The 142,855-nt window shown below is 42.1% G+C and overlaps 4 protein-coding genes across 12 annotated transcripts in view; 3 read left to right on the forward strand and 1 right to left on the reverse strand.

The window, feature by feature from the left end:
• Nucleotides 1–23,734: 23,734 nt before the first annotated feature.
• On the reverse strand, nt 23,735–25,480 carry s1pr4 (sphingosine-1-phosphate receptor 4). The gene has a single exon (XM_069150518.1). It carries the CDS (start codon nt 25,358–25,360, stop codon nt 24,134–24,136), a length of 1,227 nt encoding a protein of 408 aa, XP_069006619.1. The 5' UTR covers nt 25,361–25,480; the 3' UTR covers nt 23,735–24,133.
• A 6,030-nt stretch (nt 25,481–31,510) lies between these two features.
• Nucleotides 31,511–85,355, forward strand: LOC138198836 (myosin IXB). Of its 9 annotated transcripts, none has more exons than XM_069150528.1 (45): nt 31,511–31,949; nt 50,232–50,452; nt 50,642–50,861; nt 51,273–51,782; nt 61,956–62,050; nt 64,700–64,762; nt 66,286–66,385; nt 66,812–66,912; nt 67,321–67,450; nt 67,601–67,690; nt 67,997–68,113; nt 68,308–68,442; nt 68,901–69,022; nt 69,184–69,325; nt 69,466–69,661; nt 70,237–70,312; nt 70,834–70,926; nt 72,450–72,563; nt 73,362–73,401; nt 73,565–73,687; nt 73,775–73,855; nt 74,043–74,153; nt 74,489–74,614; nt 74,722–74,871; nt 75,004–75,164; nt 75,319–76,479; nt 77,082–77,157; nt 77,305–77,420; nt 78,140–78,258; nt 78,559–78,752; nt 78,858–78,965; nt 79,066–79,236; nt 79,325–79,366; nt 79,454–79,565; nt 79,668–79,741; nt 80,333–80,525; nt 80,662–80,790; nt 81,008–81,113; nt 81,341–81,472; nt 81,650–81,773; nt 82,055–82,105; nt 82,887–83,002; nt 83,091–83,230; nt 83,306–83,404; nt 83,692–83,779. In XM_069150528.1, the coding sequence occupies exons 2-44, from the start codon at nt 50,295–50,297 to the stop codon at nt 83,380–83,382; spliced, it is 6,495 nt and encodes a 2,164-aa protein (XP_069006629.1). In that variant the 5' UTR covers nt 31,511–31,949; nt 50,232–50,294; the 3' UTR covers nt 83,383–83,404; nt 83,692–83,779. The 9 variants fall into 9 exon arrangements, with proteins under 9 accessions (XP_069006629.1, XP_069006630.1, XP_069006622.1 ...); XM_069150529.1 differs by having other exon boundaries at nt 83,352–83,404; XM_069150521.1 differs by lacking the exon at nt 83,306–83,404 and having other exon boundaries at nt 31,512–31,949; nt 83,692–85,355.
• A 1,710-nt stretch (nt 85,356–87,065) lies between these two features.
• use1 (unconventional SNARE in the ER 1 homolog (S. cerevisiae)) lies at nt 87,066–91,285 on the forward strand. Its single transcript, XM_069150531.1, has 8 exons — nt 87,066–87,192; nt 87,918–87,967; nt 88,154–88,232; nt 88,392–88,544; nt 88,805–88,820; nt 88,944–88,968; nt 89,149–89,311; nt 90,029–91,285. Exons 1-8 carry the CDS (start codon nt 87,094–87,096, stop codon nt 90,209–90,211), a joined length of 768 nt encoding a protein of 255 aa, XP_069006632.1. The 5' UTR covers nt 87,066–87,093; the 3' UTR covers nt 90,212–91,285.
• A 21,236-nt stretch (nt 91,286–112,521) lies between these two features.
• Nucleotides 112,522–142,855, forward strand: part of insrb (insulin receptor b) — an 83,593-nt gene continuing 53,259 nt past the window's right edge. Inside the window, exons 1-2 of the mRNA XM_069150532.1 lie at nt 112,522–114,025; nt 136,817–137,365. Coding sequence (XP_069006633.1) covers nt 113,932–114,025; nt 136,817–137,365 — 643 coding nt within the window. The 5' untranslated portion in view covers nt 112,522–113,931. The remainder of the gene's footprint in view (nt 114,026–136,816; nt 137,366–142,855) is intronic.

The raw sequence follows: 142,855 nt of genomic DNA on the forward strand, positions 1-142,855 counted from the left end.
TCATTTGTTTTGCTCTGTTGTGCCTCTCCTTGCTTCTTTTTCATCCCTTTTCCTTTGGCAGCTGACTTGTCACAAACACAAGACAACAGATTTGATCAAAGCATCAGTGTGATGGTGTGGTGTTTATGCAGTTGTCATCATCTTGCTTTGATCTTTTGATGACGGCACTGGGGAAGACAGTGCATCTGTTTGTATGACAAATAAGTAGTCGTTTTTTCAGCCAAAGATCCAGGGTGGTTTAATCTTGTGCCATGAGGGCCAAATAGAAAATAAAATCTTCACAGACTCAAGGCTGCTTTAAAGCGTAACAGAGTAGGTTTTGTGATGCCAAATCAATAAAAACCTTATAAAAGTTGAATAAACCAGCATTTGATTTTGATCCCTGTGAACAGAAAAACAGACATTTCACACATACCTGCACACACACACACACACACACACACACACACACACACACACACACACCTGCATGACTTCTGACTGCTGTTGTAGCACTTTTTCTCTGCAATCTCATGACTGTGGGGGGTTTTGTACAGCGCTATAATCTCACCACTATTTGGAAAAAGGAGTTTGATTTGATAAACGAGCTCGAAAGTCAAGTGCACAGAACATTTCTGGACAAATAGTTCAAATATTTGAGCGTGCTCCAAGGCGTTATCTGGGTCTGCTAAATCAGTTCCCATGTGTAAGAGACGTGTTACACAAAGGCAACACTAATGCATTTCAGGAAGTTGTATAATTTTGAATGTACAGAGTTTATGTCACATGCTGCAGTAAAAATATAATTTTATTGTAACAGGAGCAGATGGAAGATCCTGTATTGAAGTAGTCAATAATAAATGAATGTGTAATGTGAAGGGGACACTCAAAATACGAAATAGACCGCAAATTAACACCCAACTCTGCAGCTGTATTCATCTTCAGTGTGTGTTGTTTTCCAGATCAAATATGAGCTTTATAATTGAGTCTCTCATCTCTCATCAACCATCCAATATATAAAACCCAGAGACGTTTGGCCAAGGAAGCAACATAACGCCACCTGCCCTGAAAGAAATGGTAGAAAGCCACCGTAAATGAGTGTGTGGTGAGCAAAGTTTAGCATCAAGCATCATAACAATCTATATTTTTGCATATATTGAAGAGTTCTGGAAAGCAACCAGAGCAAGTAAATGTTGGACTTCAAAGATGGGATTTAGTGTGAAATATGTTTGTCAAAACAACTTCATAAACAGATAATATAAAGTCGTAACACTGTGTTTCTGTCGGTCACACGTCTCTTAGCTTTGAATCCAAAATGTACCTCAGAATAGGCCAAACATTCCATATCCACTGTTTGTGGCAGATGTTGACATGGGCGTTGTCTCCAGAACAATGAACAGATGTTTGTTATTTGGGTTTGGCGGCTAATTTTATTGTCATCAATAGAGTTTATGTGAGTGGGAGCACATGTGTGTGTGTGTGTGTAACTGCATTTACTGTTTTTTCCCCGTGCAAATGTACAAACAGTAGTTTGTTGTGTGTGTGTGTGTGTGTGTGTGTGTGTGTGTATGTCCTGCGTGTGCAGCCACATGCCCTTTTCCTCTCTTATAGGTTTTCCTGCACTTTGTGCATTCGCCCGTTCCCCTCAGATCAACTGCAGAGTGTTCAAGTGTACAGGACAGCATGGTTTCCCTCAGCTCTCTCAGCCCGGCCATGCGCCTACCACAGAGAATTTCTGTCTGAGCTGAGGCAATTACAGCACACATCCAAAGCCATCTTAGCCAGGAATCAAATGAAGGAGCCTTTGATAGGCCCCGACTGATGCATATTTACTTTTTACAACCAACCAAGTAGTAAACAGCTTGCCTTGTTGGCGCTGGAGCAAGACTTTAAATGCATGCCTGTTCCCTCACAAACACACACAAAAACACACACATGCATGAAAGCACACGCACACAAATTGACAAAGACTTTTCAAGTAATCAAGCTGCCCATTTCTTCTGCAAAGCCGCTGAACCCCACAGACATATCACAGCCTCAGTGACACTGCTACCTCGATGTCTTTGCCAGTCGCTGATTTCATAATCAGGTTTGTTGTGCTATGCCTAGCTGCTGTTATTTTTTTGCTGCAGACACAGCAGCAGCAGTAGCCTCCAATTGAAGCCATGTGTTGTGGAAAAACAGGCTTCGGTTTGTGGAGAGATTGCATGCTTGGAGTGGGAGGGAGCCTGTCGGTTACAGAGGTCACAATCCGAGCACGCCAACTCCTCTTGGCCTTCTCACACGCCATGCTGACGAATGCGTCTCAATAGTCAGTCAAGAAACCCTCCCAGATCTCCTTCACTCCCTCCTCACTTTAATAATTGGAAAGGTGCATCACCAGCCCGCTGCAAGTTTTTTTTTTTTTTTTAATTTTCTTTTCAACTTTTACATGACGCCCTTAAGTCTAAAGCAGATCAAGGAAGGACGAGTTCAGGGTGTGCCACAAATTAAAAAAGTGGTTGGTTTAGATGAGAGCAGGAGGAGACTTTATGAGAGTTAGCTCTACTAATAGCAGCCTCACATCACACTGCCCTCTGATGAACCCAGCATGTTAATGTTGTTGTATCATTGTGTTGCTGTGGGTATAATTCTTCCGGCACTACGTCACCCGCACACTCTCACACATGCACGCTCCATGCATCATCTCCTCTACCTCACATGCCTCATTTTTACCGGCACTCTCTCAGTCCTCTCTTTCCCTCCGTGCTCCCGGCTCCTCAGCTCTTCTCAGGTTCTTGCTGAAAGTCTTTCCCTTCGAGTCAAACTGTTATCTGCGCAGCCACAGCTATTAGCTAATAGCCGAAATAGCAACTACTATCAGATTCAGAAGATGCCAGGCTTTAATGCAGCTGTGCCATTTCCCCTCATGCATTATAATCGATCATGTTCCAGTCAGAGCAGAGGGCCAGATTATTTTTCCCCACTGTTCCTATAAGAGGTGAGTCAGTGCCTCTTTAAAGACAGCATTTATATGATTTAGCATCAAGCACTTTTTTGGCATAAAATCCCCAAGTCTCTTTCGTCTCATGTGTCTTATTCTGTTTCTTTTCTAAGAAAAGGTTGGCATTGATTGATTTTGCATGAAATTACATCTCTGCCAAATTGCATTAACGTTATGCAAAGTGGATTATTGTTAATGGGACATGTGAAAAAGCTCCTGCTTGATGCCTGCTCCCTTCATCAGTCACATATGAGGGCTGTTTTATCGAGACTGAGTGATCTAATGAGCTAAATAATGAAGGCCAGACCCAACGAACACTGGTAATGACTTTTTAATGCTCACGGGTACTTTAGTTAGGTGCGATTGGGTGAGGCGGGGTCTCGTGTTTTATCTGTCAGCGGTGTCCTATAGGAAATGGTTATACGTAATGTGTGCTCTTCATCATAGTGTTGGTGGATGGGCAGGCGTAATGTGGGGGTAGAAACAGACTATGTGGCGGGGTGAAAAGCCAGACGTTTTGGAGAAGGGTGCGCCGTGATAATTGTTTTAATACGGGAATAGTGGTGCACGCTTTTCCTCAAAGGCAATCATGTGTTGCTTTCGTTTGCGGACACAAAAAGTTGTGTAATTTTTTACTGTCTGAAAAAACTTCTGGAGAGGAGTTCAAACCCGGACTTCCCTGACTTCAGCTCCTCAAAGTTTGCTGATTAAATGTCACATTGTCTGTATCGGAAAGTTACAGAGATTGTTTTAAGGGCTTAAGCTGCTGTTTTTTTTATCCAACACATGTCGTTTGCAGCATGCTGACACCTTTAAGGCAGTGGTATACTTTAACAGACTGAGGTGTTTGACATGTCAGATGACAAAATTAGGGGAGAAGTTTTCAGATGTAAGGTTGCACTCACACAACTTCAGTGTTTGCTGTGATTATAGTCTTGAAACCCTGTTCGGATTAAGGTTTGTTCAGCCACGCTGAAGCTTGGACCAATCAGTGACCAGTGGGAGTGGCTAAGTGCGAAGACATTGAAGGCAAGCATTTAAAGAAAAATAATTGTTCCAACACTGGCAGTGGTAGTAGAGCTTCGGCATATATGGTGGTCAAAGTTGATTGGTTAATGCCTGCTCCAACAGTTTCAAAATTAACCTGAGGTCTACGCCAACAAATGACATAATGGAGTGAACCTTCAATCCAGAAGGTGGTGGCAATGCACCTAAAACCTGTCTGCTTACTGCCATGAAACAACAAGAGAGAAGGAACTTAAACCATTGACTCCAACAGATTTTCTAAAACTAAATAATTTGGACACGATGCATGCAAGGATGTGTTTTAAACTGTTGTGCAGCATTTGCTAGCCATGCCACTAGCAGGTCATACGAGAGATAGTGTGTCTGTTGACAGATTAAAACAACACATTTACTTTCAATAAATAACTGTGATGCGAGTCCTATCAGTGCGGTGGGTTTTAAACGGCCACACAAGGCCAAACTGATTGAGTACACATCAAACGTAATGTTCATTATGTTTTGATCGTTCATGCTGCTAGGACTTGCTACATGCCACATGGTAAGCTTCCTTCTGTGGTCTGATTGATGGCTTATTGACTACCACAGCACGACGTTGGGTTGCATTTAAGGATGCATGGCCACTGCGTTTTCTTTCTGCCAACCCTACCCTTCATGCGGTCCCCACTCACTCAACCTAAACACACTACCCCCATTCATATGAATGGGAGGACTGCTGTTATTCACACGTTGCCTGGTTTGGAGAGAATGAAGTCTAATTCAACCAACCAACAAGCACTTTAGTTGGTGCCATCATTCGAATCTTTCCCACTGCTGTTGTATTAAAAAGAGCTTCAAGAAGAATTTGTGCACTTTACAGTATGACAGTGTGGCATCCATGAACTAGAGCTTTTCTAATGCAGTAAAATGGATATTGCTGCCTCTTTCTCACACATATATACTCATATTCTTAACTTCTCTCCATCTCTTGTTTCTCCCTCTCAACACTTTGTCTGTGTTTTGTGAGAGCTCAGTGGCACCGATGTGTGAGATGCAGGGTGACGTCAGCACTGCATGACTAGGTTCAGATGTGAATCTTACGCCCATAGTCACCACCACACACTATCTCACAACATCTCCTGTGTAAACACTGCCAACTGCACAGAGTCACACGAGAAAGTGCTTTTCAGCAAATGGTGTGTGACTTTAGTCATCTTTGAAAGAAAATGCAGCCAAAGCAACATAGAGAAATGTAAAGATTTGCAGATTTTTATGTCTATATAAATGTGTCAGTTAATTTCCGGGTCTTGTAGCAGCTGCAGCTGCATGTTTTTTTGGGTTACTCAACCTAGCTCAGTGTTGTTTCCACTCGGTCTTGCCTTCAACCTTTTGCCCAACAAGCAGTTCCTCCAGACTGTGTGAATGAGGTCAGTTTGTTCGGCTGAGAGTGCAAACCTTGCGCTTTCTAAATGAGGTGAGTTGTTCACACCTTTAGCCTTGTGTACAGGAATAAGTTCCGTCAGGCTGTAAATTATGTTCATTTGGACTCACACAAACTGGAGACATTACATTAGGCTTTACAATCCACAAACAAATGGCAATCAGAGTCGCGTTTAGCTGCTGTGTACATATGGGAATTATGTTAAATTGAATGCTTCACTAGTACAGAATTTGTGTCTTGTTAAAACAATCAATTATTCTAAACAATTTTCAGGTTATTCCATGATAAAAAAAAAAAACAACAACTGTTATTTGCAACTGTTATTTACTCTATATTTCAGGTTTTACACCACAGTATTTTTGTAGGTATAATTGTTCATCAATGTGTTTCAAAGATGATATTTCTATGACATTTATTTTTCATCATTAAGTCATCTAACCTCTTTATGACACCTTGTGATTTAGCCCAGTCTCATATCAAAGTGTATAATAACCGTGTTGGTCCATAGTGTGGAACTGATTACTTTGTCAGATGTGTAAAGTTTTTGTCTAATTCTTTTCTAGCGTCAGCGTCCACTTCATGTGAATGTCCAAGAAACCCAACTCAGACATTTGCACAAGTTGCCTTAGGTTTAAGCACTAGAACGCTCATGGTCAGTTTTAGGTAAAGGTTGAAGTTTAGATTGAAAAAAGTTGTTGCTTAAGCAATAATGTTACATATGTTACGCAATGTTGGATATTTTTGTGTTAGTTCTGCACTGAGTCCTGCTTTCTGACAGACTCGAACGCCACTCTCCTGAGTGAAAGTCCTGTTTTGATCCATCCAACCATCCCAAATCCTCCACAAGCAAACTCTCTCTTTCTACTCCCTCACATGACCTACTCCTTCCACAACCCCATCTAAAACATTGGCATCTCACCATTTTAGAGCCATTATTATGAAACTAATACGTTTTGTACTGTGGATCAATATTACACATTTGGACTGGGCTATGAAATTCACCCTTCTCGCCAAAGAATATGTCACATTTTTACTCCAATGTCAGTCATCGATCAGTTATTTCCCATAGTGAGCCTCACACCCGACAAACAAACAGTGAGTCACAGAAATCTTGGAGGGTATGACCACTCCCTTCATTCAGTCTTACCATTTTCTTCTTTTCAACACGCTCCAACTCATGCATACAAATGAGTGACACACACCGGCATGGATGCACACACACAGGCAATCCCTCATTCCACTTTACTGTTCAGTGAAGCACAACTTTGTGTTCCAAAACTCACAACCTAGACAAACATATTTATTCATGATGCCTGTGCAGGGAGGGGTTGTTAACGCTGCTTGACAGGACAGACATATTTCTCTGTCTGGAAGGATTTTACATGCCTTTGTCAGGTTGTACAACATGAACTGTGGCTCTGTGCATGAACACCAGGGCTGTGGAAGACACCAAGACCTCTTATAAAAACATTGACAAAGGCCAATAGAGTCTTGTCAGTGGATATTATATTGTTTTTATGGTGGCAGAAAGTATAGCAGTCATTTTTCATCTCTGGTTAGATTTATGCACACAAACTACTTGGTTAGGTGAAGGGAGAGGTTAAAATAGAGGATAACAAATAAAATAGGATAGGAACCATTGACTTTCAGTTTGAAAGTCACCTCACTTTCTTCTTTGCTCCCATCATTATTACTAATGACACCAGAGGGCCCATTAATACCCATATACAGTACAATAAACCGTATATGGGTTTTGTTTGTCTGCATGCACTAATGACATATAGGGTCATTTTATTTTGGTAAGACAGTGTCTGTTATGTATCTGTGTTGGACTACTTCTGAGCTGAGTAATTCACATTCAAACTACAGATTCTCCAGGAAATTACTGTTCCATTGTGTGGAATAAACAAACGAAATATAAAATGTTAATCAGTGAGCTTTACAAGGGCTGGTAGCCAATTTTTTTGCTAGCAGACAAAGCCAGGCTTGCTTTTCTTTCCAGTTTTTTAAGTTGCATTCTCGTTGATCTTTGGTGGCACCTCTGGCGATAAGGAGTAAGTGCAGCTCATTTTACAAATTCCCTTCCTATAGATTTGGCAGGTGAAGGTTAAGGTTGTTACATTAGCTCCGCCCACCTCTCTTGCAGAACAGCCTCTATTGGGTGAAGGAAAACATGTCACTATAGTTCAGTTCGTAATACTACAAGTAGAAGGGCTTTCATCAGTGGGCTACAGGCTCAAGCTTCATTGTGTTACCTTATTCAATGATAGATAATGAATTAACAGACATTACATTAAACTTTGAGATCATTAAACCAAGCTAAATTAACTTGCAAAGTAATTTGAACAGACAAACGTGAGAGTGGTATCGATATTTTCGTCTATAAGCATTGGGCAATCAGATTGTAAGAAATGACAGATATCTGATATGTTATTTCCAATAAAAGGATCTGAACTGATAGAGGAACCTCAAGATAATGTTACCTCTAAAATTTAGGGAAAGGTGACACTGACAAAGTAAGAAAAGTGATGGAAGGAGGAACTGTTGAGGCTCGGCCCTCACATCTTCCTCCTCACTCCTCAACAATCCTGTCATTATTCCTTCCCCACCAGGGTGGGCCTGGAATTTTCCCTGCAAAACAGCATAAGCAGCAACAACAAAAGATAGGAATACATGGTGACGTTATCATTTTGCAAAACGAAGCTGTAAAAAGAGCTGGAGTTAGTTTTTTCTATGCCTCCCCTTGTGAACCCGCCCAGCAATGTCAAGATATTCAGAAAGGGAAAAGAGATCAAACTGTTTTCTATGACCTGAAATCCCCTCATTTAATGGGAGACAGGGACAAAACAGAACCAAATCCATTTGTGGTAGATTGTTTATTATTTGCTGTAAGGAACACCGATCTCTTTCTGGTGCCTGTTCGCCTCGGCTGACATTTTACAGTGAGTGCACTGACGTCCGGAGGATCAGACAGTGTGCATTGCCTGTGCCATTTAAAACAGGGAGTGTTTTGCTTTAAACAAACTGACCAGGTAGCTGGCTCCGTATGTTCTGACTAGACTCCACATCTGCTGCTTCCTGCTGATCTGTGCAGCAAAGAAGTCTGCAGAGTCATTCCTCATGTCCCATAAATGTAATATTTTTTTCTTTTTTGCTGCAGCGATAAGTCATATCATTGTTCTAGGGTTATGCAAGTGTTTTGAAGTGTATCATAGATTATCATCAGATCAGTTCAAGTTCTCAGAGAAATAATGTACCCCACATCTCCTCTTCTCTTTCTTCCAGGTCACAGGTGCTCCACAGCTGTTGTGGAAGAAGGCGTCTGGGGCCAAGGAGGATGTCACTGTTCGGAGGGGAATGGGAGGGCAGAGGGATCCAACCTCTGCCCCGGCTGTGGTGGGGAGGGTTCCTGGCACCGTGATTTGATGCACACAGAGAAACAAAAATCACATTGCCAGGGATTTCCACTCCTTCACAGCTCAGCAGGTGACCCACCGCATCGTTATATTTCCACTGTAGTGTAGTTTTCGGCCGGTCTGAATTTTTTTTTCCAGTTGATTCCTGACACCGGATTTTAATGTGGAGTCAAAGGAATACATTTTGAGAGGATCTTATGCGCAGCTTTCCCAGCACACTTCAAAAAGTAAACTTGTGGAATCAGATTCTCACATGGAAAACCACAAAAGGACATGTTTCTCTCTTAAAAAGTGTGAAAATGCATTTACAGCTTCGGCGAATGTGCAGCTGTCTGAAATTTAAACCATCCTCACTATTCTCCCTTGTTAAACAAGCCAGGAAGTCAATGCAAATGCACACGAGAGCCATACAGCTTTACATGATAGAACACATTTTCGGAGGCAGCTCACGTTTCAGCTCTTGGATTTTAGATTTATAAACAGGGAAATTATTTAGATATATTAAACCGAGGCTCGGATCCTCCAGTGGCAGCACACTCTGAAATACAAAGGCGAGGCAAACCTCAACATCATAAGCATTGCAGGCTTTGAAACCTCCAACTTTACCGCTGAGCAGTCAGGTAAAGGTCTGCGTGAGTCTCTGCTCCCTCCAAAGCCAGCCACCCACTTGCTAAAGGCACAGAGCTTAGCTAATTGGTGAGCATTGATCCCTGCTATGTGTTGTTCACAGTGGCTAAGTTCAGTGCCTGAGGTGAAATAGTTGATTCGACGTTGGGGATTTGTTCCGGTGAATGGAAAGAACTTGATGATCTCGGATATGAAGAAAGAAGGAGGGAGGAGGCGAGGAGTGACGAGAGATTAGGTGGAGACGGAGGGCGGGTGGAACGAGAGGGAGGCTCTAGATGGGGTTACATGTGTTTCTGTGGACCAAGGGCAGGTTTCACTTGTGCAATAAGGTCTAGATATTTGACAAGCTGTACCCTTCCGTTGTGTGTGCCTGAAGCGACCACTGTCTTATCTTACCTTATGCATCTGGCAAGGATTATCATGCATGCCAAATATGTTTGAAAACGCCTCAGTGAGACAGTGCGACCCAGGTTTATTGTGGACTTAAAAATGCCACAGATTGTACTGCAATTTTAGGAATGCGGTGCTACATGTCAGACCCGTCTGGACATGCCGGCTCATGTCCAACTGCGTTAGATCAGGACCGTGCCAGTATTTTGATGTCACATGATGGTCAAACTTGCATATACACTTAATTGAAGATTTACTAAACTCATCCCCCCCCCCAACAAGTGATTGTCCAATCATAGCTTAGGAAGTGCGGCTAGCCATGGCAGACCTATCACGGCTATCAGCTAAAGTAGTGTGCAGTGGGGAGTAAAAGTGGTACTTAAAATAAACCAAAAACACAAGAGAAAAAGTGTATGCAATTGATAAAACACTGCTTTTGATAGTGTTAGTCTGTCTGGTTAATTATAATACAAACTACAGTTACTTCCAAGGACAAAAAGTGTGTACTTGGACGAACTAAGCTACGAATAGCATAGTTTGCCTGTGATAGCGGTGGCTTCAGTCTCTTTCATGCAATACACTGCATATAACTATCTTTTTTTCCATCTTTTTTAGAGAGTCTGTCTTTAAAAAGAGTCATAAGAAAAACAAAGAAAAGCTGCAGAGTCTCAGTATTTTAACCAGTGCATCAACTAGCCAGCTCGGGTGTTAATAACAGTTGCCATGTTTGCCAGCCAAATGCACAGGCTAGAATTGACAAACCTACTACTGTCTGATATTGTGGGCTCATTAATGATTACTAATAACTTTTAGTCATGAATTCTACTTTTACCACAGTTAACTGTGCTGTGCAACAACACAGTTTGACTGATAGCAACAGCAGTGCTTAGCTTGTGGTTTTCACCTGAACAATTGAGATTATTTGTTTGTTTGCTGTTTTTGGTCTTATACCGCACGCTGCATATGATGTGTGCATTTCTGCTGGATTTTAAAAACCCTCCCTCTGTCTTATTGGACTGCAGATTTCCGGGCTGTGCCCTCCCGTGCCTACTGAACTGGTATCAGTGTTTAACCTGAAAACTGGCTCAGTTCAGCAGGAACAGGAGTGGAGCCTACTGACGAGCAACGTGTACAGTACATATCCTGCCTTTAACCTCATTGACTCAGTGTGAGTGGTTTCTGTGCAAAATGAACCACACCCACCACAGAGACACTTGCATCGAGTCAGTGGCCCTGATGACAATCAAAATCAAACCCGAGCCCGCCGACCTGTCAGACAACAGCGCCGAACCCTGAAGTCAATGCAAGGCAGTGCAGCCGATGGCTGTCCCTTTCGCTGGTAAAACATGAATGTTTCATGGGCAGATTTACCATTTTTTTGCTTGATAGGTAGGCCCTGGCTTCCTGAATACTCTGTGAATACTGTTACATACTAATGCAGCTGATCTTGTTGTTCTGCTCAGCCTTCATGTTAATGACTGCACTCTTCCCTCGACAAGCATATGAACACCTCTCTCACTCTCTGCCTGTGTCTCTCTGTCTGACCCTCTCTCTTTTTCCTGTGCTGTCAAAGGCCAGACTGAGACTGGTGTTCATTGTGAGGTAATCCCAAAGAAATGTCTGCTATGTCTGTGTAATTGATGTCACCCAGCAGTCCCCATTATCAGTGATTGGGAATGTGTGCAATGCTGCTTCCTTCCCACTCTCCAGATGACTCGCAGCCACTAAAGGAAAAGTGCTTCATCTTGTAGATTTCATACCCAGAGGAAAGTGGATGCTCATCAGCAAGCATGATGAATCTGTTCTTATCCGGCAACCCCGCTGATCGTGGCTGGCACCGTAAAATTATATTTCTGTTACTTTCAAATTCTGCGGATAAATGTTCCATTCAAACCTGGAGGAGATTACCCAGTGAAAGGTTAGAAAGTTGTTTTGTCATCATGTCAGCGGTGTGATACTGACTTCAGGGCATTGTTCTAGCCACTGACGAGTTAGCTATGATTTGTGTTCAATCTAACAAAATGTGTGAGACAACGGTGCATGAAGTGCATTATTCTAAATGTCAGGACGTCTCTAACTACGTTCATTTGGTGAATGATTTATTCTGATTTTGCTGCTGCAACCATTGTTTTGTTTCCGTTTAAACCAACCCTGATTTGATTTAATAAAGTTGACATGAGCTTCAGAAATAATTCTAGCATTATTTTTTTATTCAGTATCACTTATCCCCAGGAGGGAGACATGTTGCAGCAGGAGAGAACAAAGGTGGAGACAAAGATAAAAGCGGTAATTACAAAGGTATGAAATAAAAAGGCTGCTCCTGCCTTGGTCAAAATGTTGTGCTGACATTTTACCCACAATGCATCTCTACCCCTTACATTGCAGTAAGACATTCAGATGTGTTATGTAGCATCAAGCACAGATGTGGGCTGTGTCTCAAATCGTATGGGAACGTGCAGTGCACTATGAGTAGCCGGATGGTGTACTTATAACGGTCACTTCCACCGTCTTCAGTTACCATCATGGCTACGTAGCGAAGAGTGAGGAATCGCTGACCTATTTTCAAACTGCGGAAGAAGCTGCAGCTGTAGCTACAAATGCAAGTTGTGCACGTCCACACAGAAGTGTTTATCTTCCATTACACTGCTGTTGGGTAGAAACCATCAGTATGTCTATTGTGTGCATGACACAGGGGGCGCGAAAGCTCATTATAATATATATCATATATAGCAAACGAAGTCGGCAGACATGTTGGCGGGTGATGTATTTAAATGTTACAGTCATTTCCAGTAAGTGCAGATCAGCTGTGTGCAATTTGAAACAACGGTACTCGGTCAAAATTCATGCACTACTGCATGTTAATGTACTAATAGAAGTAGAGACTGACTCGAGTGAAGTTACTTTACTTTTCAGACTTCATGGAGCTTCCTGTCGACCCATAAAAGTTAAAGGAGTCCACCTTTAATGATTAAATGTTTGTTTTTAGATTGAGAATATTCTCCTAATTCAAGTCTCACTTGCAAGTCCACTGCAGATACCCTGTCAAGGCAGCAGTGGCAAGGCTTCCCTCCTTGTTTTCAGGTGGACAGGGCTTGCAGGAGCACATCTCGATGGGGGAACAGAGTCTGACACAGGGCCGGCTTCATTAAACATTCAATGGGTGCAAAACTTCGGAATGTTCAAAGAAATATTGATGTACCTGCAACAAACTGTTCCAGTCAGGGAGTGATAGGATATAAACTTCCACGAGTCTGGACGTCTGAAGAGAGAGTGTCACCTTTTAATATCGACTCAGCTCGCTTGAACCTCTAGCGGACGTGATACCAAAATTGTAGCAGGCACCAAGTACCATCAACGGACAAAAAAACCCAAAAAGTGAGCCGAGCCGAGCCGGTACTGTCAGGGAGAAGGAGCTGAAGAAGTAAAAATAAAATGGAAAATTGAAAAGTGGACATTTAAGAGATTCATGATTTCACTGATGTTTTATATAATATATAATACTTAAAAAACAAAAGAATTCCACAGGAAGTGCTGACTTACACTCAAGCTTAGTGTTGTTTGTTGTCAGAATTGAAGCAGACGAATTCTAGTAAAATTCAAAAGGTCAAAGGTTCAACTTTTCATGAGTTACACTGCTTACATCTGGCCGACTGTTTCATGCATAAAACAAAAATCCAAAACATGACAATAAACCATAGTTCTTATGAAAAGACACTCACACCCCCACACAGCCACAGTTGGGCGCCCAGACCAAAGCCTCCAGCTCTCCTTTTAGTCTCCATAACGATGTCAGTATCTCTTTCATCTTCAGGCCTCAAAGGCTGACCAGATTTCATGATGTGGCTGCTTTATTGAGCCTGATCTGCTTCTCTTGCCCCTTTTTGCCATTCAATCAGCATCCATGTGGTTCTGGCCCATGGCTGTGAGCTTGGCGGCGTAATTTGGTTTAGAGCTGAGCGGGAACATCTGTTCTACAAAGCTTCAGCTCCTTCCGTTCCTCGGGCCTCGTGGAAACCGGGTGGTGGGGCCGCTGCTGCATCACAGGACCTCCAAACCTGCAAAAGTCCCAATCTGGAGTCCCTCTCAAGAGTAATCTGAGCAATGACAGAGGAAGAGTGACAGCTCTTTGAAACGCAGGGTTCAAATGTGTAAAGTCGTGTTGGATTTATTGTTCAACTGATAGTGATCCAGAATGAGTAGAGCCGAGCCGATGTGTTTTATTGATTTCATATGTACAGTAGGAGGTTTAAAACCTTGAGACATTACATTCAGTCAGCCCACACACATGGAAATGATTCATGTGAACTCAGTATGTTCAGTGACATGCACACAGTGTATGACTTCATCGTATTTTTGGACCAATTTGGTTGAGACTGAAAGATCTCAGCATCTTTTTGATGTCCTGTGGTGCCACCATGAAGTTCAGACTTAACGTATTGAAATTTCTCTACATTATGGAATGGATTATGATGAAAGTAGTTCAGACATTCACGTTCCCCACAGGGTGAATGATAGAAATAGTCCTCTTCTAAAAAAATTATCCCATAGGTCTTTTGTGCGAGCAGCTCATGACACACACACTAACATTTAAAGTTTAGGGACCTGTAGTTGTCATATAAACGATGACAATCTGGTATCTTGTCACGAACATGAACTTTGACTTTTTGTGAAATGACCACAACCTCTTAATACCTCATTATGCATGTATAATGTTAAAATTACGTACCAGTACCACAGAATAATGGCAACCAATGGTAAGTCAATCAGGATCCTTGTTGTAGCTACACAAATGTGCGGCGGAGGAGTAGCACAATTCAGATGACGTCTTAATAATTGTTTGCATTGTGTAGTTGTTTGTTAGGAAGAGGCGGGCTAGTTGGATGGTTCAATATAACAGAGGACTTGGGTGCAGGAGATGGCTGTTTGCTTGTTTCCAACCATCAGTCAGGATTGTTATTTACAACCTCGTTTACTGTTCTTATCACAATGCAGTTTGCGTAACTTTAAGGAAGTAACTTTAAGGCACAACATGATTTAAGTGATTGTTTTAACCCAAACCATTATACAACTAAACAAATAATTTTTCTTTGCCTGAGCCCAACCAGGGGCGCAACTTTAGGAAAACACTTGTGGGTTGAGCCACACTACCTATGGTCGTATGGGTTAAGAGGACTTTCCTCAAATTTCTTAAAAATTTCCCCTTTAAACCCTAAAGGCTCAATTGATGCTCACAATTAATGTGAGTTCAATGATTCAAGGTGTTAACAACCCCACAAGAGGTTAAACACCTGGGACTCCCCCCAGTTAGTTAAAACTGAAACGTCTTCAAGAATTTCAACCAAGTCCAGCTGCCTTCAGAGAACACTTGATCTGGGTGACTCAGAATCTTCACAGACATTCTGGTTTACGACTAAATACTTGAGAAACTATGTTGTTGCTATTCTGACATTAATATGAGCTTCAGTGGTATAGCATGTCAAAATAAGATGGGGAACATTGTTAACTACCTGCCTGATGTCAGCATGTTAGCATTGTTATTGTGAGTATGTCAGCCTCACTGAGCAGTAGATTCTCAGCCTTGTGTCTGAAAGAGTCCCCTGCAGATCCCCTCTTAAAGAAAACCTGTGCCCTCACTTTGGAAACTTTTTGGAAATCAAAGCCGAATCCTCACCCTTGGAACATCTTTCACAAACACAATTAGTTAAGTGGTCACGGTGCTCAGCCCCGAGCAAAGCAAGAATGACGGAGGGGATTAAGAGAAGAGGGAAAGCATACTCACATTTATTCCCAAGGTTGACCACAAAGTCAGTGCAGATGGCCGACATCCAGCCCTCAAGGGAAAACTGTTGTTGTCTTTGGTAATTGTATTCTTCCCTTACAATAAAAGAGAAATGAAAAAACATGTACGAATGCTTGTGGCAATTTTTCATCTTGTTGGAAGATGTTATTTATTTATTAAAAGCAAAACAAAATGGTTAATAACAGAATTTGTGCTGACAGTGTGTCTGCCTCCATCATTTTATATCTCATAACCTCTGGCCATCCTCCTTCGTGTCCGCTGTTCTACTACCTACAATCTGATAAAGAGGAAACAGCTGGTCCCGGAGCTGGTGTAGATTTGAAGAGCCCTGCCTCCTCCACATATGCCCCGACTGAGATCAGAATTAATCTCTCTACAATTGCCTTTTCTCTGAGTTATTCTTCTAATGATGCAGAGAAAAATGGAGAATGACGACAACGTGGCAGTGCTTTCCTCTTTAATCAGGAAACAACTGAGCATAATTTGTTGCTCACTGCTTCCTGTGTTCGTCTTTGTTCCTCTTCAGCTCATCTCTTCCTGCTGCGTGTCCACACTTAATGAACTCATCGTGGGTGTGTTTATGCACAGCTACAGAAACATGCATAATTTTAAGCTTTACTGTAATCTTGAGTAAGATCCAGAGGTACTATTCCACAGGGACTGACAAATAAGGAAGAAAAGGGTCTTCTATGGAAATGTTTGATTAGTTCATGGGGACATACAGCGAGTACGCCCTTCCTGTTCTTTTTTTCTCCTTGTTGGCAGGAGCATGCCCAAACGAAAATGGCTAATGCACTGATTGATTGGGTGTAACTGTAACCACAATTCTGAAAATTTGCATAGCTATTATTGATGTCTGAATGTGGAATAGCCAGCTAAATGAGCTGCTTTCTTATTGGGAGCTTTTCCCAAGGAGAGAGTGTGCTGGGTTAAATAAAGGTAGAGTGTCCTGATGCTGCTAGTTTATGAAATCATCCTCTGTGTGAGTGAGAAAGACCAGATACTGACCGACTGCCTCGACGCACATCTGGTTCTTACTGTCGGTATTATATTAGAGCTGCATATGCTCAGATGCATGACCGTATGCACACTTGAGATTGATATACAGTATGTATAGTACAAACACCAACACTATGCATAAAATAAATGTAAGTGACAGAAGCTGTGTGCCAAATGATTACAAATTAAATTATGCAGCAATGTGCTGTATTCCTTAAATCATTGCTTTTGTTTCTTACACCTTCTGCTTTGTAAATTGATTGCCGGGTGGCGGATTATGCAAATATTTTTTTTGTAACAAAACATCAGACCGTTAGACTGTCTCCAACTGCATTATCTCTCATATACATAACACGTTCTTCCTTCCACTTTTCCAGAGAACTAGAAGAAAGCAGAACAAGATGTTGCAGGTAAATGTGTGACAACATGTCATCACAGCAGCAATGATAATCCTTCCCTCTCTGAAATATTCACTCATCTGAGCCCATGCATTCCTGTAATTTCAGACATTTACTACATTGTGGGTGGGGTTTTTTCCAACCGCAGCCGACGCATTTTTTGTAATTTCTGTCAGTGACGTGAGCTGTGTGTCTTTCATCAAGCATGGTGTCAGTCATACTGTAGTTCGGGTGCTTAAACACACTACGGTTGCCTTCTCTTTGGCTTCTGTGTGGACTGAAGAGTCAACATGTGTCTTTTCTTTTCTCTGGACAGTACTCATATCATATCTTTGATTATCTGAAGGATCATTTTCAGCAGCTTAAGAAGTGCTGCAACAGATTTTCTTATAATATGGTTTCTGATCAGTGTTTCCATAGCGATTTAACAGCCATAGAGACCATCCTGGAAACATTTGTGTCCAAACAAAATACCACATAGTTTTTTTTCTTCAGTCTTAGAGCAGCTGATTTCACAGAATGGCCTCATTCTATACAGCCACTGACTCTTCTTCTTGTAAAACTGTGCCTATAGTCCTTATTTAAATGCATCCTGTAGTTTGAGCAGTTTGCTATGAAAGTGGGCCATAAGTGGACCTGGTTCTGAATGTTTTCAATCCCATAAAAAAATCTGTCAACTCTTTCCGCAGCTCGTGCAAATTGCAGTCGTGGTCATGTCCAGAGCATATATATATATATATTTAACCTCAATTCTGTCTTATTCATGTCCTGCTTGGGCTCCCTTTTAATCCCATGAGTAATGAGACCACCTCTGCTGCACATACATTGCTTTTTTTTTCACGGCTGACTGAACTCTGTGAACCACTGTGCTGAAGCAGAACGCAAAAGCTGTGCATTTAGCCATATTAGGGCAAAAATTAAGTGGTTGGGTCATAATATGTGCACTGATGGACAGAGAAGCAGATCAGGCAGTGGGATATGTATATAATATTTATATACAGTGGGTACGGAAAGTATTCAGACCCCTTTAAATTTTTCACTCTTTGTTTCATTGCAGCCATTTGCTAAAATCAAAAAAGTTCATTTTATTTCTCATTAATGTACACTCAGCACCCCATCTTGACAGAAAAAAACAGAAATGTAGAAATTTGTGCAAATTTATTAAAAAAGAAAAACTGAAATATCACATGGTCATAAGTATTCAGACCCTTTGCTGTGACACTCATATTTAACTCACATGCTGTCCATTTCTTCTGATACTCCTTGAGATGGTTCTACTCCTTCATTGGAGTCCAGCTGTGTTTAATTAAACTGATTGGACTTGATTAGGAAAGGCACACACCTATCTATATAAGACCTTACAGCTCACAGTGCATGTCAGAGCAAATGAGAATCATGAGGTCGAAGAAACTGTCCAAGGAGCTCAGAGACAGAATTGTGGCAAGGCACAGATCTGGCCAAGGTTACAAAATAATTTCTGCAGCACTCAAGGTTCCTAAGAGCACAGTGGCCTCCATAATCCTTAAATGGAAGAAGTTTGGGATGACCAGAACTCTTCCTAGACCTGGCCGTCCAGCCAAACTGAGCAATCGTGGGAGAAGAGCCTTGGTGAGAGAGGTAAAGAAGAACCCAAAGATCACTGTGGCTGAGCTCCAGAGATGCAGTCGGGAGATGGGAGAAAGTTCCACAAAGTCAACTATCACTGCAGACTCCCAGACTCCCAGACTATGAGAAATAAGATTCTCTGGTCTGATGAGACCAAGATTGAACTTTTTGGCGTTAATTCTAAGCGGTATGTGTGGAGAAAACCAGGCACTGCTCATCACCTACCCAATACAATCCCAAAAGTGAAACATGGTGGTGACAGCATCATGCTATGTTTTTTTTTTTTCAGCTACAGGGACAGGACGACTGGTTGCAATTGAAGGAAAGATGAATGCGGCCAAGTACAGAGATATCCTGGAAGAAAACCTCTTCCAGAGTGCTCTGGACCTCAGACTGGGCCGAAGGTTCACCTTCCAACAAGACAATGACCCTAAGCACACAGCTAAAATAACAAAGGAGTGGCTTCGGAACAACTCTGTGACCATTCTTGACTGGCCCTGCCAGAGCCCTGACCTAAACCCAATTGAGCATCTCTGGAGAGACCTGAAAATGGCTGTCCACCAACGTTCACCATCCAACCTGACGGAACTGGAGAGGATCTGCAAGGAAGAATGGCAGAGGATCCCCAAATCCAGGTGTGAAAAGCTTGTTGCATCATTCCCAAGAAGACTCATGGCTGTACTAGCTCAAAAGGGTGCTTCTACTCAATACTGAGCAAAGGGTCTGAATACTTATGACCATGTGATATTTCAGTTTTTCTTTTTTAATAAATTTGCACAAATTTCTACATTTCTGTTTTTTTCTGTCAAGATGGGGTGCCGAGTGTACATTAATGAGAAATAAAATGAACTTTTTTGATTTTAGCAAATGGCTGCAATGAAACAAAGAGTGAAAAATTTAAAGGGGTCTGAATACTTTCCGTACCCACTGTATATATAAAACTGGGTCGTATTGTAACCGATGACGACCTGAAAGAATAAGCTGCAAACTTTGAACCACCATTAAAGTCTGTGTGGGTTGTGGCTCATACTCACAAGTAGGGTTTTGGATGGACTATCCCTTTATATTGATTGCTGTGTCTGTCAGCATTGCCAGGCAGAGTCCGTTGTAAAGCTGTCAAACCTGCATTTCTGCAATGAAACTAGTAACTGTCATTATAGCATTATTATAATTGATGGGAATGAGGATGCCTCCTCCCTCTGGAAATCTGTCCCCAAACACATCCTTGAATGCACCAATCTGTCCATGTTCAAAAACCCAACTCAAAACCCTCATAGAGCCGCTTTTGATGTCTGATTCATGTTGAGTGTTTTATACATTTATTAAGTTGTTTTCTTTAATCATTTTAACTTTTGTAACGTGTCTTTGAGTACCATGAATAGTGCTGTATAAATAAAATGTATTATTTTATGATTAAACTTTCCTTCATAAATAACTAGAATTACAACCTTTTGTTTGTTTGCCTTCACCAACCAGTCAAGTTGCAGTTTACATCCATGTCTGTCCAGACTCATAAAATATATGTAGTAAGACTTTGAAGGAAAATGGCCAGTAAATCTGATCTTGCAGCGCAAAGTTGTAGCCTGGCAGTAGACGGTGCTTCAAATATGGATGTTTCTGTAAAGAAGCTGCAAATTGTAAAACCTGAAGGCTTCACACACATCTTCAACCGGACAGAACAGAAGATCTATAGAATCAGCTCAGTTTCAATGTGGACACCCACGATTAGTGTCACCAAGTCACATCTGAAATATAAGGTCACAATCTTCCCTTCTGTTTTTTAATAATGGCCAGAAAAGTGTTTTCTCTGCACTTTGTGAGTTCATGGTGAAGTTGACCTTTGATCTTTTTAACATAAAATGTCATCATTTTATCCTATTAGACATCTGTGCAAAATAGTGTGAAGATCTAATCAGTTCACTGAAAACATAATGTCTTAGTTGTCACCAGTGTGGAGTAATAAAAATGTAAACCGATTACATTTTTAAAAAGCTTATCCTCAGTGATTTATTTGAGATTTGAATATTACTGAGTTTTTTTTTAATTTTTCAAGACTGTTGTCACATTCAGTTCTTGTGTCACTGAGTTGTCACTGTGCTGATGGCAACCTATCACACTCTTCCCCGAGCAGCTTTGTGCCTCACCCACTGCCTTCCCCTCTGCTCAGACAGCACATCATTAGCTGTCTGCTGAACACCTGGAGGCAAAGCCAGCGAGGTAATTATTGAGGGCATAGCCACGTCTGCACGCAACCATCATTAACCCATCATATCTCATTTAGAGCAGAGAAAAGGCCTTGTTGTTGTAAGGGCAGAGAGAGAGAGAGAGAGAGAGAGAGAGAGAGAGAGAGAGAGAGAGAGAGAGAGGGTTGGTGATCAGCTCCTGACACGTCAAATATAATACAACAAATGTCTCTGAGCCTTGAGCTAATAAAGCCTGGAATTTGCTTTTGCTTTTTCATCAGGTACTGGACCTGGAGTCATGCCACGACCGAGGATGAGGGAGGTTTATCCCCTACACTTAACAGTAAAGATGCAGGAATTCATGAGAGGGGAACTCACACAAACCCATACACACACACACACACACACACACACATAACCAGCAATGATTTGTTTGCTTCCACTGCTACAAAAAACAGGAGATTTTGAGGAGAGCCAGCCTCAGAAATCCTTGCTCCTAAAAAAAACCCCACATAAACAACTGCAGAGAGCAGATTTAGAGTGTGTGTTTGTTTTTCCATGACCTACAGTATGTATGTGTATACTGTGGGCATATTTGCATGTATTTATATGTGTTCAATTTCAAGTAGGTTCACTGCCATATGTGTGTGTGTGTGTGTGTGTGTGTGTGTGTGTGTGTGTGTGTGTGTGTGTGTGTGTGTGTGTGTGTGTGTGTGTGTGTGTGTGTGTGTGTTTTGTTGCTGGTATGGCACAGCACAATCACCTCAGATGCTGCGTGGGTGGCCTTTTCAGGTAAAAGGATAAAGCCGGATTCTTTCTTCCTCACCCCAATGCCTCATTTTCTTTTCTTTTTTTTTCCAGTCACCGACGAGCCCGAGCAGCTTACACACGTCATGAACGGGAACTTCTGCAGGAAAGGCTGCCAAGGTAGTGCAACATCTCAGCAGCCATTATTTATAATAAAATAAAATGCTTTTAAAGTTAAGTTTTTGGGTTTTATTTTAGTTCTGATGTGTTTGCACCAATGCAAAAAGAATGCTGAGCAAACTCAATCATTGTTCCTTGCTATAATAACAGTATATTAAAGAAGTCTCACTGTCTAGATTAGCCTCTGTCTTTCTTCTGTTGTCAGTCTTTATGAATAACAGAAATATGATATTAGTACTATCTGTGCATTGCTGCTTAAACATATACAAGAGGTATTATTTTGTTTGAATGAATCACAGCTTCCATTACAGGTTTTGAGAGCCTCCTGGGACATGTTGTTTGTTATTGCCTATTTTCTTGACAAAGCATTGAGAATTGAAGTGCTCTATCCAGTACGGTAGCAAAACAAGTCGCTATTAGACAATAGACAGAAAATCCCAGTATCATGTTTGAGCTTTTAAAATTTCTCTATGAGAAAACAGACTTCCTGGGGAGGCTAATGGACCTCAGGCTGACTTGAGGAGGGCATGGGGCTTTAGCATCCGGATCCACAGGGACATTTTGAGGCATTTAGAACAAGTGTGTGCAAATTCTGGCTGAGGACATGGATTAAAGCTATTTGCCATCTCGCTTAATCTCCTTTATCAGCAACACTATGACTCATTTAACACACAGGCACAAACTCTTATCAGCACATCAATCAGCCAACTGTAATTGGTAATAAATAGTCATCTCTGCCATGAATTGTTATTATACATCCTTTCCAGACGGTCCACTGACACATTATTATTTCAATATTTTTCAAAAGGGTTTAAGTTTCACACTTCATAGAACCTGTGAAGTGAAAATAAACAATGGGACATAATCAGCCTCTATTTTTCATCTATATTTATAACCTCCATCCTGCCCCTGAAGACTCATGTTCTCAATCAGCCTCTTTATTCTGAGTGATTTGAACAAACTGTCAAGACTGACCACCATTTGAATCATATTTTGATAACAGTTGACTGGTTGTTTGCAATGTCAGGCAAACCGTCACACACATCTGATCAAACCACACAATTCTATTTGAGCATTTGAGAGTTAAAAAATAATAACTAAGAATGACTATTTCAGATGATAAAATGAATTTGTTGCCTATAATTTCAGAATATTTAAGACATAAATTGTCATTCCTTTAGAATCTACTTTGAGAAATGGGCTTCAGAGGAAAAAACAAGTGGTGAAAGTGAACTTTCACAGCTTTAACTTTTAAACAGCACGCAGCATTGAGTTCTCACAGCTAGTGAGAAAGCTGTGGCTCTGATCTATTGCAGCTACTGTTTAATAAATAGAGAAACTGCCAGTGGAGCACATTTTGCAAACTCTGCACAACGGTAGAGGGTTTGTTTTGTTGTGTGAAAATGCCTCCTTCAATCTGAAATCAAGACAAAACAAGTTGTCCCAGTATGCAGCAGCAGAAGTACAGTACAGTAGAGCCTGTGTGCCTTAGGGGTGCATACTGTCTGCTGAACCTTATCTCTCGCCCCTGCCAGACAGTCATAATGAATTTATCAATTAGCCGTGGCTGTGTGTGCCCTTGGGGCTGCAGTCCCAGCCCTCACCTCCTCTGCACTGAACTTCAATCAGTCATCCTGTCAGAAAGGCAGCGAGCAGAGAGCAGCCTTTTCAAAAGTCTGTGAATACTAGCGAAACAAAGAAATATTTTTTTCTCTCATGTACAGCTACATAGTTTACAAAATCTGCATTAAAATGAATAATTATCACATTAATGTGGTGGTATGTGTAAAATATAGATTTGGTGGATCAAGAAAACTATTAAAAAATGCTGTTGAGGTTGCTGTCATGTATTTCAGCCTGGACAAATGTTAAGTATTTTGAATCATGTTGCATCAACAGGAGCGCTTTAAGGAAGGCTCTGATGATGTGCCTCCCTCCAGAGGAAAGCAGAGGTACTATAGTGAAAACAGCATACACTCCTACATAAAGCAAAATAAACTTTATTCATATTTTTCTTCCAGTTTAACACAAAACTACAACAAATTACAATGTAATACACATGTACACACATTTTATATAGAAAATCTTCATCAAAATCCCAATATATATATATATGTCTTATCTGACCAGCATAAATTGCCTTGACAGAAGTAATGCCTTGTGATGCAAAAACAACCCCTGCTATTTGTCATATCTCTGCAAACTAAAGGATAAATTCATATTTTTAAGGATGAAGTCATTATTCAGTCATGTTTTCTTCCAGCAGGTACTCATCAGTCCACGTGTCTTTTTGCACAGCGGTGCATAGTCACACCAAAACTCAGAGGAAACGGTTAGATGTGAATGAGTGAACACAGGTCTTGGGAGGGGAGCAGGTTGTGGTTTAACCACTTGAAACTGACAGGCAGCTGGTGGTGGTGCTCAGCCTACTCTTTCTGTTTGCCCTGCGAGGCTTGCTCGGGGTCGATGGTGGGGAGGCCACGCTCAGATTCCTGACCTTGTTAAAACTGTTCCTCAAACTGTCCCTCCGGCTCCCTGAGGTGCTGCTGGTCTCCTTGGATGTGAACATGTCTGGGTGGCAGAGGCCGGTCTTCAGGCAGCAGCAGCACAGCAGCTGAGCAAAAGCCTTCCTCATCTCACTGCTGCCCAGGGCGTAGATGATGGGGTTGAGGCCGGAATTTAGGACAGCAAGGGAGATGCAAAAATCAGCACTGAACAGCAGTGCACACTGGCGGGAGCCACAGAAAAAATCCACCAGTAGCAGCAGGAACAGTGGCCCCCAGCACAGCATAAAGAGCCCAACAATGGTGATCACTGTTTTCAGCAGAGCCAAGGAGTGCTTGCGACTGCGCTGAGAGCCCAGCTGAGCACTCTTCTGTACGTGGCAGTAGATGGCACCATAAAGTACGCCAATAGTCAGGAGGATGAGGAAGAAGATGATGACAGAGAAAAAGATGTAGGTCTTGGAGTAGAGGGGGAGGAGAGTGGAGCATTCATCCAGGCTGCACACACAGTTCCAGCCTAGCAAAGGGAGGAAGCCAATCACCAGAGCCAAAACCCAGCACAGTGCCACCAGGCCATAGATCCGATAGTAGGTCTTCCTGGCTGACTTCTGGTGCAGTGGCTTCATCATGGTGGTGTATCTCTCCACAGCGATCAGCAGCAAACTGAATATGGAGGCTGCCAGGGCCACAAACAGCATGCCCTCCCTGAAGAGCCAGAGGGCAGGCGTGAGGCGAAATGTCTGGCTGCCAGACATACAGATGTTGACTAGGTAGGCAGCACCAGTGAGGAGATCACTGAGTGTGATGTTGGCAATGCAGACGTAAACCCAGCGCTGGCTGTGGCGGATGCGGGAGATGACGGCCACCAGCACCAAGAGGTTCTCCAGCATGATGAAGACACTGAAGAAGAGGAACATGGCCATGGAGGCGCTGATGTGGTTCTGGGTGTTTGAGATGGTCCTGTTCTGCAGGCGGCCCGTGTGGTTATAATGCCGCAGGATCACGTTGCTGATCCCATTTGATGTGGTGGTGTTGCTGGGGTAACTAGACAAGTGGTAGATGTGGGGGCAGGAGGAGGCAGAAGTGAGGGAGGAGAAGATGTTCATAGTGACAGCTGAGATCAAAAGTGCTGAACAGGACCGGAACCGAGCTGGTATGAGCTGCACAGGGAATTAGTGTGGAACTCCTGTGATCAAACAGGCTATCAGCACACTCTAACCACTGGAGCTCTGGACCTGCACACACCTGAGAGGAAAAAAGAAGAAATATTTCAACACGGCATATGTGAGAAAATCAAAGTCCCCTCCCTCTCAGAGCTGCACCGTGTGCCTCTTCATTACTGTGCATCATTCAGGTTAAATGGCATCATTTAAATGCCTCCCTCGTGTGCCATAATCTCCACCTAGCTGTGGTTAACACAGAATGAGTGAGCAGAGAGGGCATTTAAATCAGCACGTGGAGGAAACACAACCTGTTTTTATCAAGAATGCTGGGAAATGGTTGTTTAAAAGTTTCAAGCAGCAACAATAACTGAATTACTGCACTATAATAAATACTGCCAAATAGCAAAAAACATCAGTTATCTTTTTTTTTCTCCTGAAATCATGTTCAATAAAAATCAATCTGAATCAATTAACCAAAATTATAATAAGAGATAAGGATTTTTTTTTTCCAGGTTTATGTTGTTTTAAATAAAATCTGAGCAAAAAATACATTGATTTTTCCACCTTAAGTTCTGAACTTTGCCCCACAAGAGCACTAAAGTTAAAGAAATCTGTTTAGGAACTAAAATATTTCAAATTTTATTCTAATTTCATCCCATTACACCTTGATAAAATCCATTACAGGTAATTATCTGAGGTGTAGAGTGAAGTAAAGACGCAGTGGGGATAGTACTTACTCTGGATGCTGCTGCTGGTGGTGCTGAGTGTTTTGTAGCGTAGCTGTCGCTGACTACAGATTTTTGCAGCACATTTTTGATGGGGAAGTAAACCAAAGGGGTTAGGTAGTCACGCACCACACCACACCCAAACACACACACACACACACACACACACACACACCCCCCCCCCCACACACACACATACACACATACACATACACGTGCGCAATAGAGAGATTGGCATCGCTTTGGTTCCATCACCTCATGAAATTAAAAAAACAACTGAGAATTTCACAATTGTGCACAATTTAAAACATTTCAAAGTCCAAGAGACCAAATATTGTTCTACGACTACTTTAGTCAGAAAAATCACTTTTCTGGTGCATCAAGACATCACAGACATTACAACCACTGCACATCAAATTGTATTGCTCAAGCTGCCCTATGATAACTTATGCGGGAAAGGCTCTTTCAAAACAGGTGCCACACTCAACTAGTTGTAAATGTTTTGTAATTGCTCATGATGCAATATTTTTAAGGATATGTGGCAACACTCACTTGCATTTACAAGACCGTGACACCCAGCAAAGGCTTAATAACAAAAGGCCATAAATTAGAATAGATTTTTTTCTCAATATTTCTCAGAAAGTAGTAGAGAAAAACAGGAACTCCCAATCAGATGAAAATGTGCCCCTCCCTGCTGATGGAGGGTTTCATATAGCTCATCGCACAGCTGTGTGCTCATTGCTTTGGGCAGCCTGCAGTCACGCTGTTCACACCATACGGTTATTGTCACTATGCATGGTACACTTGACTTCAATAAAACCCTAGCCATGCGCCAGTGGGGCCCTACAACCACATGTCATAAACCTGACAGCTGCACTGAGGCTGCGACCGCTTTCAAGTCAACCAAAAGCACATAATATACTGAGAGCCAACATATGATGCATCCTACGAGCACCAGAAAAGGGTTGCCAGACCCCAAAATCAAGAAACCGCTTTTCAAATATGAGCAAAACCAGAGCTCGTGGCTGAGCACTGTCACCCCTCACAGTGGAGCTTCCAGAGAGCTATGATTATATATTTCAACCTTTCAGCAAAGTAGGCTGTAATTGTGTCACCGCACTATAACGATCATTTATCAAATGCTGAAAAAATGTCAGATGAAACCTATATCTAAATATAGCTATAATCATACCAGTGTCCTAAATGTTTTCACGAGCAGACATCCTTTATTGCTTATATGCTCATAGTGCATCTTATCATTTCAGTAACAAAAAAACCTGCAAAAAGGTATTAAGTGTCATCCATCTATCACAAATAGGTTTCTGTGGTTCCTCTTTACACAGTGTTTCTGATAAACAGTCAAAAACAATGCACAGGTAATATAACTGAGACAATTGACCTATATTTTGAATAACTGTAACGAGGCATAACATTTCTGGACCTCCCCTATGAAACTTAAGTAGCTAATTTCTCACACAACTTCTCCTTTTTCTAGTCTTGAGATGTAAAAGAGTAGGCATGTATCACCGCAGCAAAAATGTTGATGCAGGATGGCTGCCACTCTAACTCTAATATAATGCTGTGGTTGTTATTGTAAGTGAAATAAGGAAAAGGAAAAACACAATTTAAAAAAAGAAACTCAACAAGCTCCTGCAACCTGAGGTGTGAACACACCCGTGACAGTTGAAAACGCCCTTTCTATAGAGATATAACTTCAAATGGTGCTGTTACCACAAAGTGCGTATCTTAAACCACAAGTGTGTGTTTGTGTGTGTGTGTGTGGTTGTGTGTGTGTGTGTGTGTGTGTTATTTTTCCGCTGATAAACAGAGCCAGCTCTGTAGACTTCTATTGTGTTTGATTTAAACAAGATTGTACCCTCAAGTCAGCTCAGTAATAATATTGTTTGTCCAGTGACATCCATCAATTTACTGCCACAAGCATCTTTGAGATCGACTTATCCTGGACATGCAGGGGGGATGAAGCGCATTCCAGAGTGCACTTGTTGAGAAGCAGGGCATGTAACCAGGTGGCCGGTCTATTGCAGGAGTATCACACATTATGGATAATGCATGGAGGAAACCTGATTCCAAGATGTCAAATTCACTGAGAAAAGTCGCGTTGGACCACATGGGACATAAATCTCTGGAAATGGATGAATACAGGGGGATGGAGTTGACAGTTCTTGTCTAATTTAATCAAACTGGGCACGTTTGTTATTAATTCTAAAAAAAAAAAAATCACCATCATCTTGCCTTCAAAGACCTTGCTACTGTAGACACTGTCAGCATGGAAACTTGTTCTTGTAGGCTTGCATTTGACAGATTTCAGTCTTCCCCTGTTATTTCAAAGAGAAATACAACGACACTAACAGTCAAAGATACAATAACCCAGAAAGTTACTACCGCACCTCTGTCCATGAGTTTAAACATTAAGATTCAGTTGCTGTTTTTAGCCACACTGAGGTTTCACTAAGGGAAGGAAGAGTTCAGTAACGTGCAAAAGTGCTCCTGCAAGGACGATTTGATGTGCAAAGTCAGTGGAGAGCCCTTTTAAAGTTTTAATCCGGGCAATGCAGCATGTTTCTGTTTTATGTAATTCACATTTTTTTCAGGCATTTAAAGCTGCATTTTTTCCTTTTCTGACCAGCCGAGGGCAAACAAACTCCACAGTAAGCTGACAGATACACAGTCCAGACTTGTGGGTTCAGGGATGGACAATTATCAGCCAACAGTCCTTGTTCCAGCCCAAGATTTCTCAAACTGATTATCAATCTTTTAAATAACAGCAAGTACGTCCTTCTTACACTTGCACTACACCACCTGCCCTTTCACATGACACACAGCCACTTGATTAATTTTCAATATAAAAAGAATATTGATTAGTGGAGTTTTAAACTTTGAGGGAAACCGCCTCCCTTCCTGTTGTTGATGCTTGATATCAGCCTCCATTGTGTGTTGTGAGAAAACAGCAACAAATATCAGAAGTGTTTGACAAAAGGATAATTGAGACAGTTCAAATGGGCTGCGTACTGGAAATCTGATAGCAATTACGGACAGTTTGTTGGAGAAATGGCTTGATTGGTGGCAGTGGACACAAAACAAATGTCATGTTAGCAGAAAGTTCACTGGTCACAACACAGCTTTTTATTATGGTGACACCAACTGGCGTAATTTATTAAACAACCCATTTTCAATAGATTTTGCAAGACTTTTCTGTCTCTGAGGAAAATAGGTGCTTGGTGTTGAGCTGGCGACACCTTGTGGCCATAAAGTAGTATTACAATCATTTACATGGTAAAAAAAAAAAAAAAAAATCCGGCAGGCGACTGAATTGAATATTAATTTCTTTTTTCTTTTTTTTTGTCTGTAGAGATTTAATTGTAGCTGTGGATGGCAGACGTAATTTAACATAAGTTATTTTCTTTTTTTATGTAACTTGAATTGTAAATCACAGTTTCACCTGTTCTGCTGGTTATAGTGCCTTCAAAAAACATTTCTTAAATCAGTTTCAAATTAATCAAATCAAAGCAGCGTTCACATACACAATTAGCTTCTCAACAAATGAATCAACTAGCTAGCACAGTGCAGCAGGCCATTTAAACATTTAATCGAACCACACCCCTATCTGTGATTTCATTTTAGATATCCATCTCTCCTCGTCAAACCTATTATTTGTCTTATAGGAAGAATGCTAATGTTGAAAGGTTCTTTTTGATTTGGAAGAATTGAATTACAAATAGCTGCAATTTATCCACATCCAGTCTTGCTATTAAATGTTAAAATGGCTTGCCATACGCACAGTAATAAGTAGCTACAGAGAAACTGTGGACTTGCTGTCAAATTAGATATATTGTGCCTCCAAATAGGAAGAATCAAAATATCACTTGAGTAAAATCAGATTTTGGCTTCGATGTGGTTCATCAACAATATAACAATATATAATATATAAACGACAATAGAACAATATCTAATATATAGGCAACAATATATAATATATAGACAACAATATAACAATATATAAACAACAATAGAACAATATATAATATATAGACAACAATACAACAATATATAATATATAAACAACAATATAACAATATATAAACAACAATAGAACAATATATAATATATAGACAACAAAACAACAATATAAAATATATAAACAACAATATAACAATATGTAATATATAGACAACAATATATAATACATAGACAACAATATAACAATATATAATATATAAACAACAATATAACAATATGTAATATATAGACAACAATATATAATGTATATAAACAAAAATATATAATATATAGGCAACAATATAACAATATACAATATATGAACAACTATATAGGTGCAGAGGTTAGCATTGTCGCCTCACAGCGGAAAGGTTCCGGGTTCGAATCCGGGTCTTTCTGTTCGGAGTTTGCATGTTCTCCTTGTGCCTGCGTGGGTTCTCTCTCCGGGTACTCCGGCTTCCTCCCACCATCCAAAAACATGCACCTCAGGTTAATAGGTGGTTCTAGAAATGTTTGTCCCTTAGGTGTGAATGAGAGCGTGAATGGGCTTTGGTTTCATCTGTCTCTATGTGGCCCTGTTCAGGATAAAGCGGGTATAGATAATGGATGGAATATAACAATATAACAATATATAATATAATAAACAACTATATATAATGACTGTGTTTCTTGGTTGCTTGTATATTATGTGTATATTATATATATAGACATATACTGTACTGTATGTATGTATATATATATATATATATATATATATATATATATATGTTGACTGTGTTTATTGGTTTGTTGTATATAATATATATAGATATTTAATGTACAGTATATATACTGTATATGCTGTGCATTTTATATTTTATATTTATATTTTTTACTACTATTTACTGCTATTTTATTTTATTGCTTTTCTATTCTATATTCTATTCTATTATTTTATTCTATTGTTCTATTATTGCTTCTGTATGTATGCTGCTGTGGCGAAAAAATTTCCCCTCGGGGATTAATAAAGTATATACCTACCTACCTACCTACCTATAATATAACAAACAACAATATATAATGTATAAACAACAATATAACAGTATATAATATATGAATATATAAACAACAATATGACGGTATAACAGTCAAGACTAATCCGTATCACCTGGGTTAACAAATTAAAATATATAATCTGTTTTCCCTCGAGCAACACACAGAGCAAATTGTGCCACGCTGCAGTACCACCACTATAACCCTGCAGGGGGCGCTGCTGGTCAACAAACGCCTCGGAGCAACAGGGCGCCTTCATTGTGTCGAGTCGGGCTCGTGTCTTTTCCCTGAACTTTTCTCCACCGCTGCTGGTATTCACACAGAGAAAGGAAGTAGCGGCAGGCTAGCAGGTTAGCTGGTCTGTAACCACACAATCTGTCAGGAAAGACTGGACTTTTCAGCCCATTTTACCCCGGAAACGTCTCCTCGCTATTTAATACAACCGTTTACGACCCCTCTTTCCCCTCCTCTCTCTCTCTCTCCTCGGTTCATTTTTTTTTTTTTTTTTTTTTCCAGTCCCGGTTTTAAACCTTCAAACTGACTCAACTCTGAGCTTTGTCTGTCCGGGACTCCGCCGTCGTTTAGTCTCAGTGCTGTTTCCATTAAAGGAGGAAAGCGAAGAAAAAAAAAAAAAAGACGGAAGAAGCTGCGACGAGATTATCCTTTTATTTTTTTTTATTTTTTTCCAACAGTCGGTTGAACCGCGGAGCATGCAGTTGAGGATTACACCGGGACAATGAGACAAACAGCCGGGAAAGGTACGTTAAATACAGGCGGCTTCTGCTCGTTTACGACCTTAATCTTTCGAGCAAAAGTCAATATGTCAAAGTAATACGTGTGTCGGTGTGTTGTTGTTGTTGTTGGTTTTTTTGGTGTATACGTTGTTTTAATTTGTACGGCTACCCAGGGCGCTGCATTGACAGACCTGTTATAGGAAGTTATTGTAAAGTAGCACGTCACATTAACCCATTTTATCTGTTCAAAGTGTAAACGTGTGATTTGAAGATTAAAATAGAGCTAAATAATGTGTAACTATCACGGTCGTCCTGGCTGGCTTTAATGTAACCGGCAGCATGTGTTTATTAGTCAGTGACACACAGTTGCATGCAGTGCGGTGTCACCAGGCCTGGTGCACACTGGGACTATAACCTTATATGTCAGAGAGCTGATGTTTTGTTTGCGTGAACCCGACTCACTTTGACTTTAGGAGGAGAAGAAGAAGAAAGAAAAAAAAAAAGGTCCAACGGTGGTTTTGTGTTTGGTGCAGACCATTGGGAGTCTTTGATGGGGGATGTCTGGAAGAGAGGCAGCTGCAGCTTATCTAAATGACCAGTTTATCATAACTGTTATTATGTTTCTTGCATGGGGCACAATTTATGGCTGAGTGCAGCCATGATTGCAAGTGATAAGTGAAGTGAAATACAGCAATAATGAAACAATAGATCTTTGTAGAGCTGTGAGATATGTTGACATAGTATTGTCTTCATATGGGAATCATTTTATTCTGAAATCAAGCCTATGTATTGTCTTTTCCCTCAGGCATAACAACTCTATTGTAACTGGACTGACTATCCAAAGTTAAACTGACTGCTTGGCTGAGTAATATCAGCAGTGACTGCTCTTAACCATTTTTCCCATCCCTGGTTTACATCTGTAATCATGTCAAGCCATTCCCACCTCACCAGTAGGGATGCAAATATTATATATATTATTTTCACCATGAAATCATTTGTTGATTCATCTTATATTAAATGATTAGCTATTTGGTTTAAAATGTCAGAAATTGGGTGAAACCTGTCAACCACTGTTCCCAAAGAGGTTTTCCAATGTTGATTAATATCACAATATGGCAAGTGTGTGCACAATCGCATTAAAAATAATCAGACTGATGTGATCATTTTCTAGCTGTTTATTCCATACGGTAACACACTGGGCAAACCTTAATGCAATCTTTCACACAAGCTGCAGTACCAAACTCTGGCTACATAACCAACGTCTGGGTGGTGGAAAAAAGTAATCATACATAACAGCATTACATAGTCAGGCACTTCACGAAGAAAAAGCCCTCTCCCTCCCCGTTTCCCTCCTGCCATTTTTCTGATTTAGCCTGTACTGAATAGTGTTAACCTTCTCATCATGCTACAATAATGTATTTACGCTTGCTTGAGTCACACTGACAGCCACAGGTTGGGACCAGGCCTTAAGGAATGGATTGAAATAAATTGTAAGACCAAAGAGTGGAGAATGATCAATTTCCTCTACTGGATGGTTTGGGGATGTGCGACAAATGTAACATCTGTTTTCTGGCGATCCTGCATAATAGAAGTGGGTTGGACAACAACCAGTGGTGGGCTAGAACAGCGTCTCACTTTAGTTTCATTGCACTTTTAAGAGCAACTTCCTGTTTTTAATTGAGGATCACATTTTTCACACTTTGTTCAATTAACGTTTGAATAAATAAGAACCTAAAGCTGTTTGGGTCAAACATGTTTTATTTCACTTGTTTTTAGTTATGTCAATGTAGTTGTGTGTTTATTTGAATTAATATAGATTTTGTAATTGTTCTGAATTAATTTCTCACAAACTGTAATACCTATGGCAGTAGTTAGTCATTTCACAAACTGCCAAAGCTTCTGCATTAAAACCTTTCAGATGACATCTCATTAAGGACCATGTCTAGTCAGGTTTTAAATAAAAATGTTTAGGTTTGCCTTTGGTTTATACAAGATATGTTACCATCCATGCATATTATTTATATAAAAAAATAGTCCCGTTAATAGAGCCTTATAAAGTAATTCAGCTGAAAGACTGTATGTAAAGTAATAAATGAAACGAGAGGTGGTTTTAATTAAAAAGTGATCCCATTCTCCAGGTGTAATGGGTAAAGTGAATGAGGCGTGTGGAGCTGGTGTGGGTGTGTGCAGCACCTGCAAGCCTGTCTGTGTCGGGCCTGACAACTATACAGTGGTGCCAATCAAGCATCAACATATTCAATGCAAGCAATGCCCCCATCTGTCGTATTCAAAATTAAATTAACTTTCCAGTCCCTCAGTAAAAGCCGTAGGATTCAGATATTAATTTATTAAAGATGCTTCCTGTCTAAAAATTTAAGTTATGTTGGCTGTTAAGAAATTAAAAAGGCAATTACTCTTTTGTTAATACATGAAGCTCCCTAAACCAACATGGATGGCTTTCTTACTTGGTTTTTACCCTCTAAACAAACCTTTCCCAGCATCTTAAATGATTTCAAACACAAACCTCCTCACATAAATCTGCGTTACACTCTATTTTGTCCCATATCTCCTTAAAATGCGTCTAAACACTGAGGCAGTCTTGAGAATGGCTCTCTGCCATCTTTTGAAAGAAAAGGGCCATATGGCCCCCTGCTAATGGTTTGTAGTCTGCGAGCCCCACTGCAGATCTGACAGTGGTTGAGGATAAGAAGGGGGAGGGGAGAGAAGACCACTTACATCTCTTGCCCAGCCTCCAGTTGTAATTGTCTACACATCCTGGTGGAAGCAATTGTGTGAAACACTGGATGAAAAGATAATTGCCTCAATCATAGCTGTGCCAATATTTCCCAGAGGAGACTCGAGGAGTCCCAGCTCTCATATTCAGCCTTATTACATTTATTTCCAAAGACTAGATCTCACCTAGTGTGCTGTTAGATACTATTTTTTCCCCACAGATAGCACTATGAATAAGCTTTATATCTGCGAAGCTTTATTTATCTTACAAGTTCACAGAGCTGTTAGTTTTATCGGTAAAGGCTGTATCTCGCTTGTTGTCGCACGCTCTGTTTTTAATAAGTTTAGGGCTGTAAATGATTTGGATCACGAACATGAACCACATAAGAGGAAGTTTTGTTGTTTCGTAATGCAACAGTTATCAAACAAGATGTTCTTTGCTGTGACATCCCAACCACAGCCAGCAAAATATTTTAGAAAAATGTCGAATGTGTTTTTAAGGGAATAATAATGAAGTGGTGGGTGAAGTATTGGTAAAGAAACTGCACTTGCCTATCTTGACACTGATGTGATGTGAAATAACCAAGTGTCTTGTGGTTAGCGACATAAAGCATTTTATTTTTAGCGAATGACTCCAGAGGTGTGGGTGTTTTTTGCATTTTGTGACGACAGCAGAAGTAACTTTGTGGAGGTTGCAGAGGATCTGTATCTTATCTGAAGTGTTTTCAGGGTCAAATGTAGACGGGGATTTCTAGAATCACTTGAAAACTATTTGGTTTTGCACAACTGTTAGCTGATGACTCATGATTAGTGTGGGAAAATAGGTTAAAGTGGGTACTGTGTTTTCTGTGTACTGTAATGTTGGCAGTTCCCCTTTGCAGCTTGACTTTTTTGATTATGTATAAAATCTGCAGAATGAGTGAGGTTGACTGGCTTTACCATTTTCAATTTTTTTTCTAAAAACACAAAATGCTGTTTATAACTCTGTTCATGTGAGTCCAGCTTGAGTGCTCTTTGGTTTCCCGGGTTCTTCTTTTCATGTTTTGCTTCCAATTCTGTCAAATGTAGGTCTCTGACAGAACAAGGACAGAAGAACGTGTGCTGCGGCAGCACAGGGGTTTCTAATGAGTCCCTTTGCAGCATGCACAGTCACTATGTGCAGCTGGTGTACTGCCTATGTAGGCTACCTGTGGCATGAAGCAGACTACCGCAGTCCCACGACTCTGCAGAGTAGCCCGAGTAGATAGCATAGACCAGATAGCTCAACTGTTTTGAGGCATATGAAACACACTTCCCATATAGATCACTCACATATTCTCTAGTTAAACAAACTGAAATTGATATGATAGATTGTCAGATTGCTGGTTTTTGTTTGGGCACTTTTAGTGTGAACTGAAGGACAAAGGAAGCATTATTAATACACAAACTAAAGTATGTGATGATTATGCTGCATTCTTTGGAAATATGAGGTCCTGTAAATGTTTGGAAATGAATGAAAGTTTTTCTTCTACGTGGAGTATAGTGAAGGGCTCATTGCCAAGGGCTTGGAAAGGCTCGTGTTTCTATTTATGTGTGTGCTCATGAGGAAAATGTCTGCATCGCTCTGTTACTTCCATTGCTGCTGTACAACACTAGGATGAGCTGGGCTACATATCAATCTGCCTTTTGTAAACATGTGGATTCAGGCGCTAGTATCTTAACTTCAGTGCAGCAGAATCCAAGATTTAACATCACTCAGCCGTTGAATGAGCGTCATCTCCTTATCTTCGTATCACAGACATTGACAGCTGATTTGAATAAACTGCGGTTGGTAAAACTGGAGGATTCCCTTCAGTGTCAAACACTCACACAGTAAAGCAAGCTGGGTACGTTTATGAATATGGAGGAAGTGATGAATGGAAAGAAGAAGGTCAGAAAGAAGAAATGGGAAACCAGTGTGCTCACATATGCGTGTGCTTTTGTGTACATAGAGTGTGTCCGGTCTTAGACTAGTACTGTCACAGGAATGCTCCAAGCTTCACCTTTCTCTAGCAAAGAAATGGGGAGAAAAAAATAAGCGTTGCAGTGTTGCAGTCTGTATTTTGTAGAGAGTTGAGAGAGCCAGAAAAAGAAAGTTAGTGAACAAGGTAGACTGAGTAGACGAGGAGAGGCGAAGAGGGGGAGAGTGGTAAAGTGATTCAGCTCTACAAACTCCTTGGTAACTCTCCCCCATTATGCTCTTTCAATGTGGTAAACTGAATTTAAGTTGAATTTATGGGCTTTATAAATAGACCCGGCCGTAATGATAGGGTACAAGTGAGGAAAAGGCAGAGCGGCTGTTTAGAGATGGACCTACTTGCAGTGCATTTGTTTGCTGTGACTTAGTCTTCACTCAGCCATCATTGCAGTGTCCAAACACATCAGGTCAAAATGATTGGGATCAAAGCTTGATTGCGATGATTATGATTATACCAAATCTGCGTGTTTATATTCTGAGCATAGGCGGCGTAATAAGCCAAAAGTTGAACTAAAATATACAACTCCAGATTTTTCCACAGTGAAGTGAACACAGCGGTCTGTCAACGTCATGGAAGACACATTAAAACCGCTTTACCAGCTCGAGTAGAGTGATTTCATTTGGCGTTTAGGTTCAAATCTACACGTCAAATCTTTATTCTTACTCACAGTTTTGGGTATCAATCCCTCAGCAGTGTTACTTTGCTTTCATCGCATAGCATTTTTTTTGACTGTTTGGCTGTTCATGCTGCAGAAGGGAAAGTTATACTTTTTTGGAGTTACTCTCTGCTCTGAATTTGATGCATGACCTTCAGCTTCAACAGTGACTCCTGCGGTTGGAGAACTCCCAGTGAGAGCCTGCAACCCGTCAGCCAAAAATGAGCAGCGGCCACACAATGCCACCAAACAAAAAACGTTTCCGTTATTAAAACGCTCTAAAGTCATTTTACTGTCCACCACAGATTGTGGCATTGTTTGCATGATTTTGCCGTTTTATTTTCCCGGCATCATTATAACTTCTGGTCAACAGCCCATGCATTATTTTGCAAAAAAAAAAAGAAACTTAAATCCCAGATGTGCTTAAAACTCAAGATTTCAAGTCTGACATATTGGGTTTCTGTCAATCCTTCCTGTGGAGGAGGGTTCTTCTGTGTCTGTGGATATAGACTGACTAGTTGTGGTGAATGCTGTAACCTCCCCCTCCATCCTCTCTGCGGTCGCTGAGCCTGTCCTTTGGCTCTGGATTATGGGCAAAGAGAGGGCACACCCTGAAGCTCTGTTTGCTGTTGTTCTGCGCCACAGTGCAAAATTTGATCAGTAGGAATGACTAATGAGGGCCAGTCACATGCTGTACACTGCGTAAAGGGTATGAGTCTGTCGCTCGGCCTGTCTGTCTATTTAGAAGCTATCTAGCTATGTCTGTAAGTAGGGTTATATCTTAGTGTCTTTCTGTTTAACTGGGTTGTATGCTAACCAGCAGGGTCACATTTGAAATCAAGAAAATGGTTTATATTGGACTTCAAATAATATTTCAAATAAACAAAATACTGCTTCCAATAAGCAGGTTTGAAACGACCCTCATCTTTCTCATTTCACATGCTTTTTTTTTTTTCACTGTAGTCAAACCCCAGAAGTTACGCAATTGTCACGTGTAACTGATGGTGTGTTTTTGGTATTTATAGTTGTGAGAGTAGTGATTTCCTTTTTGAAGAGCAATAAGTCGAGTTTGAATAATTATGCATATTATATGATGACCAGAAATAATGTGTTGACATTATGATTCATTATTAAGTTTGCTTGCTAAAACACCTGACCGTAAATCCTCCAAGTTCAAAAGGCATGTCTTTATTTACACAAATTTAGTTGGAGTTGTTTACATCTTGGCTGAAAGAAATACACTGAAGCGTCATTCCTTAGTTACTCCGTTGGAAATGACATCAGGGGAAAAAAAGCAAAATGTCAGCAAGGTTAGGCTGTAAAGATGGCCAACCATTCCCATTATACTGTATGTGGCAGAGTCGAAGCCAGTCAGTGTGTCACAGAGGACGATGGTGTCGGTGGCACAGTGTTCAAACAGGGAATATATTCTACGTAGCACCACTTGAAGCACATGTTGCTGTTGTCCCATTAGTCTAGGTGTGTAAAGTTGAGAGTGAAACTGGACTAAATCACATGAACAAAACACAGGATATTTTAATTAATGTAGCGTTGTTGAGGTGTTTACATTTCATGTAAACATAGTCATTACTATCATCTGTAAATTATTAGCTTTGGATTACAATGTGACAAGACTTGTTCTTCAGAGAACAAAATAGAACGCAGTGTATTGTTGTGTTGTATTGTATTGTGTAGTTACTGTTTGCCTTTGAGATTCATTTCACATCCAGATTTATTTTGGACATTTTAGCACTTTGTTTTCAGCATAGGGGTTGAACTCTGTGTCCCAATGTGCTGACTGCAGCTTAGTCTCACTACTGGATGCCTGAACTAGAGCTGTGGAGAGTGACAAGAGAAGTGAAAGAGAAAAAAGAAAAAGCACGGCAGAGTACAGACTAGGGAGGCACAGACGGGGAAAGAGACGGAAAGAAAGTAACCAGCTGAGGGTTGAAGGAGAAAGAGATGGAGCAGGAACAGTAGACCTTGGCTATGTGCTCGCTGTTGGCTGAGCGCCGCTCTGTTCTGTTTGTTTTTGCTCTATTTTTACCGCCCAGTCTGACTCCGGTCACTGATGAATGACTCCATATGTAAGTTACATTTCATCTAACAGAAATCATGCAGGATGTCTGGCCCAGGTGGGAGAGGGGGAGTGTTAAGAGACATGATGTGATCCATAAAGGAGAAAAGAGAGAGACAGTAGAAGAAAAGGTTTTGCCCTTTTGGAAAATAGCTTTTTACTCCAAACTGGGTTTCTTATAATGTTCATAAGTCAGTTTTGTTCTTTCCTTAAGTTGTCTTTTAAAACAATGTAAATGGGTTAATTTAGAAAACGTTCATCATAAGCCCTACATATTAGAACAACATGATCCTTTCTCATGTTGCTGTGTAAATCTGCCAGGCTAGCCCTTCATCATCAAGACAACACAGGGAGGATGCTTTCAATAGGTCATACTCACTACAATGGATACAGTATACCATATATTAGATTAGCTTTATTTCCTTCTGTTAATTACACTTCCTTTCCAACAAACTCTCTATACTTTGTCCCCTTGCCGCTCTTTATCCCACTTTCAAGTTCAAACTAAGGTCGGAGCATGTATAAAATGTTAGATGAGTATTACTACTAACATTGAGGTGTTTCGTAGTTGGGTGAGCATTACATTGGCGCTGCTTTGAGCCTCCCACAATTAACTTCTGTCATAGCAGAGAAAACAGGCTTTAGTCTGTATTAGCTTAGTTAGACCCAAGTTTCTTTCAGCTACCTGGTTTGTATACTTCCCAGTATGATCAGTTTTGGCATCAAGAAAATGGCATTGCACCCACCTGTCTAGACTTTTTTTTTTCTCTCTCTTCTCAACAAAGAAAAGTGCGCGTCTGCATGTGGCATGTGAATGGGCGGTGTGAGTAAGGGATTTTAAATAAGTATGTAGTTGGTGGAGTGCAGTGACTATTCTGGTGTTACAATAGAGTCATGTGTTTGGGAAGTGTTTTTAGTGCCGGGTAGCCCACATGAGTGAGCGTGTACAATAATCCCCTCTGTCTGCCTCCTTCCCTTCGCTTCCTTTTTCTCTTCTTCCCGATTTGTGCCTGCAGCTGCCCCACATCTCCAGATGATGCACTGTATGTTTGTTTGTGCTTGTGAATGTGGTTTGTCACGCTAAACGGGAAGGAAGTGTTTCCTGACCGTCCCGAGCAGCCGCTGTTTACCTACTATCAAATGCATTTTATTTTAGAATCGTCTTCTTGATGCTAGAACGGGCACATATCTTTTTTGAAACTGATTAAATATACCAGGTGTGGACACAATAATATAAACATGCTCAATGCAACCCAGTCCAATAGCCACCTACTTTTGCAGTGTTTCACTTCCATTTTAAAGGTAAACCAGTCCAACTCAGAATAATTAATATGAACTCTGGTGAACTCCATGCTTCGCCACTTAAATCTCACCAAATCCGTGTCCGTGTATCAAGACCAATTGAACTCCAATAACTCAAATAATGACATTTTGTGAATGGGGTTGCTGGAGGTGTCAGCAAACCAGTCAACAAATGTTTTTTTCTGATTCCAAATTGGCATTTTTAGATGGCTTATTTGTCTGACCAACAACATTAAAGCCCAAATATATTTAGTTTAGTATTACAGCAAATATTCTGTTTTGAGGGTGGAAGCAGTGTGGTTTTGCTTCTTTTTTTTTCCCTTGAAAATGAATTGATTATCAGGATTTTTGGTATAATAATTTTCCATTTGCCATCTAATTGGTTAATATTGATTCTTTCAGCTGTCTGCTATGGTCTGACATAGAATCAAACATCAAAGAGTTTTACAAAAGCAGAATTTATTGGAGATTTTACTGGTGTTGATGTTGTTTTTTTCCACCCCATAAATGTCTGTAATACTAAGGAAGAATACGCTTGTATCCTACATGTTTTCACGGTACTTTATTTGTCCGCTGCTGGTCTAAACTACTCTCTTAGTCCAACATGGCTGAGATGACCAGTCCAGAAGACGCTCTGGAATCTCCTGTCACCACCTACCAGCGTGGAATCCCGAACCAGCCAATCACACTGAGCAGAGCCTCCTGGGATGCATTAAGTCAGACATGCTATGGCCTCACTGGTCTGGTGTATTTCATGTGGACGCTGCTGCTTTGAATCTAGACTTTCAGCTTGTCATGCTGATTGAAAACATATATTTCTCTACACCGGTTGCTATGCATCTTTTCATCCCTGTATTAACCACTGGATGAAAGAACTTTGGGACTTGGATCTGTGCAAGGCAGGCGTTCAAGGTTGGAATTGTTTTTAGGAAAAGTTTGCATGTATATTTGCATTGGGCTGTTGCAGCTCTCTGCAAGAGGTTGGATAAAACACAAAACATGAACTCAACACTAATAATTTGTGTTTCATTCATTCGTGGTTCTTTGATGGCTTCTCTACTCTGCTCACTGGACCTTGCCCTCTGTTCTGACTGACTGGGCGACAGAATAGTAAAGAGGTTTTATATGTAAATGAAAAACACCAGGGCATTGGTTGTTGTAAGCCGGGTTTCTTAAAGATTGTGCTTCTCCTCGCCCCTCTGCTCTCTGAGGCTTGGCATCTGGACTGAGTTATAAACCAGCAGTAATAAGTGTTTGGCCTTGGGGACCAGTGGGGGGTGGAAGGGGCGGCGTTGGAGGGTAGAGTCGGGGGAGATTCTGTGATATGACAGGGAGAGATGGAGGGAAAGGGGCACAATTAAGGAAGCCGTTAAAAACACAGCAGTACAGCTGAGGCAGACGGGTGGTGAGACACGGGGGAGTAGAGGAAGGCTATACCGAGGCCTCTTGGATTACTGACCTGCTGTGAAATGTACATAAAGTAAGAGTTCATAAAGCTGTGGCTAAAAGTTCGGTTGGATTGCCTCGAGCAACAACAGAACAGACTGACATGTGGAGCCTTATAGGAGTAATACAGCCTTGGCTTCAAGTTGCTTTTATATGAGGTTGTCCAGTGTGCTTGCAACCCGCCCCAGCTGTTGATGTTTACCCTTCTCGCTTGGCTTGGAATCGTGTGAATGATACGAGGTCATACCTACCTCCAAGGGATGTCAAATGAACAGCAGCCTGCTCCAGTTTGTCAATAAATGACTCAGACATGTGATATTGGAAGTGACCGATCAATGCGGTGCACTCAGATGACCATGTTATGATTGATTAGCATTGTCCATCACAATTATGGTTATTTATTTGGCCAGACAGCTGGCAAGGTTACTTTTAGTGGTGGCATTGAAACTACGCAGTCACAAGAGCGAAATCAAATAGTATTGTTCCTCACTCATAGTTTGACATAAATATACGATCTCTAATAATGCTGTCTCTGCTCTTTTATGTTCCTTTCGAGGCAGCTTGCTTGTGGCAGGGAAGATAACTTTGACCGTGATCATGGGCTCTACGTTGAATGAATAGGGGAATATCATCAAGTCAAAGACTGGATCCCTGTGGCTCCTCTCTCCTTTATCCTCTTCTTTAGACGGAGGCAGCAGATGCTCCTCAGCTCTGGTTTTATTGTTCATGGCTGGCTAGCCTGGGAGCTGACTTAAAGACATGGGGGAGGAGATGAGCTTTTAGTGCCCCCTTTTCTTCTTTTTCCTTCACTCTCTCTTCACAGTTCCCTCTCTATCTGTGTTTGTCTTATAGAGCCCAGTTGGTGTCTGTTGGATGAGTTAATTCCCTGATTGAGGTTTTGGTCCCTTTAAACAAAAGGCTGTATCTTTGAATAGGCCACATGGCTCTAGTGGGAGGGCTCTGAACCATTCACAGCCATTTTGGGTGCAACTACACGTCCTATAGAGCCTCAACCCTGAGGCTGATTTACCACCACTCAGCAGCAACAGGAGCAGTCTCTCTCTATCACGCAAGTCCGGAGTGCATTTATGAATCTCTAAGAGAACATAAGCCAAAAACCACAGGGAGAACACGTACAAAGAGGTGCACACACACAGATTGAATCTGTACTTCCCTTGCTTCTGTCTCTCATTGTGCCCAGAGGACAATGCTGCCTGCTTTGGCAAAGAGCCAACTCCTCTCATCTCCATTAGGTCATGCAGAGAGAGTTGTAGTGGTGATGGATACCTCAGTGGCCCCCAGCTCCACTTTCCCTGGGGAGAGGAAAAGAGCTTGATCTACAGCAATGCAGCCAGAAACACAGATGCAGCCTGGTAGGTAGGTAGACCTGTGGATTTTAAAATATTTGAAGGAAAACAAAATGGTTACAGTTAACTTCAACACAGCTGCTCACATTGTTCAACTTTCCCACCTCACAAAGCCCTCAGCAGATCAATCACTGTAAACACATGCTGTCAGAACAAGCACTGTGTAAAAGTACAGAGCATTTTTTTTTTAAATTCACAGGGATGTTTAAAAGTTTCCCAAACATACCACAGTTATACAGGTGTACAATAATCAAAAGAGAAAATGTGTTGATTTGGATTGAAGTTGTTGATTCATTGAAAAACAAAGAGCTCAAAGTCTTGGTAAAACGATACATAGCATGCCTAAACAGTTTTTCCAAAAGTAGTTTCATTACATTTCATTTAGCTGACGCTTTTATCCAAAGCGACTTACAATAAGTGCATTTCAACCATGTGGGTACAAAACCCAGAACAACAGGAATCAAGAAAATACAATTTCTTCAAGAAATGATTAAAACATTTTATATTTAAAGCTACTTGTGGAAGGTCGACATTGATAATTTATACCATTAACACTGAGGTTGTTAGTGTCTCTTCCAACAGTACAGAAGTTTGGTTTCATGTTGAAGCAGTCAGACACTTTTTTTTTCTTTTGTTGGAAATGTGATTACATTAAAGCTCCAGTCACAATTAGTGGTCCACTTTCAACTGACTTGCTCATCATAGGCGAGTCAGAAATGTCTCCTTTACAAAACACTCACGATGGGAAGTGTAGCATTTACTCATTAGACAGTGTCTACACAGGATACGTTCAGGTGTAGTTCTGAACTGTAGGTCACCCATGGTTTGGCAGCGTTTAGAGCCTAATACACAATCACTGTAGTTACATGCATAAAACACAGGAAAATAAACTTGAAGCATAGGAAAACAGGGAGATGTAGAGCTGCCACGCCACCGGTGTTGACAGCTGAAGGGATTTAAATAAGAGCATATCTCTTCTGTGAGACTTGATTGAGACAGACAACTGAAAAATGGAGCTGAAGTGCTTTTCATGTGGATATGGCCTTCGCCTTGTCGGTACAAAGCTGGGTCCTCCAGAACAAAGTGGAAGAGATTACTGTTGCTTTTATCAGTCACGGCAGTATTTTATATTAAATTGAAAGCTCTTGCTGTTAGAACAGCTCTTCCAGGGACCCTGCATACCTCCACAAACTGAAAACTAATGGAGTCAGTGTTTGGTGTTTAAGAGTCCAGACTCACTTCTCTTGACCCCCCTTTTTTCCCACTATCTATGTTGTGTTATTTGAGCAATAACTTGGTAGTGCACATAATGCTTTATACTTATAATGCAGAGAGACTTCTGATTATGGCTCTGTTTGGCACTGCTTATGTTTGAAACATATTCCTTTATTCTCATTGTTTTACTTAATAGTTTAAAAAAAAGATGAGTCATGAAAAATTTGACCTGTGTTGCTAATTTATCATTAAGCATCTATGTGTTCCCTGCCTGACAAATGTATGTATACTGTTGGGTATATATTGTGTAGATAAGGTCGTTTTGTTTTGTTGTTATCACAATAATTTATGGTCATTTCTTAACAATTCAATATGTTTTTGATTTTTTTTTTTGTTGTTGAAATTTTCCAAATAAATAGTAGAGTTACATGTGTGAATCTAAAGATGGTTTACATGAATGTTGGTGGAAATGTGACCATTTTGTGGAGACTGACTGCTGTCATGGTCATGTCAGTGTAGTTGCGTCCATGGTGGGAGCGGTTTTGTAGCCCTGACTCATGAGATTCATCAGGCGCCCTCCTCTGACTTCACTGGAATGCTGGGAGTCACTACATGTTTGGAGCACACTCAGCTGACATCACGTCTTGCCTCCTTGTGGATCTTCCGATGTGTATGTTGTGAAGCATACAGTCAGGGAGCGACGAGAGGAGGGGGAAAGAGAGTCAACAGTACAGAGGGATGGCTAGAGTATTCCATTTCAAGTTCGTTGACCCTGTGTGTGTCATTGGGTCATTCACTTCCTGCCACATCAGAGTCAGTCAGTGTTGTCTCACCACTGACTGGTTGCTGTTTGTACACTCTACATATATATATATATATATATGAGTGGGAGTGTGTGTGTCAGTCTTAGGAGGTCCATTAGGAAGAGAATTTACTGTCTGTAGCAGACTAACTAAGAGGCTAACTAACACTCAAGGCTTTCACACATCTCTTCGTGAGATCATAAAACACTACAAGTGTCCATATAAAGGCAAAATATTTCTTTTCTCTCGACACTAATTGGCACTCGAGACTAAGAATCGCTCCTCCTCCTACTCCTTTTTTCTCTGGGTGGAGCTTTTTGTGATTTCTTTGAAAGACTCAGGAGAGTGAGTAAGACCTGATTGTCTTCCTTCACTTTTGCCAGTGAGTGTCACACAAATTCCTGTCTCATTGCAAACTCCACCTTTAGTTGTGATCAAGTACTTGTTTTATGCAGCTACCCTTTCCCTTTGTCACAGTGGTATTTACTTTACTTCATACCTACCTGCTTGTGTATACTGTTACTCTTTTAAAATGGTGCTAGTCAGAAACATAGCATTTAAAATGTACCTTTACAGTCGGTGTAAATCAGGAAGGCTCCGTTACATATTGACCCCCCCAGACGACTGTGTAAGGGTTGCCCTGCAGTAGAGCACCTAAAATCGTTCTGTACATGAACATGTGTGGTCTAAGAAATAGAATACATAAATATTGGAGGTACTCCTTGTAAGCGGTGGGGTGACCTAACCCTAAATATCTGCCAAAGGGGGGTGATTAAGTGCTATTTGCACCCACCACGATTACTAATTAATGCCTCCCTCTTTTTTTTATGTTCATCAAATTAAAAGTACCAGTGCATTCATATAAAGTACTCATTTTAATCCGTGTTTCCTGATGCAGCTGTATTTACTTCTTTTCACTTCAAACATCAATAGGTAAATTCCCCAGGGTTAGTCAAACTTTTGCATACTAATAAATAAGCTGCCTAACAGTTGTTATGTCGTTTATTTCCTCGCATGCCCGAGTGGTTAGGTGGGATGAGTTGAGGGAGTTCAGTGGGGATGGGCAGTAAGACATGTCTGGTTTAAGGAGCTTGTTAGTTTGGTAATGCCTCCTCCTGCCCAAAGCAGTTAAACAGATCCCTCTCCTCTCTCAGCTGTACCCCTCTGCTCTTGTGTCAACCCCCAGTAAGCAGCTAAAGTTCCAGGCTAAGTCTGTTCAAAGCAGACAACACCGAATCTTATCTGTGGAATGCTCGGCCTCGTCACAGAGGATCTCCTCTGCAGGGAGGAAGCTGTATTATCTCAAAGCCTCTGTCTCCTGAGACCTCTCTCTTTTCTATCTTACTCGATGTTTACCTTTCTCTCTTCGTCTCTCCCTCTGCCGATCTCTCTTTTCTCGGTCGCTTCCTACCTACCTTCAGCTTTTATTCTCTCTGCGCAGGAACATCTTTGCATTCTTTCACACAGATAGTGTAGCTTTTATGTTTGCTCTTTTGAAGCAAGTAAAGCAGCTCAGGAGTTAAAGTGACAGATTTAAACCAGACAGAACTCATGATGGAGGATAATGATGATGCTGTCCTTTGTGGTCGCTGCAGTTTTGCATGCTTTGGCATTTTACAGGCTTGCATGTTTTTGGGACTGTGGTCAGCTAGTCTGGCAAAGGCACAAGCTCATGAGGCTCAAGTTGCTCTATTTTTCCTCTGATTCTCTACTGTGACCTAGATCACTCCAGAGTTGGCTTTGTTAAGATATCTTTGTTGTTGTATTCTTGTATTATTGTCTTTTTGAATGTGTTGAACAACTAATTCCAATTATATATACAGCATAATGCTTTTTTATGGATGTGTACAAACAGAAACTTAAACAGACATATAAGGCTCATTCATCATTGAGGAAAAAAGAAAAGTGTATGTAAAACAACAATCAATTAATTCAATTCTTATATTGGACAAATACCCAACCAGTTAGTAGGAGCACCCTGCTGTTTCATTTGGTATGTCTTGTAAGTTAAATAAAGTTAATTACTTCTAAACATGGGTAAGATCTTGTGAATCACAGATAGATAATTTTGCACAGGATAGAAATTTGATTTCCTCTTATACAAACTAATCACCTAATTTTACACAATTAAATCAATTTGGACACTGGAACCTTTCATTAAAAACAACTATTAAAATGGAAAAATTGTTGGTTTCATAATACATTCAAGATCTTTTCCCGAGGCCTGCTTATTTTGGACATCTTCCAGACTATAACATTTTTAAATTTTTCAAATCAAGAAAATAAACTGTCTCCGCTTAAATGACAAAAGTGATAAACTATAGTCCTCTGTGCTTACAGGACTCGACCTTGGATCAGGTTACCAAAGCAGTGCAGTCTGGCCGCCATGCAGCCATTTAAACCGGGTTTCTGTTTCCCCAAGGGGGGCTCACAGTTTACACAGCATGCATTACTGATGCAAAGCCATGCTACACAATCTATCATTAGACCAAGCCTTACCCAACCGCTGTCTGTGTAACTCACACTCAACTATAGATTACAGTTTAGAATTACATTTTGTGACATTAACCCTGATTATATTCGTTTGGCTGCAATCCAGCTGGATGTTACACCGAATCAGTCCTGAAATACCTCCGCATTATTTCAGCGCTGTTGGAGTTGGCTTTAAATGACCCCGTAATGACAGCCAGTGTTTCTGCTCGCTGCTGATGATGCAAAGCTGTCATCATGCCAATCTGTCAAAGTAACCACAGCAACTGACACCATCGGTCATCTGGGTGTGAGGTGAAGTGAACCTGCAGTTGCCATCGTACGATGACTTGAATACTGATTACAGAGTAGTGTTAGCCCTACATGGTTTTGTACTGACGTTACTGTGCAGTCAATTGTGGTGTAGAGAACTGCTACTTATACACAGATGAACCCAACTGTTCTGTGCAGGTTGCAGAAAGATATGTTGATTAGAGTTATAGATTGGTACTTAAGGTTTGGTTTTCTTTAAAAGAACATGAGACCGTGTGGCGCAAACATCACCTAAAGTTCATCATGCTATAAACTCTTACTCACCTTTTACATAACATTGTGTAAAATATGTAGGCGAGTCTCTTCCGTTTTATACAAGCTTGTGTAATATAACCTTATTAATGCTGGTATTAACCTTCCATAACTGACTGTCGTATGCTATGGAGAGCTGGGAGTCAGCAGGTTTTACTGATAAGGTAATGAAGTTTTTTTTTCTATTTTATTTTTTTTCCCGGATGACACCCAGAATACTACAATATAATGTAAGGCGTGAATGCCAGTCATGTTAGAAGTTTGCTTGATTTTTTACTGTTGTTTAGTTCATAAAAGAGCCTGCTGCATCTGATAGGCAGCTTCACTTCGCTGGGGAAGTCAGAGATCTGCGTAGTGAGGACTGAACAAACCTCTACTTTGTTCTCTGGTGTGCTCGGGGCTCTGTATGCTTGTAAGAACTTTTGTGTTGTACTTTGCCAGGCAGAGAAAATCAAGTCATTAATGGATGCAGAAACGAGTGGTTGTGGTGAAAAGCTGTTGATGTTAATTACTGCTGCCACCAAGTTCTACATCACAACTACAGCAGTGGAGCAAATAGTGTGCAGTCATTACACCATTTGTGGTTTACCCAAAGTGTTGTCTGTTTTTTGTGTCTCGGTTGCTATCACTGAACGGAAGGGTTGAATTTCTCTGCAGCATCTGCTGCTGCAACTTCTGGTAACATTTCAAAGACATTTAGATCGGATGTGACAACAATGTGCATCTGAAGGCTCCAGAAATTTATTTTGACCTACTCCGATGACTGAAGTGTATTTTCAGATGGGACGGAAACCACAAACTAAAAAGTGGTTGCATTCACTCCTTTCAGGCATTAACTTTCTCTTAGTCAAATATTCCAAGTTAGTTAGTTTGTATTCACACCACATATAGTGTTGATAATTTGTCATGATGAGTCACATGTTAAAATTTAAGTAATTTTCTCCTGACCTATTTTCTTTTGTCACATCAGCTGCAGAAAAATGTATTTGATGTTCACTTTATGAGGTGAAGATTTAAATGTTGAGGTGTCATTTTAAGCCTTTTAAGGGGGACTGAGTGCAGACTGATGATTCAGGCCCTGTCTCAGGTGTCTCATCTTATTATCCTCCTGCTCTTACAGCACAGACAACCATTTTAATGTTCCATCATTTTATGATAAACTACTGATTGCAACAAAACAGAACTCTGTTGATTATTCATTATATTAAGGCCAATGACCCATCAAACGCTTACATTTACCTTTATAGTCCTCTTTTTTGGCTAACCAGAGGCACCTCTGTAGCTGCATATATATTATGTTGAGTGAGGTTTCAAGGGTCAAATATCTCAGATGAGCTTCACAAGTGGTTTGAAACTTTGTTTAAAAATGAACTAATTTGTTTGCATTTTAGAATGCTTGCTCAGAGCTGTAGTGAATCATTGTTTATGCTTTTAGAAAGCTGAAATGCTTTATACTAGAGAGCATTCCTCATCTGGGTCATCTTACTGTTTTTCTACAGGCTTAAGACCTGTGTCAAATCCTAAAATACGATGGGTCATTACTGGCGGGACCATCAGTCTTCTCCCAAGCCTTCATCTCAAATGCTGCCCCTTTATCAGTGTGGGTTAATAAACAAAACAAATATTTGTTTCTGATCAACTAATCTGTCATCCTCAGGTGCTGCGTGGTGAGAGCGAAGCAGTGGGTGCGGCATGCTGAGGCCACTCCCCCTGGCTCAGGATGAGTGTCAGAGATGGCGCTGCCAACATGGCAACGAATGCAGGTGGAGGAGGAGGGGGAGGTGGGCCAGCTAGCCCTAACGATAACGATGGCCGCTCATACCTGCTTCAGATCTATCCACGGTTGGCTGCCCAGAACTCCACCTGCTGCAACCTGAGGTGAGTGTCCCTCAATGTTACACCTGGGCAATGCAAGCATCAAACCTTTAGCTTATATGTTAATGGTTAGTTAAGTTTCATCATAATATTTATTATATGCATGATATATAACAGTATTTCAAGCAGTGGAACAATTTCAATTTTCCATTGATAAGACTTCTTTTAAAATGACTTTGATCTGCTCATCAGAGTGCAGAAGGATGCGACAGCATCCTCGGTGATCTTGGACTCTGCTACGGCACTGGGGCTGGACCCTGGCCGCCTGTATGTGCTGGCAGAGGTGAAGGAATGCGGTGGGGAAGAGTGGGTACTGGAGGCCGGAGATTTGCCAGTACAGAGGTTTCTGCTGTGGCCTCGGAAAGCCCAGGAGCAACACCCCCAGAGCTTTGGCTTCTACTTCTTACTGCAGGTAGAGTTGACAGCACACCGTTCACTTTATAGTCAGGTGCAGTGAATATGGACCGCTCAGAAAGTCCTTCTGACTATTGCATTGTGCTTCCTTCTGCTCTCCCTTCCTCTTTGTTGCTATATAATCCAGAAACAAAAGCAAGTAGTAGACTTCGAGACAATAAGTTGCACTCTAATGATGGAAAAAAAAAATAGCAAAGAAGGCAAGAACAGTAAATTAGCCACAAAGTATCATTTCCCAGCACCACTTGTAACCGCAGCATGTGTGAGGTAAGTGCCATTTGGGCCTGCTCTTAACCATTTTGACTTGTTTTAAGACATTTAAACAGCCCAGGAGATTTGTCTCAGAATCATTGTTTCAGTTTCAGCAGTGCTAATACAAGTTTTTTTCTTTCCCTTTTACTTGATCCAGGAGAGGAATCATGATGGCTCTATCCATTATGTCCACCTCCCGACCTTGTCCAAGGAGCAAGAGGCACGGCGGCTAGCCGCCAGGGGCTTCCTTCCCCCTCAACAGGATGACTTTGCAGACCTCTGCAACCTCCCCGTCCTCAATGAGGACAGCATATTAGACAACCTGCGCATGCGCTTTTACAAGAAAAAGATCTACACCTATGCAGGCAGCATCCTCATCGCGATCAACCCCTTTAAGTTCCTGCCCATCTACAACCCCAAGTACGTCAAGATGTACGAGAACCACCAGCTGGGCAAACTGGAGCCTCATATTTTCGCTATCGCAGACGTGGCCTACTATGCAATGCTCAAGAAGAGGGTCAACCAGTGCATCGTCATCTCTGGTGAGAGTGGCTCAGGCAAGACTCAGAGTACCAACTTCCTGATCCACTGTCTGACTGCGCTAAGCCAGAAGGGCTATGCCAGCGGGGTGGAGAGGACCATCCTGGGGGCTGGACCAGTCCTGGAGGTAAGATACTAACATGTGGGACAGCAGGGTTAAAACCATTTTTTTTTTTTTATGGTGTCTACTCCACCAGACACTTTACCTGAACAAGAATCAGTATAACTCACTGTGGCTCAAAGCCTAGTGATCAGTTGTGTTGAGGGCCACATTATTGCTGATGAAGAGTAAAGAAAGTGTTAAACTCTGTGGTATTAAAGCCATATATTCTTTTAGATAAGGACTCAACAAAAGAAAGAATAAAAAGAATAAAATGTAGTTAGTAAAACAATTGAGTCGCTACCAGGGACTTGTCTGTGCATTTCATCAGTCAAATAGAAATTGATCTCACATTATGGATGATTGTTGTAGCAAATCACATATCCATTTTCTGGCACTGGCTTCAATCAGGTAAGAAATGCTTTGCTCTTTTGATTAAGCCATATCCAATGGTGAGAGTGCTTCCTCAAAAGTGACTCGTGCTGTTGCTATGGCATACAAAAGCTCAGGCAGAGGATTCAAAATACAGTGAACTATATTCTGAGATTATTTTATGGTATAATATGTCTGTAGTTATGAACGATAAAACACTCCATTGAAGATTCTGATCCCATGCTGTACTGAGAAAATGTATTTTCAGGCTGCTGTGTGGGCTGAGCTAATGGAGCAGTCTAGGTGCAGTGTGAAAGACATGGCTGTCGACTAGTGGTCTACCTAGAAAGAAGAAATGAAAGAAGAAGAGCGGAAGTTGCTTTGTGAACCCTTTCATGTGAACTGTGGGAATCCAGATATAATAGGACAGTTTGTTGGTTTTCTATCTCTAAAAACTTTTAAGCAGACATGGATGTCTGGGTGTTAAGGGTGTTGATTTCAATGCAGTTTGGTCTTTTTGGATAGCTGACGATTTAATACCGTTGTCTGGATTCTGTTTTTTAGGTTAGGTAGGTTAAGTAGGTTAGGTAGTTACTTTATTAATCCCCAAGGGGAAATTACAAAAAAAAATTTGCCATAGGAATGAAGAATACCTAGATTTTATTTTGATTGTTGATCAAACGCTGATATGACTTTATTGCTGTTTCAGTAAGGTGACTGTTCTCCTCTTCCTGCTTTTTGCTCTCAGAAATTAGGTGCTTGTAGTGACTCGCTGTGTGCAACCGCTGACATGACAGAAAGAACAAAAACTACAACCAAACTGACACGTAAAACCTTTTATAAGTGACTGATTGATTGATAAGGCACTGGTCATACACTGTATGTATTAATAAATTAGATTATACTGGCAATACAATAATGGTGTGCAGGCATGACAGTAACAGGACATATGAACTCAGAACAGACATTGTGTCTCCTGTTATTAGCTGTTTGATTAACCACAGATTAACTGTCTCTCCATTACACAGGAAAAGGCCGTGTTGAACACATGAAAAAAACACCACCACAATACACATCTTCTCTTGACTCATGCATTCATAGTCCAGCCAACTTGATCATACTTTTGTCGTTTTTATTTGACCTTTCTGATCTTGTCAGCAGGTTTCACTTGTGTCAGCTGTAAAATAGAAAGTAGCAGTGAATAAATTGTGTACTGAATGTGGTCTCATCATTGAGTGAAAGTTTGTCTGTCTTTAAGGCCCCTGAGGGCATTTATATGCTACAGACACCTTCATATCCAGGACAAACTACAACTCTATGTTTGGTGACAAAACAACCCCACACAAATATGTGAAGAAAAGTAAATGTCTGTTAGCTCGAACATTGTTTTAATAACAATGGTTGCATTATGAAGGGTGAGCACCTACACAGTGTTGCTTTTGCTTGAGTTTAATCCTTGTACTACGTGGCAAAGCACAGAGTTGGCTTCACTTTGTTTAGTTTTCATGTAATGAGAAACGGGGTCTCCTCCACTTTCACATATGGAAGAATTTACCTCTGGTCAGACCTCGAGCAGCGTTATTATTGTGAAGTCATTTGCAGCATTCACATCCTTCACGTTCTCATACTCTCTTAAAAGCATGGTCCATTGTGAGTGTTGTCTCGCATTGAACTCTGTAGTGTAGGCCTCCATTACTGGAAGTTTAACTCGGCTTCTAATGTATATTTTCAACACTGTTGACTATTGGGCTGTCCTACAGTTTAATCTCTGCTGAATTAACCATAACACTGTTTGCATGTGTGGGTGCATGTATGTGACATACTGCAAGGTGAGAGCCTTGGTCATATTATGTTTTAGATTGCTTCCTGTCAGTGTTGTAGTCTTGTTTTATGTTTTTAATTTAATATATATGGAAGGAATAAAGATGAAAAAAGATCTAATGAATTTCTGCCTGAGGCTGCAGAGTTAGTATGAGACTGGGAAGCCCTCTATCTCAGCACAATCACCTAAATACCATGGAACCAAAAAGCAGATTTCCCAGTACTTGATTTCGGGTTGATGGCTTTCCTTGGTTTGGGGAACTAATGACTCTCAGCCCTGATCTGGAAGAAAAGCTCCTCTACATGTTTTTCAGTTTAATTTTGCAGTGATGTGGCTAAATATAGACTTTTACTCAGAAAAGCCGTATGTGGAATGTGGCTTATGCAAAGTATAAAATAGTGCTGAAAAATGAAAACCCCCTGATCTGTGAAAGTAAGGTCATTGAAACATGCAACACTTGGGAACAGAACAGAATTAAACAGAAGTTTGAGGGGGATTTGCCGCAAGTTGTCAGCTGAAGGCTTAATGCTAAGAATACAGGGTGTGCGGCTACAGTAAACTTCCAGGCACGGTGTGTTCATCTATCATGTCACGTCTCTATCGTCTCCAGACCGTCTGACTCGGTACCCGAGCTTTCACTCACAGAACTGCTGGTGCTTTCAGATGCATTTGAATAAGTGCAGCTTTGGTCCCTTGATGCGTGTCAGTCTGTCAGAGTCTTTGGTTCCGGACGGCAGATTGAGGGTAGAAGGGGGAGGCGATGGAGAGATTTTTTTCCCCCTCTATCAGCAGAGTTCTGGTCCCTTTGGCAGACACACTGCCACTCTGCCGTTTGCTCCCAGAAAGCTGTGTGCGTGCAAGCGTGCGTGCGTGCGTGCGCGCGCGTGCGTGCGTGCGTGCGTGTGTGTGTGTGTGTGTGTGTGTGTGTGTGTGTGTGTAGTCCAGAGCTGTGGTTTCAGGGCCAGACAGGGAGACGGGTTCAGCTTTTACTGGCCTGGTCAGTGGAGGAAGTGGAGATTGGGCTCATCATGCCAACGTACCTGGTTGAACAGCTGTGCATTTCCTCCTGGTATCATTATTGAATCTAAACATGCATTTTACTTAGAAACGTTTTTGCATCAGTGGGAGCTGTTGCCTTTATCCGCAGTATTAAGAGAACCTTTGTTTTAGTTGATGTGAAAGGATTCTGTTTAGCCAAATTCTGCAGCGTGCTCATAAGATGGCTGACATGAAATAAATGTTGCTTTACAGAGGAAGGTCCTCTAAACTTTTTCCTGCAGTTCCTCACCACCTCTTATGGTTCATTCCTGACAACTCCCAGTCTTGTATATAGCCTTTTATAGATATATATATATATATATATATATATATATCTATAAAAGGATTTTATCTGTTGTTTTTTTTTTTGCTGGTGGCAGCTGATCAGATTACAGTGGTGGAAAATGTGTGCGTGTGTGTGTGTGTGTGTGTGTGTGTGTGTGTGTGTGTGTGTGTGTGTGTGTGTGTGTGTGTGTGTGTGTGTGTGTGTATATCCTCAAGCTATAGGGGAGGTCTCCAGGCCTGGGTCACATTTTGAGGAGATGAGATCATCATTTGTGGTGCTGGATTCTGGCTGTGTACTGTGTTGCTGGCAGATTGAATGGCCCCAACCTGAAACCATTTGAGAAAGCTGCTGTCCTACTTAAGTGCGTTGTATCATGTCCTTTCTTCTGTATTCCATTGTATTCTATACATTTTCTCCCTTTGTCTTGAAAGTAAAGTAGGTAAAAGGGAGATTTTCTTTAATACTTTGTGCAGTCTGAACGCATGAGGCCTCTATCTGCAGAGTAGCTCACTAACTCCGAGGGCTTCACTTGTGAACTGGTTTAACTGGTTGATCCTCTGTTAAGTTACTCTCTCTGTTTTCTTATGCCTATTTGTTTGTAATGTCAGCAGGGCCAGCCTCTTTTTCAGCAAGTTGGCTCAACCTTTACGTGGAAGGCTGAATGTTAGAGATAGTTTTTGTGTGGGTTTTGCACCCTTGTAAATATTAAACTGGTTTATATCCTTGTTATGCTTTTGAGGAACATGTCTAAAAGCTGTCGTGAAGAAATTTTAGGACCTTAGAGTGATATAAAATGTCTAAAAAATGTTGAAAAATTGGCAACATTTTCAGAGTGGAATATAATATATCTTTAAAGCATGTTTCTTTATATGCATCTGCTAATTCAGGAATAGGATTTTTTTTTTTTTTTTTTTTAAGCCTGCAGTGCTTTCAGTGTTCTAGACTGTTTCCAGTCCATTCCAGCGGCATTCTGAATAGCTTTTATTTCAACATCAGAAAGAAGTGTATTACCGGTTAAGCCGCTTGCTCAGGATAAAAGCTTCTATTAGTCTTTCAAAGTCCTGCAAATCAACTTCCAATATGACCCCTTTTCTAATACAGAAGGATAGCTGTTTGGCAAGACATCCGTGAACATAATGTCGTTTCTTCCTCATAAACATGAAGCACTCATGGTGCAAGGTATGTTGCATGTCATCATTTATTTATTCTCTCATCCAGTTAGTCTAGTTGGTGAGAAGAAAATAATCTGGAAACAGGAAATAATACCAATAGGGTTTGTGGTTGTTGTTATGTAGGTTTAACCACATTATTAAAGGCTGACTATTACGTTTTACACATGACAGATGATCAAGTAAATTACATACGTTTTGTTATAGGACAGTGTGCATATGAATAAGCCATGAATGATGTGCTTTATCAGGTGACCAATTGGTGAGATAGTATATAGTGTTCTAAGTAAAACTTAAGGTCCTAGTTAAGTTGCCATTCCTGTTCAAAGTCCCCTGCCTCCTTCATGCCACTCTGTCTCACAGCTTCAGACAGGAAGTTCCTATCATCCGGAACCCTTTAACAGGAAACAGTTACGACACGGGAAGTAACAGCAGCAGTTCACTCCGCTGTTAGCTCAGAGCCTTGAGGGGTGCGGATCAGCCGGAGTATTGTATTGTTGTTCAGGAAGTGCAGAGGAGTAGCTGGTCATTCTGTCTGCTGATCCATTGTTTATCTCTTGCTTATGGGTAGTTTTTCAGGCTGGGTGGCATTGTGTTTGAGTCTGGGAAAAGCTGGTATTAGTGTGTTTAAGTCACTGTGTCATGCCCATGAGTCAATTGTCTTAAAAACACACCGAGATATACAGTATATAAAAAGGCCTTCGTGTAATCATACTCTTCAGAATATTATTGAAGAGCAGAACATGCTTCTCCTCACAGGCCATAGAGTACACAGCTTACATGTAGCTGCTGGCCACTTTAGGGTCTATTTGTGGTGCTCTGACCACACCACAAGCTGTAGTTTGATGTGGTACCCATCTAGACATGGGTGGAGCTGCTTGAAATGTCTCCGATCTGGTAAAACACCAGACCACAAGAAGAGCAAAATTGGTACTTGGAAACTTTATCCTAACTATTGAAACTTTTTACCTCTTCTCCATTTTTACTTATTGTTTTAACGGACCAAGAGAAGACTCCGGAGGGTGGGCGCAACTATTTAAACAGTTACTTTAACATCAGTGCTTTCTGCAGACTGCAAAATTGCTAACCCATGTTATATATATGTTGAATGCAAATATCAACCATTGTTTTCTATTTGAACAGCAAAGGTAACTATGAAAAATGATGTACCTTGTAAAAATAAACATAATCTTACAGATCAGAAATTTGGATAAGATGTAATACAGGAAATGAGAGGTTCAGTTTCTTATTAAGTTCAGCGGCCTCTCTGCAGGAGCTTCTCGATGATTGCCAAAAATGTTAATACTGCAGCAAAGTTATAATTTGACTCCTTTATTGGTGCACAGTTACATGGTCCATATTGCCCCTGTGAGCTGCAGGAGTGAGTTATCCGTTGTTACATCACGCATGATGTATACTCACAATGTTGAGATGCCTGATGTTCAAGCTAAACGCACTTTAAAGATCAACATTGCTGAAATTCTTGCATGAGATAAATAACAAAGAAGTTGCATGTTCCGGGTTCCTCCTGTTCTTAAGGTGATCTCTGCTGCACAGTGACTCTGTAACTACATGACAAATGTTCCTGTTTGCAGATTCACTTTGTCTGTGCTTCTGTGTATGCGTCAGTAGTTTTAGATGTTGTACCTACGATTTTGATGACTCTGCAGTTTATTATGAAACTAAAGTTGGGCCAAGATGGTTGGACTTGCTGCCATGTGTAACTGGAGTTAATGCACTTCTTTGAACTTTGTAGTTCATAATGAGGTGTTTACAATATTCTGTTAATCCCTTGCGCAGTTGGGCAAAAGCATCATCATTTCCTATAAAGTTAGTTCAGTAAAGTGTCTGATCTGCTTTCTAGTCTTCACTAATAAAAGCAATAATCTATTCCAATCAGCTACTGCATACTGAAACAATTATAGTTTTTTTCTCCGAACCACTGCTTTATTTCCACCATGCTGCGTCATCCAAAACAAGTTAGTTTGGTTCTACTGTAGTTGATGTGGTGACTTCCTTCCTGCTTTTTCATGACATCATTGACTGTCTTCTATGTGCAAATCTGTAAATCGTTTAAGATTTCAACTAACAATTGTTGTCATTGTACATTCATCTGTCGATTTATAAAGTAATGAAAATCATGCTTGTTTTGTCCAAGCAACAGAGCAGAGGTTGTGACAATAGAACGACCAAATATTTGCCATATTTGCTTCATGAATGACTGATTGATCATTTTAGATCACATGTAAACCATCTGCAGTGTGGCCACATCATTGTGTTCAAGGCTAAAAGAAAGATATTTGTTTGTTTCTGACCTTCATGCGATGAATTCATGACGTGGCTCAGTAAAGCCGCACTCATTGGAAGCTTCGCCGTTATTGCAATGAAGCAACAGCCGCTCTGAGCGCCATTAATGGCAGTGATTGTACTTCAAAGAATCACTTCTTTGTTAACAATTCAGATGAGTTAAGCTTGAGGGGTTTAAGTGTAGTTGGTGGATATACTGACGGCTTGAAGCAAAGCCAAGCATAGAGGAGAAACTGTGTAGAGACGTGGTTGCATTTAATCACTGCCAACGACATGTGATCTCACCAAAGGATTTTTCACATTCAGGACAACAACAGTGATTATTTTGTCACTAAGTACCATCGGTGTTTAGCCTGAATGTTGCAGCCACCAGTGATTATGTAGGTCATTATCCTGCTGCTTGATTTTTCTGATTTAACCTGTCATCGACAAGTAGATGAAGTTTAGTTGGGCTTAAAGAACATGATTGATATTGTTGATAAAGATTTTGAAGCTCAGAGAGTAACTATGTCCGCAGGAGTTTGATTCATTTTTGCATGAGTGACTGCCGTTGTCCGTTGTGAATGTGGGAGCTGTCTTTGTGGCAGTTGGATTATTTGGAGTCCTTTGTGGGTGTATCCATGCTGTGGTGAGGTGTCAGTGTCGGGGCCTTGGCAGCTCCTGTGGAAACATTTAACTGGAGCTCTTTTGAGCAGCAAGACCTGAAAGGATGCTGCAGTTCTTCACTGTCATACCAATAGGACCTGTTACCAGTACGTTTTTACTGACCACATAGTTCTCTGTCTGTTTTTTTAGTAGCATGTTGAAGTATGCAAAAACTGGGGAAATATGACAAGTCTCAGGGCAGAGAGAGTTGTTGCCTGGGGGGTTGTATCTTGTATAAAACATCAGAGGGTTTAACTTTTTGTGGTTTCTTTGTTCATGTTTGTGCAAGTTCATACTTGACCTAATATTGAAGGTGGTTTTAATTATATAATTTTTTGTTGAGACAAACAACTCATAAACTGCACTATTTTAGAGACACTCCCCTAGCTTGGTTTGTAAGGAGAAGTGTGTGTGTGTTGGGGGGGGAGGGGGCTGGGCTGAATGGGGATGTGAGCTTTCACTCTGGTAGAGCTGGCTCAGTTCAAGTGGAAATGTACTCATGTACTTCTGCTCGCACAGAAAGAAATCAGATAAGACATCCTCATTTCATGAGATGTTCACTGGATATGCACACCTGCAACAAGCGCGTACGTACGTACACCCTACAGATTGATGAGCCCCCTCCCCTCTCTCTGTCTCACTTTTTTTCTTCCATAAACTCCATGAATGCAAACCCTATTTCGTAAGAAACAGATTAGACCACGTCGTTCCATGGACGCAGTTTGGCAAGCCGTTGGTCTTCTTCCTCATACCTGCTGAGCCTTCCAGCTAATCAGCCTGTCTGCTGCCGGGCATGCTTGAATACGAATGATGCTGTGACATGTTTAGAATTCCCTCCATGGTGCAGCGGCCTGGGCTTTGCAGAGATTTCCCAGGGTTTTGTACTCTTGGCTGCAAGGTTTGTGAAAGAGGCAGATCTGGGCACAGTGGGCAGCAATGAGCAGTGAGACGCTGTCAGCTCCTAAACACATTTACTGACCCCCTCACACATGGACAACTAGCAATGGCATTGTACTCTGTAAACACAGGAAAAAAAAAAAACCTGTTTTTTTATGTATTGGCATGCTAATCATACGTCTGAAGTACACAGACATAAAACTAGTGAAGTGGAGTTCTTGTGTAGTGTAAAAACACACATTCAGAACAAGAGAAAGAGAGAGTGGTGAGTGGGTTGGTAACGCCTTGTCTGAACATGTCAGAGTTAGACTGAAGATTATTCTGGTCACAGACAACTGAGCATCTCTTTCGTCATTCATCAACAAGTAACAACTGTTGCCTCACTTCCTTCATGTGTCAAAACTATTTTCAAAGCACATTCTGCTTTGCTGGTTTTAGTGCACTGACAAAATGAACATTGGTGCAATGTTATATCCGTGCAAAACGATTAAAAAGGTCTAATAGTACAATTAAAAGCAAGTGCAAAATGTAGCAGAAAAAATAGGTCAACGGTTCATCCTAAGAAATCCCCATCACACCCAGAAGGTGTGTGTGTGTGTGTGTGTGTGTGTGTAAGTGTTTATATGTGCCCCCTTTCTCTAATCAGCCCCAACATCACTGCATCAAATTCACCCTGCAACTGCTTTGGAAATACAATGTGGTTCCTATTTAACATGCACCGAGTTAACTTCCCCTGCGGTGGCCTTTTGTTGAGTGTGAGTGTGTGTCTGTGTGTGTATTTGTAACCATGTGAACATGCGCATCACGAAGACAAAAAAAAAAAAAGAGTGCTATTCTGTTAGCGTATCAATGCACTAAACGGGGCCCCTCAGTGAGGCCCGGCGGCTGGGCTCTCTGCGCCGCTGGCTGGCTCAGAATTAGCCTGAGGCCCGGAGAGAAGCTGTGGTCCCTTCGTGTTTCTGTTTCTGGCCTGACACTGTTACACAGAGGAGCTGTCCTAGCCTCATTTATCATCACTGACCTATGCTCTTTCTATCCTCATGCGCACACACACACACACACACACACACACACACACACACACACACACACACACACACGCACACACGCACACACACGCACACACGCACAGATATACACAGTGTGACCGCAGATGTTCACCCCATACTTAGACACCCCCCCCCCCCTCCCAGCACACACACACTCCTACTGTTTCAGCTGCTTTGTAAAAAACAATATTTCACCCCTGGGATATTCAGTTTCTTTGTTGTCGTGGAGATTTGTTGTTGTTTTTGTTGACTTCAGTAAGGGTAGAGATAGAGGTGCTTGCTTGAGACTAGCCTCCACTCCAGATTCTGTTAGTGCTCTCAAAAGCACTTCCTTATATGGTTTGAAAGTCAACACGGTTCACAGTTGAGTTTCAAAACGTCAACAATGAGCAGCAGGAGATTTAAACATTTTGGGAACATTAGTTGGTGCTACAACCGTTATTTATTCAAACAATCAACACTTAAAATCAAGCCTGATCTGTTCTTCTGTGCTGAACCGAAATTGTGAAAATGAAGACATATTAAAGATTTTGGTGGATTTGATGATGGACTGCATGTCGTTGGCTTTATTCCCTTTAACTGTGTGTTCCTGTCCTCTCCTCTCGTCTCTGTCAGGCCTTCGGGAACGCCAAGACAGCCCACAACAACAACTCCAGCCGCTTTGGTAAATTCATCCAGGTTAATTACCTGGAGAGTGGAGTGGTCAGAGGGTGAGTAATTAACACTGTGCATGTGTGTGTGTTTTTGTGTGTATGTCAGTGTGACTAACCACTCTAAACAAAGCCACATACAAAGACTGCTGTAAAAGACATGCTGTGATATTTACAAGATTGTCTCTGTATCCTCTTCCTGTAGCTTGTCATCAGGATCTTCTACCTCTCTAAAGCCAAATATCTTCCTCTTTACTCTTTTTATGGCTGGTCATGCGGTTCTTCCTATGTGCAGTGTGTATGTGGACTGAAATGTTCAACCACCAGCGGGTCCTTCCTTTTTCTCAGCAGTCCGACTCTGGTGAGGAGCTGCATCAAAGTCTAGTCAGCTGTGTCACTTCCTCATTTGCTCATCAGGAGAGGAGAACAGCTTTAAAATGGCAACATGTTGCACTTTGATTGTGGTCAAACTGAAAAACTGAAGGGCTGCATAAACCATTGAGTACAATGTTCAGACGAAGAAGTAACAGGGAGATATTTCTAACACTCGTGTATAAACAAAACTGACCGGTCCTCAAAATAAATTGTGATCTGAAACATGTAAATGCTTGTGGGCGACAGCTGCTCGGCTCCACAGCAAGTGGGCATCTCCAGCCCGATGATCCCCTCATGGCACCGGGTCTCATCATGCTCTATTGAATTACCTACCCAGAGAACGCTCTCTAATTCAGGCTGCAGAGTTTATTTTAGTCAGCTGAGGCTTTGTTGTGCTATAAAGTGAACTTTCTTAGACAAGGAACTGAAGAAAATGTCTGATCTACTCGAAGCAAACTGCCTCATAGTTCAGCACCACTGTTCATGCTAGTGTAGCTTTCTGCTTCTTGACAGTAAAAGACTCAGAAGGCCATCACAGCTCTGTTCTGTGTACTTAACAAAGGCTGCCTGTCTGTCTCTCCATCTCCAGTGGCAGCCATTCAGACAGTCAATAGAGGAGATTAACAACAGGGAGGCTGCTGCTCTGCAGACAAACTGACAGACTGGATGTTTTCATGCTCTCTCTCTCACTCTCTCTCTCTGTCTCTCTTTCTGTCTCTCTCTCTCTAGGTCTCTCTCTCGCTCTCTCTCTCTATCTCTGTCGCTCTCTCTCTAGGTCTCTCTCTCTCTCTCTCTCGCTGAGTCTCTCTCTCGCTCTCTCTCTATCTCTGTCTCTCTCTCTAGGTCTCTCTCTCTCGCTGAGTCTCTCTCTCTCTCGCTCTCTCTCTCTCTCGCTGGGTCTCCCTCTCTCTCTCTCTCTCTCTCTCTCTCTCTTGCCCTCTCTCTGGTTCTCTCTCTCTCTCTCTCTCTCTCTCTCTCTCTCTGGGTCTCTCTCTTGAGAGAATGATGTCTGAGCATGAACATGTAGTCTTTGTGTGTGTGTGTGTGTGTGTGTGTGTGTGTGTGTGTGTGTGTGTGTGTGTGTGTGTGTGAGACTTATGACTCCTTTCATTGATACTCTTGGCTTCTCTGTAATTTTACTAAGAAGCTCCAGTATGGATGAGAAGAAGTTATATTAACTTTTAGGGAGCTATCATATTCATATTTCCTGTGGTGGCCCTTCAGATTCTGACCTTATTGCTCAGACACCCCTGAAGATATATTTATAAAAATATAACTAGTATACAGTATATTATGTAGTAAATATATCACATTGTCTAACAGCACCATATACAGATCCCAGACTAGGTTCAGGTGTGAAAGAAGGTTCTCTGAAACAAATTCCATAAACAGGTGAAATACTGGACACTCTCACAATGACTTCAGATGCCACGTTTTAAGGACTCACATGGCCTGTATTTCTGTATATATTCATACATACTTGATGGCTGCCAGAGTTGCCTATAACTGGTGCATCAGTGTTTGAGGGTAACCTCAACTGAATTCCTGTCAGTTACTTAGGATGCGCCACAAGGCTTTGTCCTTGAAAACAAATACTTTATACGTATATATCTTAAAGTTGATTAAATAGTATTTTGTGGGTGTGATGTCCACAACAATTCACACCCTAACATCACAGAATGTAAACGAGCAGGTACATACAGCAGACGTATGAACTTTGTGTTGTTAATCCGTCTAATGCTGAAGTTTTAGTCGATGGACCCAACCATGTTTCTCACAGTGTGGCTCTATTCTTAGTGAGTCATGAGGACTGGCGTCAGGGTTGTTTTTGCTTGGCTGTAGAAAAAACAAATCTGACTTATAAAATCTGATTGAGACAACTTTATGGCCTTGGCCAGTAGAGTGGGTAAATACCACTGCTTTTAAAACTGCATATCTCGTGACTGCAGTGAAAGAGTACCTCTCCTTTATTCTGAGTCGGCTCAGAACCGCTTGGTTCACTCTCTGATTGTTCCATCTGCCCCACTTCCCCTCCCGCTCCTCCCCTCATTCTTTTAGTACCAGCCCACTTTCACATATGATCTGAAAACACACTCACACACGTGTGCACACACACACACACACACACACACACACACACACACACACACACACACACACACACACACACACACACACACACACACACACACACACACACACACACACACAGTCACACTCACACAGAAAGACAGAGCTGAATGACCTTTGGTGTTAAGTCATTCATCCTCTTTCTTGTTGTTCTCTTTCTCCCCTCCCCCTTCCCCGGTCACTGTGTGTCTCTCTGTCTTTTAGGGCTGTGGTGGAGAAGTACCTCCTGGAGAAGTCTCGCCTGGTCTCCAGAGAGAAGAACGAGAGGTGAGGAGCGAAAGGGGGGTCTTGACCCCTGAGCCCTGCCGACCTTCACGGGGCCTTCTGTATAAACATGAGGAGTTTCCCCGAGGAACCTCTGATGGCTGGATATGAAGTTCAGCTGAAGGCTTCAGACTTAATTCTTTGACTTTATATGTTCATCTGTCTAAACACTGACACGCCCACATGCACGCTAACATATATTCAGACAGTGTAGGTTGTTAACCCCCTAAATGCTGGTTTATACGCATCTCTTATTACAATTGGCATTACCTGTACATCCATAGTAAACTGAGAAATGTTACCCAGTGAATTCATTAACTAATCCAACACCCTGAATGTAACAGCAATAGATCACAATGATATTTTTAAAGCCATGTACGTGGTTTTGCCTAATTTAATGTGACCTCGTGAGTTAATGATCGACTGCTATCCAAAGAAAGAAAAGAAAAAAAATCACTTTCCAGCCTTGTCACCTCTGAGAGAGATGACCTCATGTTGCCGCTCACATCTTCGAGTCCTGCAGGTCTTTTTTACTCCCAACCACTAGACTGCTAGTCTGTTGCTACTTTTGTGAGTCATGTGCAAACAAATATTTGGGCTTTGGTAATTGAGAAGTTCAGTCAGACTGTTAGAGGAGTGAGCGAATCCTCTACTGTCGCATCGTTTGCTGTGTGACATGTTAGTGATGAATGAGTCAAAGAAAGAGACTGACAGTTTGATTATCAAGAGGTGAAACTGTTGCATCAATGAAAGCCATGAATAAACTTTACATTAATATAAAAGGATCCCCTGCTGGTTGTAGATACAGCAAAACGTTAAGTGTGTTAATGATTTAACAGTTATGTACACAGCCAGCCTTGTTTACTGCAGGTAAACAAAAAGTGCTTCTGGGCGTTAGTCTCTAACATCACAATATATATCGGCTGAATTAGTTGATGCCTCGTATAAAAAAAAAACTTACTGAGTAGGAAGAGTATTACTCATTCAGTAGTTTCCTGTCTAGATTTCCCCAGATGGTTTTGGAAACTCTATTCACCCTCCACTGACAAGTGCGTCTCCGTAATCCTCCGCCTACTAATCGCCAAGCCTACAGTTGCTGTTGACAGTGCATCTCTGCTGTCTAGTCTGGGAGTGACTATTGTACTGTATATTATTGTTTCTGAGTGATAAATGTGGAAACTCATTACTCCCGCATGCTTTTATAGCAAAGCCCTGTCGCCTTTCTACCTGCACACTGATAGCACAAGTGGAAAACTGATATCAGCATCACTGAGCTCCAAACATGGTCTTGTTTCTATTAGCTTTGGACAATGTGTTGACTTGGTTTATCACCAACCATAAATATGAGGCTCATACCCACTGATCACTGCTTGCCAGTTAATGAAACAAACAAATGTTGGATGCTAATATTAATTCATTAATTCAGTGAAATGTTTGCTAGTAAACTTTGTTTTGATCAGTGTAATGGAAGCTCGGTTTCCGTATTAAGTACAGTTTACGGAAAGTACATTTTGTTTTTCATTCAGGAACTACCACGTGTTTTACTACCTGCTGTTGGGTGCTTCGGCGGAAGAAAGGAAAGAGTTTAAATTGCTGCCGCCTGAAGAATACTTCTACCTCAAGCAGGTACAGTGATGCTCCACTTCCCCTTCACATACAGTGATTCATGGTCCATCCGTTTGATGTGAACTGCAAAACATCCTGCTGTGTTTATCCCACTGAATACGTTTTTTTTTAGCCGTGTTAATGGAATATAACCTGTTATGTGATTTGACAGACAGTGATGTACCACTGTAATTCACTTTGAGTGGACATGGTACTCCTACAGCCTGCCAAGCCTCTGAATACGCTGCTGTATACACTCTCAGCTTACTGCACACATGTCCACTGCATGCTAATGAAGCAGTCTTTGTTCCCTTACTTGTTTTTATTCCCCTCTTTCCTCACCCTGCTTTATATTCATCTCTGTTCTTCACTTGTTTGTTTGTCCACTTTGTGCTTTTATTTCCTTATTTTCATACACGGTCACTAACTCGCCCTGTTTTTTTGTAGCAAAATTTTAAGATAGAGGATGAGGAAGACTTGCGTCATGATTTCGAAAGGCTGCAGCAGGCAATGGAGATGGTTGGCTTCCTTCCCACCACCAAGAAACAGTAAGTGAACATGTTATGTATTGTGTATGTAATGCAGGAAAGGGTTGTATATTCTTCCAAACAAATTGAAGGAATTGTGTTGAAAGTCCATCCTGAAGCATTTTTTCACTCAATCCTGGAAACACAAGTTATTTGGGTCTAAGCCTTGAGTCAAATTACCAAATCTACAAATTACAACAAAGATTTGTTTTAGAACACAACAATATCTCCATCTAATGAGCTATTATAGCAGTTTATTAGAGACTGTGTGCAGTTACAGCCGTGCACAATAGCTCCATTCAGTTTACAAGTCATTGAACATAAACAGATGATCAGAATGAAGAACGGCATAGTTACTGCTTGTGTCATATGACTGTAATGTTTCCGTTGCTCTCGGTTAATGTCATGTTTATTATTGCTGTGTCGCAGGATCTTTTCCGTGCTCTCCGCCATCTTGTATCTTGGCAACGTGACCTACAGGAGGAAGTCAACAGGCCGAGATGAGGGGTTGGATGTGGGACCACCAGAAGTCCTGGCTACCCTCTCTGATCTGCTTAAGGTGACCTTTGTGTGTGTGTGTGTGTGTGTGTGTGTGTGTGTGTGTGTGTGTGTGTGTGTGTGTGTGTGTGTGTGTGTGTGTGTGTCTTTGTGACTCCATACTACACTGTATGTATGACTGTCAGTATTAATCTGCGGGTGTCCGTCTCAGGTTAAAGAGGAGCTGCTGGTTGAGGCGCTAACGAAGAGGAAAACGGTGACAGTCAATGACAAGCTGATCCTCCCCTACAGCCATTCTGAGGTAAGCCCCCAGGCAGGAAAACATCTCTGCAACCTCTCATTAGTCTAACAGTGTCCAGCTGCTCACTTGTGTGTCTATTTCTTTCTTGTGTCTTGAAGTGTGTCATGTGTCATGTCTTCCTCTTTGTTGATGACACACCTACTGTAGATCTCTTAGATATCTTCTTCCTGTTTTTGTGTAATGTTCAGTGTGGTCTGTTTTTGTTTACAATTTATTGTGTTATATTCTCATTTGAAAGCACACTATGAAAGTGCATTGACTGCTGTAACAATCGATGAAGTCACAATATGTATCACCCCCCCTCAGGCTATTACAGCCAGAGACTCCATGGCCAAATCTCTGTACAGTGCCTTGTTTGACTGGATTGTCCTGCGCATCAATCACGCACTGCTCAACAAGAGAGACATGGAGGAATCTGTCCCGGTAAGACACTCACACATGCAAAATATCAGCTCTCACCCAGCATTGCAGAAAAACAGTGCAAAGTCCTGGTACAAGTGAATGGACTTCATTTTGATGTTGATCATCATTAAACACTCTCTGTTTTCTTTGGGATGAATATTGTTTTACGCCTCCCTCTCTCGTGCTCAGCTGGTGTTCATGGTCCTGTTTTTCAGTGCTTGTCCATTGGTGTCCTGGACATTTTCGGCTTCGAGGACTTTGAGACAAACAGCTTCGAGCAGTTCTGCATCAACTATGCAAACGAGCAGCTGCAGTATTACTTCAACCATCACATCTTTAATCTGGAGCAGGTTTGTTTCCCTCTCCCTAAAATCATTTAACATGAGAAAACTTGACTTATACACCATCAGCTGTGTTGTCCACACTCCTTTTTCTGTTCCATGTTTATAATAAATTCTAAAATGATGACTTATTCAAACACGTCCTACTCTCTAAAGGGGGGAATGTAATGTGCGAGGTGATGCTAGTTTACCTAATCCACAACAGTTCAAGGAGATGATAGGAATACAAATCAAATTATTATTATAATACTGAGTTATTCAGTCAAACACAACTTGGACAACATACTAATGCATTTTTTAGCATACACAAGAAAAACTTATTTCAATCTTTTCTGCTTTTGCATGTTTGTAATGATCTCATTTGACTCCAGTTGGTCCAGCAGTTTAGGTTAAAAGAGCAGCATTGACGTTATCAAACTTCCTTGAAAAATATGGTTGTCTAAAATGTTCTTTCCTGCCTCATCCAGGAGGAGTACCAAGCAGAGGGAATCACCTGGCACAACATCGACTACACAGACAACGTGGGCTGCATCCATCTCATCAGCAAGAAACCCACTGGCCTGCTCTACCTGCTGGATGAGGAGAGCAAGTAAGAGCAGCTGCAGATGCTTCAGTTTCATTCATGTTGCATGACTGTGGGTACAAATGAATGTTTGTTTTGATTCAATCGAAGCTGTCCATTTATTCAGATTTCTTCTCTCCTCTTTCTATCCCTCCTGCTCTGCTCTTTCCGTCCCCTCTGTGCCCCAGCTTCCCACATGCTACAGACGAGACGTTATTAGCCAAATTCAAGCAGCAGCACCAAGGGAACAAATACTTTGTACCCACAGCAGTCATGGAGCCCGCCTTCGTCATTCAACACTTTGCTGGGAGGGTCAAATATCAAATCAAGGTAACGAGGAAAGACGGAAGACATTATGTAACACGACAATAACTACTTTCATTAAATGTAAACAAGAGACGTTACCTCCCCTTAAGTATGAGTGTTTCCGTTGTCCCTTGTAACGGCGTTGATATCTTTGACCTCACCAGGATTTCCGGGAGAAGAACACAGACCACATGCGTCCAGACATCGTGGCACTGCTGCGGAGCAGCGATAGAGCTTATGTGCGGCAGCTCATTGGCATGGACCCGGTGGCCATGTTTCGATGGGGCATCCTGCGAGCTACAATTAGGGGCATCGCTGCTTTCAACGAGGCTGGTCGCACCAGAGCAGCCAAAACTTCAGGTACACTATTCGTGCCAGCCCGTTTTTGTTGAAATAATCTCTCACGATAACTTCTGCCATATATATTGAATATTTTATCTTTGAAGTATTTTATGTATATGTTTTTGCTGATCCTTAATCAGTCAAAATAATTGTAAAGCTGGTATTGATGGGAGGCAGTGGTGCATTGGTTTCAATAGGTGTGCAACATGGTGTTATACCAAAGCTGCCTTTGCCTTAGCTTCAGAGTGCTGCAGTTTCTCTGCTCTGTAATTAAGCTTTCAGGTCAGCACATAGGAATAATACGGAGGCCACAAATTTAAGGATTTAGGAGATTTAAAAATGTACTCTGCAATTCTCAATCCTCCAGACTATTTTGGTGCTTTCAGACACAGTCCATTGACGCAGCGGCGTTCTTGTGAGGATTAACAAGATTGGATAAATTGAAGACAAAAATCAAAACAACAAAAACAGCTTTAGTGATGTGACTCTGCTCAAACATTACTCTGCTAGAAAACCTACTTATCATTAAGCAGCGTTTCAGTTGTTAATAATGCATTTTAACTGTGGGTTTATGTTTTTGTTTGATGTTTTAGGTGTTGTCCGTCCAATCTCCAGAACTCCTTTAGGAGAGCTTCAGCGCTCCAATGCCCCAATAGAGAGAATGTACAAGTAAGTAATGCACACAGCGGAATATGAAACTCTGAAACTTGCCTCTTTGTTGTGTTTGGACTGGTTTTCTAATTATCACGTCTGTTTCCTCCGGAGGAAATCTGTCTGCCTATGTACCTGTGGACGTGGCTGCCGACTGTCGGTCCTTCTTGCTTTGTGGTTAATAACTGTGTTACTTTTCATTTTCACTAAACACAGATTATTTTATATAGGATCAAGACAATATTCACCCTCCCTGAAACTGCCACTTTTCCTCTCCTCATAAAATACACAGCAACACACTTTGTGTTTATTTCTCCATAATGTTTAACTTGGTGAACTGTGGACCTCCACATTGATCCTGTGGTACTGGATGAGATGAAGGACAATGTCAGACACCTGAAATATGTTCAGCTTAGTTACTAAATCTTTTGGTGTCACCCTGACAGATAACTTGTCCTTCACCTCAGTCACCAACATCCTCTCCACCTTTTGGTGACCCCACTGTGTGCGGTTCTCTCCTCTCCCTCTCCCCTCCACAGACGAGCCTCTATGCTCGATTTCTACTTTGATCACTCAGAAGAGCGCCCTCTAGAGGCCTTTGAAGACATCTTTGCTAGCTATGAGAGTAAGAAGTAAGTGAATTTGGTGAACAGGAGGGAAAAAAATGAGGACGTGAGGCCAAGCAGGAAGGAAATGTATTGTGTTTTAAATAATAGATATCGGTTTGCTCCATTTTCTGAGTTTGCTCTCATTGGAAAAAAAACACAAAGAAAAGAGAATATTCTTAAATATAGTGGAAAATAGATTAGTGAGTCAATTGGGTTTTTATCAAAAAGGTCAGGCGTTCTTAAATATTGCAACATCTGCTTCTTTAAATATGAAAGTAGCGAGCCAACTCTTTGCGGAAGTTCAGTACAGTTGCATAACGCAGCACAACAAAGCTGCCCTTTACCTTGTATCCCCTCTCTTCCCTCACTGTGATCCCCATCTTTTTCTGTTGCTGCAATAATCCTTCTCCTTCCTCAATTTATTATTCTTGCTATAGAGCACAGGAAAGTGTTTGTGCTGGCCTACTGTGATTAGCCACCCGGATTACTTACATCAGCTGCGAAGCCTTGGAAGCACACACGTATTCATACACAGACAGAGACTCAAATAGACAAAGACAACTGTGAGAGCTTTCACAGAGTTGGAACTAAACCATGAAGAGTATTTTTGGATTGTTGGGCCTCTGCACCTCGACCTTATACCTCCTGCTTTCAGTTCTGAAATTACTGGCACATTTTTACCATAATTAAATCATCCAGTTCTTTCAGATCTGAAAACACTGAGGTGTAGAGGTGAGATTCACGGAGACTCATTTATTAGTGTTTATTCCTTCACTGCCTGGCCTCTGTTTTCATCATCAGTCATGGTAAGTAATGAAAAGTACTGCATGGATTAGCTCTGGGACAAGGAAACGTCTCCATATTAACCTCACCAGTGTTCAGTGTTACACCAGCTCCACTTAAAGGACAACAACCTCAACAGTAACAACTTACAGTCACGAAGCCACAGCATGGAATCAGACGGCCAACCACGCTGACGTCAGCTCAGCTCTGCATGTTAACTACCACAGTACCAGTCGTATGTGTGTCAATACAACCCCTACATGCCCCAGTCTCTGTTTATGTTTCTGTGTGTGTGTGTGTGTGTGTGTGTGTGTGTGTGTGTGTGTGTGTGTGTGTGTGTGTGTGTGTGTGTGTGTGTGTGTGTGTCTTCTCTTAAAAGGGAAATGGCAGCATGGTTGGGTGGTCTAGTGTGTCTTGTGGTTTTCTTGTAAGTGAGCTTGAACCATGGGCAAGAAGAGTTTGTGGGTTATTCTTCACAGATGAGCAGAGTGTGAAAGCTGAGTTTTCTCTTGATATCAGACCCCCAGCTATCTTGCGTTATCGTGTGTTTTTGTGTCTTGGGTAACTACGGTGGTATGTTTTCTCCTGAGGTGTCTTGACAGTGGTGTTCTATCATGCACTGCTTTATGTGTTTTATTTTATTTTTCTCCTTCCTTCCCCCTTTTTGTCCGTCCAATCGTTCTCTCGTCTCTCCCCCCCCCCACTCCCTTTACTCCCCCTTTTCCTATTCACACTGGTTGTGTGTGCGTGTGTGTTGTGATCAGAGACATGCATGCAGAGATCATCAGCTCCATTAAGAACTTGCAGCTGGATGGCGAGGACCCTCGCAAGCTGTTGCAGTCCTGGGGTCGCCTTCGCTTCCCGCGACATGTCCTCCAGTGAGTCTGCAGACAGAGCTGGCTTCAGCTCTTCTCCAGATCAGTCCAGTCGGCTCTGGCAGAACATGCTCCTATCAAAGCTTTCCCCCCCCCCCCAGACTAATGTAGATTATAGCCATTTTGACCTACCATGTTTTGTCAGTTTAGTATAACTAGCCATGTATAGCTGCACCTACCACATTTATAGCATGAGTTTAATTCTAATAAAAACAACCCACTCCTGCTACATCATCATTTTGTTATTAGCTCTAGTTTGTAGACGCTATCTAGTTTTCTTGAAGGCAAAGGCTGAAATGCCATAAATACTAAACCGCTGCATGAATATCAACAGGAAACTGTGTCGGCATGTAAGGTCTATCAAGCCATCTTGTGAAAATACATCCAACAGCCTCTTAGCATGTTTGCAGCAAGTTATGCAGTCTGACACGAGAGAACATGAACATACGTTTAGAGCCTCTTGTGTTGTGATGAAAGCAAGAGAGCATGTCTGTGTTTGTATGGTGAGTCTCTGCTGGGCTGATTGTTTAAAGCTACATCCCATCTCCTACAGCAAACTCCATCTTCTTTTCCATTATCCTTCCCTTGTCACTCCTTCAAGCCTTGTCTCTGTCATTCATCCGATCCAGGTGCAAACCTTAGTTTCTTCACCGACTGACTGACCGCGCATGAAGAAGTCACCCGACCGTACTAACCTGGCTTCACACCCTCCATCTGCTGCTCCATCCCATCCTCCAGCATCAAGCGTTTAGTGTCTCTTTCCCTCGAACTCATTCTGTTCCTTCTTTCTCCCTTTCACAGGAAAAACAAGACCACCAAACCTAGGCAGGCCATCCCCAAGGTAAACCTGAGTAAAGACAGGAAACTCAAAGTTCAGAGGCAGATAAAGAGAATACTGCTCTATTCATAAATAAACAATCAGGTTTATTTTATTAGCTTGCAGGCATTTCATTAAATCTGTGATTGCAAGTAGAAAATTTATCTTCTATATTCCTGCTGTGCAGAGTTTGCTGGATTCTCGATCTCTAAAGTTCATAGTAAGCATGACGCTGCAAGATCGCACAACCAAGTCTCTGCTGCACCTGCACAAGAAGAAGAAGGCCCCCAGTATCAGTGCCCAGTTCCAGGTAACTCCAACTGCAACAGTACGTACAATATACTCTGAAACTGCAGATTTTCCTGAACAATCAGCAAACCCCTGTCCTTGTTTTCAGACTTCTCTCACTAAACTCTTGGAGACTCTGAACAGAGCTGAGCCTTACTTCATTCGTTGCATCCGCTCCAATGCCGAGAAGGTAAAACTTTGTCATGTCATTCCTTCTTGAATATCTTTTGTTCAAATCCACACGTTTCTTTCTTCCCTTGTGCATTACAAGAGGAAATATTGAGTGTTCATTCTATTTAGTGCAATGATATTTCAGACAACTCTGTTAAACAAACCTCTTCCCTCCGTTGAATAATGCTTTAATCGTATGTGAGCAGAAGGAGATGTATCTGGACGAGGCGTTGGTCCTTCAGCAGCTGCGATACACAGGAATGCTGGAAACTGTTCGCATCAGGAGGTCAGGCTACGGCGCCAAGTACACATTCCAGGTAATGCAAACCTCCTATGTTAGGAAAACATTTGTTCAACTTAATCACCGATATATTGTCTCAACAAACCATCGGTATTATGTTTTATAACGTTTGGCTGTTGAAGAGATGTTAATGTAATGGCCTTTATTAATACCACAGACACAAATTTAGACAGGTTCAAAATATAAAGCTGTAATTGTTACTGTGCTGTAATAATAGAACTAGTTTTGAATGGCATCGCTGTATGTAAAATACTAGTAAATATTGGGCATTAGGTTTTGATCATTCAACACCTCTCTGGAACAGTCCATTCATTTCATATTTGCACTACCTTCCTTGTCTTGTTCCTGCAGGAGTTCATAGAGCAGTTCAGAGTTTTGCTGCCAAAGAACGCAATGGTCTCTAAAGAGGACATCTCAGCGCTGCTTGGCAAGAAGATGGGCCTCGACCCAACCACATACCAGATTGGCAAAACTAAGGTGCACCCCTAAACTTCTGTCTCTGCTCCTGAATCTAATTATTTCACTTCAGCTTACGAACCCCATTTCTTTGCATTGACATATACTGATGTGTTTTGTCTATTCAGGTGTTCCTGAAGGAGCTGGAGCGACAGCAGCTGCAGGACATGCTGCACAAGGATGTAATGCGCAAGATCATCTTCCTTCAGCGCTGGTTCAGAGCTCGCCTGCAGAGGAAAGAGTTTCTCGACATGAGACAGGCAGCCATCTTGATCCAGGTAAACACAAAAGCAACATTTATTTTGTGGTCTTCCATCTCAAGGTATTCCTTTTTTTTTTTTTTTTTTTTTTTTTTTCACTTTCTGAAAGGGTTTAAATGAAATCCCGATGTTCCCTGTCCTGTCTCTCAGTGTTCATGGCGTAGATACTGCAAAGAGGAGCAAATGCGACAAGCAGCCACTCTGATCCAGTCTGTGTGGAGAGGCCACAGACAGAGATCAGAGAACCACCGACAAAGACAGGGTGCTACAAAAATACAAGCTCTAGTCAGAGGACACTCAGCACGCAGGAGGTAAAAACATTGTGTCCCTGTAGTTGGCTTTGTAGGAGAGTATAATTCAGGAAGATTTACAACAAGTTCACTGGACCCCTGGTGGACATATAATGTTCTAATAGCATTTTTTTTAAACATGTTTGGATTTCATATTATGTCTTATACTTTACAGGTGCCATTCCATTCGTGAGGAGAAACGGAAGAAAGAAGAGGAGGAGGAAGAGGCTCTGAGGAGAGCAGAAGAAGAGGAAAGGAGGAAGAGGGAGGAGGAGGAGGAGGAGGTCAGAAGAAATGCAGCAGAGGAGGAAGAAAGAATTCGACTGGAAGAGGAAGAAGCCAAGAGGAAGGCAGAAGAGGAGGCAGCTAGGAAAGCTCTGGAAGAAAATAAAAAAAGGGAGGAAGAGGAGAAGAGACTGGCCAGAGAGCCTCAAACGAGAGAGCATCCAGATATAGAGCTGGTCACAGAGGAGATGCTGGATAAAAACCTCCCTGTCCAGGAGATGGAGGAGGAGGAGGAGGAGGAGGAGGAAAGAGGAGAGCAGGGTGGAGAGGTTAATACAAGCTCACATACAGAGGAGGAGGTGGAGGATGAGGAGCTGAGTTTAAAGACCAACGGTACCCAGGCTGAGGCTGGACCCCAGCTGAATGAGGAAGAAGAGGAGGATTTGGAGAAGCAAACACTAGGTCAGTCAGATTCAGAACCTCGTCTGCCCTCTGATGGGGACACCTCCAGTGCACTTAGGCCCAGATCTCCAGCTCAGGGGGTGGATGAAGAGGCTAGTACACCTCCCAATGCTGAACAAAAGAAAGCACAACCTTCAGCTCTTAACAGGGTCCAGTCATCCAGGAGTCAGGAGAAGAGAGAGCAGAGGAGACGAAGAGGGCTGGAACACAACCAGAGGGAGACTGAACGAGCCGCCTCCTCCTCCTCCTCTCCCTCAGCCATTGGCAAGGATCAAACATCCCCACCGAAGAGCAAAACCCAGGAGACGTCTAAGCTGAAAGAGCGGTCAGACAGCAAGGAACTGGACCAGTACACCTTTGTGGCCTGGAAAATGAAGGAAGACAAGGGAGGGAAGAAGGAGGCAAAAAGTTCTCCTCCCTCTCCCTCTCCCGGTCCTGTCCGTCCGTCTACATTATCCCTGCAACCCGCTGACTCGGAGAAAAATGGCTTAGCTGAGGGTGTCGGAGCAGTAAATCTGCATCGCCGCACCGGTGCAATGAAGGAGAAGCCGGAGAAGTGGAAGGGGAGGAGGAGTGATGGAGAACACGCTGAGGGGACCAGCTCTCCTCCACTTCACAACAGAGAAGAAAGAACAAAAAAAACACCGCTGTACGTCTTCTGTTACTGTCCTATTACCTTCATCTTAGAGGATAACTTGGTGGCATTCTGTATTTATCAACCTTTGAACAAATCTCAAAAGCAACTCTGAATTGATCCAAATAACAAACTTATTTTCCTGTGTAGCTAAAACTTGCTATACTCACTAGGAAGTTTAATCCAATATTAGTTCCCAACAAATACACTATTTATTCCTGTTTGAGTAAGATTTGCTCAAACTACAAAGCTCTGCTGTTTTAGGGAATGACATATTACCTTTAAAAAATGAAAGCATGTGTATTTGTGATTCATTTTTAATGATTAAAATCTTCTGTAGCGATTAATAGGCTTTGTGTAAGGAAATCTGAGAGACACTTACATTGGTGGCTCTTGTCTTTTTTATGGGATTTGTTGACAATAACACAAATTGCTATCACAAGCATTATCCTTTAAACTACAGGAATTCTTTGCTTCTGTTTACATTATTCATACTATTTTCCTTAGACAATAAATGACAGTAGAACACACCATTTGTGTAGTAACCCTGCAGTTCTCGGTGCTAAACCACAAATTGATTTGTATCTCTCCTGTGTTTCTCTTGTGTCCATCTGCAGGAGTGAAACAGCCTCCTCATCCTTTGACAGCGTGCCTTCAGGTTTTGAAGGGGCTGCTGCTTTTTCAGGCAAAGAGGTATTTACATTGTTGGTCTGTTTTAATGCAATATTTCTTGTTTTTAAAGTTAAGATATACATTTTTGACACTCATTTTACTTTGTTCTGTTGAGCCAGTACATTTCTGAACCTACTTCATCACTTGTGAATGATGTTTTCTGTTCAGCAGATCATTTCCCCATCAGAAAGTCATGATGATGGCTCAAAGGGAAGCTCCATCAGAAGGAGACACCAAGAGGGTCACCAAGACTCGGCCCACTCCATCCCATCCACACCCGACAGGTACTGCACTTCTGTGGACTGACCTGGAAACATGGTGTGGTGATGGGAGGAGCAGGGTTATACCTTTAATGTGGGGGAAAAAAAACATTTATTTTAAAATGAAATGACTGATGCAAGGAGAAGCAGAGCATTTTATACACATGTATATGACTGTGTATATAACATCAGTAAAGACCCCTTCGGTCGTATGATGTACTGTTTACATCAGATTCGTTGGAAACTCTTTGCCTTATGTAATCAAACTACGCTGACCTCCTTGTGTGGCGTCGCACGTTCACAGCTGGAGTTTCCTCAAAACTGAAATTACTCTAAATAGATTTATAAGCCAGAAATGAACGCTTAAGGCATCAAGTGGATTGCTTTGTTTTCCATTTGTACTGTTGCTATGGTAACACGGTAAACAGATTTGTCAATAATTCACTTTTGATTATATTGAAAAAAAAAAAATGGACATTGTAATTGTTTACTCAAGATCTTCATCTGTTTTTCCTATTGCCAAGAAACAACCCCGAGAGTTATAAACATTCGTAAGATTACAAACACAAAACAGGTCAGAAGTATAAAAGTAACTTTACTGCTATAAAAGAAGGAGTTGTAAAATTGTAAGTCCCCTGTGAAAGTCTCTGAAGTGTTTCTGTCCAAGTATGAGTCACTTTATACTACACTGTTGGAAGTGTCTGAATATCCTTTAGAGCTGCTTGTGTTTCTGTGCCCTGCAGGCCAGGTGGTTTCTTCAGCAAGATTTTGAAAAAACGACCCCACAAAGAGGCCCAGACTCCAGACAACGGAGAGCTGACATTCGCCCAGACTCTCAATGAGAAGTCAACAGCAGGGGAAGGTAAGTTAGACAAAAAGGACACTGTTCAGCCTGCTCTTGTCAAGACTCAGGCTTCTTTTGCTTGAACTGCTCTAGTTCTCTTACGTTACACCTCATGAAGTGAGACATGGCAAGAAAACACAGGTGTATTATCATTATTATTCCCAAGCTTTAACTAACCCCACTGTCTGCTTTCTGAGAAAACACCGACCCGTGCTGATTTAAGCTCTGTGATAACGGAAAAATGTTCCTCTCTGTTTTGTTTTATCCATGGATCTTATGCATACTGTACTTTCTGAATGAAAATGTTCACCCTTTCAGCCCCAGGAGCCGGACATCCGTCCCGGCCTCTCTCCCAGCCCCATGGGGACCGGGCTGGTAAAAGTTTAGGCAGAAACCCCACCATTAAGATCAGCCGTGCCACACGGGTCTCCGAGCAGTGGAACGCCTCACTGGACCGAGAAATCACCAACGCCAACGAGTTGCGGCACCTCGATGAGTTCCTGGGCAACCAGGTGAGTAAAAAGCAACAAGATGCTGACTCGTTGTGGCAAATAATTTAATCTGATTTACACATTTTTTTCGACAGAAAAATAATATTTGTCTGCATTTGTCTGTAGGTCAATGATTTCCGCTCCAGGGGCAAGTCGCTGTCAGCCACAGAGGCCATCTTTGTCACAGCCACCATGCAGTTCAGAGAGAACATCAAAGCCATGTATTCTCTCCCAGTAAGTCAGCACACAGGCAGGAAAGAGACACATCACGCACACTGATCAGAGTTCTTCCTCACCGTCCATATTGTCTCCCCTGTCCCCTAAACTCTGACAGAAAACCACCATTGGCTACAAAGGTCTGATGACGGGCTACCAGAACAAAGTGATCCACCTGGCGGGCAGCAAACAGAAAGAAGAGGTCCAGCTAGTGGTCAACCTGTTCCAGTCGGTGCTGGATGGCTTCATCAGAGGAGAGATGAAGAAGGAGGAGGCTGAACCTGCAAAGGTAAAACACTGAGGTTCATTGTGATTCAGTGAAATGAGTCCAAAGATAAAAATATAATGTATCCGTGTTCTCTTTGTCTGGATTTCAGCCTGCCAAAGCTAGAAAGAAGAGGAGGAAAAAAGATAAACGTGTAAGTGTACATGGTTTGACTTTCTTCACAATAATGATTTTAATTCAGTGTAGAGGAAGATTTCTAATTGAGTTTCTGTCTTGTTAGATGGAGAGCCCCCTGGATCACGTCTTCATCAACTATCAGGTCAACATTATGCAGTCATGTGACCAGTGTAGTTCTTACATCTGGGGCATGGAGAAAGCCTACATGTGCAGCTGTGAGTCAAACCCTCCAACAAAGACTGACGTTTGCAACACAACATATATTAAAGATAGAAGCTCCTGCATTTTCTGATACATTTTTAATTCTTGTCCTGCAGATTGTAAAATGGTGTGCCACAAGAAGTGCCTCTCCAAAATAGTCACTGACTGCTCCACCTTCTGTGCCAAAAAGGTATATTTTTATTTGGATAAAGTACAGATCTGGTCTATTAATGCGTTTGTGCAATATAACACCTCACAGTGATGCGAGACGTTATACAATCAATCAATCAGCCTCTTTTCCTCGATTGTTCAACCAAACGTGTTTTCTTATAAAAGGGTTTCGTTCCGCTGTCTTTTTAAAAAGCTCACAAGTTCACATTTCATTTGCCAGTACAGTAGTTGATACTTAGACTCCACGAAAATTTAAATGTAACACTTTTGCTTTCTCGCCCACGTTTCATGAGATGAGGTAAATGATCCGAGACGTCTTTTATGCACACAAAAGGTTTATTTTTCTCAAATTTGTTGAAATCAGTGTTGGTGAGCCGTTCACCTTTGCCAAGATAATCCCTCCATCTGAGAGGTGGGGCACAACATTAGTATGTTTACATACAGTACATGTAATTTAGTATGAACCCCTGGGAAATGGACCGGACTACCAGACAGTAAACCCAATTGCGGTGAAGAATGTGTAATGTACGTGAAGGTTTTAGGCGGATTGAGGTGAGCAGTTTGGATGAGACAAGTTCTTACTGGCTGCTGCTGTCTGATGATTCCGCAGAGTGACGAAGAGTTCAACGGGCAGCACTTCGGGGTGCGCATGTGTCACCTGGTCAATGAAAAGAACCCGGTGCCCATGGTGCTGGAGATGATGCTGGAGCATGTGGAGATGCATGGCCTCTACACCGAGGGCATCTATCGTAAATCTGGCTCTGCCAACCGCATGAAAGAACTGCACCAGCGACTCGACACAGGTTACACCCCTTGTCTATATTTTCTTCTTTTTCTAACTCGTAATAAACTTTAGCCTGTTTGTACTTATGCCAACACTCGCACAAGTAAACCCGTCTCGTGGTCTCTTTGCTGATGTGGTATTTTTGATGTGTCTAGACCCCCACCTCATCTGCCTCGAAGACTATCCCATCCACACAGTCACAGGCCTGGTGAAGCAATGGTTGAGGGAGCTGCCGGACCCTCTCATGACCTTTATACATTACAATGACTTCCTGCATGCAGTGGGTGAGGAGGACATTACCCACCAGGGGGGGGGGACGTTTTACAACAGAAAATGTGTGCTTTGTTACGTTTCCCTTACCTGCTGCTGCGTTGTAGGATACACAAGTTGTTTATGTTTATTAGGTCAAAATTGTTTGTGATTAAAAATGAAATGGAGGCACTGTTCGTGTTAAAAACTCAGTTGGAGACTTGATTCATGGTGTTTTTCTTTTCTTGTTAGAACTTCCAGAGAAGCAGGAGCAGCTTCATGCCATCTATAAAGGCCTAGAGGAGCTTCCTACAGCAAACTTCAACACGTTGGAGAGACTCGTCTTCCACCTCGTCAGGTAGAGGTTCTTGTACTGTGTGTTTTAATGTGGTCATGTTATAAATCAGTCATGAATGATCACTCATTCGCAAAGTGGTTGCACATTTTATTTATCACTTGTCCTGTCATTTAGTATTCAGTTCACCTCAACAGGCCATGCCCTGGATTATTAATAGCATCGATGCTGACAAAGTTACAGTTCCACGTTACTGAATTACAAGATCGTGTCTGATAATGTTCCTGCAGGGTTTGTAAAGAGGAGGCTCACAACCGCATGTCTCCTAACTCGCTGGCCATCGTGTTTGCGCCGTGTATCCTGCGCTGCCCGGACAGCGCAGACCCGCTGCTCAGCATGAAAGACGTCGCCAAGACGACCACGTAAGACTGACATAAAAGCAACAAAAAAAAAAAAACCTGAACCTGCTTTTGGCTTTTCCAGGATGTACATTTGCTTTTTTTTTATTTTTAATCATATCAAATATGTACCGCATAGTAACACCTGCAAATTAGCATAAATGCTCATGCTGCTTGACCTGATGTGTCTTTGGTCTGTAGGTGTGTAGAGATGCTCATCAATGAGCAGATTAGACTCTACAATGAGAAGATGGAGGAGATCGAGCAGCTTGAGTACGCTGAGGCTCTGGCTCTTAACCAGCTCAAACTCAAGAGGAAGAACACGGTGAGGGGAAAAAACGCCGCCTCGCTCTGGATCACCTGTGATCGATTTAATGTGGTGTCAGCACCGTGGCAGTTAGCACCTAAAATGTTTAGATCAGCAGCTCGGATATTAAGAGATAAAACCTGAATAAAAGTTTGATATAAAGAATGACTTCTGATGCCGCATAATAAAACTTGTCAGTAACATTTTCCTGCATCATTTAAAATCACACAACCGCAGTGAGAAGCTGCTGTCCTTAGGTTACATGGGTAACATGGCCAATGTTCCTTGTCTCTCTTTAGCACTTCTGGCATTTACCTCTCAGGTTCTCAGCTCCTTACAAAGGAGTGGTGGTATGTATCATCGAGTTCTCCTGGCACGGTAGATCTAGCAGTAGTAGTGTGCCATGTCGAAGCGCCTGTGCATGGCATGTTAGATGTGGGTGACGCTCTGGCTGTTGAATTTTTTTTTTTTTTTTTTTTAGTTATCTTTTCTTAATACTTTTTTTTACTCTTCCATACTAACTGGGAGTAGATTGCATGTGGCTGTTAGTTTGGTTTATGTCCTGCTTGTGAAGTGAAGGATTCTTGTTCTCTGTGTGAGAGGACAGGCTGGTTCTGGTTTGTAATTCTTGTCTTTGGAAGACAATGACCTAACAACAGTGTGACCGGCACAGCTTGATGGTCATGATGCACTTTTGTCTTATTCCCCTTCTTATTGAAAGAAGACCACGAAGCTCTGAAAGTCATGTTATTTATCGAGTTGTAGGATTTTAGTGAAGCGTCTAACTTCGACCTCATCTATGAAGACCTTGTAAGTCTTCTCACATCAGCAGTTTTGAGAAGGGGAAACGTGTGCATTTTTCTTTCTCCCTTTAAACTTTACCTTTTTACAAAAGTGCTGGAAGAATTCATGTGCAGATGCATGAAACCCACGGACACCATCCACCCTGCTTTTCTCTACCTTACTAACAAACTTTGGTTAAGTTTCAGATCTGGGTTGAAGTAGTCGTGTGTCGTTTGTTTCCATTTTACGTTTGTTATTCATCATATAAATACCACCATTTATGTGATAATGGATATTCCCAGGTTGAGTTGGTTGAGCAATGAGTGTATGATGCTCCGTCCTCTGTAGGTGCATGAGAAGGTCAGTTCTGATCTCAGCGTGGTCCCTGAGAACGAGCCGCTGGACTCCGACACAGAGGCTGAGAAGAACCTGGTGGAACGCATCAAGTCCATCAAGCAGGAGAAGTGAGGACGCTCTCTTTTTACTTGCTTGTTCGCCGTGATGTGTCGTGCTTCCTCTCCAGTCTCTCATGTCTCCGGTGTCCCTCTTCAGAGAGGACCTGGCCTGTCGACTGCCAGAAATGGAGCAGCCGGGTTCAGACCAGGAGAACTTGGACTCTGAAGCCTCGCTGAGCTCCGAGAGTCTTTTGGACGAGCAGCAGCGCTCCTCCGCCCACAGCTCGGAGCCTGAAGGTCAGTATTAAGATACAGTCGGGACTCTCCTTCCTTCTACCCGTTTCTCTCACTCACCTGTGGGTTTCTGACCAGACCATGGGGCCGCTGGGTTGGGCCCTTCCTGTCTTTTGTGGTGCAGGTCTGGACCAGTGATGGTGATGGGGCGGTGACGTCTGCTCTGTAACACAGCAGGTTGGAGGAACAGCAACCGTGTTTGTGTGTTTGTGTGCATGTAAATGCATGAGTGGCACAGAAGCATGGGCAAATTTTGTCCAAAGTTAATTCATTCCAAATTTGGCACCCTCTCAAGTCAAATGTTTTACAATCGTTAATCACCGAATAAATGTCTTCTTAGATAACATGGTTGCATGATCTTCCATTTGTCTTCACCCTTTTAGGACTCCTGTGTGTGACTCTTTGAGTTAAACATGTTTATCTTATTCTTCCTCAACTCCTCCTCTTCCCTCCCTCTCTTCCAGGACGAGGTGGCCTTCAGCTGAGGAGGTACAGGCCCGTTTGTCCTCCCAAACCATCAGATCTGGCCCAGCGACCTAAAGTCCTCGGTGGACGCGTCTCTCTGCCAAACCTCACGCCTGCTAGCTCCACCTCCTCTGTGTCCAGCTGCCCCTCCTCCATCTGTGAGTCCTCCGGCGCCTCCTTCAGGCATCCGCTGCAACGCCGCAACCCTGTCATCCCAGACACAGTTAAACTCCCCCCCGGCGTCCTCTCCCAGCCCGCAGCCACGAGTCCGTCTCGCACTCCCCCTGGAAACCAAGCGTTACTAAAGCCCTGGGTCAGGATGAGAGAGCGGCCCGGCCGCCGTAAAGACAGCACCCAGTCCCTGTACGTGGACGGCCCCGAGTGCGACCTGCTGTTGCATTTTTCCTCCTGCCCTCCCTCCAATTCCTCCTCGTCCTCCTCCATCTCCATGGTTACACCCTCTCCTCAGCTGCAGCACCACGAGACAGAGGCCTCGACGGGCCAAAGACGGTTTTCTGACCCGGACATACCCTACATGGACGATGATGTCTGACCGGGGCAGAGCAGAGAGGATGGAAGAGTGGACGAACGTTAATGAGTATAAATGGCATGTAGAGCTGACGCAGACGGCAGTAGAGAGCCTGGGCAGAGGATCGTGACCTGTACATGTGAATAGAAATGAGAAAACGTGATGAGATGTGCAGTTGCTGCAGCGGTTCCACAAATTTGAAATAAAGTTACATAAAATGGAGGCCGTTCCTGCTGCTGCTGCTGTCAGAGGGAAACTAATCAAGGCACTGCAAATGTGTCTCAAGTCTTGTGTTCGCCAATATGAACTGGACAAGATGATGCCTAGCACCTTTTCTATCATTTTAATATATTGTGGTTACAGTCGATGAATTCAATTTTTTTTTTTTTTTTTTTAATTTGAATTTTTGCTAATTCAAGAAAACATTGCAGGTTCCAGTCACACTTTTCATTTCTTGGTTCTACTCAAGAGCACAACATGCTCACTGAAATGTTAGCTAGTGCCTTCATTATTGTACATCGAGTTGACAGGGAACTCATTTCTCATGTCATTAACATGGAACAGTGCTCGCAGAGGGAGGCAGGAGTATTTAGGAGACCTTTTTCTCAGACTTTTATGTTTCTTGTACTGAACTGACACAACACGTGCTCAAAACAAGGACCTAAACATGAACATTGTGACTGTTGCACAAAGGACCACAGACTCTGCTTACCTTCACCTTTGACCTGCCACACAACAAACCCCAGATAGGAAGTCATTGCTTTCACACAGCAAAGGGAAATGGGAGCAGCACACGCCACTTTCTCCACCGAAACGACAAAAACACAAACCCAACCATGACGCGACGCCCGTGCCACGATGTCCTTAAAGCTCAAAGTCCTCGGAACTTGCCCTCTAAAGATGTTTCGCTCAGCTGTGGACACGATGAAGCACACCTCTGGTCAACTTTGTAAGAAATGTAATACTAATGTTCCTCTCTGACTGCTGTTGAATGATGTTTGTTAGTCTGTCTGGAGTACGAGGAAGATGTTCTGATGTGTAATGTGTAACAGAGTGTGTGTGTTTGGGACTGAATGACGTGAACTGTAATGGTTATTAGTATTAACATGAAAATACAGTACATGATGCTTGTAACATCCGCTGCCGTGTCGTTCCATCGGGTGCAGATAAAATGTTTTTTTATTTTGGACACAGTAGACGGCGCTAAAGAAAAGGTCAAATCAACTTAGTAAAGGAAGAATATGGATGCATAAAAAGCTGTTTATGACCTCTCCATAAGTTCCAGCTCCATAAATTAGTGCATCATTACATAACATCCCATGAGATGTACCTCAACATTAGGTCTCTCCGTCTTTGGATTCTCATCTCTGTCACGCAGGAAATGATGTGTGCATTGTGCAACCATCAAACCTGCCAGTTGTACTTATTGATCTTCAGGTTTTACAAAATCATATTACTGCAGCACTTTGTCTTTGCAGGTTGAGCTCTTACACTATAATCCACAGCCGTGTAAAGTCAGGCTCTCTTCTCGGTATTGTTTTTTTTTATTGTTAAATTGATTTGAAAGTTATTGGAAATGTTTGTAATTTGACGTGGCAGAGAACGGACGAGGCCAAAATGCACCTTAAGAATTGGGAGAAGCCCACCAGAGGGCGCCACCCTGCGGGATGAACAGGTACGCCATAATGCAACATCTGATTTTCAAGTCATGTAACGTGATTAGACTTAATGAAGTTATACAGCTGTTTTGATACATCAGTAGTATATTAAGATTTTTCTGTAAACGACTCTTTGGCTGAATTTTATTTAGTATTCAGTTTGGCCTTGAGATCGCATTTCATTTCCTGCAGACCACAATATGTCACAAATTAAAGTTCTAATAATTTTATTTTCTTGTATGCGAGTTAGTATAAATTCTATTGTGATATTTTACTCTAAAGGACACACTTCCTCACGTTTGTTTTTGTTGAGTGCACCATCCACAGTCATTAATAACCCTTCTGATTAATTGGACCTCTGAGCAGGTTGAAGGTGGGCGGAGCTATGTGGATGATTACGTGAGGTCACCGAACTGCATCTACCAATTATTCATAAAGGTTCATAAAGTGTATGTTTATCCCACCCAACAGCTGCAACAAAGCTCAAAAGATTGTGAGGGAGATGTCAAACAAACAAAGTCCTGTTCATGAACGCTGTCCTGACAGGAGGTCTGATGAGGGCAGATGGTTCCCTTGTATGCGTCATAGTCGTTACCCATCACTATAATTATCTCCAAGTGGAGTCAGAAAGAGGATAAAAGTTGTATCCACCCTTATGTTTGCCACTAAAAATCCCCAAATAATAAAATCAAGCAATCTATAGATGGTATACAATATGACCGGGGAGCTCAGACCCAGATATAAGCGCTTAAAGAAACAGGAAACCATAACTTCATGTCTTTATTAAGCGATGCAATGAGCGTTTCAACAGGACATGTTGTTTTCGGTGTTCAGTCCATCCTCCATTTAATGAAGTAAACTGCAAATATCACAAATGTTCTCGAGGCGATGTGATGTTTCTTTCTTTCTTTCTTTCTTTCTTTCTTTCTTTCTTTCTTTCTTTCTTAACAGAATAAAAGAGCTGCAGGACGTTATTGTAAAACTTCTATAAAAAAAAAATATATATACAAATAACAGAGTTGACGATCATTTATTGGCACACATAAACCACGCTGAAATATGACGTGTTACTAGTGCAGACATTCACCATGGGACTGTCCCGCCGTGTTTTTAATGAGCGGTGGTGGGACGGTCTGCGGCTGATAACGCCCCGCCCACATCCGCTCTTAAACTGCGTGACGCCAAACGGCCGCGACGGTGCATCGGCGTCAAACATGGCTTCCAGATTAGAGATCAATTTCATCAGATTATTGTCTCGCTGTGAATCTATAGCGTCGGAGAAACGAGGGGAGGCGGAATGGAGGCTCGAAAAGGTAAAGCGGTGAAGCCCGGAGTGACGTGTCGGAGCTGGTTGTTGTTGTTGTTGTTTTAGTCTGACCTTCCTGAGCTAAAGTTAGCTGTTGTTGTTTAGCCACGTCGTCACAGAGACCCACGACGGGAGCGGTGTTTACCTCTGTTGTTGTTTACCTCTGTTGTTGTTTACCTCTGTTTACACAACGATACGCTTTAAAAAAAAAAAAAACACCCACACACATTTATCAGCCGGACCGGTGAGCTGCCTCTCGTGTAACGTCACTCACGTCCTTTTACACGGTGCTGCATTCAAAGACCTCACAAATTGTCCATAAATATTTATATATATTATTTTTGTATCGTTCACTCGAGTGTTTCAGGTGAGTTTAGTAGGTGCGCCTATCTCAGTGTAATAAAATAGATCGAGCTCATGAAGGTTGTGATGTTTCAGTGTTGTTGGTGTCAGACTTACATCTGGACCCGAGTTCATGTGAGGGCCTTGTTTTAAACGTGTGTTAAACATGATCTCCACATTATTACTGTATTGATCTGATCGGATCAGCGTGATAACAAATGAACAGTTTAACCCAGTTTATCTCGGGTGCTCAATTGTATGTCGTGTATGATTTGGACTCTTAAAGAACGAAGCATTTAGATATTCAGTGCCGCTGCTGCTGCAGTGTGACCTTTATAAATGAAAGGTCGGCTGAGACCTGCCTCACTTTGCCTGCTTTGTCTCCTCCAGTACGTTGGAGCCCTGGAAGAGATGCTGGTGGCTCTGAGGAAAAGTCTAAGGTAACGCCAACCCTTCACCTTCACACCTCATAATGTCAATGTTTTATTTTCTATTCCTGTGAAAGATGTGCATGAAAAAGCACCGAAGATTAGCAGTAAAATGAGGCTCAATGTGTTATTATTATTATTATTATTATGTATGCCAGTTTTTCACACATTTCTGCCCGTCCTCGTGTCTGCTTTCAGCAAACCAACACCAGAGGTCCTGACTGAATACACGAGAAAAGTAGATTTTCTGAAAGGACTTCTAGAGGCAGAGAAACTGGTTGGTGGCAATATCTTATAACCCTTCCTGTGTTTCTTATTTGTTCAAAGAATTTGACATCCCGAATACTGAAAAACAAAACGTTGCTCAGTCTCCCCGAGTTGTTCTTCAGGTCAGGACGTTTCCCTGATCTGGTGTCTGTCCCGCTCCTCTTTACAGTCCTCGCCAACAGAGAAGGCTCTAGCGAACCAGTTCCTCGCCCCCGGCCGCACACCCACGATAGCCAACGAGAGGATGCCTGCCACGAAGACCGTCCACATGCAGACGAAGGCCCGATGCACCGGGGAGATGAGGGACGAGCTGCTCGGCACGGTAGGACGGGGTGGACGCTGCTCGGCTGACGCGCGGAGCAGCCCGGATATCCGGTGTTTAGTTCACAGCCGTCGCGGATGTTAATTGGGAGAAGTAGTTGCTTAATTAAACGCACTGTATTCTCATGCATAACCTCGACAAGTCTGTGCCTCGAGAAAGTCGTTTGGTAGAAAAAGTCAAATCGGTGAACTAGATTGTGAAGCTTTGTGTGCAGTATTTTTGTTTAACTCGTTTGTCTGGCGTTCTCTTGTCATTTATAGGGCTTGTCAGGCAAAGGTAAGAAGTATTTGAATTCAGCATCTCGACTTAAACACGACGGCAAATTATTTTAACGAGCTCATATATTCAGATCCAAGATGTTTTTCTTTGAGGTGATTTTTGGTCCTTTTCTCTCTACAGACACGTCCGACTTGAGAAACAGAAGGTAAAACGTAACGTTTTGTCTGTAAGAGCTACCGTCTTGTGTGTTTGTTTGTTTGTTCAGGCTCACCCCTTCCATCGTGAATTATTGTATCTCCTGGACTCCTCATTGTGACGGTGTATAAGAGCCTCAGCCTCGCACCTAGAGTTAAAATAAAAAAAGACGTTGACTCTCTGTCCGCAGAGGTCTTCCTCTGGATGAGCGTCAGTCGGCGGCCGAGCTGGACGCCGTCCTGCAGCACCACCACAACCTGCAGGAGAAGCTGGCCGACGACATGCTCAACCTGGCCCGCAACCTGAAGAACAACACTCTGGCAGCGCAGAACATCATCAAGCAGGACAACCAGGTAGCTGCATGGGGGACGACAGAGCTGCTGTGGACCAAGTTTGAGATCATAACTACGGTGTCCCGGCAGGCCGGGTGGCGTGAGGCGGGTCGCGTCTTATCGCAACATCTCCGATTTGATTCAGGCCGTGGACCTTTGCCGCATATCGTCCCCCTTTTGTTCCTCTCTGAGATTTATTGCTGCTGACAAGGGCAGAAATTCACTATCTGAAATCCGTCATTGTATTAAACCGACATATTTTTAATGATTACAAGTTAATGATTAGAGATCACTGAGGCAGGGTCACGTGACTGGATTATGTGGTTTTATGAAGAGTCGGAAACAGGACAGGACAAATCGAGTTAGGCTCATCAGGTCGATTGACAACATTGTATTTTACTGCTAAACTTTCAGTTCTTTTCCCATCAGTGTCCCTACAAAGAAAGCTTCTTTTTTTTTTGTCAGATATTTAGCATTTTTTTCTGTTTGGTTTTTGTTGGTTTTTTATGTGTAATTTTGTCCGAGGATTACGGAGTTTCTGCTGCTCAAACGTTTTCTCCTCTTGATGTGTTACCCGATTCCGGCCACAAGGGGGCAGCATATGACAGCTAAGGTTCACAGCCAGCCTCTGAATCCACCCCTACGCATGTGAACTTTTGAGGTGTGATTATTCCTTCCACTATATTTTTTTTCTTTATCTTGATATTTACATCAGCGACGTCTCTCTCTGCCTCGCAGACTCTGAGCCAGTCCATGCGTCAGGCGGACCTGAACTTTGAGAAGCTGAAGACGGAGTCGGAGCGTTTGGAGCAGCACACCAAGAAGTCCGTGAACTGGCTGCTCTGGCTGATGCTCATCCTGGTCTCCTTCACCTTCATCAGCATGATCCTCTTCATCAGAATCTTCCCCCGACTCAGATGATGACTGTGCACCTCCCTGAACTCTTCAGTGCTTCATCCTCTTGTGTTTACAAGAGCAGTAACGACGTAGGCCTCCGGAGGTCTCTCCAGCACGTCTCTATGTGTGAGATCACTAGTGGTCAAAACCAAAACAACTGAGCTGAATCATTTGCACTTTGGAAACTGAAATTCTTCCTCTAAACGGGCTGATGGAAGTTTCAAATATGGTTTGAAGCATCAGTATTTTTCTTTAAACAGAGCAGCGTGTGAATAGAGGTAAAGAGCTACTTGAAGGAGCAGCAGAGTCTTAATACGGAGAGGACAGGGACTGAGCCTTAATTATTGTAACCCCTCATCAGGGAGGCGACCAGCCATCGAACACGCGGATGCACTTTGCCAGTAAGTGAGAGTCCTTTTTAAGGAGCGTTTCTTTCCACCGTGTGTGCATCGAGGAGCATCCACCATCTACTGTAGACACAGTTCACAGATTCAATTCCTTTAAAAAAAAGATCTGATTGATAAATAGAAACAATTATTTGGTAACTCTAACTCCCCTGTTTTGTATTTATCACCATATAAACATTTGATAAATGTTTTTTAACGCACCATAAAGTAGTTGTAAGCAGATATATGGACATTTTTAAAGTGCTTATTAAATTGGGTAACTGTGATTCACTTGAATGTGAGTCCATTATGTGTTTATATAGAAGCCTCTGTTTACAGATGTTGACGAAATGTTCATAAACTCGTATATATCTGCTCATAACTAAATTGTAGTGCGTCACAAACCACCTCCAACATGTTAATATTCTGCGTACTGCACCTTTAAACTGCCACCAAATGTTTCACTCAAATGAAACGATATCACAGATTACAGAATCCATTTCAAGCATCGTGGTTGTTTTCCTTCCTGTTGAGGTGTGCAGACGTTCACTACGAGGAGGTTGAAGTCTCTGCTGTTAGATTCCCCTCTCTGTATCGGTCCACTGTCCTCAGTCCTGTTTGTTGTGCGTTTTGGTGTCTGACTTCATATGTTTGTTGTCGGTGGTGATGACTGCTGAGGAGAGATTTCTCATTAAATGACTGTAACTCCATATTTCATATCCGTATGAGGACTCGTGTCACATTTAGAGTCAAAGTTGTGTGTTTAAAGGATCACCAAAAAAAAGTCCAACTCTGACTCCAGAGAGTGAAATAATTCTGTTTCTATTGTGTGTATTGTGTGTATTGTGTGTGTGTGTGTGTGTGTGTGTGTGTGTCTCTCTCTCTCGTCCTTCCCTCCCTCCCTCATAAACTCAAATGCCAAACAGTGCCCTCTGTCATAACTGATGCAGTGACTTCGTGTGGCCAGTGTGTGGCGCTCTTGACCTTTGAGTATCAAACGGAAGACGACCTCCATGACCCCGGTGGCCTGATCAAGCCCTGACTCCTAATTTATCCCCCCCGACTCATTTAGAAGGTCTCTGAGGATTGAAGTGCGGCTAAATAAAGGCAGCCGGCTGCAGGAAAAGCACACGACGAGCAAACGTGACTCCGGAGAGCCGTGCGTTTGTCAGCTTTTTTTTTTGTTGTTGCTCTTTAATTTAGCCTGATAACAGTTTGGCGTCGGAGCTTTAGGTGTCTGTTTTGTGTCCTGCAGACACACACACACACACACACACACACACACACACACACACACACACACACACACACACACACACTGAAGCAGACAGTTCCACCGTGCTGTGAGGCTGACTTGTCGGCCTGTGAAGCCTGCCCAGGCTTGCAGCTCTGCCCCGGGCCCTTCCTCTCTCCCCTCTCCTCGGCTGGCTGGGCCGGGACCCGGCCTGCCGTGTATTTTAAGATCCCTGGGGGGTATTTTGCCGGCTGGAAGCCGAGGTATGCGGGCCACCAGGAGACCAAATGAGGCTGTGTCACAGCGGAGGATCATCATCCCTCAGTTTAATCACAGCTGTTTGCGCCTCCATTCTCAGGGCTTTGGTAATGCTCTGGCTCCGTGAGGCTGCAGCTTCTCAAACTGCAGGACGTGACTTCATCAGGGGTTTCTCTTTTTCATTATGCTCGTATTATCCCATTAGCTTCATTTTTAGTTTCCCGTGTGGCCTCCAGAGTCTGGGATGTGTTAAGTACGAGTTGTTGGAAAATACCTCTGTGAGAGGCTCATTAAGGGCTCTTTTAACCTCTGACCCAGGAAACAAGAATGGGCTCCTTCCTGAAGGCTTTTCCCACAGCGAGGATCTGAAAATAGTGCCACATCGCGTCTGCTCAAAGACGTGTTTTGTAAATTTAGCCTCATCAATTCAGTACCGCTTCCTAATACGGCACCCTTAATAAGAGGTTACAATTTATAACCTGGTGGAAAATAACTGGTGAAGCACAGCCGTGAAACACGAGCGTACTTCACTGTAATGCTTTAACTTCACACCACTTCACACCACAGCTCTCACTGTCAAAGGGATGTCTTTCTAAAATAGTCGTATAACTAATGCCTTTATTAAGAGTTAATGAATCTTTCACTGATGCCTTATAGATGCTTCAGCCTACAATAAGAACGTCTGAGCAGGCAGGTCGTAAATAACATTGTACTGATGCAGAGGTGATTAAAACCTTTAATAATTTGGTCAGTTGTGGTTTAAAATAATATTAAAAATGCAACATGAGATATAAACACAGATTATTGTAAATACGCAGGACTGCAATACTGTTCCTGTATCGATGTAAATGTTCATATAAATATGTGCACACATCCAAACACGTTCACACGTTTCATACTTTTCTTACACATCAGCTGTGACCACGATGCATCACTCGAAGAATCACTGTGTGTGTGTGTGTGGGAGGGGGGGGGGGGGGAGTTCTCTCCCGTCTTAGCCCGGCGGTGCGCCTGTTAAACATCCCAACACTCCAGTCTTTTTAAATTAGTTTTTGGCCGCAGCCACGCTGAAGATTTTGGGATGCCTACAGAGATGAAGGAGACTTTTCTTTTTTTTTCCCCCTCTCCTTTCTGCTGACATTTTGAATGTGCTGTAATGTTAATGACCTAATAGGAGTGTAAAAGGAGCACTTATTAAAGCCTATGAAGTTGAGTCACTATCTTCCACACATACTCCAGCTCCAGTCACTGTCACATGCTCTGCAGCTGCAGAGTTTAGACACTTTACAGTTAAATCTCCAGGAGCCAATTAACTCATCCAATGTTTTTATTGATTTTCTTTTTTTTTTTTTGCTGTTATAGTTGAATTTTCTGGTTGTTAGCTCTTGATTTTTAAGAGATGCTTCGGAGATGATTTGCTCGTCAAGCACTCAAAAACTTGAAATGAACTGTGAACACTTTATATCTCTGGCAGCACTACACCTACGGTGGCATGAACACTCTCCACCTCCAAGTGTGTAAGAAAGCGCTGGCTGCAAAAAACCGGCGGAAGGCCCCTCGTCAAACCGGTGTTTGGTTTGTCCTTTCTGCTACTGTAGAAATATGGGGGTGCAATGGAAGAGGACCTGCTCCCATTGTAGATGGTAAGGGCTCATTTTAAAGTAGTGAAAACACAACAGTTCTCAGTTTCAGGTGACTACACACTAATGAAAACATAACTGTAAATAGTTCTGTTCCATTTCTTGCCGTGTAATCCCGAACTGAACCTTTAAAGCCAATTCATATTGAAACAGTGAAACTTTCCCACAGTGTTTTCTGGAGTGCGTGTCTTCTGATCAGAGGTTCATCACTGCTGATTTCAATCTGCTGATCCCTCGTCTGCGCAGGTGTTGTGGAGTTTTCTCTGCTTTCATTTTGCCGTTGCCGTTTCTCTCTGCAGCACCTGCCTCCTGTGTGTGTGTGTGTGTGTTTCTGTATCGCCGTCTATCTGTGTGGTTGTGTTGTGTCTGTGGCTCTTCCTCAGTCTTAACACCCTAATGAGGGTTCCTCTCAAAGCTCACACACACACACACACACACACACACACACACACACACACACACACACACACATACATTCAGCTGTGTTGTGGCTTGTCCTCTGATTGGAGTGTGAAATAGCTGAAACACCCAGAAGGCCAACTTTCACCTCCAGTGCCTGAGGATGCAGCCCGATTTCAGACAGTCATGTTGGCCGTTGAGAGTAAACCGCAGATAACTTGAGCAGCCGTAGCAGCACTTCCTCGGCTGTGTGTTTGGTGTGTGTCGGTACATGCCTGTGTGTTTTTCGCCTGTGCACGCATGTATATTTATTGCCCCCCGAAGGCCTGAGCCATATGTCATTCCCTGCAGCAGCCGCCTATTGCCTCTCTATCACTCCATGTTCCCAGCCTAGTGTCAACATGTGGGTTAATGGACTGAACCTTCCAGCCTATTTGTCAGGCAGCGCGGCGCTGAAAGAGTCCCCAGTGGAAGAAAAACCTCCCTGCTGGTTTGTGCCCGGCCTTTGATGTACAAGAGCCCAGGTAGTGCTGCTGCTGCTGAGAGGCTTAATTTCTTGCTTCTTTGCTCCTTCACCTTTTAGTGGTTCAGGATCTCCCAGCAGGCAGGACCGAAGGCCGCGGCTGTTGATGGTATTATAGGAGGCTTTGAGGCTTGTCGGCCAGGAGGCGGCACATTTATAGATACACTTCGAGAAACATTGAGGCACGACCTTAGTTTAGCTTAGCGTAAAGACTGGAGACACGGGGAAGCGGCTAGCCTGGCTGTGTCCACGGTAACAAAACCTCCTACCGGCAACTTTAAAGCTCCTTCGTTAACACATTTCTCTCATTTCTTTAATCTATCCAAAACCAAATCAAAAAAGCAAAAATCAATTTATGCTAAGCAGCTTAAATGCAGCAGTGAAACAAGTGCTCAACACCTTCAGTTAACATGTCCCGAAAGACAAAGATGCTTATCAGTAAAGGCAAGTAATATTAACTTAAATAAAGTCAGATGATCTATTGAGAAGGCACTAGATGATCCCTTTATACTACAAACAAGACCAACTAGATTTAATCTAAATATAAGATTATTTTACTCTCTTAACTGGTTAGATCCACAGTTTTTGCAGTGTACTCTTTGCTTCCTGTGAAATATAAGAATATGTAAAATGTGTGACAAGAGGCTGCAAGTAGACGCTGCTGCTCGTTTTTTTTTTTTTTTTTTTTTTTTTTTTTTTAAATGACTCATCTTGAAGCCTTGCAGTAACTGCAGCTGTCAGATAAATGTGGTGGAGTGGAAATGCAAAGTAGCATGAAGTCAAAAATACTGAAGTACAGAACATGCACCAAAGAAAAGAACAGGACTTGAGTTACTTTGCACCACTGACTTTCAGTAACAGACAGTAGCTTTGTGTCAGCCCCCTCATCTAACTCCAACCTCTAACATCTAAGAATTAGGACTGAGAAAGGAGGTTACAGGTGGCTCGGATGCAACACGTCCTTCTCTCTGAGCCTCCGGCTGGGAGTGGCTGCTCAGACAGGGAGGCGGTCGTGAGGGTAAAAACTGTCAGAGGTGACGTAGACAGCGAGAGAGCTGGGCCCGGCTGAACCTGAGGCTGGAGCCCACCCAGGCCGGGCTGCATCCTGGGTGGGTCCCACGAATCGTGTGCTGTTTAACAAAAAGTGATATGTTGGAACCGGGCGCACCTCTCCCGGGCCCCTTCGCTGTTCTCTCTCTTCCCCCCCCACCCCCACCCCCAGGAGGCCCGGATCCACCACAGCAGGTGCGGGGCCCCGCCTCGTACAAGGGAGGCTCCTCGGAGTAGCAGATTAGCAGTATGAGTGTTTCTGTTTTCGCTTTCATCTACCCTGCATGATGTTCTGGAACGCTGGCGAACAAAACACTGACAGCGGACACAGAAATGGTCACAAACAAGCCGAGATTCTTTTGAGTCCGACATCAAATTTCAGAAATTGTTTCCATTGTGTGGATGTAAAGCAGCGAGCTGATTTAAAAAAAAAAAAAAAAAAAGACAGAATCCTTGGCGGAGCTGTTATTTGTGAGGATGTTTGAGACCAAGGTTTCTTTCCAAGGGTAGTTTCGACGTCATTCATCAAATGTCTTGTCCGCTGAGGTGGTACGTCAAGGCCGGCCAGATGGTCCTCAATGAATTGCAAACACAAAAGTGGCAAATTTCTTCTCCAAGGTCTTCATTGACTTGTTACTTTCTCAGTGCAGTTACTTTCTGTGAATGTTATTTCAGTCACGCTTCAGCATCCTGCTCATATTCTCATGTTTCACAACCATTCACATGGACAGAAGTGGAGGGTCGTCTTCTCCGGGCCAACATACTCCAACCCATCCACATCAATACTGATGCCGCCTGTTTGGTTGTTCGACCAGCTCTGATTTGACTATTGAGTCTTTTCTTGCTATATTTCTTCTGCCTTGTTAAATGCCTGGATGTCTTGGAAGGGTGCGTATCTAACAACAAGACTCAGGATACAAACGCACTTCTTCTAAATCCTAACGTAATGACTAACCGTGAATTTTTTGCGGATACAAAATACATTATATGAGTTTTACAGGAATGTATAGCACAGTGCTGTCAAGCTCCCCTATTAACTTAAATTGGCGGGGGGGGGGGGGGTTTACAAGAATTTCTGCATAGCAATACATTTACCGTAATGTAGATTCAATAGTAGTATTTAAATTATTTTGAAATTAAATTTTTGATTTAAAATGTTTATTTTCTGTCAAATATATTCAATTTCTTTATAATTTCAGAAAACGTAAACATCTATTTGTGGTCAGCGTCCCTCCATCCAGAACATTTTTTGGCCTTTCCGAGGAAAGAATTTGGGCACCTCTGCTCTAAAAGGATATGCATGTTGCACCTGCAAAATATTAACGGAAACCTCTGAAATATAACAGAAAGATACATAAAATGACAGTAAATCACAGAATCTACAGTAGATTTAAAACAACACATCACCGCCTCCATTTTATGCCACATTGTCCTTCTGCTGCTCTGCATTTGAGCAGTCCGACAGCTCTAAGATTAGGATGTTACAAAACACGTGATTCATTTCTAAAATATGTTGTATTGCTACAGGTTAAACACCCGGCAACAAATAATATAATTAGAATTGTATCTCTGAAATAAACTACAGTTTCCACATCAATGCCACAACGATAATCTAATCACGATCGTGTTTTTTTTACAGCATAACACATTTACATTTGTTTACTTCGTTCGTAGGATATTGAATGCAAGACTTGGAGTATTTCTAAACTGTTGTACTGCTCCTGTTACTGAAAGCTTCCTCCACTGCACACTTCTCAGTGTCTTTACAGGTTTCCTGCACGGCCCAGTGTGAAAGTGGCACTTCTCAGTAAATGTCACGCTGGCCTCGACCGCTGCTGCAGCTGTTTCTGATAATTCATTCTGTCTCATCTCTCCACTCATGTCTCCTCTGCAGCCTCATGTATCGCTCTCAGCCTCTTCCCAGTTTTACCTGTTCACCTCTCCCTCTACGCCCCCTTCTCTCTCTCTCTCTCGATGTATCCCACACTGCAGCAAGAACAATAAGAGGACTGTTGCAGCAGAGTAAAACATCAGAGGAGCAGCGAGGAGGTTGTGAGAAGCTTTGACCTAGAAGTCAAGTGTTTTTATTTTTTTAATTTAGCAGCTCAGAGATCTTTTGGTTAAACCCTCCTGCTGCACAACAGCGCGGGGCAACCGAGGATATTAACACTAAGTGTGTTGTTGCTTTAAAAAACTGAAAATGTTGTCTTCTAATGGGGGCTTTTTTTTTTTTTTTTTTTTTTTTTTTTTTGCATCACTTGAATGTGATCGAAGCTGGCGAGCTAAAGAGCCGACTGTCCTGCAGACTGAGCACAGGGCAGGTGACGGTGCATGGAGGAGCACAGGCAGAGCTATTGATCACAGTTCAAGGCTTAAATAAAGTTTTCATCTGGACATCTACGAGCACAGGAAATCAATACAGCAGACAGGATCAAAGAGAGCTGAGGAGAACAGTTGGCGTCAAAAGTTTACATATGAAGCCTATGCATAAATTTGGTAAGGAAGACCTGTTCCCTCATGTTTCATCTTCATTTTCTCTGTGGGCATGTGTTTCTTGCTGCTCTATTTTGTTTTGTCACGTCCTCTTTCCTACACTGTCAAATCTCTCATTTATAATCTTGTTGTCATCATATTTGCCTGATGATCTTTCTGTCTGTGCTTTTTGAGCCAATCCATTTTTCATCCCTGGTCTTTAAAAATCATCGTAATTCTCCTACTGATACTCAACCCTCCTCCTCCTCCCCATCACCACCTGATCCGTCTGGGAACCACCACTGAATTTTCCAACAGTCATCTCCAACGCGTTGAGGCAGATGACCGGGAGTTTTTCCTTCCTGTTGTTGGAAATTTTTGTTCGTGTTAAAAACAAGTTTTTTTTTTCTTCCGGCTGTCACTCATGTAGGAATTGATTATAGAGATTATAATTATTCCTGCTGTTTCTTTTTCTTGTAGTGACTCGTGATTTTAGGGCAGTCCGCATACTATTGATCATGTTGGCTTCAGGACTTTGTGGAGAAATTTTAGCCATTATTTGCCTTTATTCAATAGAAGCAGTACAAATATGGGTGTCCAACAAAAGTCACCTGCTTGCACGCTCAACTATGGACATTGCAGTTGTGTGATATATATATATATATATATATATATATATATATATATATATATACGTATACATTTCATGGGCAGAAAATGAAGAGGCACTCCCACAAAGAAACTTATGAAGGAAACAATTTGTTTTGTGACAAAGATTCACTGAATAGGGTGCAGAAATGACTAAGTCCATGTAAACGGTTGACCACTGCCTATTAAAATCAAACTCAGCGAGCAGATCAACATTCAGCAAAATGCACAGACATGTCACAGTGATGGAGTTACAACATGTTCCAGACCGTCGTCACCTGTCCACTCTGAGGCTGCACGCTTCATCGGACTGCTTCTTTTTTTGCACACTCTGAATATTTATGTCCTAATTTGGGCTATTTTTCTCTAATGTTTTTTAAACTGGGGTTATTTATAGTGACGAGACACACTGTACTCTCACACTGGCGGCCTCTTTCAGGCATGCGATCACCACACACACTTGCACACTGTCAAGTAAATGTCATTACATTACAATAACTCCAGCTTGCGTAAGTCCCCAGTTTGTTTGTTGACTCCCAGACCTCGCGCTGAACTTTTACACTCATCCAACTTCCCTGATCCCCAACTTCCTCGTCCCTCGCCTTGTGATAACATAAACAAACAATGGTTTTATTCTTGTCATTCTGGGAAGCCTCGAGACACAACACGTCCCCCTCTACCTCCCGGTTCCCCCCATTCTCACCGTGCAGAGAGTTGGCCCCCGGGGGTCAGAGAGCAGCACTCTGGTCAGTCAGGCCTGAGTCGCAGGATGTTCAAGTACCGTGCCTCAGGGCTGCTGGACGGAAATAGGACTCGAGAAGAGCGAGCAGTTAAAGCCTTGATGCCTAGCGTCCCCACTTCTGATCCTCCGGGACGGAAAAGAACAGGCCATGCCACACGCACACACACACACACACACACACACACACACACACACACACACACACACACACACACACACACACACACACACACACACACGCACACACACACACACACACACACACACACACATACACACAGTCTCTCTCTCTCTCAAACATCTCTATCAAACAAGTGACGGGCTCAGGGGACAGCACTTAGGGTTCGTTCCACTAGGTCACTAACAATAGTTAAAAGCAGACGGTGGAGGAAACTAATCAAGGATTTTGGCAGTTTGTTTGGCGACGACCGTGTTACTTCTAATTTTGTTTTGGGAAGAGAGTTCACGGGTAAATAGCTTTGCAGACGTTGGGCCGAGTGAGTGTCAAGAGTAGCAGTTAGTCTCCTCCTCCCCTGTGATTGATGCTGGGACGAACGCTGCAATCTGTCTTTGATCCTCTGAGAAAAAGTAGTTGTCACCTTGGATGTGGCGCTCGCTGCATCCAGGATGGGTGGTGTGCCACTTGGTCTGTTTCCTCTGTAAACACGAATACAGTGCTGCCGCATTTATCCCATAACCATGCCTCGCTCTGCGGGAAGCAATTAAGTGTTTGCCCTTTCTCTCGTTTCGGTCTCAGTCGACCTGAGAGTCAGGAAGAAAACTCACCCCGCTCTCAGACCTGCACATGCCTCTCAGCTAAACTCATTTCAACGAAGACATCTTTGTTGTTCACTTTTTTTATTTATTCTTTCACAACACATATCGGCTGTAAATATTTATAGCTTGTTGTCAGGAGCAAACACATTCCTCTTGTATGTTTGTAATTTTACCAAACGCAAGATTTAAGGCACAAACAATTTCCTGCTCAGGTCAAAGGTCAGGAAAACACTGATGAAAATGCTGCTGGATGCTTAGTGACAATGTGTGTCCAATAAATATTTACAGGTTTGTCAGTGTGGCTTGTTGTGGCTTAAAAATGTTATTCAGATATCAAGATTTTTTTTTTGCTACTTCTTCTTGAAAAAAAACAGCCATAAATCGTGCACTACTTTATCCGAAATGTTAGAAAAGCTGAATTGAATCTTGAGCGGGAATATTATATTAAACTCATTAGCATATCCATCAACAAATTTGCTTTCAACGTGTGTCAGTTTAACGTCAAATTTAGCCACGAGACATTTTCTCTTTTTTTGAAATGTTGTTCATTTCTGCACGTATGGAGGCCAGATTGTAGGAAAATCTTTACACACACAGTTCAGGGCAAAGACACTTTTATTTTGGAGAGACCAGATATCCTCTTCTCCTAACTCATTAGATCATTCGGATCCACTGTGCCTTGATATATATTTAAATCCTTACAGTGCTGGATGTATGCATCATTGTCAGGCCCCAGTGTCACGGAAATCCTGGGAATTTGTATCCCCGCTCTGATCTGCATTCACGTGTCGACCCGCCACTGATTTCACATGCAGTTAAGGAAAAAGGCTGATGATTTTTTTTTTTAAAAACACTGCAAGTGGCACATTAAATGACAATAAGGCAATATATATTCATTAATATTAACAACGGAAAGACTAATGCCCACCAATACACCACACCACAGTGCAAAAAAACTTCTTTCGAACAACATCCTAATATTCAATTGTATTATAATGTAATGAGGTGAAATTTGCCACTTGTTTCTCTTACAGCAGGAGAAGTTTTTTAAGATTTTTCTTAATTCAGGTTTTTGAGGAAATTTGCTGTTGCTGAAATGAATGTTGTGATCTGATTCTTTCTGTCTTGTTTCGATATAGTGACACTCATTTGTAGTAAATTCCTAAAACAACCAAAGATGCTGTGAAAAAAAACAGACACATTGCTTTTTAGATATGAACAATGTTTTAACTAAGAGGACCATGGAGCTCAAAGTTACAAAAAAAAAAATCCATAAAAGTTGTTTTACAAAACAATAAATCTGTGATTGTAGAATACAAAAGCTAAATCTGCTGAAAAAAACGAGGGTCTTAAATGCTTTTTAAATAATATTAGTTCGACACATAGGCCTACTGCATGCACAAAAGAAAAGTGAAGTCTCTTACAGCTGGAAGTGTGTTTAAAACCTTTTAACAAATTCCTCATTCAAATCAAAAGACCACATTTCTTACAGACCCTGTCTCCTCCGGTTGTTCCGATTTCTTCCAGTTAGCCAGCGTGCGGTTTGTTTTGATGGTGAAAGGAGAGGGAGGAGAGCCTTGCTAATTGTATGTAAAGAGTTATTTTTGTTAAGGAAGCACAAATATTCCAGAGATCATTTGAGTTTGTATTAATTGTGATTTCCTGGAGTGACTGTAGTCTCGTATCACCATGCAATGAAAGATAAAAAATTAAAAAAATCAGCTCTATCAAATTGTGCCATGACTTCACTCTGGTGTCACCATACTTCTGTCCGTTACTTGTCATTATCTTTCAGTCTCGTAATCTCTCCTTTGTTGTTAATTTATTGTTTGTGATTGTGACTTAATTGTTTGCTTTTACTGCATGTTTTTCTTTCACTCGTAGCTCACAGGAGATGATATGACTCGTCACCCGGCTATCTTGACACTTTCCAGAAGAAATGGTTCTAAGAACTGAGCCCCTTGCATGTGTGCACGTACGTGTGCACATTTACGTGTGAAGGGCAGCAATAAAACAACGGTGTCCCCATATTCCCATTGTGATGGGAAGTGCGTGAGCCAATACACCCTTTCCCCCCAGGGGCCGACGCTGCTCAGGGGCCTGTGACTCCGACCTGACCTTGACTGTCCTCTAGTATTTACTGAGCCTCTCTCGCTTGATGTGTTGCTTTCGTTGACACTCTGACAATAAGTGGATAAAGCTGTCACTGACACATCCTCTCAGGAAGGGCATTCAGGTTAAAGTTCGCCACGCAGCATTCCTTATTAATGATAAAACGAATCCTTTGACCCGGCACGTTGCCTCGTGGCCCCCTGAACCTCCCATCAGTGTGAGAAAGAGGACTATTTTTTTCAGTTGCTCTCACAGGGAGGAGCAGGAGGAGGAAAAGGAGGAAGAGGAGGGAGCCAAAATGGGGAGAAGTGTGACAGAACCGAGCAGGTGATGAGAGTTTGAACAGGGAATGCAGAGGAGTGGGCAACAGAGATGACCTTGACAGTCTAATCTGTTTATAGATAAGTGTGTTGTGGTCCATGTATGGGAAAACAAGGCGCTCCGGGACATGCACGTGACCCGGGGTTAAGTGCCTCACGCACAGACCAGGGGCGCACAAACAGGGACACGCAGCACACATGATGGAGCAGAGTACAGCAGGGGCAGAGGCTGGGTTTACTGAAGGGTCCCACAGTTCAGGACATTGTGTCAGAGATAGAGCTGTCTGAAAGAGGAAGTAAAACCTTTGCCACTGTACGTTCTTTCTTCAGCGTGCTCGCAGAATTTACTTGGTCAGCATGAAATAGGGAACAAAAGGAAGTCAGATTGTCACATTAGTTGTAACTAATTCACCTCAAAACATTCACAATTATGCCGAACAGCCTCTTATCCTCACTAACAGCTTCCTGTTTGACACACAAACTGTTTAACAAGGGAAGATGGTAATTACGAGGACCACTGGTGGAAAACAGGTCTCGTATCTTTTACTAAGAGAAGCAACTTCTCATGGAAAATACTTCACAAGTTAAAGTCCTGCACTCATGTGTGAGCATGAAAATACATTTAAAATATCCACAGGAAAAGTAGCCAGCTCATAATGAGATCCCTGGTGATCATTTCTGACTGATTATGGAGGTTATTTGTTGTAGATGGTTGAGGTAAATAAATGTCTACTCCCAGATAAACTGTTGGGGAGTTTTCGTTCTACCAATGCATCATATTTCAACTTTGGATTTACAGCACAAAGCCGCAGGAAATAGAGATACTGATTTAAAGTACCTGGAATGTAACTAAGTACATTTACTCGAGCATTGTACTCAAGTAAAAATGTATGGTTGTCTTTTTACTTGAGTATTTCCATTTTATGTCACTTAATACTTCTATTCCACAAAATCTCAGAGGCAAATCTTGTACTTTCTATGCTATTACATTTGTCTGACAGCTTTAGTTACTAGTTACTCATACCATTACAATTCTTCATGTCTTTACTATTCAGTAAAAACCATGTATCTCCAAATTTGGTTAATTTGAATTTTGAATGTTTCTGGTAAACTGAAAGATGAAATGGTGCGTTATAAAATTACATTTCTCAAGATAAATAGATTATCTCACATCCCTTTTTTGTTTGTTAGAAAATGTCACAAAGCCAAAAACATGACTGTTTTTTCTGAGGTTGTTTAGAGAGTCATTGTTCTCAAAGAACAGGAAAGCCGCAAATACATGATGTTGTTATGTAATATGATACATTGCTGTGACCAACAAACATTATATAAAGCAAGTAAATATCTACAGCAGTAAAATGCACATTATGGCATTAACATTAATCCAAAAACATTGTATGTAACAGTAAATGTCAGAGACGATTTTATAAGGATTGAATACTTCGTTTTACTGATAATACTCACATAATTTTACTAAAGTAAGGTTTTGAAATCAGGACTTTTACTTATTATTTTCACAGTGTGGTATTAGTACTTTTAAGTAAGTAAATGATCTGAATACTCCCTCCCCCTCTGCTCAAACACTTAATTTCTCCACTTGTGTAAATGTACTGCTACTTTCCACGAGGAATCAACTAACAATTATTGTCATTACTGATTCATTTGTTGCATATAATATATTAATAGTGAAGAAAAATTCATCACAACTTCCCAGCGTCTGATGTGATGCAAATGTCCATGGCATCTTTATTTACCATTAAAGTTTTTCTGTTGAATAACAAATTAAATGTTGGGCACATAAAAATAGTCAATAGTCAATTTCAAACACTTTTAAAAATCCCATTTTATAATTTAATCCCAAAATTACAGGTACAAAATTGTCAATTGTCATTGTTTTTATGCTGTTGTGTTTGGAGAGTTTTTATCAGTGCTTCTTAATAAATAATTTAATCCTAAACGCTGACTAGAACAAAGGATCCAGTTCCCTTTAAATATCTAAAAACATGTGAATGCATACTGTGATAATGACACTGAGGGCACAGTAAACTGTGTACAATAAGAGATTCCTCATGCGAGAGGCTGATTGACACACAGTATGTACTGTACAGTATGTGTGATTCATAAATCCCCAGTAAAGCACGTCAAGCTGGTTTAAAGATGGCTCAGAGCACTCTTGGTTATGGTTTCATAAGTGATTGATGGGACAGAGACGGAACGGTGATCAATCCGCCGGCCTGAAAGACAGCAGTTATGTACCTAGATTATCAACATGACTTGAGCGGTCTGTGTGTGAGATTTATCGGATCACTCACTGCATCATGGGGCTTCATTATCACAGTGTTGACCCGAGCATGGTGTTCTTTCCAAAAGCTTTAGTCTTCCTCATCGATGGCCTTAAGTGACATCTACTGTTATAGTCAGCAGCTCTCAGCATCATCCTCGCTGCTCTTATTTTGGATTAACTGTGTCTGCCAGTTGAAAGGTTTTATACTTAGGCAGCAGTGTTCAGAGCTACGTGCTAACGTGACAGCCGTCACGATGCTATCATGCTGATGCAGGTTTGATATTTACCATGTTGTAAATAATCATCGGGTTCGTTTGGAAATGGTTAAACACACTAAACACAAAGTACCACTACCATTAGTTTGGCAGGTATTTGGTCATATAAATTGAAATTTCAACCTCATGGTGCCACCAGAGGGACGATCAAAGTTACTACAGCTCATCCTGAGAGGGACATGAATGTGTGAATAAAATTTCATGGCTGTCCTTCATAACCCAATAGCTCAAAATGTCAACCTGGAGCTGTAGAAGTATATCATCAGTAGGATTCATCCTCTGGGGAGCTTGAATGCCAACACAAAGCTTAAAGGCATCAGTTCAAAATGTTTCAGTCTGTACCGAAGTGTGGACCGACCGACGCATTCACCCATTTGTCCACTCAAGTGTAGCAAACAAAAACCAAGTGGTTATGTTTAGGTAAAGATTTCCTTTACAAAATCTGCGTCGGTTTCTCACAGTGAAACCCTGGTCTCCCAGGTGAAAGTCCTGGGTTTGATCCATCTCGCGGGTACTCGCCCAGGCGAGGCGAATTGTGACACGGTATCCTCTGGTAGACCGTTCGCCGTATCACACTCGTTTGACGAGATACCAGACAGGACAAAACTAGTCGCAAATAGAGTGAGGAGACAGGGAGGTTGTACCAAGAAAATGAAACAAAAATTGAATATGAGGGAATGAACAGACTGATAAGTAAAGTGTCTGCAGACAGCAGTTAAGCAGCATGAAATACACGGACTCTGCTTATAGTGTAAAAGTGATTCTCTTAGATGTTAGTGCAAGAAAAGAAAGACACATTACGAAATAGAATATACTGTACACACACACTAAAATAGAATACTCTAAAGAAGTAAACAAAGAGAGGTACAGAGCAGGTTTTATAAATTACAAGCAATGACTCAACAGTACAAAAATGAGTGTATGTATCTGAACAACCACATGTCAGTGGACAAATTTAATTCCATTATGATTTAATCTGTTATGACTATTTATTCAAGTACGATGATGATGAAGACTTTTTCAGGATCTTTCTCTCGCCCAAACACACAAGCACACAAGCACACACACACACACACACACACACACACACACACACACACACACACACACACACACACTGATGGTTCATAGTTCTGCATCTCAACCTTGGTTACTGATGACTGATACAAAGTGGATCAACTGATCTGCTGTACATGTTTTCTGCAGCTGTACCAAAACTCAAAGCTTCCTTTGGTCACAGATGATGTGTGTGCAGTGTATCAGGCATGTGTCCTGTTGTATATATTTTTCTAAACGCCTTCTTCCTGTCTTACCGAAGCGTCGTCATATGCAGACAAGTGATCAGCTGCTTCACTTGAGAATTGGCGTGCACCCTCTGGCTTTAATTTCAATATACTATGTGATTGCATTCTGCTTGTCTGATTGAGAGGGATTCAGATGGTGCGAGATCCAGTTGTTTGTCTCAGCCACAGGGTCCGGAGTCTGAAGTGCAGGAACACAAAGTGCTAAAGAGTATAAATCAGTAACACAGGGAGCCGTTTGAAGAGGATAATCCAGGAACGCTTTGTCTGTTTAAGCTCATGACCCTCTCCTTGGTGGACGCAGCCTGTATCTCACACACGTACACACAGATGCCCTCATGCATAAACACACCGGCCGACACACACAGAGGCTGAACGGAGGCTCTTGCTTCCTGACTCCCCAGGCAGCTAATTACTGAGCCTTACACGCCAACAAAGGAAAGAGACTCTCTCCATTCAAATATATTAATCCCTCCATTTACAGGCTGCAGAGAGAATCAGCGGAAGTTTGTTTTGCCTTCTGCTTCTCTGTGTGTGTGTGTGTGTGTGTGTGTGTGTGTGTGTGTGTGTGTGTGTGTGTGTGTGTGTGTGTGTGTGTGTGTGTGTGTGTGTGTGTGTGTGTGTGTGAGAGAGAAAGTCAGAGAGAGAGGGAGGAGTTAATGTTGCAGAAGTTTATGGCATGAAGCAGAGGGGAAATGGAAATACATGGATTTGATTTGTAATTTATTTACTCATGTGTGTGTGTGTGTGTGTGTGTGTGTGTGTGTGTGTGTGTGTGTGTGTGTGTGTGTGTGTGTGTGTGTGTGTGTGTGTGTACTGAATGCAAAGTGTACTAATGAAGGCTGATGCTGGCTGATGCTGCTGCATGTAGATATAGGCTACTGCTACTATACTAGTGTATTATAAAGGAACCATAATGTACAAACATAGAAATGGGTTTGGAACCAGCAGTCTCTTTGTAGGTTGTGGGGCTAAATATAAACCACCAAAAGAGCTCCAATGATCCTTGGTGTTCTGTAGCTTCTCCAGCTCTACTGGACAGACAAACACAACAAACTCCCACTGGTGTTCAGTGAAGGTCACAGCATATGAACTATTTCATGCTCACACAACTGAGCGATGCACCAATCCAAAATGACGGATTCTTATGAAGTCAAGGTATCAGCCACAATGTGACCAATCAAGCATCTTTTTCCATGCTATTATAAAATGATGTGTTTCTACCATCTGTGGCAGTTGAGTCCGATTTTAGTGCCACAACAATCTTTGGCATCTTCTCATTGTACGGAAAAATGATCTGATCTGGGGAACTTTGTAAAGAGGTCTTTATTGATGTCAGGAGAGAAAGAGGTGCCTCCCTAATTAAATCATTCAACAGCCACTTCATGTCGTTAGGTCAATGCCACAGTTTGTTGTCATTGTTTATTCATCTGCTGATTATTTTTATTAGTCAATTTCTTGTTTAGTCAATAGAATCCCAACTAGTGAAAGATTTCAGATCGTTCTCATTCTCGGATCAAATAAGGCTATTGGCGTCTAAGACAAACAAAGTACCTCATGTCGTATGCACAGTGATGAGGAGGATCGAAAACGGTAATGTGATGTACTATAATGGAGGGAAAGTCTGCGTTGGGAGAAGGTTGGAGGTGATTGGATGGCACGAATCCATCACATTCACTTGGGAGCGTAGCATTCAAGGCAAAAGTCAGTGTGGATTTGTTTTAAGTAACCTAAACCGTGATCTTTTCCGAACCCTAACCACATCATTTCCGTTGCCTAAGCGTAAAGCATTCGACACATTATGAGACACAAATAGCTTTGACGTCAGTATTTGACATACAGGGAATGACAACGCATTAAGGATTTTCATCATAATTTCCCACGATCCACGGTGATGTCATTTTTTGTCCAACCCTTCATCCAAATCCCAAACATGTTAGTTTTACCTACAAATACTCACTGAAGAAACTACAACAAAAGAAGTTCAGTAGTTTTACTATCAAAGGTGTTGCCTTATTGGTCAATCCACCCCGGGTCCTCCCGTCCACGTGCCAAAGTTTCTTTGGGAAAAACGGTGAACCCCAAGTTGCCCCGATGGCAGGTGAGCAGCTTGCATGGAAGCGCTGTTGTTGGTGTGTGGATGTGAGGCACAAATTGTCAAACACTTTGTAGACCGCTAAGACATAAAGGCGTTATATAAATGCAGAACATTTACCAATTCAATATTCTGTTGATTCGCAAAGCTTTTCGGCTCCAGTGTTTGACGTGGTAAATTGAAGGAAACAAACAGGTAATCTCATCATATCATATGTTGAACACAGAGAAACTTTATTTTTGTGCATTAAACCAGAACATGCCTATGTACAGTAAAAAAAAAACAGTCTAAATATATAAGTAAAAATGAGTCAATAGTGAATTTGTACCACTTGTGAAAACAGCATCCTGGCTCATCAAATGACAAACTGTGATCACCAGAGCGGCGGTCTTCAAGTCAAACTTCGACAGAGACACCTGTTCCCTTATTTAGGACATTTCTATTTTGGGTTTCAGAGGGAATATTCTGTCTGACTGAGAACAACACTTGACCTGTTTTGATACCTCCTTGGGCCTAAGGGAATAAAACAGACCTTGGTGGCTAGAAATACATATATTTTTGTTGTGTCAGTGCTGACAGTTTTATATGCAAATAATATGTGTTTGTTTTTGCCAGAGAAAGAATTAAAACTATGAAAAAAAAAAAAGGGGGGTTCTTTGGAGACTTGAGGAACAGTTTTCAGTGATGTGATGAGTGCTGACCCTGCCGCTTTTTCGTCAGCAGTCATTACAGCCATCATTGGGACGTCTGTGTGTCCTCCGGTCTGACTAAACTATCAGCTGCCAGGTGGAAACATCATAATTCTGCCCCGAGCATGTGATAAAAAGAGAAGTGTCAACACATTAATGACAGGCACGACTGCCTCACAATATTCGTGCTCCCAGTGGAGAATGGTGCCTTTGTGAGTGACGGGGGGGGGGGGGGGACACTTTAGAGAACTTAAGTTGTTTAGGAATTTTAAAAAGCCACACTCGATTTCAAATTCTTCATTCAGTCATTATTTCAAGCGACCTCTCCTGAATTATTCCTACAACCTCACAAGCCTGCGTATACGCCGACAGAATCCCATTATGTTCATTTGATGTGGAGCTCCCTTCGCTTGCTCTCTCGTCAGATTTGAATCCTATTTATTCACGACGTTGTATCCCGTTGTCCCTGTTTGACATTTGGAGTGAGTGAATTGGCTTTTATTTTTGGTGCCACCTACTGAAACGAAGTCGTAGTACAACAGAGCAGCAGCAGGGCTGTAGTGCTGCACAACAGCACTCTAGGTAGGTTAGTGGGATAAAAAGCCATTCACGCAACCTCCTCCACTCCCACTGAAAAAAGGAGAGAAGCTGCACCTGAGAGGAAGTGGGACAAGTGTGAGAAGAGAAGAGAGGAGGCATGTGTACGCCTCCAGTTGGCGTCAGACAGTGTGACTACCACAAAGAGATCTGTTTTGACTAGATTCCACAACCCTTAGTCCTTCAGACCTGTGACATTTAATCTCACTAAGACCTCATTTACTCTGTTCACTGGGTAACAACATTCCTCAGATTAACAACAAGCCTGCTCCGCCAGCTCTTAGCTGAGCAGAGCGGTGTGTACCCATCCATGCTCACAAACTGCACTCCTATGTGATAAATAAGAAGCAAATGTTCCCCTCTATTCTGATCTATTCTCCTCTTCTCTTAAGTTGAAGTGAAGACACACTGGATTCAGCCATCCTGCAGGGAAAACGTCCAGGTATTGTGTGCAGCTAAGTTCATTCAATGGAGCAGGTTTCATTAAATTAATATTTGCTATGCAAATCTGAGAGAACTACGAGTACCTTGTTTACGGCAGTGTGTGATGTTTACACTGCTCTACAACACGGTGACTTTGTTTAGTCTGAACAGAAAAGAAAATCTGGTGAAAGGATCATAAAATAGTTTCATATTATCCTGTCGTATGATGGTGTGAAGTGCTGATTGATCTCAAATAGTCGATTGCTATGTGCTACTTGGTGCAGTAAGTTGTTAATGTTTGCTTCACCTGTGGTTTTAATAAATGCGGCATTTGCACATTGCTGACGTTTAATGCTAAAATGCTACGTATCTTTTTGACAAATAACATTGTCCTCAAAAAATACCTGTCCCCTAAGTATATGTATCACCATTAGCACCTCAGAAACCATCTATGATAAAAGCTAATCACATATTTGCTGTACAGAGACGCTAAAGATTTGCTTTCTGTGATTTAGAAGTTGCAGCTGAGTTGCTTAGAAGATCTTTAATAAACTAATTTAAGGGATACACATGAAAGTACTTACTTAGGCTGCATAATGTGGTTGTGTTGAAAAAAATACTATTGACCACTATGGGTATCAGTCGGGCTTGAACCAAGATGAATCCTGTACTTCAATACTAACTTAGTCATGAGTTTGTCTTCTGCAGCGACAGACAAAATGTGAGCCTGACATGAGTTTTAAAAAAAAAGATAGATTTCTCAATTAATAGCAGAAACCCTTCATTTCCGCTCTGCTATCTCAAGGCTGGTGTAGTTAAGGGCAGGAATAATAATGAGCCAATGGGCACCTGTCAGTGAATGGGCATGTACATATGTAATACTTGATTTTTGTGTTAAGGGTAGCCTCAACATCATCTTCAAAACCATTGTGATGGTAGGCTGAACGTGTAATAAGGAGCCCGGGACCTCTTTCACTCCCACTCCGCATCCTGACTGCCTGTTCTCGCACTGTGTGACTTTGGTAAGTGGTTCGGACCCCCTGTGAAAAGTGCACTATTCACCAGCAGCAGCTTGTTGAGCTCCTCGTGGTTGTAGATGGGTAACTGTAGTAGACAGGGGATGGTCTTGGGCTTCTTCTTGTTATCACGGGCAGCATTTCCACCCAGCTCCAGGACTTCAGATGTCAGATACTGAAATACGGTCTGGCTCTCCCTCCGATCAACTCCGCACAGTTCCCCTAGTCAGCGCCCCTTTGGACACAACTGACTGGGAACTGAAACACAGCACAGGGAGGAGCAGGTCTTGGCCTTCTCTCTGGCTTTTTCCAGCATGCCCATATCATTGTCTTTGTTTCTTTCTTACTTTTAGAAAAGGACGTCAATAGCGTCCATAACCTCATCTAGAATAGGTGTGGCCACAGTGAGTGGACCTGAGCGATGTCTCATGGGTTTACCCCCTCGTGCAAGCACCAGTCCTGTAATTACCATATGTGGCCACAGAGCGCGCTGCTGCGGCTGCTCAGCAAATGTTATATATTTAAATCAACTCAAATTGAACAAATTACAATCAGTCTCAGATTGCATTTTCTCAAATATGAGGATTTTTATTTTTATTTTTATTTTTTTGGCCACATATGATAGTACACAATGTAACTTTGGATGATAAATCATATTGTGTATTTTTTGTTTTCGCTATTTTATAAATTAAATAATAAATAGATCAAATGATTAAATAAATGTTGCAGCACTAAAAACCTCGGGGCTCCTGTGTTTATATTATTTTGTCCAAACTTAAATAACAGCAGTAGTAGACCGTGGTGAGTATTATATTAGCTATGCTATATTATAGCCTATTAGTATAATATAGTAGTGGATTTAACATGTAATTCTCCATGTTTCAACTGATATTACTCCATTTTTATTTTTATTTATTTTTTTAAATGTTATTTTCAGGTGTTGCAAGTGAGTTCACCTTCCTCCCCTCCCTGACAAAGAGCAGCGCCGCCTCAGACGGTCCAGATCCGGAGCCCGGCGCTGGAGCTTTTCGGCGGCTGCGCGCTCCGTGTTTCCCCGCAGACCGAGAACCCCCAGCTGAAGTGACTGGCAGGACTTGTTTACTGGTGGAGAGACTCGCAGAAAGAGAGACGGAAAGAGGGGAACCTGAAGGGAGAGCGACCGCTAAACGGAACGGGAATCCAAGTTTTTTTTTTTTTTTTTCACAACTTGACCCGTCTTTTTTTGTTGTTTTTGTTAAAGTCTTTTTTCTTGTTTGTTTACCTCGTCCTTTTTGGACTATCGGAGACGGGATACTCACTTTACGCGCGCGCGCGCGTGTGTGTGTGTGTGTATGTGTGTGTGTGTTGTTTTTTTTTTTTTTTTAATTTTTAACTCCACCGACACTGAAACCTCGTTTGTTTTGGATTAGCTGGCTAACGTTAGCTGTGTTTTTTTTGTTGGTTTTTTTTTTTTTTTCCTCCTCCTCCCCAGCAGCTAATCTGAGAGCAGAGACGAGCGGCGTGGTGGGAGAGTTTCCTCACTTCGCAGCAACGTGCAGGTGAAATACGGACATTTTTTTTTTTTTTCTTCTTCTTCTTCCCCCCGTCGTTTTCCCCCCTCCTCGCGGGTGAATGGGGAAAGGAGTAGCGTTTGCCTCCCAAGTTTTCCCGATTTCTTTCTCTGCGTTTTTTTTTCCTCTCCCCCTTTTATGAGTGTTCATTCGTGCGCGGCGCGGCGGTCAGCAGCGGGGGTGAAGGAGTTCAGAGGAAGGTCGTTGTGGGGAAAGCTGCTTGGGGTTTTTTTTTTTTTTTTTTTTTTTTTCCTGCACGTAGCGGCTCCGAGGAGCTTCCTTCCTGGGATGTGCTCGTGAGAAGATACGAGGAAAACAGGGGGTGGTGGTGGTGGTGGTGGGGGATATAAAGACTTTCTGAGGACGGAGCTGCCAACTCCTGCCGTGTCTCCCAACTTCAGCCCGTGTCTGCAGGAGGACTCGCCGTGTTTCTAAACGCGGTGCAGAAGAAACAGTTTGTTTTCGAAGTGGCTCTTTCTTCACTGACTGCAGCGGTGCGCTACAGAGAAATGAGCCCGGGGCCAGCGCACCTTCTTCGGGGACCTCCCAAATAGCTTCCTGCGTGCGTTACCATTATTATTATTATTATTATTATTATTATTATTATTGTTATTGTTATTATTATTTTCCTCTTAATTCAGCGAAGCACCAAAACCAAACAGATGAACGTGGACTGTCGCCTTCATTTATGGAAAAATGAAGATTTTTACTCGCACATGTGTTGCCAGAACCCAAGATCACGTTATTTAATGGCCTGCATCTTCCCCACACACATCACAAACTTATCTGGGGGGAGATAATCATCCGCTTCTTACCCCCCGCCCCCTCCAGCCCCCGGTTTACAGGGGGGGCAACCTTCAATCAGTTATTGGACCTTAAGTTGTTTACTCTCGAATTAACATTTCATTTTGGAGAACCTTCAAGAGGAGAGCACAACTTATCCTGCCGTCAAAATGAGGCGGCTGACGCTGAAGATGCGAGCACAAATGGTGTTTTTTATCATCTGCACCTGCATTATATGCCAGTGTGGACTAATCAACGGAGAAAGTAAGTATTGCTTTTTGAATCAACGCATGTTTGTCAACCAAGTTACTTTTTTATTTTTTTTATTTATAACTGCTCTAAATGCCACCTAACATACTGCATATACTGATTCACGTTTATCGTGATGTCAAATTTGCGTTACAGCCTTATAAATCGCCTAAAGTATAAATATTTCTCGTGAATATGTTTCCGACTTCAACGGGGTAATAAATAAGACACATTTTAGGTCGTTTTGTTTTGACACCGAAACGCTTGAAGTCCCGAAGAATATTATGGGGAAAGAGGAAGAAGCGGGATTATGTTATTGTTTTTATTTTTATTTTTGGCGCATGCTCAGACTCTTGCGCGGCTCCAATTAAGGGGCTCGTAATTTCCGTTGTTGCGTATGCGTGGCCGCGCGCTAATAATTGATATTCCTCCGTAAAGTTATTGAGGAATATGCCCGCCCTCTCGCGCTGCCTCTTAAAGGTACATCTTTTTGTGAGCGGCCTGTGCTGGATGCGTCAGCCCCAGGGCCAGATTAGTCGCTGTAACTGGACGAGGGTGGTCTGCTGCAGCGAGTCTAAACTGGGAGCAGCAGGATCGGCCCTGTGAGCGGAGCTAGGCCTCTCATGGCGACAGACTCGCACCAACAACAACAACAACAACAACAACACACACACACGTACACATGCGCGCGGCGCTGCTGCTGCAGCCTGAATGTAAACAAATTAGCCGCCGACGCTAAGACGTCTCTTCGTGTGGTGGATTAGCCTACATTGCGCTTTTGGCTCCAGATCGGAGCGAGGTGCGGGCGTCTTCCTCACCGGAGGATTGCCTGTTGTTCTGTCCCCGTTTGTGTTTTTAATCAATCAATTAGAGGCTTGATTGTAACAATATAACGGCGCGTTATCTTTTAAAGTCCCGTGATGCGTTTGCTGGAGACACTGAGAGGGCTGGAGGTAACGATCCCGCTCTAAACTGCCTCCTAATGACCTCGTCTTAATAACGATATCAGTGGACCAGGGAGTTGTGTTTATCAGATGGTGCGTTTACTGCAGGCTGCTGTTGGGATATTGTTCAGGATGGCCTGCTTTCAATCGGCGGAATAATGTCAACGAACAGTCAGACACATCTCTATGGGCTGATGTACGAAATTTCAGATTGACCACCTACGTCATAGGCAGCAAAATTGACTTAATTTTGTATTAAATGTTTTACCCTATTATAATTCAATTTTCAACTTGATACAGGGATGCTTGATATTGGATTTTCCAACGGTTTTGCCCCCAATGCAGCTACTGATATATGCACATATTCTCTTTATTCATTTGTGTTGTTAAAGGAATGTAACGTTGCTCCTCCTCACACTGACACACTCATTGCAAATAACACATTTGCTATCCATATGGGACACTTTGACTCTGCTGTTTCTGTCTGTCTGCCCCCCTTCCCCCCTCCTCCATGTGATTGCCGTTCACACTCACATAAGTCAAAAGCACCCATATTACTTTAGGTAGATAATACCATGTTGTGTTGTGTTGTCTCAGTTTAAATGGACGAATGTCTCTATGTAAAACAAATTCATTGTACAAACAGAATGACGGGAACTCTGTTTTTTTCAGCGGTCTAACCTTTGGTCCACACTTCTCCCTGTGAGACTTATGTTCAGTGTTTTAGATGGTGTGTTGCACAAGCTTATAACGTCTTTCTGTACATGAACAGGTACACCAGTTTAAAATGTGGGAACAAATCACCTTAAAGAAACCATTCATAAAGTGGCGCTTGCTGTTTCTTGTCTTGAATTTAGTAATGACGGTAATTGGTTGTATTACTTAAAAATGTCTCCCAGTGGCCAGGTTCAAAGGAAATAATCTGACTACTCTACACAGGTCATGTATGCAGACAGAACAGAGGCCCCTGAAAGGGAGTCTTATGAGACTGGGCTGCTGGTACCCCTCCTTCCTTTCCTTTTTTCTGTCTCTCAGGGAGTGGGGTACATGTCATTGGCTGCTTCTGGTTCCTCAGTACTCTGGGAAGTGACCATATTTGGAACTTTTGAGATGTTTACGCCAAAGGGGGGGTGGGGTGTAACAACCAAAATACTTAGACTGTTTCATTCTGAATCCACATGCTGCCTGACGTCTCCGTCTCAGCCTCAGCCATGGGAAACGGAGAGGGAGTATTGATATAAAACTGCCGTGGCTGTGATCCGCTGACTGCACTCCACAAAATATAATGACTTCAATTGGACTGTTTGTTATCAGCAAAATGTTTTCTGAAGTAACCGCTGAGCTGTCTCCTGGTCGAACTCGTGAAAAACAGGTTGTGCAACTTGGGAGCCTTTCTCCTCTCAGGCTTGTAAGCGCAGCTCGGTTGGTAGCGTGCATGTGTGTATGCATGCGTTATTACGTATGCTTTCTGCAGTATATATGCTCCTTTAAGCAGCGCTGTCACACAGATCGCCTCATGAATCTCCCTCTCTGACCATCTGAATCCAACGTCCACAGCATTTGTTCAGGAGGAGCAGTCGAATAGTCACTCTGCCTGCTCTGCTGATGGAGAAACATGTGGAGTTATAAAATCAAGGCGAGAAGAGTTGCCCTCCATTTGTGTGAGTTTGTCTGTATCCCATTTGGATACTCAGGCACTCTTCACTGAAGTGCACATTGGCATTTTCTGACAATGCTGTGCATGTTGTGGAATGTCTTTGAAGTGGCCCACCATGTAGGTGCCTGTGTGTGTGTGTGTGTGTGTGTGTGTGTGTGCGTGTGTGTGTGTGTGTGTGTATATATATATATATATCGGTATGCTCCCCAGTAACTCTGTGCTGTCTGCAGGATCTCAACTCTCAGCTCCTGACCTGCCCACTTCCGGGCAATGTATGTTTTCTATATATCTATGTGTGTGTGTGTTTCGGTGAGAGACTGTGTGTGTCCAGAGGAGGTGGCCATGCATGAGAACAGTGTGTACTCGAGCGGCAGGCTCACGAGTGGGCTGCCTGTTAGCACTAGCCCCTGAGCCCTGAGTGGCCCCTTGACCCACCACACATCCAATTCATCAAACAGACAAATTGCATTAGGAGGTGGTCCTGATACATGAAAACAATGAATGAGGTGGAGGTGAAGAATGACACCGTGTAAAGCAGAGTGAGCATCCTCTGCTGAACCATTACTTAATTTCAAGACACGTCGAAGGGAATTATATTCTGTCTGTGTGATGGTTGGCAAACAACAGAGCTGCAATGATTCATGATGGACAGAAAATTAACCGCCAACTATTTTGATAATCGTTCTGAGTCATTTTTTAACTAAAAAAATGTATTCCAGCTTTTAAATGTGAATATTTTCTGTTTCCTTCAGTCCTTCCTGATATAAACACAATATATTTTGGTTGTGGACTGTTGGTTAGGACAAAAAAATACATTTTAGGCTCAATATTTCTCACCAGTTCCTGATATTTTACAGAACCAACAGCTAATTAGTTATTGGAAAATATAATCAACAGATAAATCTTTAATGAAAATAATTATTTGCAGCCATAGTGAACAGAAAAGAAGTAATCAGTCATTTTCGAAAAGATTATTTTATCTATTTATTTGAAAAATCAGATAACAGACTGAAAACAGAAGCACTGTTTGCAAATTAACATTTTTAAAATGTCTGTATTCTGATATGACTATTGTTTTCACACTCAATTGATTGTTTGTGCCAAAATTCAGGAAAATTAGAAAATGCCCATCTTTGTTTCCCAAAGACTAAGGTGATGTCTTCAAACGGTTTTGTCAGATCGACTATAAAATCACAAAGATAATAATTTTACGCTAAAGGAAAGAACATCCTCACATCTGAAAAACTCTCACAAAGGTGTAAAATATAATGAAATCTGTATAATATTGGTTTGACTGTTAATAACCATTGCAGTGTTTGAAACATTCAGAATGGGTTCTGGGTGATTTTCTACTGTAGCGTCGTTGTTCTTCTCTGTTTGCTTCATTATTCGTTTTTTTTAATTTGTTTTTATCTGCTCTTCTCGTGCTTTGCCTTCAGCACACTCTGTACTGTATTTTTAATCGGCTACACGCAGAATCATCTTTAACAATGCAGCCCTACAGCTGATTGCAAATTGCCATTGTATATTTGGGTAGTCCGTGTTCACACAGGCATCAGACAATGGGGGTCATGAACTGAGGCTCCAGCAGCTGTGTATTGCGTTGTGTGTGTGTTGGCCAGGAAGGCAATATGTACTGCAAGAGGAAATTAACTGTTGGGGTGCCTTCCCTAAGTGCTTCCTCCACTGCTCTTATCTTTCCAAGTATCCCATTCAACCTCTCCTTAACTTGCCAAATGTTGTTTTTTTTCCGTCTTGTTTGTGCTTGTGTGTATGTGCGTCTGTTCCAGGCAGTCTTTTTCAACAGCAGTAAAGTCGTGGATAAAAAAAAAAAAAACACAACCTGACCCGTTGACTCGGGTCGGCCCGTTGACTCACAATTCACGGTTTGATCGGCCGACAAGCAAATTACTACATTTCTGTAGCGTGTTTGCTCGTCTGTTTCGCTTTGTCTGCTTTCAACAAACACTTCAGTGCTATGTTAACATTTTATAATAATGTGAAAAGGCTGAGGATTTTTAATATCCACCTATTCAATGGCAAAGATGATAATTATTAATGTTTTCAACTAACAGATATAAACCCAGTTAAAGGGGCAGGAGGGAAGTGCTCCCTCAGAAGGGTTTTGACACCAGCATGCTTACCAACTCACACACATTGTTAGACTCTCTTGAAGATTTGAAGTCTAGTTTTGAGGCATAACATGTCAGTTAGGGAGTTACTGATAACTTTAAACCGGTTATTTCCCACATTTCCTCTTACTTGATTTTTTTTTTTTTTAGTCTATAAACAAGTTTATACCAGTGACGAGCATATGTTTTGTTGAAGGTTAAACTGTGCAAATAACTTGGTTATTACCAGTGGTGGTAGAAGTATTCAGATGCTTTACCAAAGGAAACATTTCATTATAACAGAGTCAGAAATACTCCATTACAAGTACAAATCCTGCATAAATAATCCTACTTAAGTAATGGCAACAAACTATATTTAAAATATTAAAGTAAAAGTCTTGGTTTGGTCCCTCCGACTGGTATATTATTATATGTGACATAAAATTTGTGTGTGAGCAGCATGTTACTGTTGTAACTGCTGCTGGTGGAGCTAGTTTGAACTACTTTGTATCCCAACTGGGACAGCAGATAAGTGTGAGGGGTCGTCAGATGATTACCTGGAGAGGAAAGTGCTGATCCACAAATCTGTTTTCAGTTTGTGGAGTTTTTATCTAAACTAGATTTTTGGTAAGATATCGGATCTTTTCAAGATTTATTAAAATGAAACCATGTGAGAAGTTCAGAGGAAAAAAAAAAAAAATTCACTCTTGGGTGGAGCTGTTAATAACTTATAGACATCTGAAATGTGACCCCGACTACACTGCTGTTTGTAATATAGCAGCAGACAAACAGGTTGGAAATTACATTTAGTGGAGTAGAAAGTACAATATTTTCCTCTGAGTGGAAGAATGAAATAGTATCAACTGAAAATACTAAAATAAAACTATTTTTTAAAATTGTACTTGAATATAGTACTTGAGTTAAGGTACTCATTGATTGTGAATGTATATTAAACTTAAAGATAATTTATGCACATCAGTGTCAACTTTAAACAAAGAATATGAAGCCACTTAAAAGATGCAACAAACTCCATACGACAGAAACTTTACATTGTGTACTCTGACCTCAGCTCTAGTTTTCCTATCAGACATCTGGAAGATGAAGAGGAAACACTCACAATTATAAAACACAAATGATTTGTCTCTCGATTGACAAGCCGTCCTGAGACCGCTGTGAGCAGATGAGTTCCTCCTGTGCAACACAATGTGATTTCAGTCTGAAATATATGCGTCAGTTTAGTGAAGAGTTAGAGCTGTTGTTTTTAAACACAGGGCTGAGCTGATGCCCTCCTCTCCAGCTCCCATTCCTAGATAGAGCACTGTGACTGTTTATGTAAACCTCTGCTCACTGCACAGAAATGTGGTCCAGTTGGGAGGGGAAGGATGGGGTGCGGGAAACACACACACACACTGACTAACACACTGACTAACACACAGACAGGGCCGTTACGCCATGCTGCAACAATCTGATTTGATAGTCCTTGTTGCTGTTTGAATCTGCCCTATTTTAACCGTTGGTGACTTCACACTGTAAAATCCACGTTGAGCCGGCCCTGTAATGCCGGGATCAACACGGGGATCTTTTGGGGGTATTTTGCAGGCCGGACCAGAAACGGTCTGAGGTCACGGCTGTTGTCATTTCCCAGCAAAAAAAAAAAAAATGCAGCTTTCTGCAAAGATGCTGTCCAAAACTGATCAAGTTAAAATGTCCATCTTGGTCTTGTGAAAAATTTTACTTTTCCAAAATATCTACACATACTCTATGTAGTTATGCAATCCAGGATGAAAACATATACACATCTAGAATGACTCTGTACTGTTGCTGCTGGAAAGATGTGCCAGAGGACTGAGCAACTCTACAGGGCGTGTGGTAGATGAATCTAGAGTCTTTGTAAGTCATTGGTGAAGACGGTGCTTTGAAAACACCGCTTGAGTTTTTTTTAACAGCTCTTTAGAATACATTATATAGGATGAAGTAATAAAATATACTCTACGCTGATGTAGATAATAAAGTTCAAATGAAATGTGTCAGCTGTGCCATGAAGACTTGGTGATTTATATTTAATTTCATAACTCTCTTGTAGTAATTACACGGTTTGAACACTAATTACCATTAAAATTATGATTATTCTGCCTTTCAGCCAAATATATGCTGTTAATTAATTGAATTTCATAAAAATAGACCTTTCTTTCTATTTTCTTTCAACACGGGCTTCACCAGTGTTGCGAAAACTCAGGGGATGTCTGCATTTTTTGCATAGCACTGTATGAGCGCAACGATAGATGCTCTCTTTGTATCTGTATCGTGTGTCTGAGTGTGTGAGGGCACTGGGTGCACGGGTGCATGTGTGTTTGTTGGGCTCAAGAGGCTGTCTTAACTGAACCTGCTGGGTGAAATTTATTTTGAGGATTGTCATATGACTGAGAGGTGGACCTTTGACACACTGCCCAGTGAGCCCGTTAGCAGTTAATTACAACCACACACACACACACACACACACACACACACGCATGCATGCACACATACACAGGGGGACAATATTGATCACTGAACTAAAGAATGGACCGATTCAAGCTGTAAAATAAGGGAATATTGGCTACAGATGATGAATACGTCATGTAGAAATCAATCAGGGACATTAGCTGTTTGAACAGTAAATAATTCACACATTATGTTTTTATAATTTCAAGCAACTGTCACACAGTTTCAGCCAGGCCACGCTTTTTTATTAACAGCTTGTAGGTTTGTTAAATCTGGTCAAATTAGAGAAATTAATAAATGTACTAATCAGCAGACATTTCTACATAAAGCAATTCAATGAATGAGCCTAGCTTCACATAGCAATGCATAATGGGCACCTGGAAAATTTAGTGTGAAAGTCAGGAAAAATGCATGAAACACAGGGAGAGAAATGGCCCTGTATAAAAATGTAGCATATATAGTTTAATGTATTACATGTTTTTTTATGCAGCTAAATGTGACAGGTGAAATATGAATGCACCATAGCAAATCCCCCCCCTCCCACACACACACACGCCGGCCCCCCCTCCTGTGGCCGTGCCTTGCCACTCCTGGCTGTATTTCTTACCCTGAAGCTCCGTCTCTACTCTCTTTCGCCCTCCCACCTTCATTGGCTTCTACGTTCAGCGGTAAGAGGGTTCACTGTCATCCACTGATTTGTTTTTCTTTTACACTGCAGATGCGCACAGCCTGCGGACCTGCCTTCCACTAACACACACACACAAACACACACACGCACAAACACACACACCCACCTGCTAATCCCGCTCTATGGTGTGGGAAAGCCTCCTCTTTCAAACCTCTTAAAGGTGTGAACACCATCCATCTGACACCTCTCTCCCTCCACGTTTTTGTTTTCTCTCTTCTCATTAAGCCTGCTTGCTCCAGCTGGGCCTAAATGATGCTCAACATGTACACCTGCACATCGTGAACAACAGCACCCAGTCACATGGCCCTCTCTGATTATGTTGTATTTGCTGCGCTGTGTGTCTGTATGTGTTTGTGCATCTTTTTATGAGCACTCATGCTTGTACATGTAATGCGTTCAGCGACTGTGTGTGTTTGTGGGGTGTGTGTGTGTGTGTGTGTGTGTGTGTGTTGGGGGGGGGGGGGGGGGGGGGGGGAGGGGGGGGGCTCTGTTTTTGTCCTGATGAACTAGAATGAGATAGGTTACTATGGTGACAGCACTGGCTGTGCTGGCAGTTGGCTTCAGCGCTCCCCCACCTCCCCTGTCTAAAGACACTTCTAGCCTCACTGCACTTAACGCATTTCTCTATTTTAGTGTGTGATGAATAATCAGTTTTGTCTTAAAGACTGCCTCCTGTGAGAATCCACTTCTTAACCTTGTCCACGTGGTGTGTTTTTTTTTTTTTTTTTTTAATATGCTACACGACACAATGAGCAAAATAAGCAGTAAACACCACCGATTCAGACAGCCAGGGTTTCATACATCACACACCTAACGAACCAACCACGTCAACTTGCATGGTAGAGCTTTTTATATCATCAAACTGTCAGTTGGAGCTGCAGGTGAATGGCGGAGGGGTGAGTGGAAGCAGGAACTACTAACATATAGATCCACATGAACTGAATTAAGGCAATGGTTTTATGTAAGCCACTTTAAGGCATTAGGGTGTTTTTTTATTTTTAGAAAATAAAATGGATAAATAAAATGTATTTTAATGTTTATAAAATAAATATATAATTTTGATGGACAGATGAGTATGTAGGGGTTTAATCAATGCCCGGAGGCGATCTTTAATGTTGTCTATTGAGCTGCTGTTGATTGATTTTATTGAATGTTGCTACTTGCAATACAAATGTGTCTTGATTGTCCCTTGTTCGACCCCAGATAGGTGTCCTCTATAAACAAACCCTAATCTGTCGTGATTGTTTTCCTATGTAATAAAAATCAGCCTTAACACCTGTAATCAAGTCAAGACCTCTCGCCATTCAGCCTGCAGTTAGTGGGAGTAACCCACCAACAGTCTGTCAATAACTGGTGAGAGGCAGAGTCCAGCTCCACTGTACTGCTCGAATCTCTCTACACTAACTGCAGTAACTGAAGTGATTTTATTGATTCACATACTTGTGACCTGTGGTTTACTCATCAATTTTGCATGATCAGTGCTTACTAATCACAGACACCCACGGTCGTCCTGCTCGAGACTGCAGCCTTCCTCACATCCTCCAACAACTTATAGCACACACACACACACACACACACACACACACACACACTCATCACTGCATCCTCACCAGCAGATAGAAGGAGATGGAAACCACCTGCCCCACCTACAGAAGGGGTACAAAGCTCCCTCCTTCTCAGACCTACTGTAGTTTCAGTCCACCTCTGCACCACTTCATTCACTGCAGCCATAAAACCAGAGTGAGTCTGGCCATGCCTCACAAAACCACTAGCCAGGCAGTAAATGTAATCTTTTCATTACAGAACACATGCTTGTATTATTTTATTAGGGCTTTTTTTTTTTTTTAAATTAACTGTTAACTGGTATGTTTCTGCATTTCAGCTGTGAAGACAAATTTGATCTGCTGACCAGCAACCTTTCGTTAATCCTTGGCAGTCACACATGTAATAATAAAGCCACTAAGCCCAGTACACACCAGTGGCTGAGGGCAGCTTTTGTCAAACATGGAAAAAAAAGTTAGAGCTAATAACTTGAGCTCACTCAGATTTGCACCAGATCAATCAACCAGCTATGAGGAGTGTATAGATGATTACATGACTCATTGCTGCTCACAATTGCACGATACTTAAAACTATATGCATTTTAGATATAAAATGATTTATAACTCTGCATCTGTATTTCCAGTTTTGAAAATCATTAGCAATAACCAACATGCAGGGCTGTTAAAAATCATTCTTGGACAAGAAAATGAGAAACTCTCTGAACTACAAGGCATGTGAAATCAATTTCAGGTTAGAACAACACTGAACAAAACAATCAGCATGACTGTACAAAATTCTGCATTTGATTTAACACTGACTAACTATCATATTGTTGGTCACTAAAATAGTTCTAAAATAGGAACAATATTTAATATACTGAGAAAGTTTTATGAATAAATGTACTGGTGTGATATCCATCCATCTGCTGTGTGTGTGTGTGTGTGTGTGTGTGTGTGTGTGTGTGTGTGTGTGTGTGTGTGTGTGTGTGTGTGTGTGTGAGTGAGAGAGAGAGAAATAACAACAACAACATAGGGAGGGGTATTTGTCCATAGTCAAAACCCCAGGTCTGAGTGTTTATTGATCATGTTTGCAGTACACTGCTGCTTCATGTGCAGTCATATCAGATCAATAAGAAACTGGTGTTCAAAGGCGGAGGGTGGTGAAAACACATTTCTGCAGATTTATGGCACGATTGTGGTTTGGTGAATGGAAGGAGGCTCCAGGTCCAGGCCTGAGCAATGGAAAAGGTAGAGGGAGGGAGGGAGAGATATGGAAAGAAGGAAGCAGGGTGTGTGTGTGTGTGTGTGTGTGTGTGTGTGTGTGTGTGTGTGTGTGTGTGTGTGTGTGTGTGTGTGTGTGTGTGTGTGTGTGTGTGTGTGTCCTGCAGCAGCCAGTGAGGGCTGGTGGTCTAACAGTGCAGACAAACGGGCCATTAAACTGACCTGGCCCCTCTGCTCTCCATCCCTCCAGCCTCCGCTTCGCCTTCTTTTCCGTCTTAGTTTGTCAACTCCCCAAACATCAAATCCCTCTGTCTGTCTCGCTGTTTGCTCAAACTCTGCCTTCGTTTTCCTTTTCTTTCCTTCTTGCTTTCACATCTCCCCGGCTTGTTAACTTGTCTCCTCACTCCTCTCTATAGTCTGAGGCTCACATGCAGACACATTCATACGTACACAAACAAACAATCCGAGTTCAATTTCAAGGCAGTTAGATTCAAATGATTTCCTCCTTTCTGGGTGTTTTCTGTACTTGCATCAAGTGTTGGATTCAGCTGCTTGCTCGGAGTTGGCGGCCACGCAGCAATCCGGTCAAATCGATAGGATTTGCCATGCTCGGGATGAGCTCACTCATCCATTCCCCACACAGGGAATACCTCTAAACCGCAAAACTGTTAGAGCCGGATAGTAAAACTACAACATTTAGAAAAAGGCATGTTACCATGTGGAGACACAGCAAGGGCAGCAGTTTAACCACAATGACTGTACTTTTCTTTTCTTGCCCGAGTACGTCTAAACCTTCATTCTTTCTTAATGCCGAGTGGATAAATCACAAACTTCAGTCCTACATGAAGCCGGTTAAGATCCGAAATGTAGCGCCACAGCCACTTTTCAACCATAGAGGCGGGCAGATCTGGAAGAAGAAAGCTAGCCATACGGGATGGAAGGAGCAGATTTGGCAGAGCCATCAGGCAGGCGTAGCTCCTCCAGCCTCATGTGTAGCTCTGGTTATGTGGGTCGCAGCGTTGGTGGGGCCGGGCCCTGCAGCTGCTGCCGTGTGGCTGCAAGTCAAGCAGGGTAACCGAGCCCTGGCTGCCTCCCTCTTGGGCCGAGGCTCACCACACCAAGACGCTGCGCTGTGCTCCGCTAGCTAACGTGGGAAGATGAAAAGGAACATCAGATGTTTTTTGTATTACTCACTCTCTCTGTGTGTGTGTGTGTGTGTGTGTGTGTGTGTGTCTCTGTGTGTGTGTGTGTGTCTCTGTGTCTGTCTGTCTGTCTTGTACTGTATCTTCAGCAGAGTCCAGCCTGCAGTTGATTACCTGCTCCTGTTTCACGGTCCTCTGTCTGTCTACTCCAAAATGCTTCAACTATGTCAGGAATGCCCTCCTCCCTCCCCTCCCCCCTACAAACATGCTTTTTTATTTGTTTGGAGCACCACCTGGTTTTTGCTATTTTTGTGAGGCGTGGCCAGAATATTTTGGATTTTTGTTTTCCGGCTTGTGTATTACCAGCTGTCCAATTATTTTCTAGACACGCTGGTTGCAATTGTGTCATGGAAATAAAGGGAAAAGACTGAATGGATAAGTGCATTACAGTCATAGCAGGTATTATGTTATTATGCAGATACAGTTTGCATCAGTGGCCCTGTGTTTTAAATTCCTTGACAGTATTTCCTTCTCAACAGTCTGAATGGCACTAGGAGAAGGAGAAACGGAGAAAAGGCTGGGAATCAAGTGTGAAGTTAAAAGGCACTAGTTTATTCTGTTTGGGAATATATATATCCAGTTGATCAGGCCTATGATAAGTTATACATGCTGTCACGTGTTCATTGGAAATGGGTACTTTTATTGTGAAACCCCAGGAAAGGAATAAACTGTTCGATTGAATGAAGTTTATGGTGCACATGGCGTTAAAGAAGTTGTTGAAAATCTTGAAACGTTTGTTTTCTTCTGGAGTAACATGAAGAACTGGGCAGTAAGGAAAAAGCTCAAAGACACAGTCCAAAGACAAATAACTTTTGGGGGGAAGGGACAGTAGCCACAGATTATGGTACAAAACCAAACAATTACAACACCACCAGAATTAAATTAGTTTATAATTGACCCAAAGACACTGTTTTTAATTTTTTTTTTAAATTTACTATCAGTAAATACATGTCTCCTCTGAACACGCTAAATAGATGAAACAGTTTAATTTGATCCCTGTTCACTCGTGTCTCTTCAGTCTCCCGGCTGGTTTGAAGCTATTGTCACAATGCCACTCAAAGGCCAGAGGTGTCGGGCCCAGACGTCTCTTTTTAACGTTCTGGGTCTCCAGGGAAGCAAATTACAAGCGAAATATTGAAGTGCTCAGTCCTGCTCTATGAACAGTATTCTAGCGAACATTAGCATTCTGCTGTGACAACTGACGGAGGTACATTTGAACCCACAGCGTCCAGTTGTCTTCCCTTCGTATAATACCATAAAGAGCTATAAAGCGGGGATCTTTTTAAGGAAATAGCAGAGCAAGCAATTGTTTTTATTATTGTTGGTGTATCTAACTTCACAGCCACTCATCGGCATATCTTGGCAAATGGTTAGTTTGAAGTAGATAGAAGTGTGGAGAAAAGTCTCAACTTCTTTCGGTTCACTGTTGCTGTCTTATGCAGCATGCAGGATTATTTTCTTCTTTGAGAAAGGAGCGTGTTGATGAGAGCCTGCTCCGGATGACATGTTACCGGTTTCATGAATAAATGAAGGTTAGCCGTCCTCCAGATTGCAGAATAAAATGTGTCTGAATTGTTTGGCAGGCTGAAACCTTTCCTTTAACCTTGTGTTCCTGGTTTTTTTTAGTACAAAGGGAGCTACTGAGCAGACCTTGGAGTCTCAGTCATGTCCAGCTGATGTGTGAGACATGTTTCACTGTCAGACTCCACATGTCTGCATCGTGGATATTTGGTGTTGATGGTTGGTAGAGACATACACTCGAGGGACCAGTTCCTATCAGGTACCCTGTCATTCTGAGAGGATGTCAAACAGGGGAGTCCATTCGGTTTCATCTGCTTGCTTCTCCTCCCCTCTGCTTCTACACCTGTCTTTCACCTCCTCCTCCCTCCCGGCAGCAGGAGGGACTGTGAAACTAGAATATAAGGAGTCATTGTTTTTAAAAACAAGTGACAGTGATAGCACCTCACCCCCACCCCCTCCCCGCTCACTTCTTTTTCTCTTGTTTATATATATATATATATATATATATATATATATATATATATATATATATATATATATATATATATATATATATATATATATATATATATATATAAACACACACACACATATATATCTATTACCTGATCTCCCTTTGTCTCCCTCTCTTTGCACCTCACCTTCCACTCTTCCTCTGCTCCCCTCCACCTCCCTCCCTCCCTCCCTGCCTGCCTCTCTCCTTTGCCAGTGCCGGAAGGTAAAGAGAAAGAGGCAGCCAAAGTCACCAGTGTGATCTGATTTAGGCCTCTCTCTTCTCTTGGCGAGCCATCTGACAGCACGGGGCCTGCATGTTGCTCTTTTCTACCCGCTTCAATCTGCCACAGCCTGGCCCTCTGCCACAGCTGTAACGGGACCCAGCGTTGTATATAAATAGGCTGGGCCAGCACCGTTTGCCATGCTCCTCAATGGGAAGCTGAGGCAATGGAGGAACAGGTGTTCCAACCCACACACTCCTTTTCTCTCGATTCGAGCACACACCTTTATCTGATGTCCTCAAATGTGGAAGTACAGGACAGTCACGATGCACGTGTTAGCTACGCTTGCTTGCTCTGTCACTTGGTCTGTCAACAGATTTTTTTTTTTTTTTTTTTTTTTAAATACATTTCCCTGTGTGTTTTAACTGGATGGCAATGAGCCTACAGAGCCCCCCTCTGTGTCTTTCCCTGGCTCACGCACTGTTATCCTGGTCGTCAGCTCTCTTTGTTTTGGAGGTACATGTTGGTACATGTTAATCAAAATGCCTCACATGCAGTTTCTCAGCCTCATTTTTCTCTGTAGAAGCCACAGCTTGGCAGTGGGCGCGCGGGGAGCTGGCTTTACTTCTCAGGACTTTCCACAGTTATATTAACAAACAAATGCATTTTTCCGCTGGCAGTCCACTTGGCACCGCAGACGCATATTCTCTCTCGCAGGGGTTTGTTCAGCAACTGAGCTGTTGACAAATCTATAATTGGCAGATCACCTCATCAGGGGGAACATGTGCCTAAGCTGACAGCGAGAGGAAACTTCTCACAGTCCAGAGTTAGCTGCCACCTGGTTTCATGCTAGACAGGTCTGGTTTCACGCTAAGCTAATGTGCGGCTGCCCTCTGCTTCAGTGAAAGGCAGAGGCAGGCCTATCCGCGGGCCACAGAGGGCTCCGCTCTCGCCTTCTAAGACCTGCCACCATGATACGCTCTCTCAGTGCCAGCCAGCTTCGGTTAGTCGATGCATATTAAATTCTCTGCAGGGAGCACAACTCTAAAAATAAGAGAAGAATCTGTCTGAAATTGTAGCTACGCTATAATGGAGGTTGCAGCTGTGGGTGCTCACCAACAGTGGAGATGGCAGTTTCTGTCACAGATAGCCGATACATTGGTCTGACCTCAGTTGCACCAGTCAAGTCATTTTTGAGCTGTAATAATGATGAGCTAATTCTGCTTCATATTTGACGAGGAGAGAAAGACCTGACACATGATGGCAGGGAGTAAAGTGACATTTAATACTGTGATTATATATAGTATATAGTAATATAGTAATATAGTAATATAGTATATAGTAACTATATAGTAACATAGTAATAGTGCAAATTAAATTTTTTTGATGACACTCATAACTACACAGCCAGCACTAATGATTTAAAGCCATTGTGACAGATATTTCTATGATCTAAGGAAAATGTGCAAGAGGAGCAGTAAAGGAGAGGAGGTGCGGAGTTGCTTTCATTTTCCTCTGAACGCGCTGCTATAAATTTCTGATCGAACCTAAATCGGAATATATTTTTCTCAGTTATATATATATATATATAGCCTCTTCACACTGTGGCTGGATTGCCCACAGCGTAACGATGGTCTGCGTGCCCGTGAACCAGCACATATCGCAACCGGATACCAGTGTTCATCTCCTATTTTTTTAATCTTATAATCAAAATCTGATCAGTTGCCAAGTCGAGGAAAAGTGCTGGAATTTTTTGAGAAGTTGTCAGTGCAGAGTAATTTTGACAGATTAGTTTCATATTACACACTCGCACATTATGGAAAGCAGAAGTGGATTATACACATGCTGGATCACTACACGGTGCTCACTGGCTGCACAGATGCAGCATTTACTCTGACTTTTTGACTCCATTTTTCTGTTAAAGGGTTGTTTGATCAATAAGATGATGCTATAATATCCTGGTTATTGTCTGTAAAAGCAACTGGACCACACAAGTTTTATTTTGGGGCCGAAAAATATATTGTTTCAGCATTCAAATCCACGCGATGGTCAAATTGCAAGCCATGCAAATTAATAAGCCAAATTAAAGCCTGACTTCTACTGGATTTTGGGGGCTAATGCCGATATTCGTAAGTAAAGAGGAAAAATAATGTATTCAGATATCTATATATCAACCGAAATGGGGTTACCAAACACTTGGGACAGAGATATGTTATATTTTAGAGTGTAGCTCCAGTGCACAAATAGAACAATATCTTTCTTACCCCCCAAGCATCTTTTTCTGCATTCTGCACATTAAAGAGAAGTTTTATATCAGACAACATACACGCAATATCATATCTGTGATAGGCCAATATCTGCTAATGAAATCCACCAACCAATAAATCGGTCGGGCTCCAAGAAACCATTTTACAACCTGATAGAAAGAGAAAACTATAACGATTCTCTTTTTCATGACTAGTAGTAGAGACAAACAGCCAGTCCCTAATCTTATAATTAAGCCCCATTTAATTACATTTTGGTCACTGGCTTCACATGCATCCTCTAATAGTTGTCCCCAGAGCAGTGTGAGGGTCCTATCCAGAGTTTCTAACATTTAAATGTTTGAATAAATATATAGATTTGGTGGTGGGAAAATCCTTGACATATAGAAATGATAATCTGGATCAAAACATATGGCACTCTTTGTTTTCTCTTTGATTTACAGATCTTAAAAACTGCATCTTTTTAGTTTTTAAATACCTTGGTCTCTAAATTTAGAAAAATACAAATCACAGTTTGTTCAGCCCTATCCCACACGGCATATTGTACTATTCTGTCATCTGTGTATGGACCCTCTGCAGTCCTGGTGATCTTTGAATGGTCCCATCAGCATCCATCAAATTAACATTAAAGGGTGTGTAAACAACATAAGCTGTTGTCTTCACTGCAACCGTTCGCATAATTTATTCAGTTCATGTCGCAGCATGAACGTGTAAAAACGACCTCGCAGCTCTTCAAGCAGCAGGCAGAGTGACAAATGTCTAGACTATCTTAATAATTGGTCAGGAAAAAAAAAAAAAAATCTGATTTCTCTGACAAATTTGTTCATCTCCTCTTGAAGATCTCACTCCAAATCCAAACTTTTTTCTCTGCTGTTTCTGTTTGTCTGACCCCCCCCCCCCCCCCCCCCCCCCCCCCCCCCCCACAGATACACTTCCCTCCCCATTCCTCCTCCTCGTCCTCCTCCTCCTCCTCTCATTCCTGCTGCCAAATTAAGTGTCAAACAGACAGGGAAGGCGGGTGCATGGCCCAAATTTCCCCTATAGAGGTCTTCAGGATGACAGTATGGTACAGTAAATTCCAGTCTGGGCTCTGTTGCCCCCCCCCCCCCCCCCCCTGCCAAAAAAACCCCAAAACAAAACAAAAAAACAAAACGAAACAAAAAAAACAGGGGCTCATTAGTGGCTGATTGGGTTGTTATTGTAATTAAGAGACCCTGTGCATCCAGTGAGAGCACCAAGCTGTCTGCTTATGGGTGGTCCTCAGTGGCAGGGTGGGCTATAGTGGGATCACTGTCATTGTCCACCAAACCTCCCACCTACACAATGTCCAACAGCTTTTTTTAAAAAATTTTATCTGCAGTTGTGTTTGTCAAATTGTAAATTAAAATATAGGTTCAAGTTATAGTTGTTATGCCTTTTGAAGCATTTTTAAATTTAATAATTCCTTACTTTAGATGTAACAAAAATAAAAATTGTGCAGCAGGTGTTTTCCTCTTTCCCTTTCATGTTTCTGTCTTTCATTTAGTCTCTGATTCCTTCTTCTTATAGCCAATCCTAGGCTTAATTTGAGGGTTTCTATATATTATAGGTGGACATTGCTTGTTGCTGTGTTTGTGGCCAGTAGGTATTGAGCTCTGCCCGCCTCCTCTGTCCTCCTCCCCCTGAGAGGCTGTGTGCATGTTGCTTGTCATGTAACAGTGGTCCATAGCGGCCCTCCATTCATGCATGTGATCACCAACCGTCCTGTAGGTCCCTTACTTCACCCTGCGTTCCTGCCTGGGCTCAGGTTACACTTTCACCGCTGCCCCTCCCGTCATCCCTCTGCCCCCCTTCACCCCGGGCTTCTTTCCACTTCTTTTTTGCCCGCAGACCCCTTCTTCCCTCCGAACCCCCCACCCCCCTTCGCTCACATTGCTTCTCGTGTGTGTGTGTGTGTGTGTGTGTGTGTGTGTGTGTGTGTGTGTGTGTGTGTGTGTGTGTGTGTGTGTGTGTGTGTGTGTGTGTGTGTGTGTGTGTGTGTGTGTGTGTCCCCGTCCTCCCCTCCTACCAAACCTGGGAGGATAGAGGGAGGAGATGGCTCATTATTTTAAAGACACAGTGGCTCTCACAACCAAAGACCCTGAGTGCTCTCCCTCCCTCTCCTCATCTCTTCCCCATCTACCCCCTGATTAACCCCCCCCCCCACCCCTCAACACACACACACACACACACACACACACACACACACACACACACACACACACCCTCCTTTTGTTCCTGTCAGTCGAAAACAAACCTCCATTTTGCAGCGGGAGCTCCCGGCAGCACCGTCTCCTGCTTCCACCTCATGGCCCACCAACATCTCTTTGTGTCAATAAAGCTTCTCTAACAGGAGAAATGAGGTCTTTCTCCTCGCCAACATGTATTGGTGAGGAGAAAGACCTCATTTCCACCAAAGGTATTTCTTACCTGCAGCGTAAAAGAAAAAATACATGCATGTGAAAAGGTCATGTTTGTGTCCCGTTGGTGTGCCTTGAAGATCATTGAGGGCAGGGGTGAGCTGCACCCTGGCCCTGCTGGTGTTGCGTAACCCAGTTTGTTATGTTGTCGTGTTTCACAATAGGTATCCGGTTGGTGCTGCAGGCTGACAGCACAGCAAGTGGGTGGCCTGTTTGATGTGTCCAGGAGATAAGGCAGGAGGGGCAGAGAGAGGTGTAAGGTTGCAGTTATCACTGGGAATAACACCAACTGCCAGCAGCAGAGGAACCAATGTGTTTTTGGTTTCTGATACAGTTTGTGTCTAATAAAGAGGGTGTGGCCAAAGCTCACCGGCTTGCTGTTGTTGCTTCAAACTGTTATCTGATGAGATGCTTAACAGCTGAAATGGATTTATTGACTTATTTCACAAGTTGTTTTTGGCTGCCGGTGAAACTGGCCGCTGGCGGAAGTGTGCAGAGTTGAGCGGTATCACGCTGTGTCCACACAAACATGGATACTTTTGATTAGGTACACAGCTTGTTCTTAACCTGCTGTACAACTTCTCACTTTGTCAACCTGACGGAGGCTGGAAGTCCACAGTGAATGATCAACACTAGATGTCTGAACTTTTAGACAATCAATGGTAGAGATGTTATGTTTTCTTAAAGTTTGTCAAAAATGGCCACCAAAGCATCAAGACGTGTGAATTTTTTTTTATTTTATTTTACGTATTCTATTTAAATCTTTTCCCTGTTAAAGGTTTTATGGGGAGGTTTTTATTATCTGGATCAAGTAAAGATAGTGGGTGTTGAATGCTGACTGAAGTAACAAAAACAAAATGTAGTGCCACTGTCGACATTAAAATGCTTAAGGTCGTGTGAAACACTGCTGCTTTAAATTTAAAATTTGTTTAGGATGCAATGTAGACAGTACTTTCTAAGGTAGGTTGTTCTGACTATTTCATATACATTTAACTTTTTACCTCTTGATAAAATCATATCTGAATAACTGACCATCCTTGTAAACACACAGTTGTAGTAAACAACGTGGTTTAATTTGGCACAGATGCAATTATACTCCACTAAAAGTTACATAACCAATTTGTGGACTTGGGTAGAGTTTCTACCTGGATTGTTGACATGTTTGTCTTGCTAACCATTAACGGAGCGGGATGTTAATAGGTAGCTTACACCTGGGAAATGGCGACAAAAAATGAAGCAACCTGCTGCAGTAAATCTGGACCTTTTTCTGTTTTGGGTTGCACGATTTAGGGTGTAGTTTAGTTTACTTTTCAAATGTGTGCACCACCACGGCAGATGATAGAGGGTAAAGGCATGAAAGACATACAGACACGGTAGCGTTTGTGTGTCAGAAGCATCGACTGAATGCAGCAGGGGACATGGAGACCAGGAGATCCCCCCTGTGTTTACTGGGGGTCGTTTTTTTTCCCTGCGAGCTCAAGACTCTTTTCAGTATGTCTTTGGCTCTAAGATGGTTACATTTACACACAACACACACTGACCAAAGTGCTGCAGAACATCAGACAGAATTTAAACAAACAAAATCAAAAGCAGTTCAAACTATATTAAACACCTAAAATATACATGAGCAAACATTAATATTGTAAAGACAAAATCAAAACTTGGAAAATGGCAGGAAGAATAAATGTTTTCAATCGAAATTTGATCAATTGTAGTGAAGGTGACGAGCTGTTCTGGAGGGAGAGGCTCTTCAACGCATTCAGCTGCCACTGACGATGTCCAGTCGGCCTCAAGAGCCAGTCTGGATGTAGAAGAGCTGCTGGTGCAGTGACCTCGTCGTTGAAAGCAGTTTGTGACGTCCCATTAAGACGCTGCATTAAATCCATCTTCACTCCCACGCCGAGTTATTGTCCATAACCACCTGTTTCAGGCCATAATGGCTGCTGTTACAGTATGCATAGTTACATCATGTGAACAAATGAGTGTTTTATGTCTCTCCATTTTCAGTGTTTAATGGTTATGCTCATGGATTGCAAACGGGCGTGGCAGCTCTGCAGAATTTGTGCACGCATTTATGCAAATACATTTAACGCCGTGTGAGGCAGTAAATCATACCTCTTCCACTTGAAACAGCCAGTCGCTTTGTTTTTGTTTTTGTTACGGTGGGGGGTAATATGGTAGAGAAAGGTCCCACCTCTGTGATCATTCCTGACATTTTTGCTGAAGACAGTTCAAAGAAGGAGAAAGTTGGAAGGAAAATAATAGTGTTGAAGAATCTGGGATGCGTTTCAGAGGTGTTTTCTTACTTGTTGATTTATTGATCGCAGACCATTTTACTTTTACAAACCGTTTCAGTAAGTGTGCTCGGTGGTTACCTGTCAGAGACTCTCTGTTGCCTGACAGCTGTTGTTTTGATGCAGTGCTTTGCCATCGCACCGTGTCTGAACCATATTGTTGCTCCGTGTCCTCTATTCTCAACTAGAGGTTTAGCTATCTCAACACATGGCAATACTACAAATCATCCTATAAATTTCCTTTAACTGCTATAAAACATGTTTGAAATGTGTCTTTCTATTTGGTGCAAATAACAGTATAGCATCCATTTCCTCTCTGCATATCCTTAAGTAACTGTCCGCTGATGAATTCTCCACTCCCCTCTCTCTCTCTCTGTGTGTGTGTGTGTGTGTGTGTGTGTGTGTGTGTGTGCGCGTGCGTGCGTGTGCGTGCGTGTGCGTGCGTGCGCGCGTGCATTTGCCGGTCCAAATGTGGGCGCCTGTGCCAGTGAGCAGCAGCTAAAGAGTATGAATGAGCGTGGATAAGCATTTTGCTTCCAGGCTTCATTTCTGTTAACCCCTTCACGTCTGCTTCATTCAGATCAGACAGTGCCATACAATAATTTCCTCTCTGGAGGAATAGTGCTGCAGCCAATGAGAGGAGAGAGACTTGGTGTGTGTATGTGTGTGTGTGTGTGTGTGTGTGAGAGAGAGAGAAAGAGTGTGTGAGAGAGAGAGAGAGAGAGGGGGCTTGCGGCCAGTCAGATTGTAGAGGGGACTTGAGTGAGGCTGCTTCATGAATGGCTCTGCTCTACTTAATGCGAGTCACTGGTGGTTTCATGGCTTAACTGGGAAAAAGCAGGATGAGTTGATGTTCATATCCGCTTGTTTTAATACTGTTGAAAATTGAGGACGAACCTTGTGGCTGTTTAGCCTGTTCCTGGAAGCAACAGTCAAGTTAATTGTACAGAGAGATGTGCATCTTCATTAACAGTGATGTGCTTTTTGCATTTTTGTCTGTACAAGTAATTAAAAGCTAGATTTTGTCCATCCAGTGAGGGTATAGCCAAATATGTTAATGTATGGTCAATTGAGGAACATAATCGGCCATTTCAAAAACACGGATCACTCTTTCATTTCATTTTTCAATGAAAAAAATACAAAACACACCTTGTTTTTCTACATTTTGTTTGTTTTACATGAAATCAAACTGAATATCTTTTGATTTTTGAGTGATTTGTTGCACAAAAGTAATGTGATGTCATCCCATTGAGCTTTAGGAAACTGTATTGGACTTTTGGGGGCATTTTCTGTAATTAAAGACCAAAGGATGCATTGATTAATGGGAATAGATAGTGAAAATAATCACTTGTTGCAGTTGCATTCGGGATTCTTCTAAATTTACCAAGAGTTTATGTTCAACAGCTTCACACACAAAAACCTGTTGAAATTGTCTACGCTGTAAAGATGAATTAACACCTTTCTCAAGGACTTTTAACAAATCTGAACATTTTAACTATGAAGATGGAATTAATTGCTATTTTTAAGAGTGTGTTGTTAAAGCAAGGTCACTAGTAATCTGACGGATAAATGTATATTTGAAATGAACATTTGCTGAAGACTGAGCAATGCTCAGAAGTTGTCTAAAATCATAGCAAACATAGATGAATGATTCCTGCATGAATAAATCATGCCATGATTTCATGGCAAATCATTCTGACATGTTTGTTTCTCTTTCTGTACTTCCAGTCTGCCAGAGCAAGGACATCCGCAACAATGTGACCAACCTCCAGTCGCTGGAGAACTGCACCATCATCGAGGGCCACCTAAAGATTCTGCTCATGTTCAAGACCAAGACCGACGACTTCAGGGGCCTCACCTACCCGAAGCTGCGAGTGGTGACCGACTACGTGCTGCTCTTCCGGGTCTACGGCCTCGAGAGCCTCAGCGATCTCTTCCCCAACCTGACGGTGGTCCGCGGCAACAACCTCTTCTTCAACTACGCCCTGGTGATCTATGAGATGCTGCAGCTGAAGGAGGTGGGCTTCCACAGCCTCATGAACATCACCCGGGGCGCCGTGAGGATAGAGAAGAATCCGGACCTGTGTTACCTGGCCACCCTGGACTGGTCCAAGATCCTGGACTCGGTGGAGGACAACTTCATCGTGGCCAACAAGAACGATAGGGAGTGTGGCGACGTGTGTCCCGGCACAGCCCAAGGTCAGACCATCTGCTCCCAGAGCACCATCAACGGACATTTCAGGGGACGATGCTGGTCGCAGAACCACTGCCAGAGAAGTAAGTGTCTTAAACAGTGGAGAGTGTATTCTGTCTTTTTCCCTTAAACACTCCCTCTATACCAATCAAAAAAAATTTCATTATCAGGTGTTTAAACCAGCCGGATATTTAAAAAAAAAAAAAAAAAAGTCAATACATTAAACACTGGGGAAACAAACTCCATATTGACTGGATGTCATGTGCAGACATGATGGTACGGCACTTTCCCAGAATCCATCACGCTGCTCGTTGTAAAGCGGTCCGTAATGAGACACACAACGAGAAGATGCACTTGAGATTATTTTTCCTCCCAGAAATCAATCGAGGCGACTGATGTTTTCATCCCAAACGCTTTTTGTAATGATTTCTGTGACGCGGAGGTGCTGCTCCTCATGTACGCAGCCAGGGGTCGAGCTCACGCCACACCCTCCGATTAGCATTCATTGACTGGAGCATTGTGGGCAAGAGATCTGTAATTACATGCTCGCGATCTGCTTGATGTGTGAAATGACTCGGCTGCATTGTTGAGTCAGGGAACTGCTCTCTCAAAGGTAGGCATTATGGGAATAAAAAATTGCATCGAAACACAAAGAGGGTTAGAAGGAGACGGGGGTAAATGTCACAGTAGACACGTTTGTTCGAAGTTTGACAGATCTCGTCTCTCTTTAGTGGGTTTGCTCGGTGCTGCAGCTCGTCTGCCAGAGTGTCGGCCGGTCAGTCAGTCAGTCTTTCCTCTCCTACCATAAACACAGAGAATGTCGTCTATTGTAAGACACGCAGAGAGAATGCTTATTATTTTTTGAAGGCGATTATAGCTTGTGTTGTTTTTTTCCTCTTCTGTCTCTGCGTCCGACAGAAAGGCTGCCGTTCAAAGCATAACAACCTTGGCTGTGTTTATACTTGAACATCGACTGTTGCAGCCCGCATATAATGCTGGCTCCTCGATTTTCTGCCAGGTCTCACTGTCGGGAAAGTAATACAGGAAATGGCTCTCCTTCATGTCTCCCGCTTTCTCTCTCACACACACACACACACACACACACACACACACACACACACATGCACGCTGCCACAGTATTTTGACTTCAGTGAGCATTCAGAGATTCACAGTATTACAGAGGAGGAACACTGACAGTTGTGGATCCTAAAAAGGTTTTTTTATGACATAAATAAGAGCTCAAAATTCAGATTTAATGAAAAACTTTTGTTATTCAACCTTAGGTCCAAAAAAAATGTATGAAGAAAAAGTTTAAAGTTTAAATCCTTTACTTTTACTTCTGACTAGTGGCAAACTTAAGAATAAAAGCCATTCATTGAAATTATTGCGATTGTAAAATATTCTTAAATTTAAGAGCACAATTTTTTTAAATAGATGAGTGCAGCACCTCCTTTGAGCAGTATTGCAGGGGTGACTATTGGTACTATCACAAGGTATTTACACAATGAAATCTTTAAGAAATTAATACTCATTAATGTGGATATAATGATTAAACGGGTAAATGCAAATAATAGAACAACTCGAATAGTCGAGTAAGTTCATAAAAATGTCATCCCTTTACTGTACTGCAGACTTAAAACCATTAAAAGAATATACACGATAATGTTACAATATTATGACATCTAAATTCTAGGACAATATCTCATGTTATCGATATGATCATCATATATCAAATCATATATTAGCTGAAACAAACGTATGAAACACACTGAAACTGTAATTTTGTCCTCTTAATTGCATTTGAACACATGCCAGGATGTTACACCCCTTTCTCTTGTCTCACTTCTTCTTCTTTTTTTTTTCTTTTTTTTTGGCCTATTCACTGTCTGCATTTGTCATTGTGGTGCCAACTTTCTTTAAAAAAAAACGTTTTTTTCTCCCGGACTCGGAAAACTGATCAACTGAATCGACCATGTGTACTTGTGCCGTCACGTCTCCAGGTATGACGATGTGCTCTCTGCGTAACGTGACTGGCACCAGTTTAGTCAAGAACCGAGTGTCAATGTTTGCTTGTGTTTGATGTATGTGTTTGACTGTAACTGTGTCTCTTTGGAAGTGACATCACGTTGCCACTGATATGTTTTTATAGTCAACGCTGCCTGACCTACAACTGTTACAACTACTTTTCTCAAATAATATATATAATAAGATAGAGCTTACTTCAGCACAATGATAACGATAACACCATCAGCAGTAGAAGTAAAGAGTTTTGTATCCGTTTGACGCTGCTTTATTACGCAACTTTAGCTGTGTATCCATGGTAGCCACAGGACAACCTGGATGAGATTGTTCAGTGCTACACAGTGAAACACATGCTGCATGGTGACATGAGGAAACTATATGATCTTTAATTCGAGATCTTGCGAATGAAAACTCAACCTGGATGCACACACTTATGTGTGTGCACAGATGTGGATGCAGGGCGGAGGAACATTAGACGGGGCATTAAAGTTTATGTGTGAGTGGAAACTGGGGTTGTTTTTGTTGTGTTTTTATAGGGTTCCAGTTGCCTTAGGTAAGAGCCAGGGGAGAGCCTGCATTCCTCTGATCTTACACTCCTCCTTACAAGCAGGAAAACCACTGTGTGTGTGTGTGTGTGTGTGTGTGTGTGTGTGTGTGTGTGTGTGTGTGCGTGCGCGCGCGCGTGCACATGCATGAAGACATGCCACTTTTAACTGTGCATAGCCCTTAAGTAACTTGTTGGCTATCCAAACAGTGTGTATGAGAACTGACATTCATTGCCCAGCGCTGTTTTCTTGGGTTTTGTGTGTGTGTGTGTGTGTGTGTGTGTGTGTACACTGTATATTTACAGCTTTGTGCAGGTTGCTGTTCAGATGTGGAGATCCTGTACAGTAGTTGGTTTTTGTCAAGGGCAGGCTGCAATTTTCTTAGCTTTTACAAGCTGTCACCAGTCACTGTGGCTTTGTTTCCTGATTGACTGTTGCTGGTTGTTTGCGTTCCTTCTTTCGAGTGCAATAGTTCTGATCAACGGTAGAAGTCTGCTTTATCAACAGTCTGTGTTGTGAGTCCTGTAGGTCAGGGTGGCAGAAAGTCCTAGTTTCTCAAAGCATCAAATCTTTTTAGATCCAGACACACTATTCTTTGATCATTAGCTGTTAGCGATATTTCGGCCAGACGATATTGGCGTAGCACAGATATATTGGTATCAGTGTATGCTGACCGGCAGGCGCCAAAATGAAAACTTCTTCTGTACAGAGCATAATGCTTGGGGTAAATTATAAATTGTTCTGTTTGTGTTTTTTTTTTTTTTTTTTTATAGGAATTTCCCTTGATTAAATTTCCAGTAAAGTTAAGTGTTTCAGGGCACTGAAATAATGAACTGGAAAATCTCCTGCCTCCATTACACGTCTTTGTCACAAGTGTCAAAAGAGTTGAACAACCACAATTGATTTGATGTTTATATTTACTGTATATATAGATAAACACTATTATAATAAAGAATATTGGCCAATTTATCAATATCTCCATACTCTCCACTGTCGGTATCAGCAATTGCTCTAAAAAAACAGTATCAGTCGGGCTCTAAACATTCAAATTATTTCTTAGTCAAGGATTTTAACTATAAAATATGTTTGGCTTCTGTTGTTTAAATATCAGATTAGCAAGAAGACTGGAGCTGAAAACACACTCTGATAAGATAAATCTTGTAGTTGACCTCCACATCTGTGCCAAACGAATGGCCTTTCAACTTAAATGCCGAGTTATGTCTGGTCAGTGGGACATGAGGTAGATGCTCAGTTTACATATTTCTATTGGAGGAAAAATGAAGAAAGCGAGACTGAATTTAAAGATATAATTCAAATACTTACAGATGAGACGGATGGATCGAAACAGACACACGTGGCTTGCTTGATAGGAAAAAAGCAGAAGCAGCTGATCTACAAATTCGAGGTGAAGTAAGAGAAAAGTGGAGCTGGACTGAGAGGACAGGTGATATTCACAGATGAGAGAAAAGAGGGAAGAGGAGCAAACAGTCGATCTCCTGTTTAGATAAGGCTCTATCTGCTGCTCAGACCTGGCACACTGTGTTCAACCTCACACACAACAACCAGCACTCTGCATGCACAACTCATGCACACAAAAACATACACACACAACCAGAGAGAGCTTTTCAGGTCAAAGTTCACTTTGCCTCCGGCTACATGATGCTTTGTTTTTTTGCTGCGATTACTTTCAGGCACAAACAGTCACGGCTTCATATCCTAGTGACAAAAGCCACAGAGGGGAAAAATCCCGTCTCCGAGTTACACGAAGGCCTTTGTGGCCGTCACAGGTTAAACGCCTAACGGTGGATGATCTAAATGGCTCCATGCGTCATCCGACATGGCTTTGGGAGCTTCCCGCTGACCAGAGCTCAATCCAAGGCTTCAGGAGTGGGAAGAGATTTTAACCTTGTGTCACTGACTTTTCAAAGATGTTAGCGTAACTTCTAACAGCTTTTTTTTTTTACAAACAATAAATAGGGGGAGGGAACAGGAGCAGCTGACAGGGAGCATGAGGACAACTGAAAATTAGACTTTATGGTGTTTAAAAAACATAATGTACGCAGTTCTTTGCTCAATTTCCATGGATGTACAGGGCCTCCACCAGAGACAAACCCGTTAGAGTGGTTTATGAAAGGATGAAGAAGCCGACTGAATGTTTAGAAAGGATGGTCTCTGTGTTGTTGTCCGTTTAAATAAAAAAAGAAGCTTCTACGTCATGTGTACATTGTGTGCTTCCTAAGCAGTCTGATCTAAGTAAGTCACTATCTTCATTCTAGTATTTGTGTTCACGTTTATTAAATCCCGTTTGCAGCACCAGAACATTTCTTTCCGCCACAGCAGAGGAAGGGTAAAACTCTGGAGACAGACATTTTCTACCTAATTTTTTTTAGAAGGTTACTGTGCCAGGTCAAGTAATAGTCCCTCACATAAACCCTTGAAAAACCACAAATTGTAATTGTACAACCTTTTTCTGTATGGATGACAGTAACCAGAAAGAACGTAATGTATCGTGTGTTTGCCTTGGTCTTATGCTAAGGTTTCCTGGCTCCTGCTTAAAGTACAGATAGAAGTAAGCATTTCCACATTTGTTGAACTATTAAGGCTCACGTTCTCACGTTGGTCCTGTGCTGGTGCTCATGGTCCCTGTCGGTAATGGAAATTTTCATCAGTGTCATTTCCATTAGTGTTAGATTTCTCATGCTATCAAATGAAAGTGGACCGTCGGTGTGGATAAGATGAGGGCCAGATGAGGAGGCCAGGAGGGGAAGAGAGGGGGCCGGGCAAAGCAAAAATAAATAGAGCAAAACAAACATGGCGGGGTATTTCAAGTGTGGCTCCCAGGTACACACACAAACACACACTTACCCCCCCCCCCCCACACACACACACACACACTACACACACACTCACACACACACACTCACACACACTCACACACACACACTTGCCAGGGTGGCAAATGGCCAAGTTAAAGGAGGCTAAAGAGAGAAAGAAAATGATGGTATT

This window comes from Embiotoca jacksoni, unplaced genomic scaffold, assembly GCF_022577435.1.
Source record: "Embiotoca jacksoni isolate LCO1_2020_lvr unplaced genomic scaffold, fEmbJac1.0.p SCAF_16, whole genome shotgun sequence".
Taxonomy (NCBI): domain Eukaryota; kingdom Metazoa; phylum Chordata; class Actinopteri; family Embiotocidae; genus Embiotoca; species Embiotoca jacksoni.

Bases quoted from the DNA above. Each gene is read 5' to 3' on its own strand.
- use1 (XM_069150531.1), top strand. From the start codon at position 87,094: ATGGCTTCCAGATTAGAGATCAATTTCATCAGATTATTGTCTCGCTGT. The intron at 87,193-87,917 runs GTAAAGCGGTGA...TGTCTCCTCCAG, and splicing joins CGGAATGGAGGCTCGAAAAG to TACGTTGGAGCCCTGGAAGA. The intron at 88,969-89,148 runs GTAAAACGTAAC...CTCTGTCCGCAG, and splicing joins TCCGACTTGAGAAACAGAAG to AGGTCTTCCTCTGGATGAGC.
- s1pr4 (XM_069150518.1), bottom strand. From the start codon at position 25,360: ATGAACATCTTCTCCTCCCTCACTTCTGCCTCCTCCTGCCCCCACATC.
- LOC138198836 (XM_069150521.1), top strand. From the start codon at position 50,295: ATGAGTGTCAGAGATGGCGCTGCCAACATGGCAACGAATGCAGGTGGA. The intron at 50,453-50,641 runs GTGAGTGTCCCT...TCTGCTCATCAG, and splicing joins TCCACCTGCTGCAACCTGAG to AGTGCAGAAGGATGCGACAG. The intron at 68,114-68,307 runs GTAAGACACTCA...CCTGTTTTTCAG, and splicing joins ACATGGAGGAATCTGTCCCG to TGCTTGTCCATTGGTGTCCT.